Source organism: Emys orbicularis, chromosome 3 (assembly GCF_028017835.1).
Source record: "Emys orbicularis isolate rEmyOrb1 chromosome 3, rEmyOrb1.hap1, whole genome shotgun sequence".
Classification (NCBI taxonomy): domain Eukaryota; kingdom Metazoa; phylum Chordata; order Testudines; family Emydidae; genus Emys; species Emys orbicularis.
The window spans coordinates 14808192-14952370 of NC_088685.1; the positions used below are offsets into that span (position 1 = coordinate 14808192).

General features: G+C 41.3%; 2 protein-coding genes across 3 annotated transcripts; both read right to left on the bottom strand.

The window, feature by feature from the left end:
- Positions 1-489: 489 nt before the first annotated feature.
- Positions 490-28162, bottom strand: TFAP2B (transcription factor AP-2 beta). Of its 2 annotated transcripts, XM_065401081.1 has the most exons (8): positions 28082-28162; positions 24590-24616; positions 23101-23559; positions 18014-18074; positions 9807-10026; positions 7093-7211; positions 3919-4060; positions 490-790 (listed from the first exon to the last, which is right to left on the bottom strand). In XM_065401081.1, the coding sequence occupies exons 1-8, from the start codon at positions 28160-28162 to the stop codon at positions 490-492; spliced, it is 1410 nt and encodes a 469-aa protein (XP_065257153.1). The 2 variants fall into 2 exon arrangements, with proteins under 2 accessions (XP_065257153.1, XP_065257154.1); XM_065401082.1 differs by lacking the exon at positions 24590-24616.
- Positions 28163-58342: 30180 nt separating this feature from the next.
- On the bottom strand, positions 58343-113565 carry TFAP2D (transcription factor AP-2 delta). The gene is made up of 8 exons (XM_065402087.1): positions 113527-113565; positions 112207-112704; positions 108705-108765; positions 96755-96920; positions 94676-94794; positions 86140-86281; positions 78211-78324; positions 58343-58562 (listed from the first exon to the last, which is right to left on the bottom strand). The coding sequence occupies exons 1-8, from the start codon at positions 113563-113565 to the stop codon at positions 58343-58345; spliced, it is 1359 nt and encodes a 452-aa protein (XP_065258159.1).
- Positions 113566-144179: the final 30614 nt, after the last annotated feature.

The following is a 144179-nucleotide window of genomic DNA, read 5'->3' on the forward strand; positions in this document are numbered from 1 at the left end:
GGAATGGAAATGTCCCAGATAATATTACTGGAAGATTTTTTGTTTTCCCTAGTGTAGACACAGGACACTGTTTGATTAAAAAAAAATTAGACTGTACATCTGAGCCCAAACAAGAAACCAACGCACTGACACCAAAGCGTTTCTCTGATTTCTTCCAATACATTATTCATTTCTTCCTTTTATTATTATTATTTTATTTCGCCCCCTCCCTCCCAAAAAATCGTTAAAAAAAAAGTGAGAACAGAAGTGGAAAAATCCTGGTGGTTGTCTTCAAATGTTCCGTGTAAGAGACATTGAGCCACTGTTCTTGCTCCATTGTGCGCCTCTGATCTTAAGTTATTGTTTCTTTTTTATTATTATTATTTTTGTCCTACCTAATATAATTCTTCCAAATCCCAATCCAATATTTTAAAGCTAAAATTAAAACTGTTTTGTTTGTTTTTAAAGATTCTCTCTCTCTCTTTTATTTATTTATTTTTCTCCTTTTTTTCATTTTCTGTGTTTCTCTTCCTTGTCTCCAGTTTTACTACCTGGTCCTTCCCCAGATGTGTGCCTGTTAGCAGTGTTGTTGTTCAAGAACATCTTGTCCATGCCTTTGAGAGCTTCAGTCAGGTAGTTTTGGAGGGCTGTGAGGGCAGCACAGATGGCTGGGGCCCCAAAGCCATGGGTGATGAGGCTGAAGTGAGTCAAGCAGCTCTGAATGCCTGGTTCCAAAATAGGGCTGGGTCTGCTGTTGCCAATGGGTGTCCTGTCCTGGGCCAAGAGATCCGTGAATTCTTTACAAAGTTGCCTGCAAGGGTAGTGAAGAGAAGGAGAGAGAGAGAGAGAGAGAGCCCAGAGTAGTCAGTCACTTCACTTCTCTTTGATTAACACTTTATACACAGCCTGAGACTTCCAAGGTGTTTGACATGCATTAAGTTACAAAGACAGGCAGCTGCCCCTCTCATTCCATCTTCCCCCAACCACACACACACTAGGAAAATGTACTATAGTCATTTTACACATAAATAAACTAGAGTGCAAGGAGGCTGAGGGCCTGGCCCAAAGCCTACTGAAGTCAATGAAAGACTCAAACAAAGGCACCACAGACAATCAGTAGTGAAGTTAGATACAGAACTCAAGGCTCCTTACTCCCACCTTCCCTCCAACAACAAACAGAAGGATCCTGATTTCGTGACCTGATGCTGCACTCCTTACCCCTCCACAACTCCCCCATTGTCCAAGGGAGCAGGAGGACTGCAAGAATAGGCCCTTGCCTGGCTATTTCCTTACAGAGTTTGATCAGTAAAGAGAAGAAGGATTCCTAGTAGAGTTAATCCTACTCTTTCAATTACACCTCTTCCTCTCTGACCTAGAGACTTTTTATTCTTGGGCCAGAAAGATGCTTCTGAAATGCCATCTATCCTTTTTTTTAATGTTCTATTTAGTCTATTTATTGCCTTTAGAATTAGCCAGATTGCCCTAAATGATAGATAGATAGATAGATAGATAGATAGATAGATAGATAGATAGATAGATAGATAGATAGATAGAAAACTGCTATCTGGAGCTTGATCCTGGTATTAATTATATTATTATTTATTATGATTATTGTTATTGTTATTATTTTCTCAGAGATGAATACTACCTAGCCTTCATGTGAAGGCAATACCACGAATAGCCTGTAAATGACTCATTGGGATGACTGCTAAGTAGGATTGCTGAATACCAAATGTAGGCAGGTCTTTCTCTTCCCATGAATCCTGAATGAACTCTTCCCATGGGGGGAGGGGAGGGAGGTTGTTCAATGATGTAAGCCAAGAGTTGCAACAGTGACTAGAGAGTTTGGGTGCCTCTGTTTTCAGAGAGCCCCGAACACTCCCCTTCTGGACACCAGGCCCCTTTGAGACATCCTCAACTTGAGACCCCAACATCCCTTTTGAAAATCTTGGCCTGTCATGTCCACACATTCGGTCATAGTCTGTAGATACTTCCAGGCCGTCTTGCACATGGGCAGCATTGTACAGATTCTGTGCCGAGTAGGGTATTTTATGTACTACAATAAGGGGGGGGGGGGGGGGGAAGAGTCCCCATGATCATCTGACTCAGGCTAGTTCCTTTTAAAATCAGGTCTCGCTGTATCGGCTACTTCTGGAATCTGTCTCGCTCTTCTTTCCAGTCCGCCCGGTGGCGTTTGTTTGTAAAACCTCGGGAGCCCTACCGGCGCGCGCCAGGCCAGCACCACCGCGCGCTCCACGAGCCAAAAGGGAGCGCTAGCCACCAGGTACCGCTCTGCTGGTGCAGCAAACGGGAGGTAAGGTCTAAGCGACAGCTTTTGCCCGGGGCGATGAACAGACACCAGTGACGGGTTGCTGCTCTACTCTTGCCGGGATGAAAAGAACACAAGCCACCTTTTGGGGAGCACCGCTTCAAAGCAGGGGGTTTGACGTTTGCTGCTGGTTTATCTTTAAAACAGCTCCTTTGCCACCTTGGAGGATGAAAATTGAATCCTTCCCTTTTCATTTAGTGGCTTCCTATGGCTAAACCTCCCTTCACCCCACTCACAAGGCCCCCAGTTAAACAGGTGCATCATCACAGGGCGAAATAGAAACCCAGAGGGGAAATGATAATCCTCCCTCCCCCACAAATAATAGCAACATTGAGGTAGGAGAGAAGAGTTCATCTGTGATCCTCTGAAATTCCCGATGGGTTAAAGAGTTCAGAGGGTGGGGAAAGATAAAAGTCTTATCCACTAGGAAAGTGCAAAAGAGGAAACTTTGAGTTTGCAGAGCAAACGGTAATGAGTCAAACCCTTTAAAGCTTCAAAGAGCAAGGCAGGTCTGCGAGCAATTAAAGTTCTGGGACATTAATATCTTTTGACCCCGCGGAAAAGGGCAATCAAATTCCAATCACGTCTAAAAAAAACATCTGGACAAATTTGAGCAAACGATTTTCCACGCCTCCATATATTTCTTTAAATTGTGCTGTCCGCGGAGCAAGCGACGTCCCAGAGCACTAAATAGCTTGGGTCTTGCCTGCGACAGAGTTAATATATGGGACACACTCAGAGCTCACCACCGAAAACCTGATCTGCCCTTAAAACACCAAACCATATAGCGCGAGAGCCAACGACAGGAGTAAATCAAACAAAATAGAAAAAGCTCCTGTAAACGTTCCAGAGACCTAGATGTAGTGGCAGGTTTACAAGGTCCCCCTCTGGAGCGGCAGCTGCACATTTCTCAAGGTGATTAACGGTACACATTTTGGGGAGGGGAGATTGTAAATTATTTGGTCGGGGTCTTTGATAGACACGGCCGCTCGCTCTTGAAATCAAGGTGAGTTTTTCCTTTGACTTCAGTGGGAGTGGAGGCAAGGCCTAGCCACTCCTACACAGAGAGAAGCGTGAAATACACAAATAGAGAAAGAGAGGAATGCACACCCAAAAACAAACAAGAGGAGAGAGAGAGAGCTGCAAACTCATACACAAGGAAAGAAAGAAACACGGAGACTGAAAACAGGCGGGGGAGGAGAAAGGGGGGGAGGGGAGAGAAATAGACACAAACATGGGGACACGTGCACACTCACACAGAGAGAAAGAGTCAAACCACTGTGTGTTTGGAGCTGTGTGCGCATGAAAGACGCTGTTACAGCTCCAACGATACGCACGGGCACGTAGTGTTACAGGTTCACCATACACTACAATCAGACCCACGGACAGGAACACACCCAGAGCACAACCTCTCCCCCACACACCCACCGCACAATGACGGACGACAGGGAGAGAGAAGAGCACAAGAGAGGGAGATCGGAACAAAGCCTATTGGAGAAAGCGCTGCTGGGCTCCTTTGCAGAGCGCTAGCGAGAATGGCCGCGTGGAGGAGAATGAATGTCCAACTCTCCAAGTGGCGGCCCTGAAAGCAAAGCGGGCTGTGGACTCACTTTGTAGCCAGTAACATGTTCTTCCTGGAGTGGAGATCGCTGGGGTCCGTGTGCTGTCTGTTCAGGTACTCGGAAACAGCTTTGGCTGGAAACTCCGTTTCACAGATGTATCCAAAATCCCGAGCTAAGTGAACAGCTTCACCTGAAGAGAAATGAACAGCCTTTGATCATCACAGGCCAGCATGGTTGTTTAGTGAGGAGGCTGACCAGAAAAATGGTTCAACCGAGCCGGCTGGAATATACTGAAACACGTTATTGCTGGTGGTACTGGTCGCGCTTTGAAAAGATCAATTTGGCACTGGAGAGGCACAACCCCAACTGAATTCAATGACAAAGACGGTTCCATGGGTGTAGGAGCCCATTATTCTTGTATCAGTCTCTTTCTGCAGAGCACATTCCCAGTTTTTGGCTGAAGGAGTCTTCACATGGCATGTATTGTCTAAGCTCTATTGACTTCAGTTGAGTTTGGTGATTTACACTGGTTGCGGTTCTAGTCCCACGTGCAGAGAAAAAGTGTGTTATTAATACATAGGTAATATAGACTTTCCAGTGTGTGAAAACAAAAGAGACGTCCTGATAGGTAAATGGACCCGGACTTTAAATGTGCAGAATAGGTTTGTATTTTCAGAGATCAGAAAAGTGTCACAAAAGCTCTACCATAGAATATCATATCCCGTGAGTGTTACACACACACACACACACACATACATTATTATAGCCACATCTGGAAAACAAAGCAGCCAACTGCATTGTATCCAATGGAAAGGGAAGTTTTGCATAGGTCTGATCACAATGCAACAGAAGCTACCCATTCCACCCTCACCCTACCAAAAAAAAAAAAAAAAAAAAAAAATCCCAATGAAGGGGGACCTTTCATATGAAAAATAATAATTATTCTAACTATCATTCTAATTGGCATTTCCTCTGCCTGCCTGGCTTCAGGTTTCTACCCTCCAGAGGTTCGTGTCATCAAACTCCTACTGATGTACTTTCTACCACAAGAAGAAGACGACACAGTAGCTGAAGAAAGGGGGTGTGGGGAAACAGACTCTAGGGGGATTCCATCCGATTATAGCTCAACCCCTCTAGAATAAAGCATTAAACTCTTTAATGCACCGCCCGGAGGACCACGAGGAAGATTTCTAACACGCAAACCAGCTATGTCTAATAATTCTAGTACCACATTATTTTTAACGATCAGGACTTACTTTAAAACGTCATTTAAAAAAAAAAAGCCTTCTCAATAATCACCAAAAAAATGAATCACACTGTCCGCCAAACGCTAGAATTCCAATGGACGGTTATCTCCCCTCCCCCGCCCCCCACTAAATTCTGTGCAGAGACACCATCCTCACTGCTTTTTGTTAATCCTGGCCAGAGATGAGTGAAACATGTATGCTATAGGCAACATAATGTAACAAGAAAAAAATCCTATTGTCAGAAAACAAGATAAATCTAGAGCAGGCGCAACTTTCTATAGGAGAAGGGAAATCTTTTAAGGTAAATTGTTGATTTGTAAGTCAATCAGAGGACAGTAACATAATATATAATGATGTAAACGTTGTATAGTTTTATATCCATATATAATGTATTTGCACACACACACACAAACATATGGATCTGCACATATATTTGTGCTATGTGTCAACTTTTAAGATGTTCTGATTTTGCTATTAATGTGAATGCATAGTTTTACACACACACTGCATAGATATAGGTATGGGGTGTGCTTGGGGTGTGTGTTTGAAACTATGTATTAATTAATATATATGAATATGCATATCAGACGATGAATGTATTTTCTCACATGGTAAATGTTTATATATAGTGTCTTTAACTATGCATTCATAGTTTGATAGGCATTTTCATGTAATGTACTATGATTTATGAATATATAGATGTACTATATCGTCAAAATAGAAACAATACTTATAACTAGAACGAATATAGTCTTGATTTTGATTTCACATATGAGTGTGTAACTATGTATTGCATTTATAATTAAATCAGAAGAATGTAAAAGTTAATATATAGTACAAAACTATAGGCACATGCATATGAGATACGACATAGTGTGTTATTGTACATATTGAATGTTACTCGCCTCTTTGTGTATGTATAATATAAATACATATAATTCATAAGTACATCCACATAATTGTTAGTTATAATTTCTGAAGAGCCACTTTATCCCAGAATAAATATAGTATTTCCTAAAAAAACAAGTGAGAGTCTTGTGGATTCCACATTTCAATACAGTGCCAACATCAGAGCGTCACGTCAAGTACGGGATTGCGTTTGTTCATTTAAGAGGAGGTATAACTCGAGTATTCCGGTTTTTTCCTTTTGTTTCTTTCTTGTATTCCCCCCGCCCCTCCCCTTCTTCTTAAAGAAAGGGCTCGCTTGTTTCTTTGTTAAACTTTCACCCTCAGGTAAACTGTACTTATAACTGTTAATTTGTAATAACTGCTTTCCCTTGCCGAAATTTAAAAAAAAAATAGTTCTTTATTATTTTCGTTCAATGGCCGTATTGTAATGTGCATCTGTCATAATTAAGGTTGGAAGTAATGAATTAGCTAAAATTCTGGACCCAGCACAGACTAGACCGGGGGTTCTCAAACTGGGGGTCGTGACCCCTTAGGGGGTCATGAGATTATTACGTGGGGGGTCGGGAGCTGTCAGCCTCCACCCCAAACCCCGCTTCACCTCCAGCATTTATAATAGTGTTAAATATAAAAAAGTGTTTTTAATTTATAAGGGGGGGTCACACTCAGAGGCTTGCTGTCTGAAAGAGGTCACCAATACTAAAGTTTGAGAACCACTGGACTTAGACCATTATTCAAAGGGAACAACCTGGAAATCCACAAGAGTAGGGAATGGGAATATTTGGATAACCGCAGAGAAAGTTCGATTCTGCAGATCTCACTGAGGCAAACCTGAATTCAAGACACCCATTGGAGTTAATGGGAGTTTGATCAGTGACTTCAGCGTGACTTAAATGGGATCCTTAAAGTCTTAATTTCACCCAGTATTATGCATGTTAAACAGATCTTAATGCCACCGCTGCAACGATTTCCACTTAATCCATGAAACTTTGCAAAATGTCAAACTCCCAAACCGAAAAGACTTCGGAGCAGCCAATAGTGTGAAGCGAGCTTGCAATTCACCGCTTACCTTCCACCAGGGAGGTGAGTAAAGTGACATTTGCGGCCTTACGCCTGCCGGCTGGTAAATTCAAACCGATTTTTTCTAGCCTCTCTCTCAACGATCTCCCCCCATTTTTCGATTTGGCTCTGGAATTGCAAAGAAATTAACATTCAGATTAACCTCGGAATGTCCCTGAAACAAACTTTTAGACTGTGCAATCTAAAGACCACTGGAGCTTGAAGGGGTTTTAACTTGAGGTTAGCACATTGTGTGTGTGCGCGCTTGCTGATAGAGTTTGCTGAGGTTTGCTTAATTTTTGCCACACACAACTGACTAGGTTCCCCCTCCCTCTTTAACTTACAGAAAACAAATGCACAGAATGAAATAACTTCTGTATAAGCTGCTGTTATGGAAGAAACCAAATTGGTTCCTACAGTATAAGACTAAGGCGTATTAGGATACGATTGTATATCTAGGTGGAAAGACAGAAGTATGGGATGAACTGATAGGGTGTACCTAGAGGAAGCATGGAAGATATACGGGAAATTGATAAGAACACCTAAGGAAGAATTCAATAGATATTATACAGGAAATGTTGAACTATCTATTGGAACAGCTACATTATATATGGGACATGAATACTTAGTGATAAGAGCACCTAATGGAATCTATATAGGAAATTATTGATAGAGACATTAAAAGGAAGACTGTGATATACATGGGAAACGCAGAGTTATTGTTAGGGCCAGGTCTAGTTTTATACAGATGGTTTAAAATCCGGGGTGAAATACTGGCTCCATTGAAGTCAATGGGAGTTTTCCCATTGACCTCAGCACTCCAGGATTTCACCCCAGATCTTTTATCACTAACAGTTTCTTTAATTGCATATAAGGAATATGAAAGGAAGTCAAATCCTGTAGAGAAAGTCTCCCTACCTAGATTCTGGTCTGTCAGTATTTTGTGCCAAAGTAGATAGGAACCAATGGCACAGTTGCAAGAGAGCAGCCATCTATATTTCACATGCTCTGAAATATAGATATTGAACCAAAAGCTTCTCTAAAATTTAGACTCAAGATACAAAGTAAAGTCAGCATAGTCCACTGTTTGGGTCCTGGGTCTTCTCCAGAAATCACTGAGGCTCAATAATGGTGTATGTGTTTAACCTTGCTAGTTATATTTTCTATTTGAAATTGCTCTTGCAGATGTTCTCTTTGCGCCAATTTCTATTACAATGCACAGGCAGATTCGCATCTGTAAGTAAAAAAATCTGGCTTCTTCTTCTTTCCTAACAATATGTCCACATATGACACTCTGGGAGAAGGACATGGGCAGACAAATCACCACAGAGGACTGGGATTTGTTATGGGAAGGAGGACCAGCAACCTGTCTATATTACAATAAAATAAATGTTCTTTAATATATTCACATTAACCTGACTGGTGTGAGGTAGCACTGAAACAGTACCTTAAATAACATATCTATCTATCTAGTGGGTATGTGTATGTAAAATGGGGATAAATGTTGGAGAAATTGGGGTTAAAGTGGAGTTTTTATGTATATATGGTGGACATGTCCAGTCATTAGAAAGTATCGGGATAAAACCTGTAACTAAATATCACAAATTGTTGGATATTTATCACCAAATAATCTTTTGGTAATCCTTCAAGGGCTTCCCAGTGGAAATGGTCACACACAAGAGGGAATTAAGAATTAATAATCTCTCATCTTCTAGTAGATGTTGGACTATTGGTAGCTTCTCGTTAGAAAAGGAAAATTAGTCCAACCCTAGAGGAATGGTTCAAAAACTATGGGAGGCTGTTGATATGGAAAAATGTAACACACCAATTATGTACCCAGCAAATTAGACAGAGGACAAATAGATACTTAGATATTTGGTTACTTTTTGGTCAATATCAGATAAAGTAAATTCACCTGAAAAAAACCCATCACACCATGTCCATTTTTTTTAATATTAGCATTTAATAGACATGCCTGGTCCTTAAATATGTGTATACAGAGATGTCACTAAATTCAATAAACTCACTAGAAAGGACATTTTGTAGGTGTAATGATGCTCACTCTGTAATATAGTAACACCTTTTAAAATAGAAATATCCGATGACTATATTCTTGCATAATGCCTCTTTAAACAAAAGCTAGCTGTTGTAATGATTGCTTTGATTCTGATATTTAATTGGCAAGGATTTGTAAACTTCTTAAAACTTCCTAACTAATATAAATACATAAATAAATAAATAAGTAAATACGAAAATAAATAAAGTTCCTTTGTTTTAAATCTCAGTTTCTTTTACAGGGAAAAATCACAGTAGCTAAGCTGTTTTACCTATAACTCCTGTTTTCATAGAGAAGACCTTTTATTTAAATAGAAGCCTTCCTCTAAAATATATGTTTGAGTAGATTAATGTGTATGTAAGAGAGAGTTGGGAAGTAAAGTGTGTGTGTGTGTGTGTGTGTGTGTGAGAGAGAGAGAGAGAGATCCCTTATTGACCTTACTATGAGCTGCCTTCTCAGAGTCTTGTACACTAACGTAACTTTATGCATTCATTTCCATGTTTTCATGTTGCTGCTTATTTTTGCCTTGCCTTGAGTTCTACACACACAACTACAACATAAAAACAACACATATTTGCAAATGTCTTTACCATAGTATAGACTTTAGACAAAATGCTTAGTCTATGTGTGTGTCTGCGTAAATACCCACACTTGCTGCTAGCCCTTACCTTCTAAGTACTCCTCCTAGAAGGGATGCATTCAGACACTCTGGAGGCGAGAGGCGTCTTTGAACTTCTCCCACGGTTACTTTATACTTTGAAGTGGAACTGAGCAAGGACAAGCGGCCAGGTACTGAGCAAAACACCTCTCCGGTATTGACTGACATTCCACCCAGGAAGCCATCTTTATTCATCATCAGAGAAGTAACAGATTTTGGAGGAACTGGAACTGGAGAGAGAAAGAAGGGGTGAGTGTGGAGGTATGTAACATGATGACACATAAGAGTACAAACTGTCCAAACTGGCTAGTCTGACATCCATAGCACATCTGAAGAAAAGTGAATTCATAGGCCCAGAGTTTCCTAGTAGCTACACCAATAAGAGTCACCGTTGCCTTGAGTCTACAGGAAATTGACCTGGATGGGTGATGGATAGGTAGAGGTGCAGTGGAATACAGCTGATGTATATTGGTTTGACAATTAAAAAAAAAACGATGTATATTATAAATGTATTTTAAGTGTATTTCTTCCTAAATTATTTGTTTGTAAGCCCTGCGATGCAGGAGCTATATCTTCTTGTATAATGGACAGCGCCGGGCACATTGCTGGGTTACAAGAATATTAAATACTCCTCTTCCTAATACTTCTATTACTAACAATGATAACAACTAGGAAAAATCTAATGAAGTCAAAGGAGTTACTGGTTTAAGTGAGAATCAGGACTACAAAATTTAGCAAGGAAAGGATTACTTTATTGTTGTTTGGGGCTTTTAATAGGACAGTTTTTTAAAAAAAAAATGGAGATATCCTATCTCCTAGAACTGGAAGGGATCTTGAAAGGTCATTGAGTCCAGCCCCCTGCCTTCACTAGCAGGACCAAGTACTGTTTTTGCCCCACATCCCTAAGTGGCCTCCTCAAGGATTGAACTCACAACCCTGGGTTTAGCAGGCCAACGCTCAAACCACTGAACTATCCCTGCTCCCCTCCTGTCCACCCTAATTAGCACAGTTATTCCCCCCGCCCCCCCCCCCAAAAAGGTGCATTAGAAAATAGTCTGGTATCAGATTGTTTAGCATATTATATAACAAACAGAAAAAAAGTGGGACTATTCAGTTTCTAAATAAAACTGGTCTGATTACAGCAACAAAAATACACCAGGGGATTTCTTTTTAAAAGTTTGCCCCTTAACTAGTACCAGACAAAGTAGTTAATTTCTCTGAGTAACAAATAAGATTGCTTTAGGAAAAAACCAAAGGACTTATAACATTCTAATTCTTATAACACCAAACAGACACCATTAGGAACAAACACTTATTTTGCTAAACTAAAAATGAAAGCAATTCCCTCCTGGTATGAATTTTGTTTACAAATCAACTTAAATAGCTTGTTCATAATTGTGTGTAACTGTTATGATTTACAGCAGGTGCTCTAATCAATCAACCAATCACTTTAATTTATAGACGGCGTCGCAGCATTTTCCCAGTTGTTTCATTTCTGCAAGTAATTGATAACAAACCATACTTAAGGTATGTTTTATGCAGGAGTTAATAAGAGCTGACAGCTGCTACTGCTGCTTTCTTTTGGAATCACTGCAGCCTCATTTCCTTATAGAACGTGTATTCCTAAATTCTAGATTTGCTGGTGGTAGTCTAGGGGGCATATTTTACAGAGAAGACTAATTGATTACACACCCCTGTACAGCAGATTCTCCTTTGCAATATCGCATTGCCAGTCAATCAATTGCAAAACCAATTTTGCAAGTAATAGGTTCTACTACACAAATATGCCAGCTATTTAGGTACTTATAATACATGCCAGTTAAATCATAAAACCCTATTTATTTGCAACATGTCTGGAGAATCAACCCATTGGAGTTGGGGGAATATTTAAGTCGTCTGGGGCTGCTGAACAATAAGATCGGATATCCTAATACCTTAACAAGTGCTAACAACTGGGCAACTGCCAATTTTATAACCTCAGTGTATGGAATAGACACAACAGGGTTTCGCTGTTTTTATTATAAATTATTTCCTACCGCCAGGCCAGACTCCCACAATAAAACCTCTATAACAGCGCAAACCCAAAACTCATGTAGATTTCATATAGACAGATTGCTTCAAATAGACTGCATATAGCCTCTAATGTAAACAAATTATTTTGAGTGGCTTTACTGAGGGGGGATCAGAAACTGAAACGGATTCCCATTTCGTATTATTTTGAGTAAGACAATGTATACAGCTTCGGAAGGACGTTTCCAGCTTCTCAACTGTAGCCCGTCAAAAAACTTGAAATTGGCACAAAAACAGTTATAAAAGAGGGGCAGAGGCCCGATGCGGTTTTTCCATTGCTATTAATAGGAATGTTGTCATTGTCTCCATAGATCAGTCAGATCCTTTGGTTTTAGGATGCTTTAAGGGTATATGTTAAAAAAAAAAAAACCTCTCCCCTCTGCGCTACATTTTTCAGTAAGATGTTTTGCAGAGTCACGCAAGTGCCCCCATCAAGACACAATCGAGTTGTTTTGAAAATAAATGAACATACACACGCTGTGAAATCACTAATCCTTTAAAGGACCACTAACAACTGAGATCATTTCACTTTGCAATTTTCTCCACGCCAACAAACAAACACAAAGGTTTTGATACACCTTTCCAGTACCTATATTTAGTGACTAGTTTATCAGGTCACTGTCCAGTGAACTGAGAAATTAAACAAGAGACAACAGTCCTAAGAAAAAGAGAGCTGAACACATGATATGTTTAAACATATCTCTCCCAATTTGCTTTGCCCTTTTTGGAGCATTTGTTACATTAGTTAACCTTTGAAAAATGGATTTAATATGTTCAATATTTTTTTCATGCAAATTTATTTTGATAAGCAAGTTAGTCCTCTTTCCTGCTATGCTTTGCAAACTTCTGCGATTGTTCTTTACCATAACTATACAAAAGGGACTAGGTATACATCAAGATCACTTGAGTATAATAATTCTAAACACATTTAGGAATCTTACAAGCCTATGCAAGCATATCTATTGCGATTTCATAGCTTCAGAGATATGTATTCTAATCTATACTCTATCTTTTGTAAATTACCTGCCACTCCTAAAAAAGTGAGTTTACCATGGAATGGATTAATTATCTATCTCTATCATTACAAAGATATTAGAACTATTACCAGAGATAATATAATTTTGAGATTTTAGAGGCTGTGTGTAAAATGTCTGCTAATGCATTTATTTAAACAATTATACACTGTATTCCCTGGCGTATTTTTACCTACATCTATGTGTTTTCCAAATCTGGTTTTATGCCTCATAATAATTGTCCATAGAAGGACACAGCACACGCACACACAAGTTTCTGCCTACTTCTTGCATGTTTTGCTTTGTCCAATTTATGCTGATCTTGTTGTCACTTTCACAAATTTTTTTCTCCCAAACTCTTTTGTGTGTGTCTCCTTTCCCATTGTCCCTCAAAACCTCCCCTCCACCTTTGAAAAAAAATGTGATTCTCCTGGTCCTTTCGGCCTCATTGTCATTTTCCCTTCCATTTCTCTTCAGCTTATCAATAAACCGAGAGAGCAACAGTAGCCGCTTGATTTGCTAGTAATTATGAGCATACTGTTCCTGCAAACGGAATCTCTAGATGAGTGAGAGCGCTTTAAAACGACAGCAGGAAATGGTAAGGAAATGGAGCATGGCAAACCTCAGCGTGAAGCTTTCAGTTCTTTACATGTTTACAATTTTCTGTGCATACATTAAGGCTCAGTCTTTTTTCATTTCTCTGTTGGGTTGCTCTACATAACTGCGTGGCAATGCAAAAGTAGCATTTCACACACACACGGATTAAATTAATAAATGGGATTTAAGTACTCGACATTATTCCAGCACCCTCGTTATACTGCAAGACAAAAACATGGTTTAAAGAAATATTGGTGGTTAATCATCTGCACTGGGCAAATAATAATAGTATAATATCAATTTTTTGGTCTATAGATCTCTGTAAGTATTAACTGGATTTGGAATTAGCCTTCATTAGAAAGGTGTATGTCCATCAGAACAGTCAATGATTTGGTAGTGGGAGATTTTGTTTGGCTTTGTAGGTAAACCTAGAAACCCGAGAATATATACTACCCCCTGACACTGAGCCTCGATCCTTATTTTAAAAAAATCTATCTATCGTGTATTCATGAGCTGATTGCAAGAGTTCGAGTCCACCACCACTCCTTGCATTTGAAGCTAGGAGTTAATTTAAGAGTGAAATCTATTACCCCGAAATTGTTTCCCATTAAAGTAAAAGCGATAATAAAATACAGTTGGTGTTCCAGGAAAAGAACCAAAAATAAATAAATAAAGCTAGGCAAATTCTGTACGTTACATTTCAACCGATTCGCAACTCGATCACCTGAAAAGCTGTAACCAGATATCGTGGTTTTTAGTTAATCATTTATTGCTGGCCACTTCAGGAAGCGGGAGAGAGAGAAAAAAATCTTATCCTGTTCTATTGAGGGAGTGACTTTTTAAAAGTGTTAAGAGGTTCCTTTTGTGTGATTCTTGGGGGGGGGGGATTAGAGCTTATTTGTACTATGTTAACATATTAAGTTTAAAATAGAGTTTGGTGCTACTGTGTGTGTGTGTGTGTGTGTACACAGACAATGTCTAGAAATAGTTTAAAGTAAATAAATCAGGATACTTTTAAGGTCACTGACTATGTCCCCAAAGTCACAACAATTGAACTTTGGACTCAGGCCACGCGAGATTTTGAAAGAGGACAACTTTTTTGTCATAGATCATGCCAAACAAATTACAGCTGAGCTGCTGACAAGGGGATCCGCTACGGCCTTCTTTACACACCGAAAACCTCCCCTTGATTTCAGCAGGAACCTGGGTGACAGAGAATGTGAGGATAAACCCAGATAATATGTAGCTGATAACTCCTTAAACCTGAGAGAAATCTAATATTAATACTCTTGATGATGATGACCATCATAGTCATTTATCTAGGCTTCCTCCCTTTCCTTTCCCTTTTCCACCACGCCAATCTTAATGGAACTAAGAGTTAAGAATGATTTTTTAATGTCTTGTTGGATTTTTAGACTGTTAATGTACCGCATCCTTCTCATTATTACTTTATTGATTGCTCATTGACCAGACCCCTTCAAATCGTATTAGCCACCCTCTGCCAGTTTAGATTAGGAGAGTTTAAAAAGCACCTTTCATTATTTCGCCACCACTACCACCACCACCACAGTAGAGTAGAGGCTTGGCAGCTTAATGCGCTCTCTAATGGGGCAGCTAAGAGACGAGGGGCCACGGTCCCTGCCTATTGCATTAATAGCTCAAAGGGGGCTAATACAGAAAATTAGCCTTAAACGAGCTCTGGAGATCTCCAAATGAAAGAGCCATTTATCACGCTGGCTACCTTCACTCCACTCGTTTGCTCTCTCTACTGGGAACAACTCATTTACTCTTAACTAAATTACTTCAGAAATGTCAAGTAAGCCCAGATAGCAAACATAACAAGTGTGTGTGTGTGTGTGTGTGTGTGTGTGTGTATGTATATATATATATATATATATATATATATATATATATATATATATATATATATATATATATATATATATATATATATATATATATAATCTATTGTGTGGGATCAACACGGATGATAAATTGAACAGTTCAAGATGATGATGATGATTATAATTATTTTTACAAGGGTTTCTTCAAATTTTAGGCAAGCTTTCTGAAGCGATAGATAGATAGATAGATAGATGATCATCATTACCTCCATGACACTCAAAGATCATAAAAATGTAGGTACTTATATCCGAGAGGATGGATGAGATATTTGTGTTAATAATTTAGTTCTATATCCTATCTTTCACACTACATGTTATGAGAACGTTTTAAACAGTAAACTAGCCTCTTTTGAAACAGGCAAATCTCTCAACCCTCCTCCTGTCCAGATTCCATTTATCATTAAGTGTACTTTACTGGTAATAGTCAAGAAGAAAATCTATCTGTCTATCTATCATCTGCCAGCAAGAATGATCTGCGGGTCTTTGATAACTTATTCTTATTTCAAAGTACATTCCTATGGCGGCAAAGTGTTGAGACCACAGCAAAATTCATACTGAACCCTTTCTATTTTGCACCTTCTATCGGTCTGATCCAATATCGTCAGCCACAGATATAACCCCATGTGTCTCTTCCCTTCTACCAGTGTTCAAAGAAAAACGAAACTCACAAAATTAGACTAAAAGTTCAATAAAGCACAGCATTAATTCTAAGGGAGGAAATAACATTCCTATGCCTTTTAACACATCTACAAGAAAATGTCGGTATCTTTTTTACTGGTATGATTTAAAAAGTGCGTATGTATACTTTTAAATATAGATATTATAATTCTAAGTGTCTTCTGATATAGACTAAGGTTAAGCATACACCTGTGGGTGTTGGTATATTCAGATGTGTGCACACATTCACATGCATACTAGAATTATTAGCATCTTCTGATCTCTCTCTCTCTCTCTCTCTCTCTCTCTATATATATAAAATTGTAAGTATCATTAGACGTGCTTAACTGCTTGACACTGACTACCTTTATAGCCACAATCACTGTGTATTGACACCAAATGTTCCTGCTACCCTTTTCATTTTGAAAAAAAAATAGACTGTTTTGACGAAGTGGTCACATACAATACATGGCAGTGTTCTGTACATAACAAAATGCAAAATGTGCGTACGAGCAACGAAAATACGAAGGCAGATCAACGTTAAAAAGAAGGCTCTCAGCCACAAATCAACCGCCAATTAATCAAGAAGACCCAAGAGAAAACATTGCGTATGAGCTAGAGAGAAAGAGATAGATAGATAGAGAGAGCATACATTCGCAAACCGATATGTCACACACCTAAACACATAGGCTGGTAATCCATGCGAACTGAAAAGCGCAGAGCAGTTCTTTTTCTTAAAGTAAGACAATTCACTGTTTCCCACAAAACCCTACGTTTTTCCACCACCGGACATAAATTATGTTGTCAAAAGAGCTTCAGGTTTTCATCCACCTTTCCCCAAAATTATGATTGCTCGAATTTACATAATTACATTTTTAAAGGAAACCAACGATTGAAATACCTCACCCTGCCTTGAATTCTTATTCCATCAACACCCTTACGTTCTTTTCTTAATTTTCTAGAAACTCATCCCTATTAAAGTATCGGTTTCATGTGCATTAGATGAATAAACCACTGAAGATAAGTGCTGTTGATAGTAAACATAAGGGCCAGCATTGCTAAGCGTCAGCTCTAGTATTTAAAACTGAATCTAGAAATAGAAATTCCTTGGATAATTAAAGATAGCTCTCCCTAAATGTGCAGTGTGAGAGCTGTTTAATGTCTATCAGCATAACCCATACTAATCGCCATGCATCTTCAAGTGACTGTCAGAGAATTGTAAAAAAATTAAGCAGCTGCAACACGCCCAAAATGAGTTATTGTAATTACATTTAATTAGTTTAATTAGTTAATTATTTTGCTTACAGCTGTACAAGAGACTGCAAACATTTGTTAATATCACATTCCCTTTAACAGTATGGGGTGATTCTGCAGTTACACTAAATCATGTATGCATATGCAGAATGATTTTAAAAATGGGCATGTTGGAGGGGGAGGTTGTATTTCCATAAGCATGTGTTTCTTTCCCCCCAACACATTTGGCACGATTGGAAAACGCATAAAAGCCACAAATGGAATCAAACAATTCTTAAGAGTCACACAGTGCAGATCAAGAACTACTAGAGGTGAAAAGTTAAGGTTTATCTGTGAAAACTATTTTATAATATGTGATGGCATTTTTACACCAATATCAAAATAGGAATTGCTGGGAAATTCAAAACTTGATGGCTGTTTACTTATTTTAAATCAGTTGGCAACAATTAAAAGAAATATTTAAGATAAAATGTAATTATCTAACTCCCAGACAAGAAAATACTCGTTCCTTTTAGTTCCTCTTTCCTTCTTTCCCCGTTTCATCATCTATCTATCTATCTATCTATCTATCTATCTATCTATCTATCTATCTATCTATCTATCTATCTATCTCCCACGCCTGTCTATTTTTTCGGGTAAACTAATTGCCTCAAAGTAAAATCATATCAGGAAGACATTGCTACACAGTATAAGTTTGTCAAGCTTGTTGGAATAATCCATACCTTTTTTAATGACAGACTGGTCCAATAGGTTCATACCGCTGTTATTGGCATCTTCAACTGACTGTGAATATAAAAAACATCACTATTCAAATTGACTGGATATTAAAGTATGGCGTACATAAATCATGTCATTCCAAACTGGAGTTTCTGTTATTTCCATTTATATTAATTCACTGGGGGAAGAAAGGTTTATTAGTATTAGTATTATTATTCCCCCAAATCGACATGGAAATGAAATTGTTCCAAATCATATGGTCTTATAATAAAAAAGAGGTGTGAAGCATATGGGGTGCAATAATATTTTTGTTATCTTATAAAACATAGATATTACATAGTCTCTTTTGCATTCAATAAAGCTTTATATTTCTTTCTTTGAAAATTTGGCAATTTGGTAACATCTCCAAGATCTAGTATCTAAATGAACACGAATAAGGACAACTTAGTTTATTATTATTATTATTATTATTATTATTATTATTATTTATTTATTATGATTGACCCTGCCATTTAACTCACAGGCCATTTACTTTTTATATAGGAAGGTTTACATTACAGACTTGTAATTAAAGTTTGAGCAATTCAGAGTAGAGTGCAACACCCACATAGTATAGGAAACAGAGATTAACAGCTCGCACGGTTTGGTTACAAGTTAAAAGTGTGTGTGTGTGTGTGAGAGAGAGAGAGAGAGAGAGAGAGAGAGAGAGAGAGAGAGATGGGGGAAGGGAATTACACAGAGACAAAATATAAGAGCAATTAAATCGATTGCCTAGAAAAGTCACTCAATCTCTCTCCTCAACCTGTCTACTTTCACCCTGGTTAGAAGCACACCTGTTATTATGGCATTAACTTCTTTAGCAGGAAAACAAACAAAGATGGTTACACTGTAGCAGGGGCAAATGTTAAGTTTTATTTTTTAATATAAATTGTCTGATATAGAATACCCTTTTCAATGAGCAACAACAACCATCGCAGAGAACAGAGGTGACTAAAGAACCCTTTCTAATAGATTTCAATACGTGGTTCCGTTTTGTGGTCAGTTCTAAACTGCAGATGTAGATGGATAGATAGATAGATTAGATGGCTTTGGGGTGTGATTGTTTTTTCTTTCCCAAAGACACATTAAACATCTTTAAGTCATGGAATTTTCCTCTTATTCTAACTTTATCTTTCCAAGTAGTGTCTTAGTTTATCATAATCCAGTCCTTATGTAAATAGCTTTCTATTCTCAGGAGACCCCAGCTAAGGTGGGATATGAGTTAGGATAAAATTATATTTCCAACAGCACATCCAAAGTGTGATGGAACAATAAACAATATTTCCTTGGATTCCTTTCCCTCTTGACCCCAGCCTCCCAGTTGCCCCCCCCCGCCCCCCCCCCCCACAGGTTCCTTTTGTCTTTTTTTTTTTTACTCCTCCTTAATCAATAGGCCACATACCTACAGGGTATCACAGAAAATAAGAGGGGAAATATAAAATACAAGATAAGGTCTTTTCTTTTTCTTCTTCTCTCCTTTAGCAGCTTCTATACTGTCTTCAACGAGACAGAGGAAGATGAACAAATGGTGCAGCCTGGTGGAGAGCATCATTTTGCAACAGGATGCTATAAAAATGGAGGCAAATATTAAGCGCCATCTTTCTTTTTGTAACCTCACCTTATCTCGATATTGCCTGGCTATGTCTATGTCTACCTATGTGTGTGTGTATGCACTCCACTCGCTTTATCAGCAACGTGGGTTAGTTGTTACAGTTAATGAGAAGACTCTTGTCTGATTTTCTATCTAATTACGCCCTCCTGCTGGGTTTTTGTACAGGATGTTCGCGCAGCATGCTGGCAGTTAATAGTCACAGAGAGGATCGTAAAGATTTAATTAGGACTGCATGCGGAAACGTGGAAAAACAACTCAGACTTTTAATTACTAGACTTCTTTAGTTAAAAGTGATACCAGGGGTTACTTTATAAGAGACTCGGGTGTTTTGGTGCAACTTAACTTTCAGTCTCCTTAGCTTGCATACACAGGCGGGGATGGAGGGGGGGGGGGTGGAGGAAGGGAAGGAGTAGAGGTTGTAATATGGGAGGTGATGAGTTTCTAGCATAAATTTAGCAAATCTGGAGATGTATTTTTGCAAATAAACTTGATAGCACTGACCCGTTCTAAACACCATCTCCGTACCCAGCAGCTATAAAATAATATAACTGAAATAAAACCCACAGAGTTTGTCATTTGTTTTGCAAACTCTGGATGTGTGATCGTGTGTGTGTGTGTGTGTGAGAGAGAGAGAGAGAGAGAGAGAGAGAGAGAGAGAGAGAGAGAGAGAGAGTGTTGGATGCATTTCTTCCCTATAGCTTTGGCTATAATAATGAATGAAGGTATAAAAGGTGCAGATCCCCTAATCTGCGAGGAATAAGGATGAAATTGCAATGGCTATTTTAATTTATTTTTTCTACCTAGGGGAGACATATTTGTTTTCAATGTGAAGATCCTTTTTTTTCTCTGTACATATTTGTCGGTTGTAAATTGCAGATGGAAACCCTAATTCGCCGCAAAGGACAGCACTGTGCTTACAACAGAACCCTACATTACAACCACTTAATTTATGTTCCTGGACAACGGATTACACATGGTCTGGAACTGGGTTTATATCATATCCTCAATTTTTTCTCTCTCTTTCTCTCTGCCAACCAAACACATACTTCTGAAATCTATTTAATCTGATGGTATAAGGAAAAAAAAACTTTACTCAAAAAGTAAAACTTTGTGAGCAAAAAACCCTGACTAATATGCCTCAAGGAAACTTTTTTTCCCATAAGGCATAGAAAGTAGGTGTATTTATTGGCTATATAGGATTTTTTTTACCTGTCCTAGAAAAAGTCCATATTAAGAATCACATATTAAGAAAACCGCGAACTTAACCTGGCTCGCAAACACAGAGGGAAAATAATAGAAAATGCCTGTCAATAAATACAATCCTGTCACCACCTCTGTGCCTATTTATACTAACTTGCTGATGAGCACTTTCATCTTCATAAATTATCCCTTGGAATATTTTTTTCAGTTTGAGATCCAACCTTTAAAAATAAGTACCTGCCTCATTCTCCCAGTGCACTATCCTGTCTAAACATTGTGTCCAGAACTCCAGAGATAGATTCCTGCACGAAAATACCCTGTCTGCAACGCCCCTTTAGCTGTTTGGATGAGCAATACAACGTAGGCTAAACTAGCTCCTTCCTACCGTAGGCTATGGATATATTATTTTGTTTAGAAAATGACCATGCGACATGCACCTTATTTGTATTCAATACCTTGCGCCTTATTGACTCAGCGGGGAGTTTAATAGAAGGATTCGTTTTGCTTTAAAAATATCTGAATACGAATAACTGTATCCAGTCTCTACCTCTCTATAACAGAAGCACAACGAGTGTACCAGCTAATTCTGTAGTTTTCTTTTGGCGTTGTAAATGTCGATGCACTAATATTTTCTATATCTTTTCGGTACTAGATATAGAGAGATAAGGGATCCTATTCTGTTGTCCTTACTCAGGCAACACTCCCATTGCCAGTTTTGCCTGAATAAGTAATATAGGATGAGCCCCATAAAGCCTGTTCATGTAGCTCAGGGAGTCCGCGTAGGTCTTACAAATAAAGTTTTAAATCCGTGCAATCCAATGCTCCGATTGCCATTGAGTTCAGAGGGAGCAGTAACTAAATACCAAGGAAAGCCTTTTCCATGATCATCGCAAACACTAACGCACCAAGATACAGGGGCGTGCGAGTCTTTAAAGTGACACCCAAGCAAATCAAATTTGCAATTCTCCCCTTCCATTGATTGTATTTTCAGCAGTCTTGCATTTTTAAAGCTGAGCAATAATAGGTCTAATAAACGAATTCCTCCTCATGCTTGTTTGGTACTTTTATGTTGAATTGGGTAGAAGCCCATTTATTTTAGTGAAGCATTTCATTTTAATGAGTTCTTTATTCTCCTTTTTGCAGATTCCTCCCTTGCTATTTTAAAAAATCTGTCCAAGACTTTTAAATATCTGCAACGGCAACAACAAAAAAAGCAGGAAAAACACCACCACCACCACCAACCAGCAACCCTCGTGTAAAATGTGGGCCGAAAATCATGGATCCACCTACAATGGGAGCTGTGCCCTAGGAAGGTCCGAGCCGAGCCATTTTGGGTGAAATTGTTATGGGGCTTTTGTTTTAAGGAAATAGCCCGCAATGACTTTGGCTTGGGGAGTGAGAGAGCTAGGAAATATTGTACCTCAAGGCCCATGAAACTCCATTGTTTCCCAAAGGATGGAACAGAACAATGATATATGTTGTTGAGATAGATAGATAGATAGATAGATTAGATAAAGAGAGAATATATATATATATAGATATATATATCTATCTATATCTATATCTATATATATATAGATAGATATCTATCTATATATATATATACACACACACACACACACACACAACATTTAAAAACAGTGCCCTGTGCAATCCTTTTATATATCCTTGATCCTATACACAGGGTTTTGTTTTGTTTTGTTTTTTTCCTAACTGGGAGTAATTTTTTTTAAAATTTGTTATTCAGAAAGATCTCACTGAAACCCCCAAACTGCAAAAAGCTGGTTGGGAGACCCATATTTCACATGGCTTAATATCTGAAATAAGAAAAGCTTCCATAAACTTTATCCCTTTTCAAGATGCCTAGATTATTCAGAAACGCCTGTTCTTTCTTTCTTTCTTTCTTTCTTTCTTTCTTTCTTTCTTTCTTTCTTTCTTTCTTTCTTTCTTTCTTTCTTTCTTTCTTCGTTCATTACTGTAGCTTTCATCTTGTTAATGTATTGTGAGATGAGCGTAAGAAAGAAAGAAAGAAAGAAAGAAAGAAAATATTTTAAAGAAAAATACTGGAAAATATAAGTAGGGAACGACCCTGAAGAGGCAGGGGGAGGGTAACCTAATAGATCTTTCCGTTGTCTAATTGCTATGATTCATAATTGATCGTTGTTGACTATGTGTCTCCCAGCTGCTAAGATTTCTTCAGGCTCCCTGGCAGTAGCGGGGGAAGGAGCAGGAACGCCTTACCTGCACGTCCTCCATTCCTGGGTGTCCGATGCCATGCAGAGAAAGGCTGTCTCCCATGCCGGAATCCAGGCCATGATGTGCCGAGTGAAGGAGAACATCTGGCCGCCTCACTGAGTGGTAGTCCCGCCTGGGGTCCAGTCCCGAGAGCTGAGGCAAGGCGGCCCGAGGCTGTGGCAGCAGTGAGCCGGCTTCTGATCCCACCTCTTGCCTCTGCCTTTGTCCCCAAGGGTGCTGCTGGGGTTGATGCAAGGGGTTTAGGGAGTAAGGGTCATTGACATGGGAATACGGGTCCTGGCTTTGGTGGTAAGGAAGAGGCTGGTAGGGGGGTGGGAAGTAAGGCGGCTGGAAATCCGAGGACGGGGTGTGAGACAACGGCGGGGCGCTGGAATAGGGTCCCTGGGAGACAGAGCCCAGCTGGGACAATCTGGAGCTGTGGCTGGGGACTCCATCATGCCGGTCCTAAAAACAAAAATGGGAAAGGAATAAAAAAAAAGGAAAGAAAAAAAAGAGGAAATGAAAAACAAATCACACCGCAAGATAAAATAAAATACGCATTTAAATGGACCCCTTAAATCCCCCGGACTCGAAATAGTCCAGCATTTCCTGTCCTGATCATGTAAGTTTCCAAGGACAGGCGAGAAGGGGGAGGTGGGAGAGAAATATACTAAAATGTCATAATTAAAAATGTAGGAGTGGTGTACTCTGTGTAGGTACAGTTTGTGGGGCTTTGATCCGTTCTCTGGCTGCCTAGCATCCCTCCAAACCACAGCGTATAAAGTTTTCAAACATCTATTCACTCCCCTTCACCACTAAACTCCGGTTTAAAAAAAATATCACCCACTCATTCTGCCTTGGAAGGTCAGAAGAAATGCTGTAATAGTCGGATGACAAGGAGAGGGTGAAAATAAATGTTAACTGTGTCTTTATGTAAAGTCAATCCTCTGTTGTTTTTTTTAAATAAATACATATATAAAAATATTAAACAACAAATCCAGCCACTGTGATTTCTGCAGCAACTTCGAATGTATGTTATCCCTTTCAAATATTATACTCCAAGGGGGGGGGGAGGGGGAATGGAGCATTAAAATTGTAATTAAAAGTCTTGCTGTGTGTATCGGGGGAGGGGGGGATATGAAAGTCTTCCGAGAAAGTGTGGGAGAGGAGTTTTGTCCAACTCCATCCTAGCTTACGCTGCAAGGCTAAAGTAAACAAGAAAACATCTAGTCCACAAAGTGTTGTCCAAATCCCCACCAGCGATGGCAAAAAAAAAAAAAAAAAAAAAAGTTTTCCTCTCCACCCCCAGCTCAAACCAAGAACACACAATGCAAAAAGGAGAAGCAGCTGCAAGCCTCCTCCAATTATTGTGCTAAATTACCAAGCCAAAGGCGTTCAAGAGAGAGAGAGAGGGGGAGAGGGAGCGAGAGAGAGAGAGAGAGAAAGACAGAGAGAGAGAACATGCAATTCTGGTACAACATGGATCCAAACTCACCATGGCGGAATAGGTGTGGACTAACATCTGGAAATAAAAAAAAGTCTTGTAACAGCTACAAATAAAAGAGTGGTGCTGATAATAATAATAGTAATAATAGGAGAAAAATATCAAGGAGCTCGGCAAAGGGACGTGTTGGACACAGGAGAACAGCTTGAGGTATTTCCAAGTCTAGCCATCAAAAATCATCATAAAAAAATTAGCCAGTGCGCCACCCCCCCCGCCAAAAATGAGGTTGGAAACCTATGTAGACATCTATGATTTCCCCCCTCCCCTCTGGTTTTTTATTTATTTATTTATTTATTTTCCCCCCTTTGAGCTTCCAGATGCAATCCTCTTCAACCCAAGGCTAGGCTGAGACTGCTCCGATGCCCCTTCCTCCCTGTCCTCCTCTACACCGCCTCATAATAATTGATATTCATGACTATTAATATTACACGACTACTTTAAAGGGAGAATGCAGGAGCAAATGGAGCGTGAAGCTTGCAGCCAGCTCGAGAGCTCCCCTACCATTGTAAATGACGTTCATTCAGTGGAGAATTACTAGATGTAATCAGACGAGGGGGGCTGGCAGAAGCCGAGTTGGGGGAGAGAGGGAGAAGGTACGGGGGGGAGGGTGGGGAAGTTTAGCAAGGAAAAGACATAACTTCAATTAACTCAGGCAGAGGAAGAAGTGTAAACTAGACACTGCTGATTTGGAGCAAGGAAGTGCTATGGAGCAATGCTAGAGGCTAAGAAAAAAATCATATTTCCTTCTTTTACATGTAATTATGCCTCCAAATCGGATAATTTGATTGCTCTTGGTGCTTTTGTTCATATTATATATATATATATATCTATATCTATATAGATATATATCTATATAGATATATATAGAGATATATATAGTAAACAAATAACGGGGGGTGGGGGAGTTTTCCTGATCCTCTCTTGAAAATAAATAAATAAACTATTCAGCCACTATAATTTGTCTGTTTACAGCGGCAATTAAGCACTTTGACGGAACGCTACAGATCGCATTTATTTGTAAAAGCAAAATATCTCAAACGTACAAATAAATCAGTGTTAAGTCGGGTTCCATTTCATTCTCCATGCTAATTTGCCCCCTAACTATGCCAAAAATGCGCCCAGTTTTCACCCAGATGTAAAATTTATGCAATGAATTTTAAAGGATACTAAATTTATAGTTTCTAGGCAAAGCCAGGGGCGATAGAAAACCCTTTTGATGTTCCAGGAACCCGTTCGACTGGCCTGCCTGCCATTTCTGTTAAAGTTCAACTTACGTTCCCTCCTACAGAGACCCACGCTTCCCAGAGCAAGTTCGTCTCCCACTTTTGTTTTAAGACCACATCAATTTAAATAGATAGGAGGTTTTTAGACCATACTATTAATTATAAATCAGAGAGAGAGACAGAGACAGAGACAGAGAGAATGAGAGAGACAGAGAGAATGAGAGATTTTTTAAAAACCCTGGAAAGATTCAATTTTCTATCTATCTATCTATCTATCTATCTATCTATCTATCTATCTATCTATCTATCTATCTATCTATCTATCTATTCCTAGGGAAAGTAGTTGGCTGGGTATTTTTTGTTAACTCTAGGCATTACAGAATCACTTCCCAAGCCCCACAAAGTTAGAGTATATCATGTTTCAAGACAAAACACAAACAAAATATACCCCACTGCTAAATTCCCTGTCTCCAAGATAAAATAAACGTACAAGTATAAATAAAATTTAAAGCAGGCAAATAGCCTTAAAAGCGTCCTCTGGAGAAAAAAAAAAGAGTCCAGAGACATATCTACCTCTGGATGGTTGTTATTATGAAGGGCAGATTATGGCTTTCCACTTGATCAGTATTTGGAAAGGAACGCACTGAAGGAAAAGCAGGAGTGGGATGGGGGGTTGTCCGAAGGGGACAGAGCCGTGCCTGCGCCGATACTAATTCTGCATATGCTGGATTTTGCGAGCGTTCAGTTGATAATTAGCCTGACGGGAGCTTTTGAGAGTTGAGACATTCCTTCTATCGGGAAGACGGCTCCCCGCCAGGATCATAGGACTGCTTACAGAGCACACACTGAATCGTATTCACTACTACGGTTCTACTCTCAGGCATGAGGCACTTTGATAACCTTTGTACATTTTATCTCGATCACTTCATTTTATGAAACACTTCCTACAGATTAACATGTCCCTTCAAGTGATCTCTCTTTCTTTCTTTCTTTCTTTCTTTCTTTCTTTCTTTCTTTCTTTCTTTCTTTCTTTCTTTCTTTCTTTCTTTCTTTCTTTCTTTCTTTCTTTCTTTCTCCTTCAGATCTCTGGATTAAATATTAACTCACTTCCAGAATTAAGTCCTTAAAGGCTCTGACTTTTGACCAGCCAGCCCATGACATGGTATCCACTCCATAGACTGCAGGGAACAGGGTTCCTTCTTTTGGACAAACACGCTCCATACAGACTTTACTGCTAAAACAATCAATCGGCACCATATCCTGCCGTTTGGAACGAGTTCTGTTATGGCAACAAACTCCACTGTACTGAAATTGAAGGAGGACCCTTCTTAAAAATCTCCTTAGCAAAAGTGCTGCTCACATTTGCAAAGTACCCCAAAAATAAAAATAATAATAATTAAAAAAAAAAAAAAAAAAGAAAAAGCGAGACGGGACAATACAGACGCCTTTTCCTTACAAGTCTTTTTCCTCTCTGCGAAAATGCAGTCGCTGATTAACTTAAAAGAACCAAATGGACTGAGCATACTTTACAAAAAAAATATCCAGGTCATGAAGCAGTAGAAAATTAGCAAATGTTTTACATTTTTGCTTTTGAGCCTCAACAATCAAAGCCTTCTGAATAATCCATACAACTTTCACTGTTCTCTGATTATATCTATGTAGCTATCTCTGACTATATATGTGTCTATGTGTGTATAGATACTGATGTATATATATATATATATATCAGTGTATTTATAAAAAAAATCATACAGATGTATCTTATAAGGAAGGCACAACAAGAAAAACAACAACCTCAGGTTGCTCTAAGATTGGGGCTGAAAATAAGAAAAAACAACAACCCAGAAATGTATCAAAACATAGGATTACAAGATTGTGTTTCCTTTCTTAAGCTTTTTTTTCTTGACATTTGTCCACGTTTAATCGAATTATGTTGAATTTGAGATCTAAAAATCAAACTTTTGCGTTTAAGTTGCCTTATTCCAACTCCCAGATCATTTCGTTGATGTTTTAAATCTCATCAAATAGCTTTAAAAAAAAGTTAAGGACTCGCCTTGCTGAAGAGAAGAAAAGCAAATAAATAAGCATAAGAACATTTATTCTGGGTTTCCTGAATGTATATGTGTGTTATCTATATAGCTTTCCATATGTATGTACCTATCTATATATGTATTGTATAAACGTACATATAAACATGTAGATGTATATTTATATACTGTATACATATAATCTCTCACACACATGCATATTATATACTCACCTCATAGATATCTTCATACTTGACATTTTCAACCAGTTTCCAGAGCATGATGGCAGGCTGTTCTCTAGGAGGTGAGTGCATTCATGTGAAGAGCAGATGTCTGGATTCTCAGTACTTCTCTGTCTGTAATGATCCATCTATAATTGGAAATGGGGGACAGACAGCAAATCCGACGTTCCTCTTCCATCGCAACTTATATCTGTTGTCTGAAACAATAGGCTGCAGAAGTAAACCTCAATCGGATAGTAAAAACATTATTGGTTATATATATGCACACACAGACATCATATATATAGAGAGAATCTCACAACTATACATATACAGACATATATACATATAGATATAGTCGGATATGTACACATAAACATACAAATACATGCATACAAATATAGATGCATTCATATGTATAGATCACATTGTGTGTATGTATACATACATACATACATACATACATATATATATATATATATATATATATATATATACACACACACACACACACACACACTTATATGAACACACATATTCATATATTGTGATACTCAACGATACACACAAGTTTATCGTTGTGTGTATCACAATATAGGAATATAAGTGTGTGTGTGTGTATACACACACATATATAGACTTATTAATATCCATTATTCTCTCCGCTGTATGTGTTTATCCACAGCAGACAGAATAGTGGATATTTGTATATCCTTATTTATATTAAAATACAGACTATTTTGCCTCTATACGAAACGATTCATCATTTGCAATGAGATACTATGTTTCCCTCCACATACTATGCTTTTATATACATGTCCAGAAATTCTCTCTCCTATGCAGTAAAGCACAAAAGCAGAGAGTTAGAGACAGGGACATTAAAGCGGAAGGAGCGAATCTAAAGTAAAAGCTTTCCATCTGGAATCCTTATACTCATGGCTTGAGCAAGATATTTTATAACTCGGGACATTTTCTCGGCACAGCACAGATCTTAGCAATATCCCGAACACCTCTCTAAGAGCTAGTAGCTACTTTCAAAAGACATTAACACCATGAAGTTATATTTGTGCTTTTACATTTCTCCGTTGATTTGGGGCGTTGGAACACAACTAGCCTTGATGTGTCCAGGCAAACATTCGTTTGCATTGTCCGTTTTTAGTATTGCCAAGACACGAGCAGTTATTAAGGGCAAGGAGAGACCACCTCTCGCTTTGAAAGAAAACAACTGCGCTTTTCAGTGAACTAATGAGTAAGACAAGGAGGTGTTTCTAATTTCAGGGTCCTATCTGTGGAACTTCAGGGCGTCCGTAATGTTCCTGCACATCTTTGTCAATCTATATGTGACCCCTATGAGGAATATATATATATAGTCCTTGGGACTTTTTAATCTCCTAGAAATCGGGATCGGTTTAAATCTAGGTGTGAGGAGACTTAATAAGCAGTCTCCGATTTTTCATCCCCGCAAATTAAACTAGAAAGTGTAAATTCGTCTTTCTTCTGTCTCCCTTCCCAGCTCCCCCCTCCCCCTCCATACACCCCATTTCCAAGCATGCATCTCCACTGGAAGCTCAACCCACAAAGGGGACGAAACAAATAGCAGATAGTTATTATAAGAGGAGCAGGGCAATTTCTGTGGGAAGTTATTAAAGCAGATAAGAGGGATTCTCGCCGAAGATTGTCTTATTATCCATTGCTGCGTGGGGCTATCGAATAGGACTTTAGTTGGTTTGAGAGAGACGTCCGTCTCAAGCAGTAGTACAAATAGGATATTGAAAAGCGAAACGTATATGTGTTGTTTGCATGTAGGCTTAGACTTTATGTTACACTCACAATCACAAGAGATACGGTTCTGCCTGTAATGAGCAATAATTCCGATTCAAACAAATATCAGATAAAGGGACACTTTACTACCAGTTTTGCTGAAGTCTCTGGCTCATCTTCTAAAAGGCTGGTGCTGCAAAGTGACTCCGTTTTATGATCTATTTGTGCGTTATTACGAGTTACAATTGAGTAGTGCGGGAGATTATGTAAGTGCTACGTATCAGAAAACAAAGTAATAATACAAAAAAAGATCAAATCGATGTATCGACCAATGTTGCTCCACTAGCAAAATGTTTTAGGCTGTACATTCTGATTCACAAGTCACATATTTATTAGAACTCTCATTGACACAACGCAATAGGGCCATGTGTCTGATGAACATTTGGAAAACGATTTGATTTATCAAGGATACTTTTTTCCCCTATGGAGTTTATTTCTGCTTAATGTGGTCATTTAAAATATAATTATATTATATTATATTATATTAATATATTATATTATATTATTTTAGCTAAAATGTATAATAAGCTTCATATTAAAGACGTTAGACGTATAATAATAATTGATCAATATAAATATGTAGCTTACATTTTAAAATGTTTATCATTAGTGTTTTAAAAACTATTTTAAAATACATTTTGAAATTAATGCAAACAAATATTTTCATGTCAAACGACTCCGAATTGTTGGAACTGATCAAATGATGTAATTTCAATATAATATTTGTTATGTTTTATTCTTCAGGGCCATATTTGAAAGAGTGAATACATATTTTAAAAGTAGGTTAACAACATGGAATCAAAATGTCCATAGCTAAATCTCACCGTTATTACGATTAAAATCTAAGCAAATTGTTCCAAACTGACCACATCTGAAAAATCCTACATATTTTAATACGAAGCTTTAAAATCCCTTTGAAATCCATCATTGAACGGGGTAGCAGCGCCCTCTGTTGGGATTTGTCTTAACACAATAACTCTTGACTATAGAGTTTAAAAGGTTGTTAGTTCTTGTGAGTCTTACCGTCTACAACTTCAACGATAACTGTGATTCTTACCGTCTACCGTCTACAACTAAGAGTAACAAATAGCTAACGCTCTTCACTTCTAGCAATCACACGGATAGCTATTTTAGGACAGACAGCTCTCTTTCTGTTGAACATTTTTACAAAATAATAAATGAAACAAGTCAAAATGCACTGTCAAATCTCAATAGTTTTAGCCTTTCACAGTCAAGTTACAATGGTTCTTTTATGCTATCTTTTAAATGTAGTGTGTATAAAAATACAAAATAAGTAATATTGTCTATTTACCCAAGTTAATAACTCTTCCCCCAATCAACTTAATCTATTGTTACTTTGTCAAAAAGTAAGGCAATACTACATTATTTCAACAAATATTCTATTTTAACTCCCATTTTATTTAATATTTGATCTATCTATCTATCTATCTATCTATCTATCTATCTATCTATCTATCTATCTATCTATCTATCTATCTATCTATCTATCTAATAAGCTTGCATCCTTTCCCTGTATTTTGAAGCCAGAATGCACGTTAATAATAACAAATCTCTCTCTCTCCTCCTCCCCACCCATGTATTATTGGCTACAGTTTAAAATAAAATCAATTTAGTGCAACGCCCTCTGCTGGTAGCTGGAGGCTCTTATCCAAAGTGAATTTTATGACAACCATTTCATACTGAAAATGCCTTTTATTCAGTAGTTCCAGGCACTATCAACTCTCTCTCTCTCTCTCTCTCTCTCACACACACACACACACACACACACACACACACACTTTCAGAATCCAGTCCTTCTTTTTCCCTCTTTAAACTTTACTCCTTCGGAAAAATGTGGAATTTTTACCCGTGGTTAAGATTTGGATGACACAATTTATATGCTTTTTTCACCTGAAACCTCTCTTGTTCTGATGCTAGGCCCTGTACCATTCAGCTCTCCTGTCCCTGAATAACACAATATACACACTTTTTAAAATAGAAGTTAAATCCAGTTTCTAATTTTATTCCTGGTAAATCCATAAACTCCATTTATACTTTTCCAGTGGGTAGTCTGCAGAAGTTATCGATGCTCCTTTCCCATGAACAGTAATCTTGAAGCTGCACCTGCTGTTACGTGGCAGGAATGGTTTGGATCAAGCCCATAAATCCAAGTGACTACACAAAAGCATCAAACTTCCTTTGAATCTTAAAATTTGTTAAAGTTATTTGCCTATCTTAATGGGAGGATCTTTCTTGATGGGACTGATCCTAATGTCAGGGCTGGCCTTACCATGAGGTGAACTGAGGTGGCCGCCTCAGGTGCCAGACTGTGTGTGTGTTGGGGGGGGGGGGGGCACTAGGACCCAGAGTGTAGAAAATTGTGCATATGTATTCTCTCTGCTCTAGATGCACAGAGATGGTGGAGTGCTGTGCTGGAGGAAGGAGGGAACAAGAGACATAACAGGCAGGCAGGAGAAAAGGTGAGAGGGAATAGCAGAAAGCAGCAGGAGCTGCAGGGAGAGAGAGGAGGAGGAGCCTCTTATGTACCTCTCTAGCACGCCCAGGAGCCCGGACTGATTAACACCAGCTTCTCAGGGAGCTTCCTGTTTCCTGCTGCTTCCCTGAACCCACTTGAGGAGAACAGGCAGTCAACTGAAGTAGTAGGAGCCAGTTAGGCCCTTAAGACGCTGATATCTTCCCTCACTCAGGCCCTGCTATCAGCCTGCTTATTTATCCCCTTCAACTGAGTGTTGAGAGACACTATAGCTGACACAGAACAGCAATCATGAATGAAAGAAGAAAACGCCCCTCTGGGGCAGCATTCAGAAAAAGAAAGAAAGCAAAGGAAGCTTTTCTATCTAAGCAGGAAGGAGCTCTCCTGAGGTACATAGACACAAATGTTCACAGTGAGCCTTCCAGTGAGGATGTGAGTGGTGAGGAGATGCCCAGTTAGTCAGAGTGCAGGTGACCTGGCAGCTACTGCAGCATCCATATCTCCATCTCAAATGGATGTAACCATGCACATTCCTGAAGAAAAGTGTAGATTAGAGAAGAGTGCGGTGGAGGCGCAAGAAACAGCTGCTGCTGAGTTTAGTTCCTTAAGTCTAGATGATCCAGGACTGTGGACACACTTGAGCAGTAGCCTGAGGGACTTCCTTGTACTGCATGGGCCACAGCAAGTGAAAAACTTCATGCTCCCCAAAGACAATGAAAATAGAAGTTTCCATCCAACACATTACTGGCATGAAATCCCCAATGGTGACAAAGAGGAGAGGTCATGGCTTATGTACTCAAAAACCCAGAATGCTGCATACTGTTTTTGTTGCAAACTCTTCCACTCTAATGTTCCAGCCACATTGGGTTCTACAGGAACAAAGGACTGGAAAAATCTGGCTAGAAATCTGGCATGCCATGAGAAGGCAGCAAATCACCAGAGAGCATTCCATAGGTGGAAAGAGCTTGAGATGAGACTAAGGTCAAAGGCCACCATAGATGATCAGCATCAAGAGAAGATTGCATCAAAGTCTCTTTACTGGCAAAATTTTCTGAAAAGGCTCGTTGCCATTGTGAAAATGCTTGCTAGCCAAAACCTAGCACTGCATGGCACTTCCGATCAGCTGTATGTGCCAAACAATGGAAACTTCCTTAAAATTGTGGAGCTGATGGCTGAGTTTGATGCTGTACTCCAGGAGCATCTAGGAAGAGTCACCACCCAAGAAATGTACACACACCACTACCTTGGAAAAACAATTCAAAATGAGATCATACAGTTACTGGCAACAAAAGTCAAACAGAAGATTGTGGCAGATCTGAAGCCAGCAAGATATTACTCTGTTATTCTGGACTGCACACCTGACATCAGCTATACGGAACAAATGACTTTAATGGTGCATTTTGTAACAACAACAGAACCTAGTGAAAATGTCTCTGCAACGGTGACTGTCAGAGAGCATTTTCTAGAATTTATTGACATTGATGATACTACAAGAGCTGGTATGAAAAATGTGCTTCTTAAAAAGCTGGAAGATACGGGAATTGCGATAGCTGACATGAGAGGTCAGGGCTATGATAATGGTGCCAACATGAGAGGAAAGAACAGAGGAGTGCAGACACGGAGCCGAGAGTTAAACCCTCGAGCTTTTTTTGTCCCATGAAGTTCTCATTCATTGAACTTGGTGGTCAGTGATGCATCAGCTTCTAGTGAGGCTGCTGAATTTTTTAATGTAATTCAAAGCATCTATGTATTTTTCTCTGCATCAACTCATCGATGGAAAATTTTGAAGCAACATCTGGGAACATCCTCTCTGACACTGAAACCACTGAATGCCACACAATGGGAAAGTCGAGTGGAGACAATAAAGCCTATCAAACACCAAATTGGGAAGATAGATGATGCCATAGTTGCCATTATGGAGGATAATACTATGACAGGAACTGTTTGTGGGAGAACAGTGGCAGAAGGAAATGGAATCACCAGAAACATACATAACTTCAAATTTCTGTGTGGCTTAGTGTTGTGGCATGACCACAACATGTTTGAAATAAATGTTGTAAGCAAGAGACTCCAAGGTGTTGACCTTGATATATCTGGAGCAATGGAACAACTGGACAAAGCAAAGTCATACCTACAGTCTTACCGGTCAGATGAGGGATTTCAAAATGTTCTGAAGAGTGCACACAAGTTGGTAGAGGAACTTCACACTGAAGTTATTTTCCCACCCATTCAAGAATACAAGAGTCACTGAAGAAGACGACATTTTGATTACGAGGCACAGGATAATCGCATAAGAGACCCCAAACAACAATTTAAAGTTGAATTCTTTAACCAGGTGCTAGATTGTGCAATACAGTCAGTCGAAGAACGTTCATGCAGCTCAAGGAACACAGCAGTATATTTGGGATGTTGTATGATATTCCAAAACTCCTCACTATACTTGAAGAAGACCTACACCAGCAATGCAGGGCACTAGAGACAGTGTTGACACATGATGACATGCGCAATATTGATGCGAGTGATTTAGGTGATGAACTGAAAGCCCTTTCAAGATACATTTCAGCAGGATCAACTCCAAAGGCTGTTCTGGAATATATGTGCACAAATAAGATGACCACCCTCTTTCCAAATGCTTTTGTTGCTCTGCGCATACTTCTAACACTTCCTGTAACAGTTGCCAGTGGAGAACGCAACTTCTCCAAGCTGAAGTTAATAAAAACACATCTATGCTCCACAATGACACAAGAGAGGCTGGTTGGCTTTGCAACCATCTCAATAGAGCATGAGATGGCCTTAGGGAAGAGGGATAGCTCAGTGGTTTGTGCATTGGCCTCCTAAACTGAGGGTTGTGAGTTCAATCCTTAAGGGGGCCATTTAGGAAACTGGCGTAAAAATCTGTCTGTGGATTGGTCCTGCTTTGAGTAGGGGGTTGAACTAGAAGACCTCCTGAGGTCCCTTCCAACCCTGATATTCTATGAGTGTGGACCTTCAGGAAGCAGTTCAAATCCTTGCAACCAAGAAGGCAGGGAAAGCACCACCTTGATTATTCAAACAGATAAAAATGCCAGTGTTTACTATGCAGACAAGAAAAGTTACATTTGCTGTTCATGCATTTGAAAGTTAAGTGTTACTTAACATTTTTGAACAAGGCATTTTAAGTTGTTAGGTCTCCTTTATTGGGGTAGGTAGCAGAGCAGTACCATGAGAGGAGTAGAACAGGAAGAAGGCAGAACTGAGAACTTCCAAAGTTTTGGCCCAAGCAAGCGGGCATGGGGGCGTCATTTGAGCTTCCCGCCTTAAGTGCCAAAATGTTGTGGGCCGGCCCTGCCTAATGTGGATATAGGAATCTCCCATTATTATTGATTGCACACTTTCCATTTCCAGTAACCTCCCCACAGAGTCCCTCTCATAATATCTGTTTAAAACAGAGCAGAATCAGTACAAGTTATTAAAATATACTAAGAAAATAATAAATTCAAGTTCTCTTCGTTTGGAGGCTGCATAACAGATTCACTGCCCTGCATGTCAGACTGGCTAGAATTTGAAAGAGCAGAATATAGTGATTAAGTCAGTTCTCAATATGATCACAGTCAGGTTACCAGATTCATTTAAAAGGCCACAAAGAAAAAATGTACCAAAGAAGACAGATTGGTAAGAGGTAGATGTGGTCAACTTGGTAACCAATAGTACCTGTTTTTACCCCATCAAGAGAGAAGTGTCAGAGACTCCAGAAGTCCACTAGGGACTTCACTACTGTTAATGATTTTACAAGGAAGATGCTCAGATTTTACAGTGATTGCAGTATAAAACCCTATGACAAACAAATAGAAAAAAATGAAATTATCACTTAAATAGTCACAAAACATAAATACATCTCTCTCTCTCTCTGAGTGTGCATGATTTATAAGTGCCTGGCAAAATAAGCTAATACTTTGCCGCCTTGTTCACAATTTAGACAAGAATCCTATTAATAAATCATATGCAATGTGTTCTAAGGCATTTAGACATTTCTGCAAACACTCTTTGTTTGCTGTCTTTTGCTGAAGATTTTCTTTATCCTTGTCTGCATCTGTGTGTGTTGAGGGCAGGGAAGGGGTACAGGGGGTGGTAGAAGGAAATAGCTCAGGAAAATCCAATGCAATCTCATGCAGGCTCCAACCCCTATCGCTAGGAGGCGCTGGAGGTCTCCTGGGTAAATATTTCCAACTGACGTGGAGGTGAATAGTCTATTTCATTTTAGGAAACAAATAATGTAACATCTTCAAATGTGTAATAATGGAAAATTTCAGAGAGGGAGGAGGCAAAAGGTGAAGAGACAGAGAGCTGATAGATAGATAGATAGATATCTGAACAATTAGTATGTTTTTTTTAAATGATGCCAGTGATCTAAAATTAAGAATGGAAAGTAAATAAACTCTAAATAAAATAACTGATCATCTGGTTTGGAGAGATTTATATTAACTATCTATTCACAACCAATTAACCCCCCCCAAATTTAGAGAAGTTAAAGAATGTTTACCAGAAATGGAAACTTAACTATACGAATATCTAGATTTTCTTTTTACTGAAGGATGCAGTGTTTAAAATTAAAACGTGGTCTAAATTGGGGAGAGAAAATTATGTGAGCTGAAGCTAATATTAATTCACTCATACTTACTATCTATCTAAGATACTTCTATAGCCCTCATCACAATAGTAGCTGGATGCCTATTTTTATTGTATTTATCCTCATGCCCTCCTGTGAGGCGGAGAAGTGCTACTATCCTCCTTTTACAGAATGGGAACTGAGGCCCAGAGAGACTAAAGACTTGCCCAAAGTTAGAAAGGAAGTTTGTAGGGAGCAGGTAATTGAACCCTGAGGTTCTCAAGTTGTAGGCTCACATCCTAACCACTGGCTAATCCTTCCTCTCTATCCTTCCATTTTTCCACCCTTTAGAACATAGGTGGTGGAACTAGAGGTGTGGGGGGTGCTGCCACACCCCCTGGCTTGAAGTGGTTTCCATTATATACAGGGTTTACAGTTTGGTTCAATGGCTCTCAACACCCCACTATAAAAATTGTTCCAACACCCCTGCTTAAGAATATGATAGAATAATCTTTGGTTTAACAGACCCCAATTGCTGGAAGCCAAGACAAAAAAGTGCATATAGGTTTTGAAATAAAAATAATATCTCATTCAATTTTCCCCGCACTTTGCATTGTATATTGAAACCAAAACTGATCATCGGAATATTCATCAGATTAAATCATACCTTTCTTATTTATTTAAACTCCTATGTTCCCATTGAAATAACCTATCAGTCGATGTACATTTGTAATCAGAAATTAATTTTAGTGGAGATATATTCATACTATGAAAACTGAAGGAAGTTTTCAGTCCGCTCAAACATTCAGATGTGAAGTCAGAAAGTCAGAAGATCTGATTTTATTTGTGTAAGCAGAGTCAGGATGAGCTCTACCCTGACATCTGGTGGTGAATTATGGCGAGTGTGGAAAAGAACTCCAGGGGCTAATCTTGTTTGCATAGGCACACCCACTCGCCTGGCATGAAACAACAGCAACTGAAAGTGGTTACTTTGGCTGGTGTGGGATCCCCAGTTTCTCTGTTATTGGGGCAGGAAGAATAAAGTTTTGTTACCCTGATTCTGTGAATCAAGGCCAGTGGAACTGTTGTATGACAGAAGGACTGAGTGAGTCCTTCACCATTACCTAAGTAGCACTTGCTTGACAAGGGGCATGGGTTACAAAACCCAGTGAATTGAGAGATGATGGGGACAGGTATTTGTACTGGATGGTATGGGCCCCTCTGAGGGTTTGAAACACCAATTGTACCACCTCTTCTCTCCACTGTTGAATATCAGAGCTAACTTTGATTCTATTAGGAGTCTAGTTACAGACTGCTCAGCTGAATTCACTTTGGGCCAATGGTGCACCAGCACTGGGGCTCCCTTACTATACTATGAGCTGAAGTCACTAAGAGCTGAAATCACAAAAGAGCTAAAGTTATTAAGAGCTGATATCACTGAGTGCTGTGTTAACTAGTGGGGGAGCTTGAAGCTATATTGCTCAGCAGCTGGTGGAGCAATTTGTGGGGACGACTGGAGGAGCAGCGAGCAGCGCGGAGCCTTGCGGGGCCGGTTGGAGTGGCCCAAGGAACGGCGAGCGGAGCTGTTTGCAGGGACGGCTGGAACGGCTCGCAGGTCGGGGAGCGGAGTGGAGCGGAGCAGCTTGTAGAGCGGAGCAGTTCGTGGGATGGCAGGAAAGAGGACTGGTTTGTGGTGAAGGCTGCGGCGGAACCCCCACGGAGAAACAGACGGTTGGCCAGCCTCGGATCACGTAAGGTGCCCCTTAACACCCTGCGTGCCCCCTTCTACTCTGGGGCTGCACTGACCAGGGACAGAGACTTTGGGGGTTGTTGGACTTTTGGGACTTTGGGTGGTTGCTGGACCCAAGAGACTTTGGGGGTGTTGGACTTTGGGGACTCTGGGTGATTTTTGGGTTGCTGGATTCAAGAACCAAAGAGAAAGGACACAGCCCAATTTGCTGGGGTGGGTTTTGCTCATGGTTTGTGTTATGAATCCTGTTTGTGGTGTTTTTCCAATTTTATGCTGATGTCGTTTACATCATGTTATTAAACATTTTCTGCTACACTCAGACTCCGTGCTTGCGAGAGGGGAAGTATTGCCCAGGGGGTGGTATGTAATTGTCCCAGGTCACTGGGTGGGGGCTCGAGCCGGTTTTGCATTGCGTTATTGAAACGGAACCCCTAGATACAGAACCCGGCCCTTGTTGCTGCCAACTTAGATGGGCAGAAGGGTTACATTTGTTTTACCTCAGTTCTGCTGTATACATTTTGATACAGCATTTGTGTATGCAATTTGCTTCATGGTGCTTTGAAATACAGATTTGCTTTCCATGTATACAAAAGCATGTATATTATAGGATACTCCCTGCCAGCCTGTCCAGTGAATAATCTATGGCCATGATACAGTACTTAAATTTCATGGCACAGGGGAGTCAACTTTAAGGAGTGAGAGGAAAAAGTAATAAACTAACCTACTGTCTGACTTTCTCTTTTTTTTCAGGGGCTTTTTTCCCCCTTCTCTTGACTCCACTCTGTAAATCAGTGAGATGGTGGCTTCCTTAATTAGGTATTTAGATACTAGGATCATTGGCATCATTATAAGCATCTGCTTAGATGAATGGATGGAATGCTCTCCAGTATAGCTGCAGTATAAGAACTAAAGCTGAATGATATTTGGAATTTCTGTCCCACGGAAAATTCTGACTTTTCAACATCTGTTTTTGTCCCAAAATGGGAAAAAAAGATTATTATTATTTTTTTTGGCGTGGAAATTCGGACCCATTTCGAATCAGAAATGTCAACATGTTTCATTTCAGCGTTGTTGCCTGAAACAGAGCACAGTGATGTTCCTGAAACTGAAATGTTTTGCTTTGTTGAGCTAACTCCAAATACTTCCTTTCCAGTCAGATCAGTACCAAAATGCACTTCTCTTGCCTTCTGGGAGTTGTCCTTCAGGTTCCCATGGTGTTCTATGGGCCAGGCTCCCTGGAGGACTATATGTCCCACAGTGCAATGTGGTCCAGCCCATTAAGTTGCTTGGTGCATCAGGGGTGTCACATGACTCTGCGGACATCAAGGTGTAGTCCTGCCAGGGAGTCTGGCCCATAGGGGACAAAAGAGGCATCTTGCTGGGTTACATATCCCATCATGCACCAGCACAGCCTATTACTAACACACCCAGGGTTTCCAACTCTCGTGATATGTTGGGAGTGAGGTGAGTTTGATCTGATTCAATTTTTGTTTGTTTGTTTTCATTTCAGGCATTTTTAACAAAAAGCAAAGGAGGACTAGATTCCCAAAATGGCAGGAGGCGCATGAGGTGGTAGAGCTGGTGTCCTCCTTAGAACATTTAGCCCAGTGGTCCAGACACTCATGTGGCAGACCCAAGTTCAAACTACCTTCTCCACATCAGGCAGAAGGGCACCTGGGTCTCCCTAACCACTGGTCTAAAAGTTATAAAAAGGTCACTACCATCCCCACCACCTTCTCCTCCTCTGGCCCTTTTGTGACTCCAGCCCGAAAAATAGAAATGTGTTGGAAACAAACTGTTTCGTTTTGACATTAACGGAACATTTTGATTTTTCAGTTCTGTCAAATGTCAAAGTACTGGAATAAGACACCAAGGGAAGTTATGGAATCACCATCATTGGAGGTTTGTAAGAACAGGTTAGAGTCAGACAAACACCTGTCAGGGATGATCTAGGTTTACTTTGTCCTGCTTCCGCATGGGGGTTGGACTAGATGACCTCTTGAGGTCCCATCCAGCCCTAGCACATTTCAATGTTTCTATGCCTACAGTATCCACGGATATTCTTGTTAGGTAGAATAGATAGATCCACTGCCACACACTGTATTGGTAGCATTTTCAAGAAGAGGTGACAATGTGAACCTGGGGGAGTAGGGGGAGCTGATGTTCTATTAATGCAAAAAATGACCATGCTCAGTTTCAGCAATATTTTAGATGGCATGAACAGTTATGAAGGATCAGAGGGGTAGCCGTGTTAGTCTGAATCTGTAAAAAGCAATAGATGGTCCTGTGGCACCTTAAAGACTAACAGAAGTATTGGAGCATAAGCTTTCATGGGTGAATGCCCACTTCCTCAGACGCAAGGAAACACACTGCTTGAAAAGGGGAGCATTATGGCTGTCTCTTATTTCACACAGTTGTAGCCCTTATAACCTGACACTCAAATATCCTGGATTTTTACATCAGACACACAGAAACATTGCTTTGGAAGACAAGGAGCTGGTTATTCAACATATATGTGTGTAAAGGCCTGATTTAAAATTATTTTATTAAAGGGATAGCGTTAAATAGTAGAGCTGGTTGGAAAAAGGAATTTCCATTCCACAGGAAAGTCTGACAGTTCGAAACAAAAAACTATTCCATATTGAAATGAGAAGTCAAAATTTCCCGTGAAATGGAAATTCTGAAAAAAATATGATGCAGAAACATTGAAATATTTCATTTTGATAAAGTTGAAACATTATTATGTACTTTAATATGACATAGAGTCTTAATTGTAATATATAATGTAGAAATGTAATATTATAGTTAAAATTCTAATACAAATGTCAAAACGAAATGCAATGGAATGAAAAAGTCAAACTGAAACATTTCGACATTACGAAAACGAAACCTTTTGATGATTCTGAATCAAAATGAGAAAGTCAGAACAGTTTAAAATTTTTCCATAGAAAATTCTGTCAAAATCGACACGTTTCTGTGACATATTTCAGTTTCAATAAACCAACATTTTCCAATGCAAAACTGCTCCACTGAAAAAATGCCCAACAGCTCTATTGAATAGTTTAAGCTCCAGAGTGGTTAGTAAATCAGGGAGCTTCAATTGTTGAGTGCTTGAAAGGGGCCTGATTTCCAGAAAGTGCTGAGCAGCTGCTCTTTGAAAAACAGTCCCTTTACCTTGGTTTCTTAGTCCAGTACTTAACTAACCTTATAGTTAGAACGTTTTTCTAATATCTAACCTAAATCTCCCCTGCTGTAGATTAAGTCGATTACTTCTTGTCCTACCTTCAGTGACCATGGCAAATAATTCAACACTGTCCTGTTTATAATGGCCTTTAATGTATTTGAAGACTGTTATCAGGTCCTCCTACCAGTCTTCATTTCTGAAGACTAGACATATCTAGATTTTGTAATCTTTCCTCATAGGTCAGGTTTTCTAAACTTCTGGTCCTTTTTGCTGCTCTCCTTTGGACTCAATCCATTTTGTCCACTTTTTAAACTGTGGTGACCAAAACTGGACACAATACTCCAGCTGAGGCTTCACCAGTGCTGAATAGAGTGGAACAATTACCTCCTATGTCTTACATACCACACTCCTGTTTGTACAACCCAGAATGATATCAGCCTTTTTTGCAATTGCATTGCATTGTTGGCTCATATACAATTTGTGATCCATTGTAATCTCCAGATTCTTTTCTGCAGTACTTGGGCTAGCCAGTTATCCCCCATTTTGTACTTGTTCATTTGATTTTTCCTTCCTAGGTGTAGTACTATGCACTCATCTTTACTGAATTTCATTATCTTGTTGACTACAGACCAATTCTCTAATTTAGCAAGATAATTTTGAATTCTAATGCTGGCCTCCAAAGTGCTTGCAACCCTTCCAGCTTGGTGTCATCTGCCAATTTTATAAGCAGACTTATAAAAGTAATTAATGAAAATATTGAATAGTACTGGACCCACAACAGACATCTGCGGGACCCCACTCAATACGTCTGCCCAGTTTGAAAGTGAATAATTGATAACTATTTGTTTAGTATTGTTTTTCAACCAGTTGTGTGCCCACTTTATAGCAATTTCATTTAGAGCACAGTTCCTTAGTTTGCAGATGAGAATGTCATGTGGGACTGGGTCAAAAGCTTCCCACCTCTGGCCCGCCCCCACCCTGTATGAATGTCCTGTCCTCACTATTATTTACCCTTCCACCAATCTTTGTGTCATCTGGAAATTTTATCAGAACTGATTTTATATTTACTTCCAGATCATTGCAGAGTTTGATCCTACACTCCCATTGAATTCACAATTTCAATTTGAGTTTGAGTGAACATTGCTACCATTGTATTGCAATTGAATGGAAAGGTTTTGTGGTTGAGCCACTGGACTGTGTAGTCAAGGGTTCAGTTCCTAGCTCTGCTACAAATTTACTGTGTAATCTCAGGCAGGTCACTTAATTTCTCTGTTTCTCATCTATAAAATGAGAAAAATAAGATGGGTTCACACAGTCCTGCTTAGCCTGTAGTATTATTAGTTAGTTGACATTTTCATAGTGGCTTGAAGATGAAAAGCACCACCTAAGTGTTGAGTATTTATTATTGCTTTCTTATACAGGTGAGCTGGTGTGACATATATACTCCAGTCGAGGGCAGTAGTAGATATATTGTTAAAGGACATATACTTGCTGTAGCCAAGTATATTATGTGGTCATGCGCATTAGTAAAACATTTTAATGGTGCTATGGGAAAATACAACACAGTGGGCCAGAACTTCAGCTGGTGTAAATCAACACAACTCCAATGAGGCTGTCTCTCTGCTGATTTACATCATCTGATGATCTAGCCTGGAGGCAGAAACTATAGCTAATTAAAATAGATGTTAAGATATCTTGCTGTCTGATTGCTCTATAGAACCAGGAATGTGGGGGGATTGGATGGACTGTTGTGTTTTTAAAGGAATATGGATCACTTTTCATCACTAGTCACCAATTCAAATGTGGCCCAAGTCGATAATGACTAAAAGTCATTCCCATTTGATGCTCACTTGGAGACCAATGGAAAATGAATTGGTGGTCCCAGTTTATATCACAAAAAACACCGTCACAACTGGCACTAACTGGCCACATTGGCTGCCTTACTCAGTGGCCAAGGACCCAGTCACAGCTTCTGTCCCTCTTCAAGCTGGTTCTTCCAGAACAAGATTGAGGCCATATAAGAGAGCTGTAGCTGACAGTACTCATAATATACTTGCTCATTATATACTTCACAAGCAACAGCTCTTTCCTACAAACTTTGGACAATTTCATTTTGTATTCAAAGTTTTCCACCTGACACCTTTCACAAGTATTTCATTCCCTTTCACAGGGGCATTAAAATCAATTTTGTTTCATCAAAACTTTTTGATGAAAAATGCATTTTTCCCAAATGATATGAAATTTTAAATGAAAAAAAAATGTTTGTTATGAGATATTTTCAGATTTTCCAACAAAATGATTTGAAACAAAAAAGAAGTTTGGAAACAGTTTGAACACATTTTTTTGCTTCAGATTGTTGAACTGAAAAATCAGTACATTCCACACCCCAAAACTTCCAATGAAACAACCATTTTTTATTACACTGGAACTTTTTCATGGGACAAATCCTTATTTTTCTACCAGACCTCAATTTAGAAAATGAGTTGGTGATATTGTGACACACCATCGTGGTTGAAAGTGCCTGTATTTACTGAGTAGCCTCACAAACAGGCTATCTGTATCTCCTGCCCCTCCATTTACACTATGGCCGCTGACCATTCCTAATTCCTTGTGCAGTTTTATTACCCACTTCACAGTGTATGGTAATTGGCAAACTCTTTATGTCTTGATGACTCCTTCATTCCAGTGGTCATAATGACATTGCCTAGGGTGGTTCATTAATATTTTTATTAAATGCATATTAATAAAAACATATGGAGACTAGATGGCTCACGGGTGGGAACAGTAATGGCCTGTGGAATATTTCATCTAGGTCACTATTGCAAATCCAGCCCAGATCAGTAATAAGCAAAAGTCATTACCTTCTCATGGCTGTATAGTGGTTTCTGTAAAATGAGTTTTGTGATCGCTGTTACAGGTATCTAGGTCATACCTACACTTCTTTTGATAGTTTCAGGAGAAGCTAAAGATTTTATGGACACAAAGACTGAATTATCTTGTGCCTCCTAGAAGCCACAGATTCAGGAATGGACGCCGGCTCGGAGAACGTGCCTTGCTATCATTCTTGCTCAGCCTGCTCTGGCAATATGCTGTGGTTTTATTGCTGCCAATCAAACTGCTTTCACATTCACGAAATCCCCTTAAAACAGTCTGAAACAATATGGGCCAGATGGCTAGGGTGGTCAGATGTCCCGTTTTTAAAGGGACAGTGTCATATTTAAGCCCCCCTGCAGGCGTCCTGACTTTTTCTTAAAAATAGGCAAATTGTCCCATATTTTTTGCCTGTCGCACATCAGTACAGGTGGGTCCTGCTGCTGGCCAGATCCCTGCTCGCCAGCTGCCCGCCCACCAGCGGTGAGTGGGGGATTCCAGTGGCTGACAATGGGGTGGGTGTGCAAGGCTGGTGGAGGGGCAAAGATGCAGCGTGCGGGGCTGGCTGCTCTCTCTGCTGGTCTGTCAGTGCAGCCCTGCTGCGTGCCGGCTCTCAGCCAGCAGGGCCCCACCCCCTGTCCCATTTCCGTGTGGCACTGCCTGAAAGCTGAAAGCTGCGGTGGCTGGTGAGCGTGGGCAGGCACCAGGCGGCTGCCAGTTATGTGTCGTCTCTGCTGCCCACCCATCAACCCTTTATATGCTCCCCCTCTCGCTGTCTTCTCCCTGCTCTGCCCATTCACCACTACCCCAGCCCCGCTGCCCCTCCATATTCCCCCCGGTGGGGCATGTCCGACTCCCAGTGCTGTGTGGAGAGCCAGGTGTCCCGTATTCAGCATAGGGAAATATGGTCACCCTACAGCTGGCCAATGAACCTGTAGTCAGGCGCAAGTGAGGAAGCATGAGCACCAGCCAGTATAGCTGAGCAGGCATGGGAGAGGAATGCTGTAAAGGGATGGCAGAACATGGGAAGGCTGATATGGGATGCCATCAGTAAAGAATTAAAGGATGGTAGCATAATTAATAACAATCAACCTGCTTTTGTGAAAAGTAGGTCTTGCCAAATAAACTTGATATTGGGTAACATTTTCCAAAGCACTGAGATTCACAGACTGTAAGGCCAGAAGGGACAACTAGGCTCATAGGGGGAGGGATAGCTCAGTGGTTTGAGCATTGGCTAGCTAAACCCAGGGTTGTGAGTTCAATCCTTAAAGGGGCCACTTAGAGATCTGGGGCAAAATCAGTACTTGGTTCTGCTACTGAAGGGGGCTAGACTCAATGACCTTTCAAGGTTCCTGCCAGTTCTATGAGCTAAGTATATCTCCATTTTTTTTTATCATCTAGTCTGACCTCCTGCAGAACTCAGGCTGCAGAACTTCCCTGAATTAATTCTTGATTCAAATCCTATTGCTGTGGTTGAATTAGACCAGTGGTTCTCAATCTACTGTACCCCTTTCAGGAGTCGGATTTGTCTTGTGTTACCCCCAAGTTTCACCTCACTTAAAAACTACTTGCTTACAAAATCAGACATAAAAATACAAGTGTCACAGCCCACTGTTACTGATAAATTGTGTACTTTCTCATTTTGTCTGTATGAAATTGTAGTTTGTACTGACTTCGCTAGTGCTTTTTATGCAGACTGTTGCAAAACTAGGTAAATATTTAGATGAGTTGATGTACCCCTTGGACGACCTCCAAGTACTCCCAGGGGTACGCGTATCCATGGTTGAGAACCACTGAATTAGAGCATATCTTTTAAACAAACATCCAGTCTTGATTTTAAAACTTTCCGTGATGGAGAATCCACCACAACACTTGGTAAGTTGTTTCAACAGTTAATTATCCTTGCTGTTAAAAATGTGTACATTATTTTTTGTCTGAATTTGTCTAGCTTCAACTTCCAGCCATTGGATCTTGTTTTACCTTTGTCTGCTAGATTGAAGAGATCTCTATTATCATATTTCTGTTCCCCACGTAGGTACTTATAGAATGGGATCAAGCCACCTCTTAGCTTTCTCTTTGTTTGGTAAAATCGATTGAACTCCTCGAGTCTATCACTAAGAGGCATGTTTTCTAATCCTTTCATCATTCTCATGACTCTTCTATTAATCCTCTCTAATTTTTCAACATCCTTCTTGAACTGAACACAGTATTCCAGCAGTGATTGCACCGTTGCCAAATATAGAGGTAATGTAACCTCTTTACCCCATGCAACATTCCTGTTTATACATCCAACGATCACATTAGCACTTTTGGCCACAGCATCACACTAACAGTTAGGTACCTAGGTGCTTTTGAAAATCCCATTATGTATCTATTTGCATCTTTACATGCCTAAGTATCTTTAAAAATCTGAATCCTAAAATACATTCTTGTTTTGATCATTTTTTAAAGAGATTACAAGTTTGGCCAATAAAGATAACTGTGTTGACATAATAGACTTCTGTAAGGTATCTTAACTTAGTACCGTACAACATTCTGATTAAAAAATTAGCACTATACAAAATCAATGAAGCATATATTAGATGGATTACAAAATAGCTAACTCATGAATCTTGAAAAAGTAATTGTAAATGCAGAATCGTTGTCCTACAGGGGCATTTCCAGTGGGGTTCCTCAGGGATACGTTCTTAACCCAATGCTTTTAAATATCTTTATCTATGATTTGGAAGAAAAAAATATATAGCCTGCAAAGTTTGCACATTACACAAAAGTTGGTGGAATGGTAAATAATAAGAACAGGTCAGTCTTACAGAATGATTTGGATCTCGTGTTAAGATGGGGTCGCTACATGCATTTTCATACAGCTAAATGCAAGGTCATACACCTAGAAACCAAGAATGTAGGTCACACACATTCAATATGGGGGACTGTATTTTGGAAAGGAGTGACTCAGAAAAGGACTTAGGGGTCATGGTGAATAAACCACTGAACAGTAACTCCTTGGTTGATGAGGAGTCTAAGAAAGCAAATGCTATTCTTGGTGTATAAGCAGGGGAATATCAAATAGAACTAAGGAGATGTGATTACCACTTTATACAGCATTAGTGAGGCCACTTCTGGAATACTTTGTCTAGTTCTGGTGTCCACACTTTAAAAAGTATGTAGACCAATTGGAAAGGGTGAAGAAAAGAGCTACAAGAGTGATTCAAGGTTTGGGTAACCTGCCTTCCAGTGAGAGACTAAAGACACTCAATCTATTTAGCTCAATAAAGGGAAGGTTACGAGGTGACTTGGCCATGGAATGTAAGCAGCTACACGGGGAAGAGATTTCTGACAGTAGAGAGCTCTTGACTCTAATAGACAAAGCCATAGCAAGATCCGAAGGCTAGAAGCTGAAGCTGGACAAATTCACACTAGAAATGATGTGCAAATATTTTACAGTGAGGGTAATTAACCATTGGAAAAAACTTATCTAGGATTGTGATGGATTCTCCAAAACTTGAAGTCTTTAAATCAAGATTGGATACCTTTCGAAAAGATATGTTCTAGCTCAACCAGAAATGATGGGCTTGAAGCAGGAACCGCTTGGTGAAATTTGTGGCATATGTTTTGCAGTAAGTCAGACTCGATGATCATAATGGTCCCTCTCGGCCTTAAAATCTAGGAGCTCCCATCTAGTGTGCACTTCCTGACATCCTCATAAAGGCATTCTGGCTGAGTCAGCCAGAATGCTGCATGGGTGTTCTCAATGAGGCCTGGACTCTCTAATTATTCCCAATGTGGCCTTTTGTTTAACAGCCCTATTACAGCTCCAAATAAATATTTTCTTTTAAAAAATATTACCCGATCTTCTGATATCTGCTCTGCCCAGTCCTCCAGTTGCCTTGCTCAAATAGCACAGTTTGAAGAGAGGTTTAGTGTCTTCATTTTTCAGGGCAAGTCGTTCTGTCTTATTTCAAAAAGTCTTGTCCTGCTACATCAAAATTCCCTGCTGCCCCCTTGTGCACAGGATGACTTTCATGTTTTAATTCAAAATAGAAGTAGTATTGAAAATTGGGGGCCATTCATTTTAACACTAACTGCTAGAGTCAGTGAATATTGATGCCAATCACATGGCACAGGTATTAAACTCTATCCCAGCCCCTGGCATTTGAGCTGGGTCAGAGTTATTGCCCCTCCTGTGTGTCTCGCCATGATTCTGCTCCCCCTTCAGTTACATCAATGTTAGAAACTGAACAAGACTATGTGCTCTTTGAGCCACTGAATTCAGTGCTGCTGATATTCATACTCTGGGAGCAGGGCCACCATTTCAGAAAAATACTGGGGATGTGGGAGCTGTCAGCATATGGGACATTATATGTGACTATATTATATCCTGCAAAGTTGAGGCAGCAGGGGAAATGGAAGACATAATGGAGCAAACAGACCTATGGAAAGTCGGCGGAGGTGGGGAGGGGACGCAAACTAAGGTCAGGAGAGGAAGGGAGATAACTGCCCCCTTTCTCCATAGCAAATGATTCCCGAGCCTGGGAGTGCTCCATGAAATGGAAAAATAGGCTGCTTTAAAAAGAGGAGGACCCTCCACTGGAACACACAATGCCAGTCATAATTTAGTTTATGCTGAACAGGAAAGCCAAGTTAAGCTCTCTCTTTTATGCAGGGGCCACCTTGTAGTCCTGATGTTGAGCACATGGAAAGGGGATGCTGTCTGGGACATGAAAACTGTACTTTGAAACATTAAATAGAAAAGAGGAGATACTTCAATGATGAGATTGTTATATTCCAGTTAATGGGCGTTCCTTAAATGAAAGCCCTGGGACTCAATAGTGATAGGTTAATGTCTCTAATGATATTTAATGTTAATGTACTTAACTAAGAGATTCACTGATCAGGTCTGCACAGGCTACGCATTCACACACAGCTCACTGAGCTGCCAAAGTATTGTCCCATCATGCACTGGGCAGAGGGTGTAATCTGGGATGGAGGATCTTGGGCCAGTCTTTTCTTTGGTTCTTTCAAAGGCGTGTTCAGGAATCCGGAGGGGATGTCCCCACTCGTGCTATATCACCAACTCAAAGATAGTTACATCACAAAACCACAGGACTCGAGCCTAGCTAGGTACCCAAACTGTGTTGATATCTCTGCACACTGTGGGTGAAATACTGGCCCCACTGAAGTCAATGGGGGTTTTGCCATTGATTTCCATGGGGGCAGGATTTTACCTTATACCTGCTGGGCTCAATCCTGCTAACTTCTGACCATCCTGAATGCCCATTAGATTGGGAGTTGAGGGTGCTCACCCTTTCATAGGATCAGGTTCCCTGTTGTGTTCTATTACTTACCTGGCCTAAGGCCTCAGATGTGCTCTGCACTTTGATGCTGCTGCTGGTCCGTGACAAAACATTTTCATGTGTTATTCTGATGGCTTCCATGATGTCATATCAAAGACTCTCTTTGGCTTCGCTGGGCTTTGGATCAGGCCCCTAAAAAAACGGCAGCTAGAATTTCAAACAGTGCATGCACAAAGCAGAGTACACCCATTTGCATACGCCTTGTTGCTCAGAGGCCAATTCTGATGCAGTTGGATGACCCCTCCCCTTCTACTTTGCACACACATATACAGGCACATGTGTACAAATCAGAGGTTGCTTCTATACATTGACATTTAATGCATGTAAAAGTGAACATGCGCGTTGCAAATCTGCCTGCAAATCTCTCTTGGTGTTCTTGTTTTCCTGTGGATAGGGAGGATGACTTATACCCCAATGTGAAATTAATGAGCTGAGCTCATCCCCGGTGTCACTGCACTGAACTTACACCAGCAATGAATTTGGCCCACTGATCTCCTTCTGACTCTCTGGTACATACCAAAGGGCAGGGACTCACAGAACTGATCCTGGACAAAAGCAGTTAGACTACAGAAGTGGTATTTCCCAGTGAATTGTGCTCTTCATCATTCATTAGCAAGGCTATGATTTTGGCACGGAAGTCATGGTGTTCATGGTAATCGTGAATTTTAATAAAGTCTGTGACCTGCACAACAGTGGCTCCTGTGAGCCTGGCTTCCCGCTCCAGTCATTGCCCACAAGGTCATAGTGCCCCCCAGGCTTGGCATGTCTGCCCCTCCACAGACGGAGATGGAGGGATAGGTGGGCCAAATTTGATTGTCGTTGCGACCTAGTTTCTGGAGTCACACCACCACTCATGTTTGGTGTGTCCACCCTTCTGTAGATGGAGCAAATGTGCCAACCCTAAGTGGTGCTGCAACCTAGCAAACAGGACCGCAATGCTTGGAGTGGGGAGCTGGCCCTAGCCCCATGGGACAGAAGCCACATCGGCTGGGCGAGGACTTGCTCTCCAGCTGCCTCACCCCTGGGGCCTCTCCTTCCCTGCTACACAGAAGTGTGGGAGCCAAGACTATGTGTGGGGCCTGAAAGCCTGCTTCCCTCTCCCTTACACAAGGAAGGGGGCCCAACAACTTGAAGGCTGTAGAAGTATTTCCTTTTTGTCTGGACTGCTTTATATCCCTGGAATGGGGTGGACTTGCTAAGAGGCACAGCTGGAGAGCAACCACAGGGTTGCTGTCACCCAGAGAATGACATATGAGGTAAGGGAGGCACCTGCACTTACCCCAAGGGGATGAGCTCAAGACATAACTTTTGACAGTTCTGAAACTTGACATTTCCTTATTGTCTTTCATTTTTATGCACCTGCACATGGCCGCTGCTGGAAGTACTGAAACACTTTCCCAACCAAGCTAGAAGCTGTATGTCCAGGAAATGCAAAGCCTTTTCTTATGAGATATCCAGCAAAACTTTGCAGACGTCAAGTGCTCTGAATAATTAAGATAAACATCTAAACTAGAGTTAAGCTGAACTAAAACATCCAAGAAGTTGGGGTTTAGATTTAGAAACAAAGTTTTGTGGCTGCTCCTTATTTCTATAATGGGAAGAATCACAATGCTGGATCTGAATGCTTCCAGAACCCTGGACCTGAATCCGAACTGGAGTTTTGCAGTTTGTGCCCATTACTAATCCTTCCTTTTGATTACCACCCAAAATAGAATTTGAATTTCACACCTTCTGAGATTCTCCCATGGACAAAGGATAGTCATGGCCCTAAGGCACTGGCTTGGGGCTCATAAGATCTAAGTTCAGCTCTTGGTATTGTCACAGGCTTCCTACATAACCATGGGCAAATTGCTTAATCTCTCTGGGCCTGAGTTTTCCATCTGTAAAATGGGCATGTGATACTTCCATTCTCTCACCTGCACTTTATCTGCTTCATCTATCTGGATTGTCAGCTTTTCAATATTGTCTTTTATTGCATGGATCTACAGTGTCTAGTGCAATGAGATCTCATTCTTAGCTGGGGTACCCTCTAGTTACTACTACAATACAGAAAAGAACAGGAGTACTTGTGGCACCTTAGAGACTAACAAATTTATTAGAGCATAAGCTTTTGTGGGCTACAACCCACTTCTTCGGATGCATATAGAGTGAAACATATATTGAGGAGATATATATACACACATACAGAGAGCATGAACAGGTGGGAGTTGTCTTACCAACTCTGAGTGCTCTCTGTATGTGTATATATATATCTCCTCAATATATGTTTCACTCTATATGCATCCGAAGAAGTGGGTTGTAGCCCACGAAAGCTTATGCTCTAATAAATTTGTTAGTCTCTAAGGTGCCACAAGTACTCCTGTTCTTTTTGCGGATACAGACTAACACGGCTGCTACTCTACTACAATACAAGTACATAATATAATAATGCTGGTTGCTGTCACATGGCCCTACTGTTAAATCTTTAATCTTTCTTCATAGACAGAAATTATTTTCCAGCGCCAGACATCAGGTTAAATCAACATAGATTTTATTGCTGTGAAATGTTCTGTTGAATGTGGTTGCTATCTTAAGAGACTCATGTAAAACGGACAGGTCATATAGGAAATAGAAATATAAAAGATTATGTTCTTTACCACTGAATTATAAATAAAATTAAATTAAATTGAAGGAGAAAACCAAAACCTAATCCCCCAACAATAAATAGGACATTGCTTGTTTGTGACCAAGTGCACAGTCACATTTAATACAATCACAACAGCTGCTGTACAGAATGGAGTTCATCATACAAATTAAATAAAATTTTAAAAAATAATAGCAATAAAAAAGGTCGGTTCTTTCAATGTGACCTTCACTTGGCAAAGGAAACTGAAATAATATTCTTCTCCCTCCCAATCAGCTATATTTTGAGGCTTGTAGAATCTGTAATGGGGGAAGAGGAGAGGATATGGTTATAATTACCGTCCTGCATAATTATTGTCATTGATTTTCCTTTGTGTTGCAAGGCTGGATTGTCTATTAATACTGTTTTTTTATCTTCCTTTAAAGTAAATAATTAGAGCAGCCGAGTTGCCTCTCTGAAGGATAAAAGAAAGTCAGATTCTCAGGGAATTAATCATCAGCCCTTTCGGATTGATGATTTGTAAGACCAAAAAAAGTCTAGCGTGATTAGAAAAAGTGTTCCGAGACAACGAACTATCAGGAAATAAAAATTACTTTTCCTTAGTCAAATGTCAGCTGTGCCAGTGAGTCAATTTCAAAGGGAAGAGACAAGCAGGGGCAATATTTACACAAAAGCCTATGATTTGGGAGGACTATGCATTGTCTGATTGCCATATCTTTTAGCAAAAAATGGACGAGAAACTTCAAAGAACGGATGCCTTGTCGGGTTTGGAGATCTGACAGTCTTTTCCCAATGGATATTTGGAGTTCACCTATGGGGGGAAGGGGGGAAAGCTAGGGGCCAAATTCATTCTTGGTGTCACTCCATCAAAATGATGGAGTGTCACCTGCAAGGAGTTAGGTACTAAAGCTGCAGCAAGCTGCTTGCTAGCATTTCAACATCAAGAACAAGTCTCTCTGCAGTCTTTGAACTTTAACTGGGAGAGTCATGGCCATTCATCTGCTGGGCTCACTCACTGCAACAGGTGTGTAGGAATTCCACTAGCTCTCTCTCTACCTGCTGTGTAAAAGGCGTATGTTACTGTCTCCTTAATGTGCATTTGCCACTCTTAATAACATTATAGGGTGCTACATGAGAACACTCAGGTCTAGTGTTTGGAGCAGGGGCTGAAAGTGCGGACTACAGGATTTTATTCTCAGTCCTGCCACTGATTTACTGTCTGACCTTGGGCAAGTGACTTAAGGCCAGGTTTGGATCCCCTTGCTCCCAATGAATAATACCCTAACTCCGTCAGTAAGGTCATCACTATTAGTCAATGGGACTACTCATTGAGTAAGCTGCTACTGAACCAAAGTAAGAGTAGCAATAGCTGGCCCTTAATCTCTGTGTCAAAAGGAGAATTATACTCATTTACTTACCACTTCTTGGGTTTTCTGAGGCTTACTTAATAAAGCTTTTGTAGAGCACCTTGGATTGAAGATCCCATATAAATGCAAAGCATTCTTAAGTGACAAAGGGTCCTGTGGCACTGTATAGACTAACAGATGTATTGGAGCATAAGCTTTCGTGGGTGAATACCCACTTCATCAGACGCACCCACGAAAGATTATGCTCCAATATGTCTGTTAGTCTATAAGGTGCCACTGGTCCCTTTGTCGCTTTTTACAGATCCAGACTAACACGGCTACTCCTCTGATTCTTAATAGTGGTGTCAGTGAGAGCAGGTGCTAACAGAGCTGCTGAATTGTTAAAGGCTGGGTGGCCTGGTTCAATTAGAATAAGACCTGATCCAAACATTCACACAAAACTTGAGCCACACATCTATTCTGGGGGTTAAAAAAAAAAAAAGTTGGTTAATTTTTTTTTTTTTTTTTGGTCTTGGATTTCAGCCATGAGAAAGATGTTTCTAACCTGTGTAGAATGAGAAATTCATGGATATGTGATGAGAGAGCTTGTTCCAGCCCTAATTTCTAGATCAGAAATGTGCACATATATTTGGATATACTTTGGATAAACACCCACCATTCTGGATACTTTTTTGAATCTAACTTCAAGCCACTGCCCATCATTCAGGCTGATCTAATAGATGAATGGGATTGGGATGCTTTCCATTGGTAGCAAGCTTGAAACCTAAGTAGTAACCTTCAAAAAGCTAAATTGACATAAGCAAGTTTTAAACCGGTTTCAGTGCATCTACATTAGGGGTTTGCATTGGTGTAACTAGCCTGATTTTAAATCAGTTCAATTACATTGGTGCAACTTTTCTCTATAGATAAGGCCTGAGAAAGGAAAAGATGTTTGTGTGCATGTGTAGGTAGGGTGGATAAGAATTTAGCCTGGGATTTTCAAGGAACCTAAGGGAGTTAGTTGCTTGAATCCTATTGAATTCTAAGGGTATTTTGGCATCTAATTCTCTTAATCTCTTTGAAAATTCCAACCATTTAAACAGAACTTTAAAATATTTTTCCCTCCAAAGAAAGTAAATACATTCATTGGAAAGACTGAGAACAAACAAGCAAACACAGAGAGAACATGAGCTTCAATTAGGTTCTCAAACAGCGTTTTGATGTGTTTTGCATTCAAAGAGTTTCAGGGGAGCAAAGAAGAGAAATAGGAGTATGAGCGGAGCTATAAGAAAGCCCATACATGAAAAGAATCTCATTGACTTGAACACGTTTCGGATCAGGCCTTAAGTGATTTCTTTCTAAGAACTTCTAGTGGACAATAGGGCATCAGTGTGGAAAGCCGGGGCTTAAACAGCACACAATTTCTAATAATGTTAAGTGGGTAGAACAGTAACCCAAAATACAAATAATGTGCTCCATTGATAGCAGTGACTGAGCTCCAGCAGAAAATGTAAGTATTTTAAGAGTCAAGTATCAGGGGGTAGCCGTGTTAGTCTGTATCTACAAAACAACAAGGAGTCTGGGGGCACCTTAACAGATTTATTTGGGCATAAGCTTTCGTGGGTAAAAACCTCACTTCTATGCATCTGAAGAAGTGAGTTTTTTACCCACGAAAGCTTATGTCCAAATAAATCTGTTAGTCTTTAAGGTGCCACCAGACTCCTTGTTATTTTAAGAGTAAAGATTGTAGAGACATTAGAATGTATATTGAACACCATATTACTTTAAATAGGGGCATGTAAGCATTTTTTGACTCAGATATTTGATCAATATTATAATTGAATGCAGTGTCTCGGCAGAATTCATGACCACAGGTACTTTGGTGCCTTTGTAGAAAGTGTTTCAAAATTTGTAATGTATTTGGAAAATAATGGGGAAAAAATTGAGAATGTATTTGTATTCCCCTCTTCCCCCCCCCCACACTCACCATTTTATAGAACAAGCTACACAGCTTGTCAAAAATTTTCAGAATTCAAAACTTTGATGAAAAAATTACAAAAGTGTTCAATTTTTTTTCTTGTTTTTCCTCCCTCTACCCCCAGTAGTTCTAATGTTGATTTATTCAAGTTTTTTGGAGCTAGGGAATGTGCCTCTTTTTATTTGTCAACTGAATTTCATTACACTTTCATAATGTGGTCAATCTGGAGATATTTTTAAAAAGGAACTTGACATTAGTGGGATACTGTCATCTTAAAAACAATCCAGGGCCAAATCCTGAGACATACTGAGCGCCTGTAACTCCCAATAGTTTGAGGGAGTTGGGTTGGGCACAAGGCACTTAGTACCTTTTAAGATTTTGCTTTCTGTTTATTTTTGCTTATTTATTTCGTTATTTTTTGTATTTCCCTCAGCTTGGGAATGAAAATTGATGAATGAGTTTCTGTGTTGCTTATAGTCAGTGACTAGTGAATTTCATTTTCAAGTTTCTCATGCTCTAGCACAATCCTGCAATGTCTGAGTTGCAAACATTGCATGAAAATGTTTGTCTTTCACAACTGTTTCCACGGGAATTTTTAAAAATATGTCAGGGAAACTTTTGCACAGGTCTTAGATTTTATATAAAAAGCCTTGTTTCTACAAAGACTAAATATAGGGCTAAATTTTACCCAGTAGTGACTCTTTAACAGTTGGTAGGTTTTCTGAAACTCAGTCAGCTCTCAATAAATGTATGAAACCTGCTCCCAATGAAATTAATGGCATAACTCCCACTGGCTTCAGTGGGAATAGGACTGGGCCACAATTGACTCACTTCCTTCAACACTTCAACTCTTTCTGAAGGCCAATTTTTGTAATCCCAGCTTGGTTGTCCTATCTACTTACAGCCAAGGCACTCTTGCATGTGCAACAATATTTTTCCTTCCCCAATAAAAAGACACGATGGAAACCCAAAAAAGAAGTGGTGAGCTAATGAAATAAAACTCCTCTGGCATGAATTGGCTGGATGGAACTAACCTAAGACAAGACAAAGTAGAATCAGACTGGAGACACTTTTGGCTTGAAGTGAGTTGAGCCTGGAGGATGCTAAGGCTGGCTCCATTTTAGATGATGAGTGTGGCAGGTGGTAAAGTGAGGCTTTAGAAATACTTAAGCAAGGCCTTTAAACCTCTGGCTGCTGTGGACAAGACCAATCTATCCCGAGACATCATTTATTTGAAATGGGATTTTTTTAGAACCTCTGATCTGTGAGTGGGTGTTTTTGGAAACTCCTGGGTCCTAGCTGCATTGCTAAAGACAAACAAGCTGCAGATACAAGCCATTAAAGAAAAGAAAAGCATCGTAAAATCAAAGCAAAACAAAAGTCCTCTCCAACCACCTGCATCAATCTATTTGAATACAGACCCAGATATGATTGACCGCAGTTTCTGAATTCAACTGCCAATACTAGGGGCGGATAAGGGATAAGGGACAGAAGCCTATCATTTAATCTGACCTCCAATGATTACAGTTACTAGGGCTTTTGCTGAAACTATCAAGGCCCTTTCATTTTAGACTGTGATGTCCTTCACATGAGAGGCACCAGGGCTGCTTCTTGAACAATCAGGACAGTTCTCTGGCATAATTCCAATGCAGATTTACCATAAATTCCCACACTGGGCTGTGCAGCCCAACTATTGAGTGGTCCACTCTTCCCAGGACATAAAGGTTCTTCTCTTTCCCCTTTCCAAGTTTCCATACTGTCTCCTGATGGTCAGCTGATTGGGCCAGCTTGGTAGGGTGAAGGAGGCACTCTTTCCATTTGATCCGTCGCATGGGCAAAGTTATAATGCCAGATCTGCATATCCCATGACTCTGGTGCTTGCCCCATTCCTAACTATGCTGCCGGATAAGAAAGTGCTTCAAGTTAGCCCCGGACAAATCATGCGTGCCACCTCATCTGAGTCCAGAAGTGCTTATAAAAAACAGTGTTAGTGTATCATTGGGAACGATCAAACACTACGTGCACAAAAAAATAGTTTAGAGCAACATAAATTTAAAAAGTGACAATTTCATCACACAATTACTGTACACTTCTTTTCTCAGGGTTTTTTTTTTTTTTTTTTTTTTATCTTTTTCTTTTTTCCCCTCCCTTTTTTTTTGTTTTTTTGTTTTTTGGTCCACTGGAGATAAATCACCCGCAATGATATATATATTTAAAAAAGAAAAATATCAGCAGCAAGACTCTCTGGAAATAGATTCTGTTTGATGTAGCTAGTCTGTCTTTTCTGTTTTGCCCTCTTTCACAGAAGCCTCTGAAGTTTTCCGCAGGGGGGCTTTCTCTGAGTTGGCGTGTCCTTGGCCAGATTCTGCTGCTCCTCCGTTTTTGTGCGATGTGTGTTTTTCCAAGTAGTTCAGCATTTCACTGAGAACAGTTTGGAAAGTGCTTAGGGCAGCACATATTGCAGGAGTTCCAAAGCCGTGAGTGATCAAACTGTACATGGGAGAGAGACAGGGAGACAGAAAGAAAAGAAACATTGAAGAGTTTACTGTGCACTGATTGTCTTGTAGTGAAATTCAAGACTTTCCCCCTCAAATATTTATTGCCTTTGGAGGAAAGAAATAAAAGAAAACCAGACTAGATGCAACTTCAAAGGGGTATTTTTGCGATAGGAGGATCAGGTTTGAAACACCTAGAGCCAGCTTCTCAGAGGATGTAGCACCATTGACTTCAATGGGGCTATGCCGATTCACACTAGCTGAGAATCTGTCCCCTATGCTCACTGGAATTGCTGGGTTAACAACATCTTTCTGTGGTAGATTAAATAAATTCTGTATCGTTTGCTGAGTCTTCCAGATGAGACCATTAAAAACCAAGGGCCTGATTGCTATGCACAGACATTATAGATCCTAAGGTAGCTTTAGTCAAGATAAAGGTTTGTCCTAGTGTTATTATAAGGCTGACAGACCCTAGTAATCAGGATCAAACCTGGGACATCTGAAGCTTATTGTATGAGCCTCTACTGCATGAGCTAAAAGCCACATACCTCTTAGCTAAGGCTGTTGCAGACTCATTAATCGCTAGATGGTATAGATGCTACTAGAGAGGGACAGCACATCCCACCAAGCAGGCATGGGTTACATCATAACACAGTCTTTTCCCCCCCCTGCTGCTCCTGCTCTGCACCCCAAAAGTGGCTATATTTTAGTGGTGCTGCCCAGATATAGTTGATAAAGTGCTTTGAGATTAAAGGTGCAGCACTCTTCTATTGTTTATTTTATATCTTTTGTTATATAACAATAGGCAAAATCCTGCTGCTGGGGAAATACTGAAGAGGCAGTGTATGGGATAGCGGCTGTTTTGGACAATAAAGAGGATTGAACCAGTGACCTCGCAAGCAAAAGGTGTAAGTGCTTATAGCTTGAGCTAAAGACCCACACTTTATAAGTATGGCTGTAACATACTCATATCCTCTGTAGATCAGGCACAGGGGTGGACACACATGCACCACTGATCAATGAATGCCCCCTGCTGCTCAGCGGTGACTCCTCTGGCTGGCTAAGGAACTGCACTGACAAGCACCAAAGAGCCACTAACCCCTGCAGCTAAAAAGCAACTGGCTATCATGGGGGATTCCCTGTGATGAAGAGATTGGTGAGAGTGGTTGAATGCACTAAAACACCTGCAGTGCTGTCCGGGAAGCACCTCCTGTATTCTGCAGAGCAAGGACAAGTCTCTTCAGCATTTTGGCTCCCCAGTCTGACCAGACATTTTAGAAATAAGTGAGAGCTTGTTGACAAGAAGTTGGAGGAGACGAGTGGGGAGTAGGGTTGCCAGGTGTTCAGTTTTCGACCGGAAAGCCCAGTCAAAAAGGGACTCTGGCAGCTCCGGTCAGCACTGCTGACTGGACTGTTAAAAATCCAGTTGGTGGCGCAGGCAGGATCCCTACCCAGCTCCCTACCCAGTTCCCGGGAAGCTGCTGGCATCTACCTCTGGCTCCTAGGTGGAGGAACGGTCCCCAGCACCAGCTCAGCCGCTCCTGTTAGCTAGGAACTGCGGCCAATGGGACCTGAGGGGGTGGTGCCTGAAGGCGCGGGCAGCACACAGAGTCACTTGGTCGCGCCTCCACTTAGGAGCCGGAGAGATGCTGCAACTTCCTGGGATTCTCCTGAGGTAAACGCCACCTGGAGCCCACATCCTGCACCCCCTTCTGCACCCTAACCCCCTGCCCCAGCCCAGATCCCTCTCCCAAACCCTGAACCCCTCATTTCTGGCTGCACCCCAGAGCCTGCATCCCCTAGCCCAGAGCCCGTACCCTCTCCTGCACCCCAACCCCCTGCCCCAGCCAGGACCCCATCCCACATCCCAAACCCCTCATCTCTGGCCCCACCCCAGAGCCTGTACCCACAGCTGGAGCCCTCATCCCACCCCCAAACCCCAATCCTGTGACCCATCCCGGATCCCCCTCCCACATCCTGAACCCCTCATTTATGGCCCCACCCCAGAGCCCTCACCCCAGAGCCCATACTCCCTCCCACACCCCAATCCCTTGCCCCAGCCTGGTGCAAGTGGGCGAGGGTTGGAGAGAGTAAGCAACAGAGGAAGGGGGATGTAGTGAGTTGGGGCATGGCCTCGAGAAAGGGGCAGGGCAGGGGGCGGGGCAAGGGTGTTCGGTTTTCTGCAAATAGAAAGTTGGCAACCCTAGTGGGGAGCAGCAGAAAAGTTCCAATGCAGGGCACTTGCGCTTAAGACAGGCTTGACTTTCTGCCTCTCCTAGAAGCAGGAAGTACCAGAAATCTTAGGGAGGGTCATGGTCTTTTGAGATATCTGACTGAAATGTGGAGAGTTTAGTTGGTCAGACACCTTGGAGAAGTCTCTAGACATTGGAATCTGAATCTCCTAGTCTTCTGAGGGTTCCCATAAATAACAACAACAATAATAGAGTAATAACTATGTAGCATTTTTCAGCCAGACATCCCAAAGCACTTTTCAAAAGTGTTAAGCATCATTATCCCCATTTTACAGATGGGAAAAACATTAACAATAACTACTTAATAATTACTGAATAATAATATCTGGAGGCCCCATTGGGCCTTCATTTTAGTTATAGTAAATGAGGAAAATCTAAATGTATTCATACTGTAGAGTCTTTTCCTCTAAGGACAGGGACAGTGCCTTTTTTATGTTTTGAAAGTGCCTGGCACACTGGACAAAAGATTAATATTTACACCAATCTTGCCATCTTATGTGATATTTGCTGTTTTTCTTAAAGTCTAAGCTACTGGAGTCATGTGATTACAGAGGATCTCAATTTACATTCTGAGAGTGTAAGTTTCAAGCCCTCATGACTGTGGAGAAAAGCTCTAAAATACAAACCCTAAAGGCTGCTATACCAGAAGGCAAATAAAAGGAACCCAAATGTTGGGAATCAGGGGTTAATCTCATTATTTTTAAGCCACACTCCTGATCTTTCAGGGCCTGGTTTATGATTTTGGAATGGCCAGGGTTGTGTACACTGGAATACACAACGAATATTTGTTAGCTTATATTCAAGTGAAAGCCGTGAAGTTCCTTTGATAGTTGCCAGTATGCACTGTCATTTTGTTTGTTTTCCACATGATTACAGAAAAGCCAAAGGCCCATGAATATGTAAGAATATGCGTTTGTGCAAAGGACTGTGTGGAAGTGATTTATGCAAGCCCCACCCCCCTCTGTTTTTAAACGTTCTGGTCATCAAGTCAGGGAATAGAAACAATACCATGTGACTAAGATGGCCTGTCACATCATGAAGGGCAAAGAGGGAATACTATATTGAATATTCCCAGGGAACAGCTCACCAACAGCCCATCGGTGTATACAGGTGGGCAGATCTCAAATAATGAACAAAACTGTAAAAAAACACCACCTGTCTGCAAACCATGTATAGGTTGAAAAAAGAGCTGTATACATGGTGTCAAACCAGTCAGCATCATAACTAGAGCTGATTGGAAAATGGTTTCTTTTTCTGTGGAAAAAAATCATGTTTTCAGTGAAAAACAAAAACCCAAATATTTTGATTCTGAAATGCCACCTCAGTGCCTCACAGGAATTGTAGATCAGGCGTCTCAACCTCCCATTCTTCTCTATAGGTTGGGCTCCCTCACAGGATCACATCTCCCATCATGCACTCCAGTCACACGACCGCCATAATACACAGCCTCTCTTCCTCCAAAAGAAACAGTTTTGAAGACAATTTTTTGACCAGCCCCACTGTGTATAATTTATTGTCCCCGTTTTACTGATAAGGTACAGCGAGGCTGAGTGAAGATGTCCTTTATGCTTTATCACAGTCATTCATCTGGCCCCACAATTTTTTTTAACCCTTTGAAAATGCTGCAAAGCTTGGATAATTTCCCTTTACCAGTAACAGTGAGTTTATTCCAGTCAGAGGAGAAAGGATGGCCTCATGTTTAAAGCACAGGTCTGGGAGATTGAAGACTTGGGGCAAAGTATTTAACTGCAGTTCCATAGCACACACATTTAGGTACTGAAATAAAAGTGGCCTGGTTCTCAGAGGTGCTGGGCTCCTACTGAAATCAAAACAATCAGTGGGTGCTCAACATCTCTGAATCAAGTCACTTTTATGAAGGTACCTAAATACGGATTGAGGAGCCTAAAATCAAGCAGCTGAGTTTGGAAATCTTGGCCTGAGGTATTCCCAAATCTTCTGCCCTCCTCCTTGTGTGACCTCTAAGTAAGTCACTTCACCGTTCCAAAATGGGGGCAATAACATAGCACAGAAATATTGCAAGGCTAAATTAACTGGGTTTTGTACCATGCATTGAGATCTTCACATGGAAGAAGTTATTTAGGGTCAATGTGTTATAACCATTATGCTTTAGTACACCCGGCATATATTCCTGCCTACAGGCGTGCCTAGTGTTATGATGCAATTATGGCTGCTCATGTATTAATGATGTCCTTACTTAAAATTAAAACATCCCAGTGTGCCTGAAGGCTTGGACTCTAGTTTGGCAGCTACCTCGAGCACTCCTGCTCACCCCAGGCGGGTGGCGTGCCATTGCATTGCAAAAAAAACATGCTCACTCTCCATGGGTGGTGCCATCTGCACCAATTTTTAATACCCTAATTAAAAAAGCAAAAACAGAAATGGGCACCCACTGCCCAAGCTTCTGGGAACATGAACATCCCAAAAAAACATAAGTGACTATCCAAATTTCACAACACGCTGCAGACGACTGGCAGCAACCACACACAGCTCCCAGATGAGATCCCAGCAACTGAAGAGAGAACTAAAACAGAGCCTGATTTCCTTACTCATGCTGAATGGCACCTAACTCCACAAGTGCTCCCATTGACATCAAGAGTCCTTTTGTATTTCATTTGCAGGATCTAAGAGCTTGATTCGGATACCTTTCCTCAGGTTAAGTGGCATAAGGAAGCCCTCGGGAACATGTGTGGAGTCTGAGTAAAGGTATCAGATACTACAGGGATAGAGAACTCTATAAAACTATACAGCTAGCCTGCAGTTTCAAAGACACTAACCCAGTCAGCTCCCTTCATAGCCAAACACATGTTAGGAAAATGCCATCATAAAAGGATGGGCTTTTCTATACCATGGAGAGCAAAGATGAGTTCTGATGGGACAGAAAAGATGGTTCTAGAATCTAGGGACCTCCACCAAAAACATCCTGCTCCACAGAGCTCAAATCTTGTGGCTGATTTCACCTATCACGAGAGTCCACATGGAAAGCCAAGACCCAGACCGTAAAATGTTTTGTCACAAGACTGACAACACTCAGCATTTCACTAGAGAGCAAATATAAAGCTAGTGGCCACTATACACCATAGTGCAGCGTGCCCTGCTTAGCACACGAGCTGTTATGTTCTGCACTAGCTGAAGTTCCTGGGTGTTCGTCAAGGATAGTCTCAAGAAGCGCACATGATATGGTAGCAGGCCAGGCTAGAGATTGTAAGGGGCTGGATATCCAGGTGGCGGTCTGGATCTTAAAAAAAAAAAAAGTCACAACCTTCTGGCTGTGGGTGAAAAGCATTGTCCTTGACACCCGTTGCTGCCTGAGAATCCAGGTGCAAATAGAGGCCCCAAAGAACTCATAGGTTGAAGACATTGCTCAGCTTTTCTCCACAAACACAAGGGATAGAAACTTACTCTCTTAAATCAATGAGAGACTCACCTGACTCCTGGAACTGGGGCTTTAAGGAAAGCATCAAATATCACAAGACTCACAGTAAAATCATGAGAGCTGGCAACACTGGCAATACAGCCCCCACCCAAGTCTTTCACTCCCAATGATCAAGGAGAGGGTGACAGAATGATAGCTGCACAAAGCTACATGGAAGAGACCTTGGGCAAGCAGATGAGAAAAAATCCTAGCCAAAGGAACTCTATTGTCCATTGCTGCCTGGGCCAGTAGTACAGTCTATGCTTTGTGATCTATGGTGTCAAAGACAGTTAATAAGAAAAAAATAAAGGATCGGTATGGACAGCCTTTGTGTGTCACCAGATCACTGACCAAGGAAACCAATGTAATTTCAGTAGCATAACCAGGCCTAAAGCCAGACTGAAAGAGGTCAAGGAAATTGGAAAGCTGTAGATGGCGCCAGAGCTATGTGACCACAAACTTCTTAATGCACCTGGCTTCTTCCAATGATTGCATCTACACTGAAGGCAGCAAGAGGAATGGAATCAAGACAGCAGCTGCTGCACATTCCGGTGGTGAAGTGACAAAGGGAAAGTGGTATAAATGCAGTAGGTGGCGGTGTAATGATAACATCAGTAAGGCTCTTGAGTTTGGGTGTGATACTGGAGTTAAAAAAAAAATCAGTACAATAGGTTTTGAAATTCAACAATTTTTTTTTTTAACTTTGAAAAAGAAGGACGTTACAGTCTCCCTGCTCCTGATTTCTGCACCTCTGGTTTCTAGCATGCCACTTTCCTTGTCATCATGTCAATATCATGCCAAACAACCACAGGAAACTGACAACCTCAATCACAGAGATTATCAAGCAATAAAAATGCCCGCTTGAAAAAATGCCAGTTGAAAGTTGCTTTGTATCATCCAGAGCAGGGGTAGGCAACCCATGGCACACATGCCAAAGGCGGCACACGAGCTGATTTTCAGCGGCATTCACACTGCCAGGGTCCTGGCCACCTGTCCGGAGGGCTCTGCATTTTAATTTAATTTTAAATGAAGCTTCTTAAACATTTTTAAAACCTTATTTACTTTATATACAACAATAGTTTAGTTATATATTATAGACTTATAGAAAGAGACCTTCTAAAAACGTTAAAATGTATTACTGGCACGCAAAACCTTAAATTAGAGTGAATAAATGAAGACTCGGCACACTACTTCTGAAAGGTTGCCGACCCCTGATCTAGAGTGTTAGGCAGAAAACAATTTCATTCACCATTATGCTGATTATTTTTACTGAATGTTTTCAACCTGTTATTTTATTTTTCCGTTTACTTAAGATTTCCAAAGATTTTCTTCTTGCTTCTTTTGCCAGTTCCCCCCACTGACACAAGTGTCACTTGCAAGAAAATAATATTTCTCATGCCACCATGCCAATTTTCACATCACTTGGCTCCAGAAGCTGGAACTTTAAGTAAAATGTCAATTATTGTGGGACCAGCAATAAAATTGTGAGGGTTGGCAACGCTGAGATGTCATTTTTACAGTACAATTTTTCAGAGTAATAATACAAGTTAAGAGTGGCATTTTAAAAGTACCTAAGTAATTTAGAAGCACAAGTCACATTGATGGGATCTCTGCTCCTACATCACTTAGGCCTTGTCTACAAACAAAAGTTGTCCCTCTTTAACAATATCAGTTTAATTAAAGTGGTACAATACTCTTAGGCTACGTCTACACTTGCAGATGTAGAACACCGGGAGTTAAACCAGCCCTCGGAGACAGCAGCAGAGAAAGCGCTGCTGTGTGTTCACACTTGCTCCTTGTGACTGTGGAGCATGTCCACATTAGCAGCTCTTGCAACGCCACAGAGAGCAGTACATTGTGGTAGCTATCCCAGTGTGCAAGTGGCTGCAGCGTGCTTTGGAAAGGGTTTGCAATGCCTAATGGGGCAGGCACAGCATCATATGATACAGGTTTCCCAATCCCATTGTTCCATGGGCATCCTACGAGATTGCCAGCTGCTTTTCAAATGAGGGAGTGGGGAGTGTGACAGGGAGTGTGTTGTGTGTATGTGTGGAGGAGAGACAGTGTGTTTTCGGGGGCAGAGTGTGTCAGTATGCTATCTTGTAAGTTCAGACAGTGGCAGGGGGAAGGGGGAAACCCGACATCAGCCCTCACCCCCTGCCTCTCTCTCTCTCTCTCTCTCTCTCTCTCTCTCTCTCTCTCTCTCTCACACACACACACACACCCCTGCCTCTGCAGCAGGAGCATTCCACAGTAATGGTTTGCTTTGTGTCCCGGAGCAGATAAGCATCCATGCTGTCAGAAACGGAGCTTTGAAAAGGGATATCCGCATGCCTGCAGCCGAGTTCAAAACAATCACCAGAGTGGCCACTTGACTTCAGGGGATTATGGGACATTTCTGGAGGCCAGTCGCAACATAGTAATGCAACACATCGTCCACATTGACACCCCGGCACTCCAGCCGGGGCACAGCAACCTCTATGCTTCTCATGGAGATGGATTACCAGGAGCGCTCCAGCCACGGAGTCCTGGCGCTCTAAGCGTCTTGCCAGTGTGGAGTCAGGGCATCTGGGGCTGATTTAATGCACTCTAACTTGCAAGTGTAGACAAGGCCATACTGGTATAAAGATGCTTATACTGTATAGATGAAAAGGAACAAGCTATATTAGTATTAACACAATGTACCTATGAGCACGGCTTCACTGGCAAGCTGCAGTGCTTTAACGGGGCTTATATAGTTCCGGCTCTAAAAAACCCACCTCCACAAGGGGCATAGCTCCCAGCACCAGTGCTGGTGCACTGTCTACACTGGCATGTTACAGCGCTGAAACTTGCAGTGCTCAGGGGGTGTTTTTTTACTCCCCTGAGTGAGAAAGTTGCAGCGCTGTAAAGTGCCAATGTAGACAAGCCCTATATCAGTAAAACAATCCCACCCCTAACAGACATAGGTCATGTTTACACTATGGGCACAGATACAGCGCAATAGCTATCCCACTGTAGTGCCGTAGTTTAGACACACACTAGAGCGACAGAAGGAAGTTTTCTGTCACTACTAATTCCACCTCCCTGAGCAACAGTAGCTAGGTCAACGGAAGCATTTTTCCACCAGTCTAGCTGTGTCTACACCAGGGTTTTAGGTCGGCATAGCTGCCATGCTCAGGCATTTGGATATTTCACACCCCTACCCATAGTATGTAGACCTCCATTTTAAGTGTAGAGCAGGCCATAGTTATTCTGGTCCAAAAACTGTATATGGACCAGGCCTTAAGTGCTTTTGAAAATCTCACTGCTGTGACCTTAGTCTATGAAGAATTATCTGTATCTAAATAAAGAAAACAGACCTTTGTTTTGATTAAATATTATGTGGGGACTAAGAGATAATGAAGAAGTCATGTTGGGAGGAGTTCATCACCCAGGGATGGTCGCTGGTGAAATGTCACCATATTCAATGGCTTTGTAATGTAATTATGGTTTTAAAAGAGTTACTCTGAAAAGAATGATGTGGCCCTGGCATCTCATGTCCCCCCCTGCTCATCCTCCCCAGACAATTAGAGCTGTAACAAATGTATAACCAATCCCAACACCATGCCTAACTGTCCTGGTTATGGGAGCCATCATGAGAGTAAAACTCCAATCAAGTTCAGAGAAAAGGTTTGTAAAGGTCACATATTGCTGGAGTCTGGCTGAAGCCTTACAAGATGATGGATGGTCCAGTGGTTCGGGTGCTAATCTATGACCTGGGTGCAAATCCCTGCTCAACCACAGACATCCTGTGTGACCTTGGGCAAGTCACTTGGGCCCATATCCTGAAAGGTGAATGGGAATTAGGAACCCAAATACATTTGAGGATCTGGGCCTTAGTCTTTCTGTGCTTTGGCTCCTCATCTACAAAATGGCACTTTTCTACCTCACAGGGGTGTCGAGATGGGTAAATATATTAAATGATTGGGAGGGGCTCAGATACTACAATGATAGGTAATATATAAGTACCTTATATGCAACATTTATGATACATCCATGTGATTGTGATGCCACAGTATCACATATATCCAGCCATGTACCATTACGATGAATAAGATTTTGTCACAGTAAAATTATGCATAATCCACCACACAGTCATGGTAAAAAATAGATATTTCACATGATAGTCGTGGTAACCATGGGGACCATGCTGCCGTGCACTAACAGTTGGTTAGTTTGCTTTGATCTAGTCCTCTTTGGTCCCTCACCAAAGGCTCTTTGGTCCCTTACCAAAGGCTTTTACGTAAATTAAGTTGTCATGGGATAAAAGGGAAGGTCCTTTCATGGATTGAGAACTGGTTAAAAGACAGGGAACAAAGGGTGGGAATTAATGGTAAATTCTCAGAATGGAGAGGGGTAACTAGTGGTGTTCCCCAAGGGTCAGTCCTCGGACTGATCCTATTCAACTTATTCATAAATTATCTGGAGAAAGGGGTAAACAGTGAGGTGGCAAAGTTTGCAGATGATACTAAACTGCTCAAAATAGTTAAGACCAAAGCAGACTGTGAAGAACTTCAAAAAGATCTCACAAAACTAAGTGATTGGGCAACAAAATGGCAAATGAAATTTAATGTGGATAAATGTAAAGTAATGCACATTGGAAAAAATAACCCCAACTATACATACAATATGATGGGGGCTAATTTAGCTACAATGAATCAGGAAAAAGATCTTGGAGTCATCGTGGATAGTTCTCTGAAGATGTCCATGCAGTGTGCAGCGGCAATCAAAAAAGCAAACAGGATGTTAGGAATCATTAAAAAGGGTATAGAGAATAAGACGGAGAATATCTTATTGCCCTTATATAAATCAATGGTACGCCCACATCTTGAATACTGCGTACAGATGTGGTCTCCTCATCTCAAAAAAGCTATACTGGCACTAGAAAAGGTTCATAGAAGGGCAACTAAAATGATTAGGGGTTTGGAGAGGGTCCCATATGAGGAGAGATTAAAGAGGCTAGGACTTTTCAGCTTGGAAAAGAGGAGACTAAGGGGGGATATGATAGAGGTATATAAAATCATGAGTGATGTGGAGAAAGTGGATAAGGAAAAGTTATTTACTTATTCCCATAATACAAGAACTAGGGGTCACCAAATGAAATTAATAGGCATCAGGTTTAAAACAAATAAAAGGAAGTTCTTCTTCACACAGCGCACAGTCAACTTGTGGAACTCCTTAACTGAGGAGGTTGTGAAGGCTAGGACTATAACAGCGTTTAAAAGATAACTGGATAAATTCATGGAGGTTAAGTCCATTAATGGCTATTAGCCATGATGGGTAAGGAATGGTGTCCCTAGCCTCTGTTTGTCAGAGGGTGGAGATGGATGGCAGGAGAGAGATAACTTGATTATTACCTGTTAGGTTCACTCCCTCTGGGGCACCTGGCATTGGCCACTGTCGGTAGACAGGATACTGGGCTAGATGGACCTTTGGTCTGACCCAGTACGGCTGTTCTTATGTTCTTATGTTGAAATGGGACTGGACCAAAGCAAACTAATGAATTGTTCACGTGGAGAGAACTGCAGCGCATTAACCGGTTGTTTGGTTGCTTTGCTCTAGTCTTCTTTGAAATGGGACTACATTAAAATGAATTAACCAACTGTTAATATACGGCAGCTGGTCTGTATAAAGGGAAACATTCACGGGTCTGTGACAGTGGTGACCACTCTGACAGAACTGAATCTGTAACCGTTTGTTTCACTTGGCCTTTGAAGACAGTTAGAGGGATTGAGGTATAGGCTGATAAATGGTGGTTGGGGGTGGGGACTTCTAGCAGTGATTATGAGCTGTGCTTGGCATAAGGAATGGTTTGAGTAAAATTTGTATTTGGTTTTGTAATTTTAAATAATTGGCGAGGGGCCCAGAGCCTGTATATGGGCGCTTTTTACAGTTACAAATCCAAAGATAGTAGCTAAGTAATGTAATGGGGAAATATTTATATCCTTGATGTACTGAAAAGTGAATTAGAGTTGAAATCTTGGCTCCACTAAAGTCAATGGGAGTTTCACTGTTGACTTCAATGGGGCAGGATTTCACCATACATTTTAAAAAATTATTTCACTTTCAATAAGTTAAAGGGCCCGTCCTATGTTCCTTGCACACACACACACACACACACACACACAGCTTCCACCAAATCCAATGGGAATTTTGGGTCAGAAACAAATGTAAGGTTTACCCTAAACCAAGATTTGCACAAGTGACTAGTGATTTGGGGGACCTCAGGTTTTGGGTGCTTCACTTGGGACACCTTGAAAGGGCTTGATATTAAAGAAATACTGAGCACACACCCTCTGAATATCAAGCCTCTCTAAAGTATCTCAAACTGGGCACCCAAAACCTGAGGTTCCCTAAGTCATTAGTCACTTTTGGCATAAATTGTTATTAGTAAAAGCCATTTAAAAATGTACTGTACAGTACTTTTCTTGGCAATCTTTCTTTCTTTCTTTCTTTCTTTCTTTCTTTCTTTCTTTCTTTCTTTCTTTCTTTCTTTCTTTTCACATGCCAACATTATTTTGAAAGCAGCTACCATTATGATATCTAGGGCCTAAATTTAAAATCTGAAGCATGTAAAATTTTCTATGCTGATGTTAGCCTGGAGTTTCCTTAAATCCCCTAATAAAACATTTCATTTTACTTTGCTTCCATGACTTATTAGTGTTTTGGGAATAGCCAGAATGTGAAAGGCGGTGTGGGATGATGGATGCTGCCCTTTCAGGCTACAGAAGCCCGTTGGGTACTTTCTTTGCTAATATCATTTTGTGCTTGGAGAGATTTTTCTTTTCTATTGAAAATTCATAGAGTCATGTTTGACCACTAGAGAGCGCCTGTGGCAGATTTGATGACAAAACCCTGTGCAAGGGTAATTAGGACCCCATAACTGTGTTTTCGCTACTGCAGGTCTTGAACTTGGGCTCTCTGGATCATGATGCATGAGCCCCCACTACTTGAACTTAAAAAACAAAGGTAGTAGCAGACTCATACAATTCTATATGTGGGCTGGTCACTAGAAGCAAACAAAAAGCCGCTGAGAGGCAGGCATCAATGTGGTTTCACAAATGCTCCCAACCTTTGGATGGCCCTGAGTTTTCCCAGGATTCGCGTGCTCGCTTCCTGAACTAAGTGATGCATTCTGCCAGGAGCTGTGCAAAAGCTCTCCCATAAGTCCTGTCTGTACTAAAGTCTTTCAGAATGTTTGTAGCCAGGTTATAGAATGATTAACTCCAAACCTAGTTCATATCCATACATGACACAAAAACATTTCCTAACTCATGGCTCTGCAACATATACCAGCGTTTGCTGCCTGTCGGGTAACTCATGTTATTGTCATCCTTTAACTCAGACCTAGCATGATCCTTTTGTCGTGTAGATAGGAAAACCTAACTATGCTTTTGTAACCAGGTTTAGCACTTTCCTGCTTCCCAATCCTCTTTGCAGGAAGCCATCTCAGAGGGCATTAGCAAGGGAATTTTGAAAAACACCCCAAATCCTCTATCCAGATCACGCAGTATAGGATAATTGCTCAGATTTTCCCAGAGTGCACCGATATAAACATGGCTGCATGGTATCAGTGGATGGTCGAACATAGTTAACACACTATACACCTGCAGTGTAGAGCTGCTGAAACTGTGTTTTCTGTATTCAGGCCAGATAGGCATGTCAGAAGCTAACTGCACAAACATGGTTGTATAAGTCGTGTAGATGAGCCTATGGTTTATGCCTGTCTACTACAGTTGTGTGAAACTCAGCAGTTTTCAGGCTCACAGGGGGGTTCTTTGAAGCTTTTCCTTGCTTTCAGCTTGCGTGAGATTTAAGTTTTGCATTTGAGCAAACCTAGAAACTCTTATTCCTTCAGTGGGACTATTCCTATCCTTAAACACATGCTTGAGTATCTTGATGAACGGGGGGGTCTCAACAAGAGATGCCACTGCCTGATTTGAGGTGAAGAATTAAAACATTGGAACATAGGAATTACAATACTGTGTCAGATCTGTCTGTGCTCCATCTGGTCACTGATGCTAGCTAGTACCAGATGCAAGAAACTCTGAAGTTGGCAGTTATGGGATAAGCTTGTTCCTAGATAAAAATTCCTCATCGTACCCAATAAAAAAAGGCTAGATTCTGCTCTGTGCATGGGAGTTTATATCCCTTCCAAAGCTCTTGTTTATGTCCTAATATTTACTATTCATTTATGTTGTCCATGTAAATGTGCAGTCTTTTTTTCTGTTAAACTCTTTTCTCACACTGCTTTTCTTCTTATCTGTTTTGAATTTGCCACCTTCCAATTTCATTCCACATTCCCTTGTTCTTGTCTTATGAAAGAGAGTACAGGTCTGTCTCATCTTATGCGGGGGTTCCGTTCCGCAGTTAGCGCGTAAAGCAAAAACTGTGTATAGCCAAAATTCCATTAAGTTCAATGGCGGGCGAAATTGCCCGCACTACAGGTATAAAATTATTATTTTTCTCTTCTTTTTTTTTGTTTTTGTTTTTGTTTTTGCCGACCGCGTAAAGTTGAAATCGCACATGTTAAATGCGTGTAAGATGCGACAGACCTGTAAACAGAATTTTCCAGTCCACTATCTCTATACTAAACCTGAGTGAAACTACATCAGTTTTTTATTTTTTCCACCTAAAGTCATAATCAGCTCAGATTAGAGTGAGAGAGAGAGAGATTCCAGGCAAAAGCCTGATATTCTTTCTCTGTTTGCCAAAATGTTTGTGAGTTTTCAGAACAACTAGTGCAAGTCTGAAGTTTGTAACCCCCAATAACTATCTAGTGGTTTTGTCACAGGACAGAGAGCTATGCAACATTATAAACTTCCTCATAGTACAGGAGGTAAAATGTATTCCGAGAAAGATTATTATATTGGAATATAGCTGGGACAGCAGGTTTGTACTCTTGTTAAAAAATGTCACGGAATTGTTGATGACCGCCAGTGGTCATTACCTCAGTTTTATTGTCTCATCTGGGAAATATTATATTTGGAGAGCACTGAGCACACGATTGGCGCTCAGATTACAAATAATGCCACTAATGATTATCTTTGCAATCAAAAAGGGCTACCAATTTATTTTAAAAAACAATTTTGCAATGTTGATGTATATAATAAGAATGAATAATTAATACATTTCATGAGCATCAAAGCCCTGGACATTATGACAGTGTATAGGCCAATTTAATCCCTGCCATAAATGATTGCAATATCTTTGACTTTACTAGAGTCATACCTACTTACATCAGTGGATAACTTGCTTGAATGAATAGGGCAATCACTTCATCGAGCATCAAAAGGTGGTCCTCTGAGATGGACCAAGGCAAAGCCATGTGCCTTCAACAACGCACAATTTTTTTTGTAAGGAAGAAAAGAATAATACCTTATCCAATGAAAGCAGTGGAAGCATAGAGTAGGGCAAATGTACGGTAGCTACCTATATCATCATTTGGCTGGGACATTTGAACAGACTCCCCTGTTTTGGTAGACATTGCTCTGGGATCTTTAGTACCCAGTAAAAACCAGAAGCTTGGTTTTGTTTCTGTTCCAATCAGTGGCCTCCGTAGCAGCCCAGGGCTCAATAGTAGTAAACTGGGGACATGAGCTGACTCTGGAGGAAGAGTATCACCTACCGTGGAGAGTACACTATCAGCACAAAGAGCAACACTAAATCCCCAGCACCACTTCCTGCAACCTCAGAGCTTTTCCCCGAAGGACTCCCATTCAAGAAATGAACAGACTTAACTGTGCTCAGTTTGTGAACTGCACAAAAGCTCACAGCCTAAGTTTGTGTCAGTGTACACCACATAATGGAGGAGTGATTAATAGTGTCAAAGGTAATAAGGATATATTCTTTTTTAACAATATGTTGAACAAATAGGACTAGATTTTCAAAAGAGCTCATCATCTAACATGCTCTTTTGTAAATCTGTCCTATAGAGTCTATAATTAGGGACTGAGTCTCCCACTGGGATAGATGGTTTATTCTCTTATCAGTGTAGTGGATGTTGACCAGCTGATCTACCTGTGTTGGGAGTCAAGCACACACAGGTCTTTCTGCTTATTGTGATCAAGTCCTTTCCTATCGCGAGGAAGGTGATGAACAGCTACTTCTCTGTGTGACCACTAGAGGGCATAATAGCACCCTGGAATGTTAGCAACCATGTCTCAGGCTCAGATTTTGTCACAGATATTTTTAATACAAGTCATGGACAGGTCACGGGCAATAAATAAAAATTCACGGAAGCTGTGACCTGTCCCTAACTTTCACTAAAAAAATCCATGACAAAATGGGGAGGCAGGTTCAGCTCAGCATCCACTGCTGCTGGGGCTCCAGGGTCCCTCGCCACTGTGGTGAGTGGGAGCTCCAGGGTCCCCCCGACGTTGCAGCAGAGCGGCTCTGGAGGGTTCCCGCCACCTACGGCGAGTGAGAGCTCCAGGGAGTCCCACCACCATGGCTGGGAGCGGCAGGGTCCCCCCACCAGGGCAGGGGCTGGGAGCTGTGGGGGCAGGAGGGATGGCTGGGAGCTCCAGCTGTGGGGCAGAAAATGTCATGGAGGTCAATGGAAGTCTCAGATTCCATGACATAATCATAGCCTTAACCATGTCTGAAATGTCTGGGATCAAAGTCTGGACAACATTTAATTTAAAGATGGGTCCAAGCCCATCCCAACATTTCAGGGTGTTTGGATCCAGGAATTGGTTTGTCCCATTATAGAGTTAGAGGACAGATCTGAAATTCTGACTCAGGTTCAGGTTACAACCGCCACTTCTCTAACCTGGGGAATGTCTGGCTGAAGCCCGTTTCTTATTTTATTGTCCTAGATTTTTTACCCTCTTGACCTCGCCTATTGACTGATGTAAACCACATCGAGGCCAAAGCCAATCAAGTGACCGGTGAAGGAAGTTCTGCCTTTAGGCTCCAATTCAGCAAGGTACTCAACCACGTGCCCAAATTTAAGCACCCGAGTAGTCCCGTTGAAGATAAAGTTAAGCATCCTCAAGGATGTTAGCAGTTGGGATTGAAGTCCCAGTGTAGCAGGTGTGACAAGATGGCCAATGTTAGTATGGTGGGTCCCACACTTTTCTTGGCAGGGGGCTAAGACGCCACCCCTTGCCCCTGCTCTTGGGCACCCGCTAGTGGCCCTGGTAGGTGGGAGAGGAGGGAAGCGGGGGAGGGGTCTGGCTTTGCTCCTCACTCTGAGTCCCAGCCCTTCTTAACCCCTGCAGGTTTCTTACCCTCTGCCCCCGTGGGTGGGGTTACTCTCAGTCCTTAGATGCTGGGGAAGGGAGTCTCCCTGCCCTGCCGGGACAAGTCTCCCTTACTTCGGTTCTCTGGTCTTTCCAATCTCACAACACACCTCCAGGCTTCAGTCCTCTCTCCTTCCTCCTCTTCTGACTGCCTGAAGCAGGGGATTTTATTAGGTTCCTGACAGGGCCTTAATTGACTGCTGGTGCTCCAATTAACCTGTAGCAACCCTCCCTAGTCTACAGGGAACCATGCCTTAATTAGCCTAGGGCTTATATATTTCCCCTCTACCACTCTCCCACTGCTCCCTGGCCCTCCTGTATCACACAGGGCAGCAAAGGGGAGGATGGGAATCTTGACTTCAGTATTAGGTCCGTTCCCTCTGTGTCCCTTTTAAATCCCATTTAATGTAATGTGCAAAACATACCGTGATTAGCTGCATTGTGTCACATTTGCTTTGTGTGCATATAATGTGACTTATCCATTCCCTCAACAGGATGGTCCCATTTATATCAGCTTATGATTGATGGGAGCTCTATGTGTGTGTGCATCTGTGTGTGAGTAAAGGGGAAACAAGACCCAGGAGACACTGAGTACTGCATGGCTCAGAGGACTATTAATGGGAACTCAGTCCAGGATGGTAAGGACTGAAAGCCATTACTCTTACAGGACTGTGCCGTAAAAGAGAGTGGTATGTGTAGTTAGTTAATAGATAAGGTGCCAGTAGATGGTGCTAGAGAGCACGCAACATTGTTCCTGGGTTTTGTAGCACCAAATACCATTTGTTGGCATGATACACTCCAAATGGCTACTTGTGGGAGCAGTTTACATGCAGCTCTTGTGGTGTCCCTAGTCTCTGTTTGCCAGAAGCTGGGAATGAGCGACAGGGGATAGATCACTCGATGATTACCTGTTCTGTTTATTCCCTCTGGGGCACCTGGCATTGACCACTGTAGGAAGACCGGATACTGGGCTAGATGGACCTTTGGTCTGACCCAGTATGGCCACTCTTATGGTCTTATGTTCTCTTCTGTTAGCTCTTAGCAGGTACCATTTGATGGCTCTTCAGTGGCTTACGTGAAATAAATTGATCGTTTCAATCAAGTTATTTAGTGGTTAATAAATAACTTGCACAGCCCAGTGCACCGCACTGAAACCATTTCCTCCACTGGCAGTAACCAGAAGCTTTGTTGGCAGCCTCAGCAGAAAGGCCAGGGACTGCTGAACCATGAAGACTTAATTTTCCTCTCCCAATCTCCAGGTCAGGGCTGAGGTGTAGCAACAGGATGATGTAAAGCTTCTACTGCTACTATCCCTGTCTTGTGCAAAAATACTTAAGGGCTGTCTGGCTGACATAGACCCTACCTGAAGCTCATGGTAGTTTATGTGCGAAGAGAGGAAGGATGATTTTGTAATCAAGATATTAGACTAGGAATTGGGAGCTCTGTGTTCCGTCCCCAGCTCTGCCATAGACCTTAGCCAAGTCACTTAGGGCCCGATTTTCAAAGGTGCCTAAAGATGCAGATAAGTACTTAGTGAGATTTTCAAAAGTGCCTAACTAACTTCTGTTTCAGTCAGAAGGAATTTGGCACCTCAGTGCTTTGGAAAACTCCACCAGATGTCTATCTGCATCTTTAGGTGACTAAATACCTTTGAAAATCTGGCCTTGAATCTCACCGCACCTCAAGTGGTATGGGCAGGATAATACTTCCTTTCTTCCAGCCAAGGGGGCAAGAACCTTTGTAGAAGTGAGGGGGCCACCGCTCTGATGCCGTTGCTTCCACCTTTGATCTATTTATACCATAGGCAATTTGGGGCAGGGACTTTCTCGCACTATGTGTATGTACAGTGCAGCTGTAATCTCAGTTAAGGCCGCTTGGTGCTCTGTATGTTTCCCCTCTTGTAGCTCTTAGGGAATGTGTCCACTGCCCCACAGTTTGAACGCCAGGGGTGTGAATAGCGGTGTGCACCAACGTGCTGCACTGTAACTCCCCCATGTGGACACTGTGGGTGCAAAGTGAAAGGTTCCTACTTCTCATTAAAGTAGTCCTGTTTGAAGGGCACTCTGTTAATGCAAACTAGGAGCCTTTTAGTTCACACCTGCAGCATCCACATGGAGGAGTTACAGCTCATCTCCCTGCTGTTCACACCCTTGTAGTCCGAACTGTGGGGAGATAAAAGAGCAGGTGCCACTGTATTTGAATGCAGAGTCTTTATGGCCTGGTCTACAGAAGGGGGAGGATCGTCCTAAGATACACAACTTCAGCTACAAGAATAGCGTAGCTGAAGTCGACATATCTTAGTTCAACTTACCTCCCGTCCTCACGGCGCGGGATTGATGGCTGCCGCGCCCCCGTCGACTCCGCTTCCGCCTCTTGCCACGGTGGAGTTCCGGAGTCGACAGCAGAGCGATCGGGGATCGATTTATCATGTCTACACTAGACACGATAAATCGATCCCCAATAGATCGATCACTACCCGCCGATCCGGCGGGTAGTGAAGACGTACTCTATGAGATCCAGCTTTGGAATTTTGTCCTTCTAAGCCGAAACAAAATATCTATCAGTTCCTGTAGAAGAAATCCAGTTTAAAAGACTTCCCGTTCACCTCTCCAAGATCTCTCCTATTCAGTTAACCTAAGCCTTTGTCTTTCTTTGGGAAGTTGCACCACAAAATGACTTCAAAGGTCATACCTGAAGTGTGTTAAATGTCTCTGGATGTCGAGGTCTAATATTGGAGTTGGTCTTGAGGATCCGAGGGGCGATCTGTCTTGACTCAATAGGTCCTGGAATTCTTTACATATTTGTCTAAAAGAAAAGGGGAATCATTTAAAAGGGATCCATGCAATCTCCGTTGTGAGGCTGATACCCACACCAGACATCATAACAATTCAACTGTATTGGTGTAGCGTCTGTCAGTCCAGCCCTAGCACAAAAATGGTTTAGAGTGCAATGACATACGACAGCAAAAAATGACCAAAAGCATCAGTAGACAGACACTGTCAGCAGAATCTTCACAAGCCTCTCTGTAGGACTCTGTCTAGATTAAAGAAACAGGTTGTGTTGGAAAACAGGTTTCCTGACCTGTTTTTACACATGCTTTTTGCACCTAGAATGGAACAGTTTTAACACCTTTAAAGATGTGTTAGCTGAGTCAGCTAACACACTTTTAAAGGGTTAAATTTTGTCTACACTAGTCGCAAGGTATGTTTGAAAGCCTATTAACATGATAGGCATACCCTAAACTTGTCTGCAAAATTTGTACAGACACTGTATAGGCAGGCAAGATGATATTTGCATGTGCAAACTGGCCAAATGTGCATAAAGTGCCTCGCCTAGCCCCCATCCTGGGTCCTGCTAACACCAGCTCTACAACCAAATGCAGCAGTAGGAACTGTGGAGCAAAATGTTCCCAGAGCTATTTGCCCCTGCTGCTGTTCATTATGTCCATGTTATAACTACCTGTGGGTCATCTACAGTGTCTGAACCCAGGACCTATTACAACTCAACACAGACCTCTCTCCTAGGGCTGACCGGAGGACAGTAATTCCATTTTGCAGCAACTTTTGAAATCTGGTTTTGTTCTGCATCAAAAACTTTTGAATGTTTTCCCTGAAATGAAAGTGTGTCAAAATGTTCCCTTCAGGCAGAAATCTGAGCTCTATGCCCATCCACTGTAATTAGGACTCATTCAGAGGAGAGTTTTTCATCCCACATCGCTCTGACTTAGGCAGAGCAGGTATTTGAAGCAGCATCTCCCATATCCCACCCAAAGGCCTGCACCATCAGGCTATAAAGTATAAGGAAGTTGCCCCTTTCTTTCTCTGTTGCCTCCCAGGCCTGATAAAAACTTATTCAAAACCAATAGGTCTCCACAAGCATTTAGACAAAAATGTTCACACCAGCTCCACCATCTCTATTCTTGGGCTAAAGGAGTAACTCCATTGATTGGCAGCAATAGTGGGCTGCTATCCTCTTGCAGAACAGCCAGTGGAGGGAAGCGTGCAAATGTACATTACACAACTCTGCTGTTAAAATCATCTCATCCTGCGTATCTGAGGCCTATTAAAGTTTGAGTCCTTTTGGGTGCCACTTTTGTAACTAATTCCCTCAGGGGTCATCTATTGGGGTTGATCTTCAATACCACAACCCCCTTACGCTAAAGGTGGAACCCCATAAGCGATAACAGACTAGCAACCTCTGAGCTAGTCTGGGTTTACCCAGCCTGCCTCTTGTAAATGGGGGCAATAAATATGGCTCTGCGAGCTGACTTGTTGAAAGGTTTGCATCAGTGCAGACTTTTATCCAAAGAGAGGGATTCAGCACTTTTTCTGGTAAAATTACAGAGAAGTGTATGCATATGGAGTATACAGTTTTAATGAATCAGGCCCTTAGAGGGGGAAAAAAGACTCTTTTAACAACAGAAATCAGTCAAGCGCTTTGGCTTATAAATGATCTAACACACCTAGGATGCCTGTCAGTTCTACCTCCAGGTTCTACCTGTTGGAAACGTTCAGCTTAAAAGTTGTTAGGATTTGACTACGGGAAGTGTCAGAACTGAGCCAAGTGCTCGGTTCCTATCTCTTCCCTCCTGACATGTCAGAAGTCGTTAAATAGGGCTGTGGATTGAAGGGGGAGAAAAGCAGCTTTGCATTATACATGAAAACTGACAGAGAGCAGTAACCTACTTTAAAGTGGCTTCCCAGGCAGAGAAGTGTCTCTGGAAAAGCGACTCCATGGGGTTCCATAGTTACTCGCTCTGGGACAGCCTGTGATTCTGCAGGGAGCCCTGATGAAGGGATGGCACATGGGCACGCGGTCCCAAGAGCAGACCAGAGAGTGAATTGTGACTCCAAGAGGCACAGTACTTCTCATGCTCTAAGGGAAAACAAGTTACTACTCCTTTCCGTGGAGCAGCGTACTCCTCGCTCTGCATCCAGTCATCTACTCAGGCCAGGGTGCGAGTGGGTGGGGTCAGGGTCCTCCCACTGTTTACCCCTTCACCACCCACTGGCTACGTTCCTTGCCGATGCTCTACCCACTGCCTCCCTGCTCCCTTGCTTGCCGCCAGCTGTATCAGGCAAGTTGCCCCAGCTCGCCTCATCATGGTCCCAGTCCCCGTCTGAGCAGCACGGAGCAGGGATGTGAGGGATGCTTTACTCCAATCAGGGCCAAATGAGGACTGTTAATGACTTAGGGGGATACATTCCCAGAAGGGTTATTTCCTGTGCTGGGTGCAAGTTGCAGCCACAAACTTTGCTCCTTTTTTCCATTGCACCCACAAAATACACATCCTCCCTTTTATGCCTGCAGCTGAATTTTGAGTGCAGATCAGATGGGGCAAGAGCTCAGATGTCCAACTCGCTATTCAATTTTGCAGATGCAATGAAGGTCTGCAAACGGGAGACTGGGTGTCTACCCAGCTGAATGTACACTCCTCGGTGGCTCTACTACAAATCTGCTCAATTCACATATGAAAACATTATTTCCTTGGCTGCCAGGGATGGGCAAACCAATCTGTGTGATATGAGAACCAACCAGAACTCACACCCAAATTTCAGACCTGGCTGACCTGAAGTTCAAAAAAGTTTGACTCGATTTATGTGTATGTTAATGTGCATTAGAGCTGAGTCAAGAATTCACAGGAAACCATTTCATTAGATGAATGTAGCCTCTTTTGCTACACCTGGAATATCTGCAACTGTGAGCAGATCACTGTTTTCTCAAATTTTCTCTCAATACAGGGCCTAAATTCAGGTGATGAACAACATTCCCTTTGTAATCTATAATTACTTTCACTGATGCTTATACAAATACTGGAGAAAGCAAGTAAGCAAGCAACCATTGCTGGCTTAGAATAACTCACTCAAATGATAACTACTTATCGATCTGTGTGTCAATGAAAGTAACGCTAATGTATTGATCACCATAGGACCGTAGCTCCATAGCTGTATTTTGTGTCCTTAGCTGAATGATGGTCATGCAATGGAGTGGAAGATATAGAGCTGATGGCATAGGAGGACATCACCTGTTTTGTGTCAGAGGTTTGACAGGTTCCCACGCTCCTTATGCAGTGGGTTATGTTGGGGCAACTAGGTTTTCGACAAGATGTGTTTAACAGCTGAAGATCTCCCAATCTTTAATGTATTCATCCACAGAAACCCTGTGAGGTAGGGAAGGACTATTACCCTTGTGTTACAGATGGAGAACTGAAGCACAGAGAGACTAAATGACTTGCCCAAGGTCATTCAAGAAGCCTGTGACAAAGCAGGAAACTGAACCTAGGTCTCTCTAGTCATAGCCTAGCACCCTAACCACTACACCATCTTTCCTCTCGCTCACACGTCTCATAATAAGTTTTTGACTTGGAAAATCATTCTTCTGGTCCAACATCATCATGCATCAGCTGATTAACAGTCAAAGTCATCAAGACATTTCCCCTATGTTATAGCATTGCAGAGTTAGATGTTTTGTAAGGGTTTTACACCTTCCTCTGAAGCATCTGCCATTGGTCATTCTTGGTGACAGGATGCTGGACTATAGAGGTCATTGATCTATTGTCTCACAGCAGTCGTTCTATTCTGGGAGGTAACCATAAAATGAGCCTGTGGTGGGCTCCAGACCAGGTCTAAGAGGTGAGATGGGAAGCACTTCATGCAGTCTTGTACAGGTAGATATGCCTGTGGTGCATCTGGCTTCTCAATGGCTCTTTTGAGAATGAGGACGCTTTGAAACAGTGCATGCATGTGAAGTGGATCTGTGCTAGACTTGTGTAAGTAATTGAAGTTGCCATGTGGGCTTTTTGGCCCTGACAGAGTAATTGTTTTTTAATGGCTCCTTGGGGAATTGAAAGAGTTTATCAAGGACTATCTGCCTCTGGTGTGGTTATGGATTTTCAACATTTGGTTATGTCTACAGTGAATGCCAATTAAAGTGCTATCCTGTTTCTCTCCACTTTAAGTCAGTGGTATGAGTTTTGGACTATTGCATGCAGGTGTTCTACAGCCTTTGATCCTGTAACACATCTGTGGTCACTACAACTTCATGATTTTCCCTGGACAGTGTATCACAGCTTATTAGATTATAAACTCCTTGGTTCATGGACTATTTTTGTTCTGTTTGTACAGTGCCTAGTACAATGGGGTTCTGGTCCATAATTGATCATCCCGGGCATTACTGGAATATAAATAATAAATAATAACAATTTTAAACTTCAGAGTCAGTAAGTCTAGAACTCAAACCTTACTGCTCTATAAGCAAAGTCCCCTACTGCTTGAGCTGAAGCGTAACATTCAGCAGAATGTTAATAACTAGTGCTAGTAAAATAAACAATCAAACAAGTAGAAAAAATCATTTTTGCTGATTTTTCAAATTTTCAAAAAATGTTGACATTTCCATGACATTTTTTGGTTGTTAAGAAATTTCCACAAGCTGATTGAAAAACCTGAAAATTTTCATTGGGGAACTTTTGTCAACATTTTTCATATTTTATCAAGAACTCGAAATTCAGAAAATCTCATCAGCTCTATCAATGACACACAGTTAAGCAGTTCTGATTCTATCCAGTAGAGGGCAGTGCCCAGCAACCTACCCACCAGTTCATTTACTTCCTTAGTTAAACAACTACATATTTAATGGAGAGATAAAATAACAAAGCGAGAGTAAGGAAGCTGATAGCTTTGGGTTTGTTAGAAAATATAATCAAAGAAAGAAGGCTTAGGTGGCTGAGACATGTACACTATATGGAAGATGGGAGGCATGCTGAGTGAGCATTGAATTGGGTACACCCCAGGAGAAAGTGAGGAAGGCCGAGGAAGAGCTGGCAGAAGACAGTGATAGAGGCTATTGAATGCACTGGCATGATGTAGGAAGATGTACCACAACTAGCCAGCAACTGTAATCAGTGGAGGAACTGAGCTGTCAGTGGCAGAGAATGGATTCAGGTAAGGTTAGACACAGCATATCCTTGAGTGTCTATGGGGCCCAAGCATTTCAGTTTAATTTCGGAGAGTGTAACTATCCAGAGCTTCATAGTTGTCACTATAGTGTACACCATGGCAGCTATGAACTTCTTGTCAACTGCTAAGCCAAAGCTCAGATCCTCTTTCTCCATGAGTATCAGCCCTGACACTGGAACTAATGGAGAATGTTCATTAGTAGCATAATTATGGATGTATTATTTAGTATAGACATTTGTATGATGCCCATTTTTGTAGTATCTGGGATCACAATACCTTAGGGCCTATGATACTGTGTGGTGTAGTTCAAATTCCATCCAGTAGAGGGCATTTGTAACATACACACCAGCCAGTCCATTAGACTACATCAATCACCCTACATACAGTCAAGTATCAGGAGTTAGCCGTGTTAGTCTGTATCCACAAAAACAACAAGGAGTCCGGTGGCACCTTAAAGACTAACAGATTGATTTGAGCATAAGCTTTCGTGGGTAAAAAACCTCACTTCTTCAGAGGTTTTTTACCCATGAAAGCTTATGCCCAAATAAATCTGTTATTCTTTAACGTGCCACCGGACTCCTTGTTGTTTTTTCCTACATACAGTATGATAAATTATATCTTTACTTTTAAAGGTATGGTTAACTGACCAACTAGCGAGTACTTTTAGCTGGTGGAGGGGAAATATGGCATTTCTATTACTCTGAAAATATGATAGCGTCATGGCGTCAATGGTTGCATTAAGGATCAGGGAGCATTTCCAGATTAAACTGCCGTTTACTTCCCTCTTTATTTATTTTGGTCCATATCAATGTATCATGTATACAGAATGGGGGCTAGGTTATGACATGGACTATGCATCTGCGCTGGGGTGTGCGGTGGAGAAGATAACCTCTTTACAAGGCCCCCGGATGGACTGGCTGGATTGTGGGTCCGGAGATGCAGAGCTAAATGGACTCTGTGTGCCCGGTACTCCTCATCCTCTCTGCGAGCAGGTGGCTGGTAAATGTAGAAAGTGGCAGGGGAATGGGCCGACTTGTCCCCTGATGGGCCAGCCAGTAGAGCTGAACCAGCCTGGGGAAGATGGTAATTTGTTGGTGGTATAAGCCAGAGGCAATTTACTATCTCCCGAGGGGAAGGAGAGAGAATAGAAGAATTTGTGCCTCGGAGGGGTGTTGCTGACTCACCATGCCTCTGGGGTAGTTGTGGGGTGGTGCAGCTTACATATACCACCCCCTTGCTCAGGGCTATGCCTGGAGGCACAATCAAGCCCTAAATACTCAACGGTTTAACCAGAAGCGTAGCTACGCAACTCCCAATGAGCCAAGTGGTGTTTTAGCAACTTCTTGGTTATTTACTTATTCCTACATTTGTGAAATGCATCAGACAGCTGATATACGTGAGGGAAGAACATAAGTATAATAATAACAATACTTTGCACTCACATCTTCCCTTGTACCCAATGTTCTCAAAGGGCTGCAGTACCAGGAATGAATAAAGCTTGACATCAAGCCAGTGATGCACATGCATACCCTGAGTCACGCGTTGTTCTTAGTCCGTGAATGGAACTCTCATTTGCCTCAATAGGAATTGAGCACTAGATTGCATAGTCCTTGATGTGCTTTGCCACTTAGAACTCGAAGAAGTCTTGGCTCTGACTCACGTATAGCGTTGGACATATAAACGACGTGATGACAGCAAAAGTCTGCTCTGAATAGACAAAGATACTTGTGGTCCAACAGTACATGAAAAATTGTAACCGTTGGTGTGTATTGACCATAAGGGCCAACTGGTCTGCATACCTTCTTCCCAGCAAATTATCTTTATTTCATGAGTTATAGTCTGGCATGGTTTGTTCCCATTATTGCAGACACTGATGAGGCAGGGTCATCTTGTGAATTGGGGATTCAGGAGGGCTGGCTTCAGTTCCTGGCTCTGCCATAGACTTCCAGTGTGATGTTGGGCAAGTCACCTAGGCCCCGATCTTTATAGGCATTGCTGTGCTCGGCATCACAATGCCTAATGCATTTAGGAGCCTAAATCTCATCTGCAAAAGGGATTTAGGGATTTAGGAGTGTAAATCCCATCAACAGTCGAGATCTAGACTCCTCAGTGCCTAAATCCCTTTTGAAAATCAGTTAGGCTCACAGCTCAGTTAGGCGTTGCGAAGCTGAGCGCAGCAAGATCTGGGCCTTAATCTCTCTGGTGGAGATCCTCAGTTGGTGTAAACTGTGACCCCCCCATCCAGTGCCTCAGTTCCCCCTCTGTACATTGGGAATAATTATTAGTTATTAGTTGTATTGTGGTAGCAGATTGGAGCCCTAGTCATGGAGCAGGATTCTGCTGGACACTGTACAAACACAGAACACAGAGCTGGCCTCTGTCCCAGAGAGCCTACATTTTAACAATGCTCCCTCCCTATCTATGCCCCAGTCCTGCAAAGACGTATGCACATGCTTAACTTCCTGCACTGTGAGCAGTCCCAATGTAAGCTCTTCAGGTTAAATGCTGTCTCTTACTGTGTTTTGACAGCACTTAGCACAAAGGGGCCTTGATCTCGCTTGCGGCCTCTGGGGGCTATTGTAATACAAATAATAATAAACCTCCTATGATCCAAATGAAAAGCGTCTGGACACATTTCTTGTGTTAAATGATTTGTCTTGCTTACTTTGTCGCTAGGATCATCTTTTTCCTCGCTGTCTGTTCTTTCTGTTCCATATGCTGTCTGGCAAGATGTTCTCCTACTGCCTTGGCTGGGAACTCTGTTTCGCAGGTGTAGCCAAAATCCCTGGCCAAATGTAAGGCTTCCCCTGGAGGCAGACAAAATGGGTCAATCGGTTTATACGAAACTTTTTTTTAAAGAATTTTTTTCAGCTATATATTTAAAAAACAAAGTAAGCACAATAGGTCACTGTAGTGTGAATACATCCTTGAGCTCCATTACTCCAGCATAACTGAGACCAGATTCTGGCCTCTTGGCCCTGCTATTATATGTGGCCCAGATATGGGGCACTGTGTAAGGAATGGAGGGGCACGGTGGCCACTCTTCCAGCCTTTCGGTTGGAATAACAGCTCTGAAAAGGCTGCAGTGAAGTCCTGCTGGTGAGAAGATGGAGTCCATCCATCTCACCCCCCCTGCTGGGTCCTTCCCCCATTCCCTGGAGTCTGATTACTGAGGCTTTGTGCGGGTGGGTAGAGGATTTCACTTCAGCCGCGTATCTTTGAATTTTCCTTTGTATGTTTATTGATTGGATGGGTTTCCCCTGTTTAATTTCCAGTGAAACCCATCTTAAGTGAGCAGCCAAGGGATCAGCAAATACCAAGAGGTGGGGCCAGATTCCCTGAACCTGCTGGAGGGAGGTGTCAATTAGACTAATACCTCTTTCCATTTAGAGGGTGATGCTACTGTCATCTCCCATAAGAATTTTTCTGACACAGGAACATCTTCAATTTCCACATGCAAACCCCCCACTGTCTACATAAATCAGGTTGTCATGCACCTAACGGCATGTATAAACCAATTCAATGCATGCACTGATCACATGACACTCATTACGTGACATAAGTCAACATCGACTTTTGCAAGCACAATCTGTTTGTGGGTGCTCAAAACCAGTGGTTCTCAGCCTTTCCAGACTACTGTACCCCTTTTGGAAGTCTGATTTATCTTGCATACCTCACTTACAAAATCAGACAAAAAATACAAAAGTGTCACAGCACACTATTACTGAAAAATCGCTTACTTTCTCAGTTTGTCTGTATGAAATTTTAGTTTGTACTGACTTCGCTAGTGCTTTTTATGTAGCCTCTTGTAAAACTAAGCCAATATCTAGATGAGTTGATGTACCCCCTGGAAGAACTCTGCATACCCTTAAGGGTACGCGTACCCCTGGTGGAGAACCACTGCTCAAAACCATATATATGTTAAAAAGTCTTGTATGTTAAAATCATTTATTCTGGATCTGGAATGCAAGGGTATACTCCTGAACTGAACAAAGGAAATGTCCCTGCAAGCTAAACATACTGCTGAGTTGGAAAAAGGAAACTGGTTTCTACTATTTGTACAGCACCTAGCGTAACAGAACCCTGATCTAGAGCTGGTTGGAACATTTTCCATGAAATCTGATCTCATCAATATATGATATTTTGTCAAAGCTGAAATGTTTTGAGGAGACGTCATCCAGAGATTTAAAAGAAGATATAAAAGGGGGGAAATGACATTATGGGGGGTCCTCACTCACCCTAGAACAACACACCTGGAAACATCTGAGAAATAAAGACTGAACTGTGGGAAGGGGAAGTGATGGGCCCTGGCTAGAAGGATCTTTAGCCGGTGTATGAAAACCTGGAAAAGCCAAGGCAACTTTTACCTTAAGAATCTGCCAGACTGTTTATCACTCAGGGTGAGAATTTGCTAATTTATATCCTACCTATCTAGTGTGTTAAGATCAGTATGCAGGTTGTTTTATTTACTAAGGTAATCTGCTTTATTCTGTTTGCTATCCCTTATAATCACTTAAAATCTACCTTTTGTAGTTAATAAACCTGCTCTTTGTTTATTCCAAAACCCAGTTTGTGCAATTCATAACTGGGGTGGGGGGCAAAAAGCTGTGCATATCTCTCTCCACATTGAGGGAGGGGGCAAATTTCAATTAGCTTATGCTGTGCCATTCTCTGTGCAGCACTTGACAATACAATTTTGGGTTTCCTCTCCAGAGGGAGAGTGCACTTGAGTGCTGGGCAGTTCCTTAGCTGAGCCTTCCCATGCAGAGCTGATCTCAGCCATCTGTGTGAAAATAGCTGCAGCTGGGTGTGTCCCTACCTGTGTGTGTGCTGGAAAAGGGCTTGAGAGCCTGTCACAGCAGTACAGAGTAAGCGGAACCCAGGCTGGTGGGACAGGCGGGCTCAGTGGTATCCCAGTTCCAAGTGGCACCCCGCGGGGAACCCATCACACTCTCTATCCCAACAATCTGCAATCCACTCTATTGAAAACAGAAGCTGCCCTGCTCCCCACTTGGCAAACAGCAGCAGCTGAGGTCAGCGCTAACCCATTCCGTTCTGATCACCAATTTGCAAGCACACTATCAGTCAGCGAGCCTCCTGGGTTTGCAATGGAGAGCGAACTGATCAAGCCTTTTGCAAAGTGAGCTGCTTCCTGGTAATGTGCAGAATGGGCAGTACAGTTTTTCCACAATGCACCACAGTCCTAGGGCTAGAGCAGCCATATTTTAGGGTGGGCACTCAAGGGACTCTGGGATATGGTTACTTTGACTCGGGTCTTCACACTGCAGTGAGGACGCCAGAACCCTAGAGCATGGCTCAGAAAATTTTGAACCTAGGGTTAAAATACAATGTAGATGCTCAAGCCGAGGGTTCCCTAGAACAGATCAGCTGACTCAAGTCCCACTAACCCTGGGCTTACATTGCAATGTAGACATACTCTGAGACTCCAGCCAGGAAGGTCCTGGGAGTGGCCTCCCAAAGCAAGAAAGGCTTCAGGCAGCAAGGCCTGGGAGAAGGAAGAGAAACCTTTGTGTGGAGTACCTGCCACATATGGAGGGTACATGGGAAGCAGCCAACCATGTTACAGGGCCCAGAATAATAATGTTAGCATTTGGATAACATTTTCAAATACATGCAGGCAAATGGAAAGCAAATGTGATTACAATTGTAAATCCTGTTCACCAATTGATTGCATGTATATTGGACCACTGCTGAGTACATAGCTGTGTTGACACTTATGCCAAGGGGATTATAATTTGAATTTTATATCTTGAGTTGGGACTCTGGTTCTGTTTGGGTGCTACTTCTGTACAAATTAGGCGTAATAACATCTATCTATCTATCTATCTATCTATCTATCTATCTATCTATCTATCTATCTATCTATCTATCTATCAATGCATATATGTCTGCATGTGTTGTGTGCATATATATGTATATATTCACACATACACATAACTTTAAAATTATGTATTTACTGGAAAGAGAAAACTGATGTAGATTTTATATAGTGCTTTACTGCTTTACATGTGAAAAGAGCTTTCTATGTTAAAATGTCAGGTTCTAAATATTGTAGTCTGTAGGGTATGATTCTTCACACACCCTCATTGTTGAACAAACCTGAGGTTTTGTCCCAATACCAGCATGCTGTTTATTTAGATGCAGCTCTTATTATGTCTTTATATACATGCCGGTGTTGCACATTATTTTGATTATTGCTTGAGGGAGTTCTTAACTGTACATAGCGTCGAAAAATAAGAAACACGTTGCATGAAATTTCACTTAAAATGTTTCCCTTTTTTCCCATCAAAATTCTCACAAAAAATATTGATTGGAAAATAAATGGAAGTTTGGAAAATGTTGATGAGCTGTATCGGGTCTCTTTTTACATCTGCGTATGATCTTGATGATGTCACCTTGGTTTCTTCCTTTCCTAGCTTGCTATTGCTTCTTTCAGTGGAGTACTAGTCCCTCCATGGTAAAGATGGATGTTAGCTTCCCATTAAAAGCCCTGCGTTTTCCAATCAATTGCCCTGTTTAAACACAAAAAAATGACTTTGTTGCTAATAGCCGGAGCATTTTCCTGAGTCAGAGACAAAAGACGGCATCAGAGACCATTCGTTATTTCCCATTAAATCTGGGGCGCTGCCTTGTTTACAGCTATAGCCGGCGCTGAACGGCAACATGTTCCTATAATGCTTGACAATTGACCGGGAAGATTTGCATAATTGAAAGGGACAGTTGCTGAGGTTGAGCTGACACAAACAGCTCTGGAAAGCCCCACTGGAGGGACCAGGCTGTGTACCTTGACAGGCTTCTGACGGCAGGTGCAAGGAGCAGCGTGAAGCTCTCCTGGGCCTAGCCAAGACTGAGGGATGCTCCTATCTGGAGTGAAGGCAGAGGCAGTGTCCCAGGAGAAAGCTCTGGATCTGAGTCTCCTCTCCTCCTTGGCTTTACCTCCATCTGATGCTACTATCCAGCAGAACTCCTATACAAGGAACAGAGGTGAGGGTGGATGTTGTCTTTCCACTCACCGGATGGGAAGGGAGGAGGGAGGGATGTGAAAACAAAGGCTAAAGGAAGGGATAAGAAAGAATATGATGTTTTATATCAGTGCAGACAAAAGAGCCATTTTCCCTGCTGACCTATTTACCAGGAAGTGCAGCGCTTGGGAAGGGATACCGAAGAGATGATCCTTGAAAAGATACGTGTAGGGTACAATAAAACTGGTGTCTTCATGGGGTTTGGGAGAAAAAATCCTGGATTGTCTTTTTTTAAGCCTTGGATTTTAAAGTCTTATTTTGCTTTATTTAAAGTTCCAACTGCTTGATTGGATTTTTCCACTCTTGGATTTTTCACCTTGTGAAATCATAGTGTGGCTGGCTTTTTCCCTTCCATGGGGGAGCCTCTCCAAGCAAATGTGATCTCTGCACTCCTGCATGCTTCCTTCAGCCCACCCCAGGGCTCGACCCCAGGAACTTTGGCTGTAAGAGGATAACCCGCTACTCAGTGAGCTAAAGGACTAGCTTGGTACTGTTGCAGACTCATAAACCACTTATCTAAACCAGGCCCTGGAAGGAACGAAGAGCTGCATTATGGCGCAGGCTGCAGTATAATGATGTCCTAAGTTGGTGGGAGATTGTGCCTTTGCTGGGGTAGACCTAGGTGTGGATTTCACTCCCTCCTGAAATCCATCACATTCAACCAACTTGGTTTATTTGTTTCAATTTCAGCAAGGCCACATGAAAAGAACTCCTAGCCCTGGCTCTAAGTGCCCTTGACAGAGAAGCGGAAATACAATCCGATGAAAACGCAACCAGCCGGAGCAAACCAGCCACCCTCCTCCGCACAAAAGAAGCCACAAAAAACAACATTTCCCTACTTCAGCTTCCACAAAAACCACATCCCCACCCGTGAAATGCACAGAACTTCCGCAATTAGATGAGCTGTGTGATGGGCCCCAAAGAACCACAGATTCTGGCAATTTCAGACCCAGGGAAGGGGAAGAGTGAATTCCTAAGGACTTCATGGACAATTCCCTGCTGGTGGCTCCTTCTGTTATGTACCCAGAGAGCTCTTCTTCAAGCACCTCTTCTCTCCTCTTGTAGGCCTGGTTTGACATAAGTAACTTGCCTCATTTCTTAGTGGGCATAATTGGGAAGGCAAATGGATGGTTAAGTTGTAAATAGGGGCTTGACAAACAGTATGCTGGCGTCAGGGAGTCTGTGCTAGCTAAGATAAGCAGCAGCACCCTGATGTCAGGGACTACGGACAAGATAAACTTGGAATGTAAAGATCAGGTTCCACGTGAACAGCACACAGACAGAGCATGCTGTACAGGGATTGGTTCCTGCAGAGTGACCAAGCCATTCCAAAAATGTGTGATTTAATGTACAGTAAATGCAATATGATGTGTAAATGTATATAAAGGAAGAGATTGTTTGTGTTACTTTGGATGTGCAGTACACCTTGTACCCACCCCCCTACGATTGAGTCTGATCAACTCAGTGTCGTTTTGCTCTATGCCAAATAAAGGTACCCGAGTGATGAAATCCAGAGTTGAACTGAGTGTTTTGGATCCCAGAGAACTGGATGAAGTGTTCTCTCAGAACTGGACAAGATGTTCTGGATAAACTGAATGGAAAAGGTTTTGGAGGGAATCCCAACTCCTCTATATCAGCATGAGAAAGGCAGCCTCTCAAGTAAGCTGATCTCAAGCTATTTAGGGCTTTATAGGTCACAATCAGCATCTTAAACTCCACCTGGAAACTAACAGGCACCCAATGCAGATCCTGGAGCATTGGTGTAGAGTGCTCATTTTCTGATGCATGGCTTACCAAGCAGGCTGCCACCTTCTGCACCAGCTTCCAAGTTGATTTAAGTTGTGGCCCCATATAATGCACATCATAATAACTTGATACTAAAGAGAGGAAGGATGGCCCAGGGGTAAGAGGGGTAGCTGGAGATCCAGGTTTAATTCCTTGCTTTCCTACAGATTTCCTGTGTGACCTCGGGAAAGTCTCTATGGTTTGGTTCCCCATCTGTAAATTAGGGGTAATAGCACTTCCCTACCTCTCAGAGGTGTTGAGAAGGCAAATGCATTAAAGCTTCTGACATGCTACAGAAATGGGTGCCGGATAAGTACGATAGATGTGACCAGGGCATGGGTGATGGCTGTGTAATCTATATGATCATGTGAGAGTTAAAAAAGACACACAGATTTTTAACTTGTCTGTCAAATGGTGGCCAGTATAATCCTTCCCAGTTCCTGGTGTAAGCGTGTTCTATTTCCGTGGAGGTCTTGGGGACAGCTTCACCAGCCACATAAACAGGTTTCACTTTGATTGTAAAAGGCAAAGAAGTGCAATTTGTGCTAATGTGGCATTCAGGGGGTGTGTAAGGTGAGTGTGACTTATGTGCCAACAGAGCCAGGTGAATACCTCAACATATTTGGCTGGAACATTTGTTCAGACAGAAACTTGGATTCACTTTGGCTTTGTTCCCACCCCTTTGGCATTCACTTTCTATCCATATTCCAGCAAACCAGTTGAATAGCAGGAATGCTCAGGCAAACAGCTAATTTTAAGCAGGCATTGGCCGACAGTGAAGTTTGCATCACAAACATGAGTGTTCATGCTCGAAACCTGACTCTGAGAGGCTCCCACCCTTCCAGCAGTCAGAGAACAGAAACAACACCCCGGGCTTGATAGTGGCTTTGTCACTAGCCCTGAGTAAGGGGCAGTGGGGAACTCACACTGACTCTTGTAAGTTGCAACCCCTTCCCTGTTTTCCCCCTTATTGCAGGAGAGAAGTAATTTGCTACTGACTTAGCCCAGAAGTAAATTACTGCTTCCTGCCATCGCATGACCAGCTGTGCTGGCAAGCAAATTGGGTAGGAGTAGGATGTAACCAAGGCTCTGCCAACACCCCGCACCTCTTTGCCCAGCCCCTGCCCACCTACTGAGTAAGAAGTCACATAGCTCTGCTTCCTTCTGTGTGCCAGCACCTATGGGCTGGGTAGCCCATAAAGGAGTGTAAGGGGCGGGATGGTTCTTACTCCCCCACGCAGGTTTATATTCTAAGACATTGTCTACAGTAGGGCTCTATCCTGATTACAACCAGCTGTGATCTGGGCAAATCCGCAATGCAGACCAGGCCTAAATCGCAGTGTAGTCATATGTGCTGAGTGGGCTTGATCAAACAAGAATCTAGGTCCCTCCTGCCAGGTGCTGCATGTTCTCCACTCCCACACTCATGCTGACCATTCCATTTTCCCATTTTCAAACCTGAGCCGCCCTGTTTACTTCTGAATGGACGTGTAGGGTATTATCCCATCAGGTGCTGAGCTCTCACTGCGTCAATGGGAGCTCAGAGCTCTCAGCACCTAGGAGGAGCTGTTCCTCGCCTCTCCGGGGCACAGAGCTGCTCACGACCAAGCTACAGGCCATCAATTATCAGCAGGGAGTGCTTGTTGAATGCCTTTCAAACTGCAGATAAATCCTGGGAAATCTTAAGCTGCTCTAGGTTTGAAAAAGGAATTTTTCTCACAAAAATTCTTTGTTGAAAAATGTGTCCCCTTTTTGGGGGGAAATGTTCAATATTTTGAACCAGCTCTAGGCAATTCACGAAGAGACACACACAAAAAGGACACATTTGCCAGAGAAATAGTCCCATCTGTAGAATGGGTATAGAATCCTCATCTACCTCACAACAGCACGGTGATGCTTCTTTGGTTAATGTGTGAGATTCCCTGGTCAGAAAGCATCATATAAATGTGAAGGGAAGCATGGTTTAATGAATAAGCTACTGGACTGGGGGACAGGAGACCTGAGTTTTAACTCCTGTCTCTGCCAGTGATTCCCTCATGAACTTAGGCAAGTCACTGTGCCTCTTTGTACAAAATGGGATGATGATGTTTAAATCTAGGGATGGAAGGTGTCATATCGATGCAAATTATTACATAGACAAAGATGGGTGAGGTAATATATTTTGTTGGACCAACTTCTGTTGGTGAAAGAGATAAGTTTTCGAGCTCACTCAGAGCTCAGAACTTGTCTCTTTCAGCAACAGAAGCTGGTCCAATAAAAAGATATTACCTCATCCACCTTGTCTTCTTAATATGCTGGGGCCAACGTGGCTATAACACTGCAAACACATTATTACATGACAGTATTATTATATTATGATATTACAAAGCCTACCTTCAACCAAGGAAGTCAGAAGGGTGACATTTGCTGCTTTCCTTCTTCCTGCAGGCAAATTCAGTCCCAGTCTGTCCAATTTTTCTCGCAAACAGCGCCCCCCATTCTTGGATTTTGCTCTGTCATGATAAATGGGGTTAAAAAAATCCCACACTGATTTTATTCATAGATTCATAGACTAAAATGCCAAAAAATCCCATTGTGATCATCCATTCTAACCTCCTGTATAACACAAGCCATACAACTTCTCCAAAATAGTTCCTGAAGAATATCTGTGTATTCATTTTCCTTGTTTGTTCATTACATTCCAATCTAAAATTTCCATTCACCCCTTTTGCTAATCTTGGGTCTATCCCACCACTGCTGATGTCCATGAAAAATCTGTCAGGGACAGATCCTTATTCCTTACTCACACCGAGTAGTGATTTACTCTAGTAGTGGTCCCATTGAAGTACCACTTGGGTAAGGTGATATTGAGCCTGGGTACGGTGATCAGCATCTAGCTTTAAATTACTTCAGGCTGTGACTTTCAGCACAGTCCTGAGCAAAGGGTTTCACATAAGCAGCACCACCCTAAAAGTAGCCTCGTGAACAGAGCTGGACAAAATTTGTCAGTTGAAAAATTTTCTGGTGCAAAATGCAGATTGGGCAACACTGAAACGTTTTGCGAATTCATGTTGATTCCAAGACATTGTTCTTTTTGAAACATCCTCACCTCCAAAAAAAATCCAGACAAATAGACACAGTGGTTTTTGATATTTCCGATATGAAATGCTTCAATTTTTCTGTTTGAAATAATGTTTTTGTTTTTAAATGTTATTGAATGCTGTTTTGAAACAATTCAGAAATCTTTTTAAATAGTCGACATTGAAACAAAACATTTTGTCAAAATTAAACATTTTGGTTGGCCTGAAACTAAAATTCTTTCTGACTTTTTGCTTCTCTCAAAATTTAAAAAAAAAATTGGTTTTGGTCTAACCCAAAATGATATATATTTTTTTACTTTTTAAAATCTCCAATGAATCAAAATACCTATTAGTCACCCAGCTCTGCTCAGGAGACTTTGGGTATGTCTACACTGCATCGTACACCTGGATCTGTGGGCCCCAGGATTTGGCGTTTCCAAGCCTGCACTTGAGCATCCACGCTGCATTGTAAACGTGGGCTTACACCTGCTGGACCCAGGTCTCACAGCTGTAGTAACGTGTCCATGCCTCAGTATAGAAACTTTCTTGCTTGTGTCTGTGCCTTGACCTGTGGCCACACTGCAAAAGGACAGGGCTTGGGCTTATCCCCCCAGCAGAGACCTAGAAGCCAGGTGCAGAATCAGACAGATTTGTGTGTGAGCAGAAGGGTGGTTGGTCTCAAACCTGAGTCACCCCCCAGGCTCGCTATGGAGTATTGACATACCCCTTACACACACCCCTCTGAGTCACAATCCACTCCCATTTTCCCCTGGCTGTGTGAGGTGTAATAAATTACTTCACTCTTTTTAGTAGATCAGCTTACTGCTTGTTGCAAACCTAGGCAGCTCTTCTGGCTGGGGAGACAAAACCCTGAGGGGGAGACAAAACCCTGCCCACTGCTCCCTTCTCACTGCCCCTTTGTCCCAGAGTGGGGAGAATCGAGCAAGTAGCATCTGCTCACTCCATCCTGACTGGAGTCAAAATCTGAGGGGGGTTGAACAGGGGGCCTCACTCCCTCGTATTCCCTTATGCGGCTAAGCTGTGACTAGGGCTTGCTGAAAATTTTCCATCAAAATTCTTTTTCAACAGGAAATTAGTTTTTGGACTAAATGAATTTTTCCACACAAAGGGTCTGCTTTCCATGGAACATTTGGTCTTGCCAATGAAAAGCTGATTTTTTTATTTTTTTTTTTTGATGAAAAGTCCATCTTTTTCTGCAGAAAATGTTGATGAAAAGAATATTTTTCTTTGTTTTCACTGAAATTTTCCTTGGAACCTGCCCCTCTCCCCCCCCATTTTCTGATCTACTCTACCTATGATGATCTAGCCAAAAGTGTATGAGGAAAAGAATGACAGTGCTACCTTGACTCTGCTACACCTGACCTCAACTTACCTTCTCAAAATGCCTCCCAAGAGCGAAGCATTGAGGCATTCGGGTGGAGAGAGGCGCCTCTTCACCTCCGCAATGGTCACTTTGTATTTAGAAGTGGAGCTGAGTAGAGATAAACGCCCGGGTACAGAGCAAAAAAGATCTGTGGGGTTAACAACACAGGTACCACCTACAAAGCAAAAAACACATGCCTTAGGTTAGAAGACAGAATCAAAGTATGGTTTCTAAGATGTTTTTCTTTGCTTTGACAAATACAGGCACAATTGTGCACTTTTCTTTCTTTCTTTCTTTCTTTCTTTCTTTCTTTCTTTCTTTCTTTCTTTCTTTCTTTCTTTCTTTCTTCTCACTCTACAGTTTTCAGAAGACCTACTAGATTGAAATCTAATAGGTGGAGGAAATGAACCATTTTTTTTTTAAATCATAAATTTTAAAGCTAGAAGACACCATTATGATTATCCAGTCTGATCTGCACAAGACTGGCCGTGTAATGTCAGCCAGAGGTGCTGGAACAATTTTTATAGTGGGGGTGCTGAGAGCCATTGAACCAAACTGTAAATCCTGTATATAATGGAAACCACTTCAAGTCAGGGGGTGCTACAGCACCCCCTGGACTCCTAATTCCAGCACCTCTGATGTCAGCCAGTGATTCCTGCATGTAGCATGACAACAACTTATGGCTGAACTAAAGCATCTGCTTTAGACAGCTAGTCATGATTTAGAAACTCCTCAAGTGATAGGGAATTTACCACATCCCTTGGTGATCTGCTCCAATGGTAAATTACCCTCACTGCTAAAAAACTGCATCTTAACGTTCACAAGACAGTGTATAACATCCATCGGGAACATTGGTATCCTATTCAGTCTAGGAGAAATGGTCATGTTACAATTACTTTTTTTTATCAGAATGGTTCCAGAGGTCTCAGAACCTTCAAACACTCTGCCTTCCATTAGACCAGCTCTTCAGGTGGTGTATCACCATAGCTTGACTGGAGACAATGAAGCTACACTGGTTTATCCCCAGATGAGTTCTAGATCTATTTATTCCTTGCAATTAACATCTGTTTGGCCTGGGCCCAGGTTATCTACAAGACCACCAAAAGCTCGGGGATGAAGAATGTGGTCAACAATTCTGCTTCTCGGGCACAATGGAACTTTCAACCATAAGGATAAAGCTAGGCTGTGCAGAAGTCAGCGCTTTCTCCAGGGCTGGCCTGAGAGTGTGGAATGAACTCTCCCCAGGGATCTCAAGACTAATGATCCCCTTCTGCTCCAAATGGAAGGTGCATTTCTTCGATCTGCCCTCTCTAATGTGCAACCTCTGATGCACACGTGAACCCTGATTTGAGTAAGCATCTAGGTGTTAGAACAGGTAAGTCAAGTGCCACATGCATGCAGTGGAGTTTATGTATGTACAAGTCAGAGTTGTACAAAAGTCCCTGCATATTTTCGCACAAACATTTTAAAATTTCTGGTCTATAATGTACAGCTGAAAATGGCAATACAAATTTGGTGATGGCTTCAGATGTTTATCTGATCTTTCTTTCCACCCTGATTAATTTCAATATAGCCTCATTGCATGTTTGTATATATATATATATATATATTCACACGCCTACATGTGTATATGTATAGAGGGAGCTATAGATATAGATCTACTTATTTCAAAATAAGAGGCAAGTCCTTTGTATATTTTACAAACAATCAGACTGTACTGAAATTAATGAAATGTTAATATTTCTCTTTCTCTCTTAAATTAAACCCATATGTGCACAAGCAATTGACACTGAATAAATCATTATTCATTTAATATGAAAATATTTTGGTCCCACCTTGGCTTTCCTTCCCTAACCTGAGCTTATTGAAAACCTTGTCATTAATCTGTAGTTGTAAATACCTTACAACTTAAATATTTAAAAACACAGTTACCGTGCCAAACAATCCCATTTATAACAATACGGAGGGGGAACATGTATGGGAGAAAGAAAAAGTGTTCTTTTCTTCAAAACAAAAATCAAAAAAGCTAAATTCATTTTTTTTTTAGAAATGCTGAAAACCAGATGCAAATTAGAACATGGTAAAATCTGTTGCATATAATTATTGCACTATATTAATTATTCATTGCTACTGCACCACGGAGAAGAGGGGAGTTTTACGGACAAAGATGGCTCCAAAAATAGGCCTCAAGGAGCAGGCAATCTTCTTTGAAGTCCTTACTCACATGAATACTCCCACTGGGGACTAATGGGAATGAGGACCATGGGACTGGACCCTACACCCAACAGAAGAGACCAAGGAGTGGCAATAAACAAAGGGAGAGGCGGTAGGAATAGAAAGGGAAGGACAAGTACAAACAACAGTGAAAGATCACAGGTTATGCTTTGCACATATTTTTAGCTTCCAATTCTTTTTTAGTTAGTATATTAAAATGTAGAGATAAAGTTGAGAAGAAGCTGAGGTCAGCAGTGAGAGGCCTGTTTGTGCATTATTTCCTATGAAATAGCAATGACAGCAACTAAGGCCAATCATTGCTCACCTTTAGAAACACAGTTCTTGGTACAGAACATCAAAGGAATTGTCCTAGCTGATAGCCAACCACAGGCAGTGGGCAACAGCTGAAATAACAGAGGACAGGGCAAAAAATTCTAAGCCTCTCAGGAGTTTAATGTCTGATCCTGGAAACCCTTGCTCTCATGAGTAGTTATCACTCCCTTCAGTAGTTGTTAGGGACCAGATGCTGCCACTAGTACTCATGCTGATTAGTACCTTACCCATGAAAAGTCAGTACTCAACATGAGTAAAGTGGCAGATTGTGAGCCACTTACACGCACTGGTGAACAATTATTCACATGAGTAGTCCCAGTGAGGTCTACTAGGATACTTACAGAGTAAAGGTTTCAGAACATAGTCCTTTGTGAGTGGTGCCGTTGAAAGGATGCCAACAGGACTACCCCTGCTAGCAAGGCACTGACATAAATAAGTTTTCATAGGACTGGGCCCATTCGCTATAAAATTGATCCTGCAAACCATTCCTTACTTATGCAAAGAGACCTGTTGACTGCAATGGGGCCACGCTCAAGACAAAGCATTATCGAGATGGGGAAGCGTTTGTAGTATCATGTATGGTGCATAAGCTACGACTGTGGAATGCATGGATAAATGTGATTATTAAGTTACCATCTTTCTTTATCACATGACTTTGTCTTCTTATTTGTCATCCTCATTACTATTTTAACAAATATAACAGTACCGAGGAAAAGGGGAAAAAAAGATATCTATAATTTGGGGAACAGAAAACCCAACTGAGGGACAGAAGATTCTGGGCCCGATCCTTCAAGGTATGGAGTGCCCTAAGCTACCACGAACTTCACTGGGAGATGAGGATGCTGTTGATAAACTCCTTGAAGGATTGGGTGCTTTAATAGGGAAAGGGTATTTTTAATTTTTGCTGTAATATTTTGGGGCCCAATCCTATTCCCACTGAAGGTAAAGGGGAAAAATCTCCTTCCCATTTACTTAAATAGGAGTAAAACTGGCTCCTTTGTGCTGGACTCTGCTTTGACTTTGTTCTCTCACCCCTAATCTGACCATCACCTCTTGAAATAGAACTATCAAGAGTTGTGCTAAATAGCTGACAAATTAGCATTAAAAGGAAGTAAGTGCCAGTTTTGGGAGAGTATTTGTACTTTATTCCCCTCTTTGCACCAAATGAACTATTTCAGTGCAAAACACTAGCCACCAATAATGATAAATGCATCAAATAATAATAGTAGGAACACCAGTGGACTCCACTAACTTACTAGAAACACATCAGTCCTGTCAACACAATGAAAATGTCAGTAAATTAAGGTGCAAAGACAGGTTTGTGGATTTTGGTTTTAATTTTTCCCTTTCATATGAATAGAAGATATACATGATAATGTAGTGTGGTGGAAAATCATTTAGATCCTGATTCATTTAAGCACATGCTTAACTTTAAATCTCACTGGCATACTTAAAGTTAGGCATGTGGTTATGTTGAATAGGGCACATGTCTGCCCATTTATCAGTAGATCTCTGTTCTGAGATGCCTCCCACCCCCCCATTAGTTAAAATGCTGTGCATTAATTATTTGTGTTTTAATAGAAAACAATGCTATTGCTTTGTCAGAAATGTGAGACATATATTTCTACTGCTGTCACTGCATTGTGAGTTCATATTTTTTCTGGCCTGTAGCAAATAGCATGTGTACATAGTGCTTTTCTATAAGAATCAGCATAATCCACTAGAGTCATCATTGAAGAAATGGGTTTTTAAGGAGATATATGTGGGATTTATTTTATATAAACAATTAACATTAGGTTCTGTTCTTTTATTATTCTATTATTTATGTCTACAGGTGCCTTTAAAATGAATTTCTGGGTTACAATTCATGACACCTTTCAGATTTTTTTTTTACCGTGTTCTGAAAATCTGGCAAATTTGCAGTTTATTACAAAATGGAGAAATGGAAATCCTTATGTTTTGTTAAGTAATAGAACAGCTGTCAAAATAGCTACTGATGAGTGGTTTATTTGACACATTTCACCTCTTTTTCTGTTTATGAGTCATTGTGGGCAATTTAGAATTTTCTCAGAATTATTCATCAAATTATTCAGATTCAAATTAATGTCTGTGAAGAACTGCTGCTCTGTAGTTTATTTGTGAGCAGTTCATTATAAATGTTCCAAATTCCAGCTGTGTTGGTTATTTGTGACTGGACAGGCTGAATACATATAACCTTTGTAATCAGGTTTCTTACATTTATGAGTTCAAACTGTGTGACTATCTCTCATAGTCACTTAAAACGTACTGTTTCCATGTACATTTGTGCAATAAACTCATTTACAGAATATTCATGTTAACTAAACACAAAAGGGGTGTGAATGCAGCAGAAGTGATTTTATATATATATATATACCAGTAAATAATCAGGGGATTTTTTTTTTGAGGTTTTTGCCCAGCTTTAGGTCCTGACCCAGCAAAGAATGTAAGCACCTGTGTAACTGTAAAATCATGAGTAATATGGTTGAGTTCAGTGGGAGCTGCTGAGTTGTCAATACTTTTGAAAATCAAACCACTTAAGTATAGGCCTAAATAGGCAATTAAGAGCCTAATTTTGGGCACCTATGTTTGAAAATCTTGACCTAAGAAGTTAATTCAGATGAAGTAGGAATGCCACTATAATGGATGCAAAACAAAATAAACAAAAGGACAAGTGTGCTTTTGTTTTTTTTGTTGTTGTTTGTCCTCATCTCACTGGCTTCCAGGAACACAACTGTAAAGATTTCTACAGACATGCACAAAAGGAAGACATTCAATGGAAGGAGGATGGGTGCTTGATCAATCATAATGCCAACATCATGCAATTATACTGAAGGGATTTGTGCTTTATAATGAGAACATAAATCTTATTTTAATGGTATGGGCTCAAATGCAAAATGTTCAGAGATAAAAGGAAAAAAATCAGTCCACTTCTCTTTCACATCAATAACTCCTAAGCATTGTTAGAGTTTGATTTGTTAATTTCACCTGTCTCCCTAACTGTCAAATGTGTCATAAAGGAGCAGAACTGTCTAAAAGAACTCCTAAGACATTAAGGTTTTTTTTAAGCAGAAATTCCCAGTTAACAATCTTTTAGCAGATGTTCCAACTCTTCATCCTGCCAGAGGTTTGGGGAAATGTAGGCAGGTTTCTTTTTGTTTTTTTTAATTTGGCTTGCTGTGTTCTGTGTATATGCTGAATGATGAGATTTTGGCACACTATATTGTGTTTTGTGTTGTGCTATGTGTGTTCTCCCGGTGTGTGTGTGTGTGTGTGTGTGTGGTGATGAGACTTTGGTACGCTGTGTGGTGTGTTTTGTGTTCCCTATGTTGTATTATGTACTTTTGTCTTCCCTTGTGTTGTCTTTTGCACTCTGTGAGTCTCGTTTGCATTGCGTGCTGCTGGGCGTTGTGCTAGTCGGTGTGCTCTCTCTCTGGGGCGGGGTGCGCGCGCGTGCGGTTGGGGGGTGTTGTATTTGACATATTGTATCATGTCTGGGTGCTGTCCTCGCTGTGTGTGCGTGGCGCGAGATGTTCGACCCTCTTCTACTGAGGTTGTGCGTGGGTTGCTTGCTTTGTTTGCTGCTGGTGTGTTGTACCGATGTGTGCGTCCTGTCCTGGTGCGCATATCTGCTTGTGGTGGTGTTCAGGTGCGTGTGGTGTTCTGTGCGCTGGGCGACGTGTGCATTGTGGTTTGCGCCCTGTCCCAGTCTATTCATAGATTCTAGGACTGGAAGGGACCTCGAGAGGTCATCCAGTCCAGTCCCCTGCCCGCATGGCAGGACCAAATACTGTCTAGACCATCCCTGATAGACACTTATCTAACCTACTCTTAAATATGCTATGGAAGTTCTGTTTGTGTGGCTTGGATTGTGCGCCGGTGTGTGTGTGTGTGTGTGGCTACCGCGTGTTTCAGCCATTCACAGACAGGCCGAGCTGAAGCTGTTGTCTCGCGTTAGGAAGCACAAAAGCTCCCAACCTTGCAATGGAGCAGAAGGTGAAATGTAGCAGAAGGTGAAGAAAAGAGCAGAAGGTTAGCACAGAGCGGGCTCCCCTGCCCACCAGTAACTCCCTCACTGCCCCGTGCTACAGCTGAAGCCACATTTCCATGCAGCTCTGATGGAAACGGGGCGTTTGTTCCCTTCCCCAAGTTTCGCAGGAAGCCTGATCTTGCAAACATTAGCGACCAGTTGTGGCATTGGTTTGACACCACAAGGGACGATTTTTGCAGGCAAACAAAATCGAATCCCTCTCCCAACCTAATCACGTGCTTGCCGTTCCGGTGTAGGGCAAAGCAAGCTGCAGGAATGGGGTTTTGTTTTTATTTTATTTTATTTTATTTGACGCCTAATAAACACAAACGCCTAACGCTGCGCGGATTACAGACCCTGCCTTCTAGCGTAACTCCTCGACCAATTTTTGTTGTTGTCGATTTGAGATTATCTCGGCTGGAACCGCGAAACCTATTAATTAAACAAGTTATTAGGATTTAATGCAATTCAAATTGGCCCCTGAAAAGAGACAGCCGTGTTAATTACAGTGCATTAGGACTCGGGACACAATTATAGGTATTACAGGATTATCAAGACTATTGTACGGTTCTTCAACAGATAAGAGCTGGTGGGGGAAAGGAGGTGGGGCCTGAGAACAACAAAAGGAGGAAAATACAATTAATTGAAAGATTAAATTGCCTTTATGTACAGTACTATATTAGCCTGCAGTACAGGATACGCCTATAGATCCAGATCTTATCCTTCGCCCTTAATTACCTGGAGAAAATAAGTTTCCTTTTAGTGGAAAGTTTCACAACATTATTGTAGAACGATACATTATCCTTTGTTATGTAAAACCGAATTCTGCTTTTTCGATTTTCTATGTATAGATTTTATTTTGGATACAGAATACTACTTCTTAATATTGGAGAAATATAGGAATAGGTATATTCTAGCTTGGGGGCGTGGGGGTGAGTGAGAGAGAGAGAGAGAGAGAGAGAGAGAGTAGGATAATCTGTCTTGACACAGAGAATATTTAGCAAGCAAGCAAAATAAAATCCCTGTTAACTTTCCTGCCAAACGGGTGTTTACAATTTACATGAAATAAAAACAATAAAAGATATTACCATTCCTGTATCTCCCCAGTTTTCAGTACCACTAGTGCATAGATTACAGAGATAGTATACGGAAAACACCTTTTACAGCAAGATCTAGTCTACCGCTCCTTCCATGTGTTACCCGAGGTATCATAAAGGGGAAAATGTATTGGGAAGCTTTATTTTGTTGTTCTGTGTTAACATTGCCTCGAAGAGTCCCCCGCTTAAACTCTCGCCCTTAATGAGTGAGACATTAGGCTGTAGTTTCGTCATTAAGTGTCTCAAATTAAAATTGAAGATCAGAGAAAATGATCAAGCCACATCGAATCCCTTTCAAATTGTAGGCAGCGCCATAAGTAAATACATAAAAGGCAGAAGAGAGAAGGGGACGCGTCTTTCCCGTGATTTTATTGGCAGACTTTTGGGTGACTGATGCTTGAGCTTTTAAGAATTTGTGTTTTTAATCAAATAAGATCTGACAGTGTTCCTAGCTAGGCATTAATGCTTCCGCATTCGCATGTCAGTCACCTCTAAGCGATCTGACAAACTCAAGATCTCTAAAAACGTGCAGAGTTCAGATCATATTAATTCCCCAAAAATGTTTTGATTCAAAGTAGTTTGTATTTTATGTTGCCAAGGGCAATCGAAAAAGAGCTATTGCCGATAGCCTGGCCTCTCTCTCGTCATGGCCCAGAGGCGATAGCAGTATTTAAGCTTCTTGAAATTAGCCTGGGGCAGGAACGATGGATGATCACAAAGCGAAACAAGATTTTTTTTTTTTTTTTTGGGAGTTTGCCATCTCGATTTCATAAAACGACTGGGGCCAAATGTCATCGTGTTGTCTTTTTAAATCCAAATATTTGGAGGTGAGGACACCCAAGCGGCGTATGTTTCATATGCAGGGGGGCTTGGGAGTGGGGTGGTTAGCAAACAAGCCCCCCCAAAATCAAACGGAAAGCAGGCTCTTTGGCTTTAAAATGGCAACCTAAAAGGGAAGGAGTCGATCATAATAAAAGCCTGAGACATTTACTGGGAAAGTGTCAGAGGAGAGGGTGGGGGTTTGTTGGTGTTTTGTTTTGTTTTAATGATCCAAAACCACAGACGACTCCTGTAAATAGAAGCTTCGTTTCTTCAAGTGATTTCTTTTGAAACAGGCGATCTGAATATTCAACTTTAAGGCAAAGCTCCACTCTGTATGTACAACATTAATATGATCTCTGCAGAATTTGGTACTCAGAAATATTAACATATCAAAGCAGCTGCCTGAGGCTAGAGAAGCTATCGATACACGAGCAGTAGGTAAAGTAAAGATTATTGGTTCTGATGGTTGGAGTAGTGGAGCTCCGGGCTATATCCTACACACCAGTAAATGAAAGTGATAGCATGGGGATCTCTGCATCAGAATTGGTGGCAAATATTTTATCTAGCTGGTAATTATCTCGCCACCACCTAAGTCCTGCAAAAGTCTTTTACTTTCCGAGCCTCATTGAAGGAAAACACAAAATCATGGCACTAAACAATATCGCAGCCAGCCAGGATGTGTAATGTCAGATCTGTGGTCGGAGACGGATACAGGGGTTTGTTGAGGCTGTTTTTGACTTTTTTGGATTTATTATAATTATTATTCAGGTTGATAAAGAAAACCACGTGACCTTTAAGACCCCCGCCCCCTCCCCGAACAATAGAATGACTTCTGTTCAAGGGGAAATTACATGAAGAGTTCTGTTTTAAAATCTTTCTTTCTTTCTTTCTTTCTTTCTTTCTTTCTTTCTTTCTTTCTTTCTTTCTTTCTTTCTTTCTTCGAGTAAAAAAAAACCCAGCCAACCTCATTTTTAAAAAAAATATGTGTATGTATTAACGAGAAAAAAAATCTGACATGAGACATTTAAAATATTAGGGAAGCCCAGAATCAATATATTCTTGTTGATGTATCGCTAGAAAAGAAGTCTGATGTATTTATAAGGGATACTGTACCGAGCTTAGGCGTAGGATGTTTTGATTATTACTAACACCTATCGCTTTTTTTTTAAGTCGGACAAAATATTTATTATGCATTTTTAATATACATTTGAAACTTATAGACTCGTCTTTGATATCTACCCCTGACTTCACCAAGAGATAGCTCTTGTGCAGCTGCAGTTCGGCATCAGATCAGTGGAGGGAAAACCTTACATTTCCATGCTGGATTTCCTTTACTATCCATCTTTAAATCCTTGAGCACCTTGATCGCTTTAAAAAAAAAAAAAAAAAGAGTCTTGACTACAATCAGCCACACAGGTAATTGGAAGCTCCTTAGCTGAGCTGGAGAAATTGAATAAACTGGATGTGAGCAAAACGGATATATGAACCCTCTTTCACAAAGGAGATCAGAGTCCAGTCAAGTAGTACAGACATAAACCCCAATTTATGGGAATTCATTCACTCCCCGTCTCTCTTTGATAAGGATTCAGCTTCCTAGAGATCAGATTTTGGTTCAGAAACGAAAACACTTTCTAAGATATAATTAATATCAACTCAATTGCAAGGAGAAAGAACCAAGGGGAATCACACAGGCCGGGGTACACCCTTTTTATGGACAGATTGCAACAGATAGGAACGGCTAGCACACATCCATGTACAAACAATCCCTTCAACGTCCTGAAGTTTCAACCCGCCATGATTCTCCAGTACTACTGCAAATAGAACTCTCGGAGGAATGTTACTCTCAACTTCCCTGTTTTCTCCCACTTTACAGACTTCTGCAGGGTTGTTTCCCCACCCCCGGTTCATTCCTTTGTGAAATAAGAATTAAATCTAACTTTGCCTCCGAGCCGTTTGGCGGGGACTACATTTTAAACCAGGGGAAATGTAGTGTTATACAGGACAGACTCCAAAGACAACCCCAGGTTGGAAAGACAAGGCAGCCGTCACGAGCGCCGGGAAAGATTCCAATTAGTGGAGCTGTTCTTTCAGCACCAGATGTAGTGTCACCAGCCTCCTCAATGACCGCCCTACCTTTCATCTACCGTCCAGATTGCTTTGGATAATAGCCTCTCACCTGGCTTTTTGTTCTTCCAACTACCACGTTTACACTACCAGGCCCCGGCGTGTTTGTGTTGTCGGGTTTTATTGCTGAACGTTATACTAGTGCTAAAATCTTTTGTAAGCAAATCACTCTTGTTTAAAATATAAGTGGATTCAATTGTTATCCACCCCACCCACCTCCCGCCTTTTGTTTTGGGCTAATTCTCCCCTCCCACAATCACTGGGTCAAGATTCACAATGTTCCTTGCCACGGAACTGGGGATTTCAATCGGTACATCGGATTCTAAAACCAGTCGAAAAAATTCGGAGTGGCTCACCATCTGTGTCGGATCTCAATCTATGTTTAATACTAGAGATTTTTTTTCAATGCAATTTCAATGGCAATTCGTTCCCGGGTGTATTTTATTTTTTATTTAAATCTATAGTTTGTCCCGGGATCTGAATAATAACATCGGTTTTATTCTACTTCAATAACACTGTAGCTAATAGTGTAATGAATAAGAACGGACTTTATTAAACGGAAAGTGAATAATTACGGGAAAGAATATTATTTCCGAAGACGTCGGATGGATCTTTGACAAAACCCTGATATTCGTTTTATTCTGAATACATATATTTATGATAAGCATTATTTTGGGATACAGTATGTCTCTATATTGGGGTTGAATATATGGGCCTTTAGACAATACGGCCTACTTTTGCATCTCTTAGTCATAACAGACTTTCCCCACACACACACACGAATAGTCATGAGCAAGGTATTCCGGAAAGAGAACAAAATAGATTTAGACTTAGACTTCAGATATTTTCAGTAGCAGATGGAATCAAGGGCGGCTTTACCCAGGCAGTTAACTACTTCGTCAATCAGCGATGTATCAACCAGTCTGTAACACTGAGTTATTTATTACACTCATATTTCCAAAACTCTCGCCCTTTGCATAAGAGATCAGACTGCAAATTTAACAGCCAGGCGCTAGAGAGCACAAATATTTTAAAATCAAAACGAGAAATCTACCCGAGAAACGGGGAAATAATGAAACAAACAGAAACCTCGATTCGCTTTTTAATTTCGGATAGCTGCCATGAAGTGGGGTATTTGTAAATTACTGATGCACTATAGAGCCATCAAGACACTACATTAGTTTTAATGTGCTTCTCTTTACATTGAAATCATCAATAGTTTTTCGATATATCTGTAATATGCGTACACAACAACAAATAGAGACATAGTTTTTTTTTTTTAAAGTCAAATATAGGAAAATATTTTTTTTAACCTGCTTACCTCTCCTTATCACCCCACCTTGGCTGTTCAGTACTAGCCCACATTGGGCCTCCACCGACCCCTTAAATTATGAAAAATAAAAAAAAAATCAGTCAGATACCAAAACGCTTAAAATTAAGCAGCGTTTGTTTTTAATACGGAGCTCGGTCAATAACGACAGTAAAGACAATATTTCAGCAACACATTTCTAAAATGGGATTCAAATTACCTGACAACTCCATACAAATCTCAGTCTAATTCCTTAATTTTCCACTATCCTAGGCAATCGTATTTTTTCACAGAATAAGTTTCAGGTTCCTTGCTATTTGGATATAATTTTTTGCCTAGATAGATAGATAGATAGATTTGAGAAGTTTATGTGTATGTATATAAATAGTCTCTCTCTGTGTGTACATGCATACAGTGTGTGTGTGTATAGTGTATACACGAAGAAATTCTCCCAAATATCTGCAAAAATAACAGGAGTACTTGTGGCACCTTAGAGACTAACAAATTTATTAGAGCATAAGCTTTCGTGGGCTACAACCCACTTCTTCGGATGCATCCGAAGAAGTGGGTTGTAGCCCACGAAAGCTTATGCTCTAATAAATTTGTTAGTCTCTAAGGTGCCACAAGTACTCCTGTTATTTTTGCGGATACAGACTAACACGGCTGCTACTCTGAAACCTCCCAAATATCTGTTGATCTAAACAAATAAAATCTAAGCAACAATGCAGCTGTCAGTAATTCTACGAGATATCGATCTCTCTCTCGTTCTCTCTCTATGTGTGTGTGTGTGTGTGTGTGAGTGTACACACATACACACACCGTGTATATATAACATAGCCACTCATGTACTATGTTCAAGAGAATATATGTGTATGTGTGACTTGGCATATATACGAAGAAGTTTGTATTTCTACACATCTCTTCCTTATATTTACTCTAACTCTTACTCTTTTATTTTTAGATCCAATTCCTCTTTTATACATATTTTTGATAGGGATCATGAACGTTTTTTATATATATATACTGGGGGGGAAAACACAATGGAAATGTGGTAAAGACGCATTTTCCTTTACAAACAAACGAGATATTTGACATGAAAGAGTCCTTTAAGGGTGTTAACCTACTCAACAGCCCGTGAACAGTTAAGTAAATGCGGAGGGAGAGTCGGTGCATAATAAAACCCCCACTTTACAAAACAACCTTTACAGTCCTGGCGCTCTCCCCCACTTTCACCATATTGACGCTGGCCTGTAAGACCCTCCTTTTCAAGGCTCTTTCTTATTTTAAGTGTTCTGCTTTAAAGTGATTATGAAATCAATATGAAAAAAAACTTGGCGACTGAGCATAAATTAAAGCGGTGACGGGAAAAGGTGTGACAGTTTCCTTTGTTGCCCATGGAAAATCTTTTTAGGGGACTGAAAGATGCCACTCCAGCCCCAAGACTGTTTGCATCTGTTAGGCTGACTTAAACCGCCCTCTAAACTATTGGACTTTCACTTAACATTCTGTGCAGGGAAAAGTATATTTACATTTGTTGCATTGGAAATGAGGCATATGCTGATGAACGTTTTAAAAAGAAAGACGGAGGAGAAGGGGAGACTGGTTAGACCACCGTTTTGGTTTATAGTACGCCTGTCCGCTCTATTTCAGCTTACCACCAAAACACCTCCCACTAAACACACGGTGAAATTAACAAGCCCGAAAGTGTGTTTTGAAGCAACTAAATACATGCATTCAATTTCTCCCCGATGAGTCTTTTCTATACCTCAATATATTTCCCTCATCTGTCTGGAAAGAGAGGGGGTGAAAAATAAGTGTAAGGGAGGGTGCCAAGATGCAGGGGGGGGGGGGGGGAGAGAAGATCAGGTTTATTTTTTAAATGAATTTTGATCAATGATGAACCTTTTCCCCTATTTTTTTCAAAGCTGTTTATTTCTATTTTTTAATAAAAATGAATCTGGAGCTGGCAGCTTAACCAAGTTTAATTATTTCTATATTATTATGATTTGTAAGGGAAACATGTTGTTTGGTCGGATGACATTGCATAAATGACCAGTTGAATGGCACTAAGTCGAAAATTGGATAAAGTATGGTGCTCTTTTGCACAGGATTTAGGCATTGTCCACTGCCTTGCAAACGTTCTTAATCCCCTCTTTTGAAAGATACAAGGCTTTGTGCCTGGCAAAGAAAAAAAATTTGTACAGATACAAAAAAATCAGCAGCAGACGTGGTTATAAAAAGGAGTAAATAGGTTTTAGTTGGGCTAAGAAGTGAATGGCAGATTTGGGGGGGGGGTGGACATAAGGGGAGCCTTATGGAAAATATAAAAAAAAATGCCCAGAGAATATACAATTATTTAGTGAATTTAAATGTGGAAAAATCAAGATTTATAGAGTTTCTCCTCCAAAGGGATCGAACAGATAATATGATTTGGTTGGTACTATTTCCCCACCGCCCCCCAATAATCCCTTGCTCCGAGGTAAATAGGGAGGAAAATCTTTCTAATGGGGCTCTTCTTAGTTCTCCAAACTTCTGGGTTTTTTAGAGCAGCTGACCCCTATGTATGGGGGAAAGGACAACATAGCGTGCATTGTGGGAATGGAGGCAAAGACCGAGGGGAAGTAAGTACAGTAAATACGGTTAAATCCGTTTTAGCCTGGCTACCTCTGGAGTGAACCCGGCTCCTTAGCTTGTTTTAAGGGAAAGTATTTGTATTTGACTTTTAAAAAAATATGTATTGTTCTAAATGATAGTTTTAAAAATACATTTTAACTTGGGACAGAGAGACGACTGGATATGAATTCTTAGCTGATGGTAACGGATTCATAATTGACTATAAACTAGGTTATCTAGATAGATAGATAGATAGATAGATAGATAGATAGATAGATAGATAGATAGATAGATAGATAGATAGATAGATAGATCTGCATCCATATCTATATGTCTCAAGATCTTCATTATTTTACTGTCAAACATTCATTTTATGCTTTACTTTTTGCTTTAACATTTCATCTATCGCAGTTAAACTAAGGGATATGTGCAGGACACCATGAGATTTTTTTTTTTTTTTTAAATCTCATGGCAGAGATATTTTTTCCTGACGTTTCTCCTTCCTCCTCCCTCGATCTATTTGGATGTGTATATGTGTCCGCGTGTTAATTAAATATACACATTATCACACGTTAGGAAAGGGAGAAAAACGGATTTAGATGGATTATTTTGTAGCCATTTCGAGTGCCCTTGGTTTCGAGGAGATACACACAAACACACACACAAACACACAGATCTCGTGATTAACTGGCCAAACCGCACCTGTTTCAACTCAGCCACCACCTACAACGTTAATCCAGGTGTGAGGTTATTTGTCCGGCAAGAGAACTACATGTTTTCAGTTTTGGACCCAGGTAATGTCCTTATGCCTCCACCCTATATATGTGATCGGTGTGAGAGCGATCCTGAAGCAAAGAGGCTATGAGGATGCATCATCGAAAGTATATTGCATGCTATTTACCTGCAAATCGTCTGTCCCCGAGGCTGCAAGCCCGAGGCTTGGTCCTGGCAGGAGTCTTTGATCGGGATGCATCCCATATTGGGACCCATGGCTCATAAGAGACAGGTCGTGGCGCCGGTAAGCATCTAAACACCCCAGCTCTCTCCTCTGCTCGTCCAAGCAAGAGGATTTGAGAGCCCGGGCGTTGTGCAGGTTAATAAAATCGGTGGGTTCCCCATGGTGGATCTGCTGATAGTATTGCTGCGAGTGGTGGAGAGAATTCAAGGAGTAAGCGTCAGGGTTGACTGCCGGGTGGCCGTGTTGGAACTCGTAGTGGAAGGACTGGTGGTGAAGTGGTGTGTACTGGTGATTAGTGGAGAAATACGGGGAAGCAAACTCAGTGCCGGTGGTGGAGTAAGTTAGAGGCGAAGAGGAGGAATAGGCGACAGTTGAGTTGGCCACAGACTCCAGACATCCAAGCTGCATCAAACGATAGCTGTTTGATCCGTCATGACGTATCTGAAAGGAAGAAGGGAAAAGGAGACCCAAAAAACTGGAGGTTTGTCATTTAAAACACCGTGTGCGACTCCGCCAAGCACCCTACCCTGCATAGCTTCCCCCCAGTCAAGGTGCCTAGCTCCAAGCCGCCCCAAGGTCGCTTCCCCAACACCTTGGGAGGGTGTCATGCAGTTCTGTTAAAAATAATAAATAAACACCCGAACCTGCCTTAGTACAGTCGAGCGAAAACGAATCCACCGCACAGAAATACAAAAAAAGGGACCACAACCAAAAATACTGATCGCAGCCTCTGCTATCTGGGAGTGAAACAAAAAGTCATCACACAGAAGGGCTTTAACTCCACGGGAACACCCAGAAGGGGGAAAAAAATCTCGCCCTTGTGTTATAGAGCATTACATATCTAGATAGATAGCTGCCGTCTTCTTGTGTTTGGAACCCCGGTTTCTAAGGAATCCCGTCACATTGTCCCCCTCAAATGTTCCTAGAGGAAGGCGATGCTCCATCCTTGCCACATCTTCCCGTTTCTGGCGATTTGATTATTTCCCCCCCAACTTCATTATATTATTAGGGGTCTTATTCTGTTTTCGTGCTGGGACTGTTTCAACGTGGTAATGAGTTGCTCTGGCTGGTGACAGATGTCATAACGAATTCTCTCCCTATACTTCTTTAAATTATCTCTGAAGCCGGATTATAATTAAATGTAACGGTCCAATATGGATTTAAAAAAATGGAAACAACCACAGAGGCACACACTCTCACACCCATGCACACACACACCCATGCACACACACACACACACATGAACACACACACACAAAATACCTCTGCTTCGTGGACTAGTCCTGGAAATGTAGTTGACATTTTGGGTTCTCCGAAAAAAGGCTCAGGATAAAATTCCCTCTCAAAAAAATCAAATCAAATCAAAATAAATTTAAAACATCCAAACTCCTTGTATCCCCACCCGATTTTTAAAAAAATCTATATCTACGAGAGAATTTGCAATGTATCTGCATAGATCAGATCGCTTTCCTTTTCCATGCACCACCTTAAAAACCTGTAGGAACAAAATTTTCCCTCTGCACAAAAGCAGCTCCCTGGATCAGATTTTGTACTTGCTGGGTATTTCTTTGGCTGATGTCGTAGGTCCCTTGGTAATATAGAAGTTTTGAAAATTAAGCATCAGCACTGAGAACTGGGAGGACAATAGACAGAGGAGCTTCATCCCAGGAGACAAGGAATAAATATTGTATCTTCGCCTAATAAGGAACTGTAGGTTCTTTCAACATTTTTATACAGTTTTTCCTCCACTCTTTAGAATGCTTTTTTCTCACACAGGCTAATATGGGAGCTAATCTGATCGAAGGGGGCATTTTGAACACATTTTATCGGGAGGCTATAGAGCTAATAGATATAGTAATCTATATTAATTAAATCGTCATTTTAAATAGGTAAGTGTGAGCCTTCCTGTTGGTTCTACTGCTTTAAAATATAGACCCAAAGAAAAGATTGCACATTTTTGGTGTGTGTCTTTAGCTGTATTTTTCTAAATTAAAACAATGTTGCTGGGCTTGTTTTTTCTTCTTCTTACGTTTAAATCGAATTCAAGTCCACCCCACATCCCAATCTTTTTTTTTTAATAAAGGCTGTCTAGCAGACAATCTTATTTTTTTTTTAATAGCTTTTCAAATAAATAGCTAGTCTGAGACCATAAAGTATAATTGCAGTGAATTTTTACACCCCCCCTCTTACATATAGTGTATATATATACACACATACACTAAATATACACACATATGAAATATGAGGAAAAAGACGGGACTGTGTGAGAGAAAGATGGACCTTTTTCCATTTAAATTATTTTTTATTTTTAGTTTTTTAAAGAAGTGCTGATACATTTTATTCGTGGAAAATTAATTGAGGTTGGATAGCACTGTATTGCACATATGAAGGTTTTACAAATATATTTATATATTTATTTATTGACAGTGGTAGGTTGGGTCTGAAACACACTTGGAGGAAGAAAGAAGAGGACGACGAAGAAGAAGACGACGAAGAAGAAGACGAAGAAGAAACGTTCTATTTAGAACGGGAAGTATCAAAATATAAACGAACGTTCTAAATCGAGCACAATACTGGGAAATTGTAAATGTTCTGAGAAAGGTTCTTGGCCGAATGGCATTTCCTGCCGATGTGTGTCTGCTGATGGCTAGTTTCCACAAATTACAAGCCTGGAGTTAAAAGAGGGTATAACTCGCTTTTAATTGCCATTTAATTTGGTTTGCTTTTAAGTGTTTAGCTGCAAAGGTGTCTTAATAATAAGCCGCAGGCAAATAGGCATGTGGCTTTTTTTTTTAAGGTCTAGTTTTGGGGAGGGTTTACTGGTATCTGTTCATGCAGGCTAACAGGACCTGTCATTCAGCCCTCTTTTCTTTATACAAATGGACAAAGGCACACGACTAGAATTGAAATGCATTGTCTGAGATGGAAAAGTGCGATTATCCAGGCGTGCACAGGGGTCAGCAGCAAACACTTTTTAGCACGCCAACATTTTATTAGCGGGTTCATCTTGGCAGAGTTGCCCCCCCCCCTTAATGGAGAAGGAGGAGGATAAGAGGAAGGAAGGGCATTTTATTAACTTTTTTCTTTTAATAGGGAATTTCGACACTGATTATGCTAACGTAATTGCTGAGATATCAAAGATCCCTTTTCTTTCCCTATGGTTGATATTCCAGGAACGATTCCAAATGCTAGCAATAGCTGGACTTCTCAAGAGTCTGGTAGACAAGATGATGAAATAATGTGGAGTAAAGAAACAAGCTAGACTCCTTTAAATTATTGGTCCACTCCCAATGAATGAAATATGTGTGTACAGTAAACACACAAACAATAGGGCATATACCTAAAATAGTTAAGACACCTTGAATAAATACTTCTGACATATAAATGACTTTGTTTCTTCTTCTTCTTCTTCTTCTTCTTCTTCTTCTTCTTCTTCTTCTTCTTCTTCTTCTTCTATAGTATTCAGATAGAAAACAATCTCTCAACACTCTTTAAAGGTAAAGATTTTCCTGAAAACGATGGTTTATATCATCATTAATGACTAAGGATGTTATTTTTGTCGCATATGTTTGTTTTGATTATTGTTTCTCCTTCGTCGTAATTTATATGAAAAGGGTTGAACTACAAACAAATACAACAAATAAAAAAAAAACGTAACGGAAAACGCGACAGACTAGGCTGTGCATGGGGACAATGAGTTATGAAAAGCGTGGATGTGAGTCAATTTTCTGATAGGATCATACAGTATTTTCTCTCTTATTATCATATGTATGTAAATTCATTCCTCAGATCAATGCTTTTAATGAGCTATTTCTCCACAGAACACATTCGCCTTCTATTTTATTTATCTGGAAAACTTCCATATGGGAAGAGGGAGTTATTTTAGTTTGAGTTTTGCTAGTCTCATTGGCTGCAATTACTTTCTGCACCCAAACAAGAGGTAACTCTTACATTTTAGGAACACATACATAATTAGTTAAGTGGGACGCAAGTTTACTAAACAAGGACTGATTCCTTCAATACCCACTTAACAAAGAGAGTAACTTCTCCCCTCCCCCACCACACACAAATATGCACAGTCGCAAATAAACCGAAAGATGAACCTAACTTCGCTTGTGTGGGGAGTTTTGATCAGTGAACCAAACAACAACAAAATGTTCCTGTATCGAGGAAAAGTTTAAGAAATCTACATGCCATATGCACGTACTGGTCAATTCCATCTGTTATGTTTGGTTATGTCCCCTATGCTTTTCTAAGGCACATCATATAGACAGTTTGTTTCTAACCTCCCCCCAAACCCAATTAATAGGCTCAGGCAAGCTGCAGATCACTTATTAATTACTCCAAAAGAAGTTCTTTCAGGAAAGTTAATTGGTATCTTTCTGTTTTCCTATCATCGCCATAAGCTAATGGCTACAACAGACTTTAGCGTGAGGCTTAATTGAATTAACTGGGTAAATTATTTAATAGAGCGTGCTCTCCCATTGACGAGCGTGCAAAGGTTTCTTCTTTGAGGAGAACCTAGCCTGACATTAGGGATGGTGAATCTCGAAAGGAACTCTGGGCAAGACAGACTGGACTTCTGGAAAAGTGCTCCTTGTCTGTGCTCATCTTAATTCATCTGGTAGCTCACTGAACTGTATAAAGCCGCGGCTGCTGTTGTGACAGAAAGCTTGGTCTGGATGTCTGGCTGTTGTGCCGTGTCAACTGTCGAGCAGAGTGACTTGGTGTTTGACCTAAAAATGTTCTCAAGTATTTAGAGACCAGCCTGGAGTTAAATTTCCTTTCCCTTCCCCGTGTTCTTGTCTAGAGTCCCTGGTTGCGAGGCAGGTTGACTGCACAAACGAGGGTTTCTTTAAAGACTTTTTATGACAAATCACGAGCCTGCTCTTAATAGTCTTTACTGGCGCAAACCTCCCAGCGACTTTAAGGGGAGTTTTGCTAAAGTCCTAGGACCAATTCTCTTTTCAAAGGGAGTTTGAATGAACAATGTGATGAAAGACTCAACAGCGGGGATTCACTTTAAGACCTTTTGTGAGAGTTGTAGCCACACGCTTACAGAAGAATTGTCTCTATCCTTCATTGGCCGACAAAGGCTGTTTACGAAAGTATATGTTTGCCTTTCCCTGTGGCTTTTTGTGCGCTTCTAAATTGTGAAGGGCGTGAGCTTCGAGGAACCTCCTCTTGCCTTAAAAGAAAAGGCATCCCTTCGAATAAGATCCCGGGGACATTTCTTTGTCACCCGTCTTTCTAGCCTCGTAACCCATTGCTTTCGGGAGTCCGATTGGTTGTGATACTTTGTCTTATCGGCCGCAAGGCTCTTGCCAATAATTTTGACTCCTTACAGAGTGAAAACTGGACGCAGAAGGGTAAATCCAGATTATGAGCTCCACTCTGCAGGCCGCACCCCGGCAAAACTTCCACTGATTAGACTTCTTGAAGAAGGGACTTCAGGATTGGTCCCTGCATGCATATGGCTTATCAAAAGACATCCAGGTGGTCAATATCAGAAGTCTAGATGCTGCTGTATTCCATTACAGGTCTTTTGTGTTAAATTCAGAAGACCTTACGTTAGGTAAAACGCTGCAGGATTTGATCTATCTATCTATCTATCTCTAGATGATGAGATCTATCTATCCATCCACACAAGACGATAGATAGATTAGATTAGATTAGATCTTGTAAATATGCTGAAAATGGTATTACACTTGGTGCCTTTTGAATATTCGATTTTTTCCTATTAAAGATTGTTATTTTAAGACCCTAATTCATATGACATCCTTGTTTCTTCTTCTTCTTTGTGTGTGTGTGTGTGTGAGAGAGAGAGAGAGAGAGAGCGAGCGAGAGAGAGAGAGAGAGAGGGAGGGGGCAATAAACATTGACCCCCGATTTCACCTAACATTGCTAGAGGAAACAAGTTAAATATCCTTTTGCGGAGTTTTGGGTTGCTGTGGCCAAGTTAGCATTTCTGGAAGAATTCCTCCCCCCCCCCCAGTAGATTAAAATTTGGTCATTGGTACCCTCCCCCTCTTGCCTTTTTAACACCAACTAACAATTTTTCCCGCCACAACACTCCATCATCTTTGTACATCTGTATTCTGCTTCAACACAGCAGCCGAGAGGCAACATAAGGGGACAGAGAAAAATGCATCTGCAAGCAATTAAAACTCTGTGAATATATTAGTCTAAAATTAAAGGGCATAACTAGTGTCTCCGAGTAGTCTCTTTGATAACAGCGAAAATTCTTCTAGTTGAGATTTCGACTGAGACTCAAGGGCAACTATTCAAAGACGGGTGCCTGCCATCATTAAACATCTAGCAGAGTATGGTTTAAACGTGGACTTGATCAATATTTTCGTGCAAAAAGAAGGATGGGACTGAATTCAGCCTGGACCATCCAATGCAATATTTTAGAATGGACTCCTTAGCCTGGACAGCTTGGCGGCTCAATCTACTATCCAATCATCAGCGTTTTCAAACATTCCTTGCATACACCGAGCTCTTAAACTGCCCAGAACAGGTGGAAAACCACTCCCCTGGGTTTGAAATCAAGACCCTACCCTCAGAACAGATTCTGTTTGAAAGCACAAAGAACAGAACCTCTCTCTTTCATTATGCCCGGTGTCACCCACTGGATAACCTCTTAGTTCCAGCTTTCCCTTTCTGTTCTTTATTGACTATTGTGACCGTAATGTTTGCACAGACTCTCGTGTTGTTCTCCTTCCCCCTGGCTGTCATCCCTTTGACTTGTGTCATTAGCTAATTTCCTCTTCTTAATTGGTGTCGCTTATTCCACATCATGAACTAGACCAGGCTGGCCCTAATTTGCTTCTTCTAGGCGCCTTGCTGTTCGATTCCCATGATCTTTGTCTCTCCAAACCAGCTTCCTATTCTTGCAAATATCTTGCTCTCTTCAGTACTTAAGTACCGTCTGTGAAATCCCTTCTGTCCTTGCTCAAGTGAACTTCCCAATATCTTCAATAGGAGCTTTGCCTGAGGGCTGAGGAGAGACTGCAGAACCTAGTGTGAAGGGTTGCATAGGAATCTTTCCTAAAGGATGATCAAGAATGGCCATGGCCCCATTGACTCATCAATACCATTTTGCTACTTTCTCGGTGTCACAAGTCTGTAGTTTCCTAGGTCTCTCATATATTCCTTCTTAGAGGTGTAACTGGACTTCTCTCAAATCTATGCATTGGTTTTACCTTTCCGAAGACATTTTAAATAGTTCTCCTAGCTCTTTCTCTATTCTTTAGCTAGCTCCATCCATCAGGCGATCTAGGCTGACTCTACTATCCCCCTTGTGACATTTGTAGTTCCACCCTTTTCTTTTCCTGAACGATCTTAATTCCCTTCAGTATTTCTACTGCATCCCTTAGAAGGAACATGATCACTTGTGGTGGCATCTGGCCTCCATCCACGTGTGTGAAGGATTCCCCCTACCTAAACAGCCAAAGCTACCTCTTCTGTCAATTACTTTTGCAATCTCTTAGAGACCATTTTTATTTTCCATGAGTCACTACAAAAAGTAATTCTCCCTCTGCTGATACTCACACCTTCTTGTCAACTGTTGGAAATGGGCGACATCCACCTTGATTTCATTGGCCTAGTTAGCACCACAAAGGTAATTTCCCCTCTCTTGATATTCCCCCCTTTCTTGTCAACTCTTGAGAATAGGCCACTTCCACCTTAATTGAATTGGCCTCCTTAGCACTGACCCTCACTTGGTAAGGCAACTCCTATCTTTTCATGTGCTGTATATATATACTGCTTACTGTATTTTTTACTGCATGCATCGGATGAAGTGGGTTTTAGCCCAGGAAAGCTTATGTCCAAATAAATTTGTTAGTCTCTAAGGTGCAACAAGGACTCCTCGTTGTTTTTTCTGTACTTGAAGAAAGTCTTTTTACTTTATTTATTGTAATCTCCTGTGCAATCCTCCTTTCATTCCTCAGCTTGGCTGTTCCCACATTTCTTACACTCTCTTCCCTTCATTAGGTAATCTTCCCAGACCTCTTCTCTCTTTACCTGGTCTCTTTCCTTCATGTATTTCACCTTTCTTACCCTTGAATACTTTTGGAACTTTTGTCCATCCAAATCAACTTTTCTTTACTTACAGCTGCTGAGTGTAACAGAGGGCTCATAAAACCACGCTAATTTCTTTTGGATATTTTTAATCCTACTCCTGTTTAGCTATTGCTTTGTCACCTTAAATTTCACCCCCGTTCCTGGCTATCTAATTTGCACTGCTGAAAAGTAAAGTTATGTTCTAATTACAAACCCAACTAGCTTATAATTATGCATGTGTGCAGGATCAGTGTCTATCTTCATATCACTAGATCTCCAGTCGTATCCCTTTTTGCTAATTAACCATTGATGTCTTTCAAGTTATTTTAAGTTTGAGGAAGGGTGATAGTCACAGATATCTCATGTTTATGTCCAATTAGCAAACTAAACTTTCTCCAGGTGTGTCCTTTGTATTTGTATCTGTACAAATGGTGTTTGCATTTCTCCTCATCCCCAAACCCTATTGCTCCTACTGACAGGATGTTCTGTATATAATTTCTACTGCCAGTCCTTTCCCCTGTAATTAATAAGGGAGTACATTAGTAGTAGGAATTAGGACTGGGTGGAGAACAACAATTTTGTTTCTGAAAAAAATTGAGGTTTCCAGTTTTATTTTCATTCTGATGTGGAACAAACAAATTAGACAAACCCAATGGGTTTGTGGGATAAACACACCCACCCACCATGAAAACGAGTCCCCAGATTAACCAATGGTTAGCACCCTCAGATAGCATAGGGACACCTGGGTTCAAATTCTTGTTCTGCATCGTTGAGTAGCAGACTTGTATCTTGGACTTACAAATTCCAGATGAGTGCTCTAACTACCCAGCTATTCTCTTTTATTCCATCCTGAACCTGAGAAGTCTTCACACTGAAACTGAAATATTTCTCTAACATTACGGTGGTGTTGGGCTTTTTTTAATAGCATTTTTTTTCAACAGAAATAAAGTCATCAATATTTTTCTCACTAGCTCTAGTATGACTGTCCCAAAGTCTACCTCTGCAGAAAATGCAATAAAAGCAAGATTAATTTTGGATGTTGATCCAAAGCCCATTAAAGTCAACGGAAAGATTCCCATTAGCATCAAGGAATTTCAGATTAGGCGTGTAGCTCAGTGGTTTGAGTATTGGCCTGCTAAACCCAGGGTTGTGAGTTCAATCCTTGAGGAGGCCACTTAGAGATCTGGGGCAAAATCAGTACTTGGTCCTGCTAATGAAGGCAGGGGGCTGGACTCAATGACCTTTCAAGGTCCCTTCCAGTTCTAGGAGATGGGATATCTCCATTTCTCAGGGGGTATGTAAACCTCGATACCTGTGGTATCTAGAAGGAAGCAGTGATGATAAAGCACAAAGCTTGAAAATTAACCATTGAACCCAATTAAAACAACCCTCAAGCCAATCACAGTTTCAGGACAGTTTTGAACCATGCACTCTGTATATTTCACCCAATCAAGTCAAATAGGCCCTTGAAAATGCTCCTAATCAGAGAAACTGACGAGCTAATTTAAACCAAGATGATACTATCCACATTATTTTCAGGATGCATTTCAATATTTGAAGCAGAATCCTATCATTAAACTTCTCTCTGGTAGTGGAGAATGAAAACATCTGTAGACTGTGATGTATTAAAGATGTACCTTATATTAGAATCATCCATAATTAATGCAGACATTCCAATAAATAATACAGTGTCAGGTTCTTTGGATTATTGAGTATAATCTACTGTACTCATATATTTATGCGCTGGCAGTAATAGCGAGCACATTTCCTTACCTAATTAAACACAGAGCACTACAGTATGTTTAAATAACATTAAGGTTGTGACATAAACTTAAAAGAGTAAATTCAAAGGTAAGGTTGACATCCCTGTCCTCGCTCATGAGGCCTGGCTCGATGGCTTTTCTCCATGTGTATGTGTGTGTGTGCAATGCATCGATTTATGGATATTCATTTTAAATCTGTTTCCCCCCCCCATCTTCATTTATAGCCTTAACACTCTTTACATTTAGATGTAATATTATTAATATTTTTAAGCCATTCTTTCCTCAGGAGCCTGGGATTGCTCTGAATAGCTTGTATAAATCAGTATTTAGGTTAAGTTTTATATATATATATATATATAAATTGAACACATATATTTATTCATGTATTTGAAAATGGGATTTTATTGACCCAAGAATCCAGGGTAGTTGCAGGGGAGCCATTCTACATTTTTGTTCAGGTTGATTCAATATTCAGGCATTTGCTATTAAAATGCATATGCTGTATCCCCAAAACTGAAGCCTGCTACTTCAGAGACAGTTGAGTCCATCAGGGGAATATATATTTATGTCTTTAAAACATATTTTAATTTCCCGATTGATCATAATGGCTCATGCATAAATTCAATTTTTTTTTTCATTTCTCTTACTTTAAAATTGGCCATTAACATTTATTTGGCAAAGGGAAAAAAATGTTTCAAGCAATGGTATCTTGCCTGCAAAGTTTGAAATTTCTGGAATGATTTTTTTGTTTGGAGGAGGAGCTATTTACAACCTCCTGACAATAGCTAGGTTTCATAATGAACATGCTGATAGTGTCAAGTATCAGAGGGGTAGTTGTGTTAGTCTGTATCCACAAAAACAATGAGGAGTCTGGTGGCATGTTAAAGACTAACAGATTTATTTGGGCATAAGCTTTCATGGGTAAAAAACCCACTTCTTCAGATGCATGGAGTGAAAATTACAGATGCAGGCATAAATATACTGACACATGAAGAGAAGGGAGTTGCCTTAGAAGTGGAGAACCACTGGAATGGAATGAAATGGAATGTCTTCACCTGTTTAATGGAAGTGGGCTTGAACATATAAGTTGCTCAGCCCATCCAGACCAGAATTTAAGCACATGCTTAACTTTTATTTTCTTACATAGAACAAAAAGTTCAAGTCGTGGTTTTAATACCATACAGCAACATACAGAGTGAAAACTGGGTCTAGTTAGCAGAGTATTAAAGACAATTAAGTAATTTTACCGTGTGTTTATATGGGATGGTTATAGTTATAACATTTATAATATAGTGTATTTCTGTACACAAATTATAGTGTTATAGTGATATGTGTGTCACACATACACTATACACAGAGAGATCATTAGGTTTTGGATGAAATTGAGTTAGGATTGTGTTAGGTGTGTAGTTAATTTTTATGGAGTATAATTTCTGAAGTCAATTTACACCTGCTGAGTATCTGGTCCCATATTTTGAATATAGAGAAATAGATCTTAATTTGCACTTGTAATTCCCAATAACACCAAATGGGATCTGCATATATGTAGTGATGTATATCAACTCTCTGAATTTGTGCACACGTGTAATGTATACATTGTATCTATGCATGTTGTGTGTACAGTGCAGTTCCTGTTGATATCGCTGTGCAACACAAGTGCACACAAAGAAGATATATTTCTTTATATTGGACATATCAACATTAGTTGGACATATGACCCTAACCATATATCTGACACTAAATTTGGAATCAAACCTAATCCTTAAAGATTAGATCAGCCTCTTGTCGAAAGGAGCTGTCCATTCAGAACCAGTCGGCCACGTGGTGTCTGCCCGCCCAAAAAAACCAAAAACAAAAGAGGGGAAATATTAATTAATTTAAAAAAGAAAAGGAAAAGCCAATCTGCTCAATCCATCCGCCTGCAGGCAGGCTCTAACGGAAACCACATCTGCTTTCCCTCTCCCCCCAAGAAATCTACATTTGGGCATTAGAATACTTAAAAGGATTAGTCATTAAATACTTGTACATTTGGTTTAATGCGCTAGAAACTCTGTGTCACAGGGTTACATCAGAAAGCTAAGAGTTTTAATCTCATCTGCAGTATTTACCTAGACGTTTTATTTCTTCTGCTGCTTGTTCCAGGGCTCATATTAATATCCCACGTGCCCAGAGGGAGGAGGTTAAAAAAACGGAGCTGGTTGCTGTCTGATGGTATAAAAAATATATCAAAGGGCCTTTTAAGGTAAAACAAAAAAAGAAGCATGAATGGGAGTCTGGTGTTCCCTTTTGCAGCCTGGTGCTTATTGATGCTTCTGATGATGATGCTGTAAGTAGCTCATTTCCCGGGAAGGCCGTGTGGCTCTGTGTATTAGGCACTGAACTGGGAGAGCGGGGTTCTGTCCCCAACTCTGCTATGTGACCGGCGGTAAGTAACTTTTCTCCCTGACTCAGTTTCCCTATATAACAAATGTGCATCTCCTTTGTGAAGCACTTAAAAATCCATAGCAGAAAAGCAACATATAGGCTTGATCTGGCAAGGCACTGAGGCCCATGTATTCAGAAGTAGTTCGGTGCATAACTTTCATTGATTTCCATGTGCGTCATTCTCCTCAATATCCTTTAGAGACACTGGTTCAACAAGGTATGTAAGCAGTCCCTTCAAATTCAATGGGACTATTTACATTCTAGAAGCAAGGTGTACTTTGCTGAATTGGCTGAAATGAAGGGCAATTGGGAGGCGTCAGTGTGCATTATATGTACTGATCCATGGAGGATGCAATATATGGAATCACATGGGCAAGTCACATGTCAATGCATGATTTCGCTTAGTTATAGGAAGAAAGTCTATTAAGTGTAGATAGGCGTCTTCCATGATCCATTGTGAGTTAAATGTTCCTTGATGAGCCACTTAATTTGAATATTTCTTTCACATTGTGCAGGCTAAACACCTTGTTGGTGTTTCTCAGAAGCAAACACATTAGAAATACAGGTGTAGAGCCAATTCTCATAACATCAAATACAAAAATGATATGTGCGTACAAATAGCATAATCAGATTCAGCGAATCATAACCTTTCCATAGACACCTTACTTGACATAATTTGTACAAGATTTGTTGCAATTATATAACAGTGGTAGCAACAATGATCTACATACTCATATTTTATCAGAGAACATCACATCCAAGTCAAGTATGCTAACCACTGGGCCATGCTTTCTCTAGAGCTACTGCTACTTCGATGGGGAAGCACTGAGACTATTATTACCCTCTTTGAGAAACTGAGGCATAGAGAGATCCAGTGACTTGTCCAGAGTTAAACAGCAAATTCTGGATGATAGGAGGCAGACTTTCCTGGTTCCCAATTGCATGCTCAAGCCATTCAAGAACTCGGGATTTATAACTCTTGGAGCCAAATACATATAAGTGACTTCAGGGCTGTTGGGCAATTCAGTGGTAGTTTTAAACAGTGCAATTGATTCCATCAGCCACGTTATGCTACAAAATGAGCTCCTTGGAAAACAAATCTAAAAACAAAGCATGTTGCACTATTTAACAGTTATCATTTTTATTACAATAATGCCCAGAGGCCCTCATTGAGATCAGAGGCCCAGTGTGCCAGGCACTGCACAAATGCATAGAAACAGTTCCTGCCCTGAGGAGCTCACAGTCTAAATAGACAAAATTGACCCAGCATAGGACAAAGGAAGGATTATTGTTCTTATTTTAAACATGGGAAACTGAGGTACAGATAAATGAAATGACTTGTCCAATGACACACAAGAAGTCTGGCAGAGCTGGGAATGGCTCACAGACACCCTGAGACCCTAGACAATGCTGTAACCACGAGACTTCCTTCCTCTGGACTGGAACTCAGGAGATTGTGGTTCTGTGCTCATCTCTGCCACAGGCCAGCTGGTTGACCTAGGCAAGTCACTTCCCCTGGCCGGCTCTCAGTTTGCCTATCTGTAACATGGGGATAATGATACTAACCTCTTTTGAGACCTACTGAGGAAAAGCACTGTGTAAGAGCTAGGTATTATTATTATTCCACAAGGAGAAAACATATGAAGAAAAATGTGTTCTAGAATATCAGTTCCATCTAATCTGGGACCACAGATACTAAAATGACTTAATCATAATCATATTGTATGGGATCATTACAAAAAAAGAGTTAAAGTTGTCTCGATATCTTAACTGTGTGATTCTATATGTTCATATATGGGGGGAGGGATTGCTCAGTGATTTGAGCATTGGCCTACTAAACCCAGGGTTGGGAGTTCAATCCTTAAAGGAGCCAGTTAGAGATCTGGGATTAGTCCTGCTTTGAGCAGGGGTTAGGACTAGATGATCTTCTCAGGTCCCTTCTAACCCTGATATTCTATGATCTGCTCTTCATTTAAGTGTAACTTTCTGAATTTCCTGGGTTTGTAATGCTTGGTTTTGGGGATAATTACACAATCTCTGTTTTGTTTGTGGTTGATTTGTTTTTCAACCTTTAACTTATTGATACATACTCTCAACCTTCATATAATTTTTTACTGGTACTATTAACAAGCTTCATATTTCTTACAAGGAGTTTATTGTAACATCTGGAACATTAAGAGAACAGCTGTGTCTTTCTTTGCAATACTTTGTGATATTCAGATGCCCAGCACAGCATTCCTCCGTTGGAGGGGAACATCATGCTGGCGCATTTGAGCGATAGCTGGACCCTGTGGCTCAGTCCCCCATACGTGGCATCGGTGGCATGTCAAGGGAGGGTGAGATTTTTCAGGGGCAGGGAGGGGCATGTCGTAGATTCCAAGGACAGCAGGATCCACTATGATCATCTAATGTGACTGTCTGTATAACACAGGCCATAGAACCACTCCCAGCTAATTCCTGCAGTAGATCTTTGGAGTAGATCTTTTGGAAAAACCTCCAATGATAATTTAAAAGTTGCCAGCGATTCAGAATCCACCACGTCCCTTAGTAAATTATTCCAATGATTAATTAACCTCTCTGTTAAAAATTTACACCTTATTTCCAGTCTGAATTTGTCTAGCTTCAGCTTCCAGCCACTGGATCTCTCTGGATCTTTGGCTGCTAAATTAAAGATGCCATTACCAAATATTTGTTCCCCATGTAGGTACTTGTCGACTGTGATCAAGTCACCCCTTAACCGTCTCTTCGTTAAATAGACTAAGCTCCATGATTCTATCACTATAAGGTGTGTTTGACAATCCTCCTGGATGTCCTGTGACCTCTCTCCAATTTATTAACATGAAAAGAGAAAGGATATAACATAGCTTCACTTCACCTGTCCTCCACTGGTGGTGGGTTCATTAGGGGGCTGTGCTAGCCCTTAACATCAAGGAGCCATGCATGAGTGGCTCAGTGAAGCTCCCCCCACTGCTGATTGACAGACAGAATCTGCCCCAGGAATGCTATCTGCATATACAGAAGCTAAAATAATGAAGTGGAGGAATTGCACACAATGCAGTAGTGCCCAAGGGGGCTTTCTGTACTGAAAGGGCTATTTAAAAATGTAGAGTTCTTCATCACCCTGCACCTAGTGTAGTCATCGTCCCTTGTGCAAAGCAGGTGTAAAAATGCTGCCGCTCTGATTAGGTGGTGCTTTACATTCACTTTGCACTGATGTAAATGACTCTATAAGGTACAGGGAGGCCCAAGGAGCCCAGGTCCTGGGGGCGGGATTGGTGGGGAAGAGACCCCATGAGTGGCTCTCAGGATGCATCTACCCAATGAGTGGCAGCCCCCAGCAGCACGTCTCAGAGCCTTCGTCTACAGAGTAAGGCTTGTGCTACTGTGCTAAAAATAGCTGTGTAGATGTTTGGGGTCCGGATCTGAAGTCCATCCCCTCCTTAAGCTTGAGAGCCCAAGCTCCAGCCCAGCCCAGAATGTCTACACAGCCCCGAATGTCTGTAGACCCAGGCTCCAAGACTCACTGCTGGAGGACGATGTTCACTGTGTAGATGCATTCTTAGTTGTTCCAGGTAGAACAGTTCTTTAGGGACAACTCTACTGGCCAAGGGCCACTGGAGTACAGTGTGCTGTGACTCTGTCCTCCTACCTCTATCCACGCTCCTGATGGAGCCATCCAGAAGTGAGGGCAGATGTTGTACAGCTGGCTGGTTATACCCCTTACATCAGGGAATCCCCTGCTGCCTGGCTAGGCTAGTTCTCTATCTTTTCTGTGCTGCTGGACCACAAAGGGGCTGGATGGTTCTGGGGGCCATGATATGGCCAGGACTGTCCTAAGCGTAGGCTCCTATTGTTTTAGACACTGCATTGATTGCCACCTTATATAAGAAAATAAACTAAACATCAGTGATCGATAAATAATAGTTGCTAAAGCCCTGATAACGTTTGGGCTTGTTTCTTACAAGTTCCACACAGGTTCTGTTGCTTTCCCCCATGCTGGCACTACTAGATAGCTATTACTTTCCATGCCCATGCTCCTTGGCCAAATATATAAACAACTCTCTGAAGAACACACTGACTTCCTGTCTGCTTTCAGGGGCAAATCCAGGTATTGACATGGCTCTATAAGCACATTTGGCCCAATCATAGATTCACAGAAATGTAGGGCTGGAAGGGACTTGGATAAGTCATCAAGTTCAGCCCCATGTGCTGAGGCAAGGCCAAGTAAACCTAGGTCATCCCTGGCAGGTGTTTGTCATCCTTTCTTTCAGTAAAACCAGGGGAGGAGGCTAATGAGGAAGGTCTGCTCCTCTGGATCTGTTAGCTGCATTTCTCCCCAGCTGCTTCACTGGGGATGGGGATCCCACAGTAAGTGAGTCACAGGACCTCCCCACAAGCTTGCTATCCCCTGGAACTTGCATGACACAAAGGCCATTTTCACTAAGGGTCTGCACCTCTGCATTGTCTCTGGAGCCCTGTTCTCTCTCCCTGCTCCTGGCAGTGCAGTTCCGTGGATTTAAATAGTTCTATTTCAGGGCTTTTGTGAGTGTCAGGCAAGGGGGACAGGTGAACATAACACTCCTCCATTGGCCTGCTTGGAGCATGGTGTGATCTGCCCCAGTCCCAACCTCAGCCCTGGCACTCACTTGTCCCCAAACCTCACACATCCACAAGAGAGCTCCCCTGTTTGATCCAGATCCCCACTGTCATACAAAGCTCCAGGTAGCCAGGTTTGTAGCAGAAGTGGGCCCATTTCCAAACTCTGCCCCAGAACTGCAGTGGAGATATTGCATCCTGGCTGATCCCCAGGCCTCACTCTGGCATTCCTACCCTGCTGTATGGGGACGTGTGGAGAGTTCCCTGAGAAGTTTGTCTCTGTGGCATACCAAGACCTCCACCCATTTTGTATGCTCCACAACTTCTGCCTGACCCACATGTACCAACCAATACACACACCATGCAATGGAACCGCACCAGTTTTGCTGCATCTGAGACTCTCTATGGCTGCAAAACAGAGGGCAAATTTTTTCTGTGATGTAGAGCATAGAATCATAGAATCATAGGACTGGAAGGGACCTCGAGAGATCATCTAGTCCAGTCCCCTGCACTCATGGCAGGGCTATATATCCTGACAGGTGTTTGTCTAACCTGCTCTTAAAAATCTCCAATGATGGAAATTCCACAACCACTCTAGGCAATTTATTCCAGTGCTCAACCACCCTGACAGTTAGGAAGTTTTTCCTAATGTCCAACCTAAACCTCCCTTGCTGCAATTTAGGCCCATTGCTTCTTGTCCTATCCTCAGAGGTTAAGAAGAATAATGTTTCTCCCTCCTCCTTGTAACAACCTTTTATGTACTTCAAAACTGTTATCATGACCCCTCTCAGTCTTCTCTTTTCCAGACTAACAAACCCAATTTTTTCAATCTTCCCTCATAGGTCATGTTTTCTAGACCTTTAATCATTTCTGTTGCTCTTCTCTGGACTTTCTCCAATTTGTCCACATCTTTCCTGAAATGTGCTGCCCAGAACTGGACACAATACTCCAGCGGAGGCCTAATTAGCACGGAGTAGAGCGGAAGAATTACTTCTTGTGTCTTACTTACAACACTCCTGCTAATACATCCCAGAATGATCACTTTTTTTGCAACAGTGTCACACTGTTCACTCATATTTAGCTTATGGTCCGCTATGACACCCAGATCCCTTTTCGCAGTACTCCTTCCTAGGCAGTCATTTCCCATTTTGTATGTGTGCAACTGATTGTTCCTCCCAAAGTGGAGTACGTTGCATTTTTCCTTATTTAATTTCATCCTATTTACTTCAGAGAATTTCTCCAATTTGTCCAGATCATTTTGAAGCTTTCAACTACCTGAAAGGGGGGTCCAAAGAGGATTGATTTAGGCTGTTCTCAGTGGTAGCAGATGACAGAACAAGGAGTAATGGTCTCAAGTTGCAGGGGGGGAGGTTTAGGTTGGATATTAGGAAAAGCTTTTTTCACTAGGAGGGTGGTGAAGTACTGGAATGGGTTACCTAGGGAGGTGGTGGAATCTCCATCCTTAGAGGTTTTTAAGGGCCAGCTTGACAAAGCTTTGGCTGGGATGATTTAGTTGGGGATTGATCCTGCTTTGAGCAGGGGGTTGGACTAGATGACCTCCCAAGGTCCCTTCCAACCCTGATATTCTATGATTCTATGATTCTAATTTTAATCTTATCCTCCAAAACACTTGCAACCCCTCCCGGCTTGGTATCATACACAAACTTTATAAGTGTACTCTCTATACCATTATCTAAGTCATTGATGAAGATATTGAACAGAACCAGACGCAGAACTGATCCCTGCGGGACCCCACTCGTTATGCTCTTCCACCATGACTGTGAACTACTGATAACTACTCTCTGGGAACGGTTTTCCAACCAGTTTTGCATAAACCTTTTAATAGCTCCATCTAGGTTGCATTTCCCTAGAATCATAGGACTGGAAGGGACCTTGAGAGGTCATCTAGTCCAGCCCCCTGCACTCATGGCAGGATTAAGTATTATCTAGACCATCCCTGACAGGTGTTTGTCTAACCTGCTCTTAAAAATTTCCAATGATGGAGATTCCACAACCTCCATAGGCAATTTATTCCAGTGCTTAACCAGCCTGACAGTTAGGAAATTTTTCCTAATGTTCAACCAGTGTGGTTCTATTGTAACTAATTTTCTAACTCCTTCATTAACTTATTCAGGTATGTTGATTTTTGAATGTAGTTCTTATGCAGGATACAAGACACCATCAGTACCACTCCAAGCACAGGGCTGGGGTATTTCATGCATACAAGCAAAAGGTAGAAATTGGACACGCAGGACAGGGAGCATGTGGGAACTTGATCCTTAATCAGGGCCTGATCTAAAACTGATTGAAGTCAATGGAAAGAGTCTGACTGGCATCAGTGAGAGGTGGATCAAATCTGATCAAGTTTTCTGCTGCCGGACTCCAGAAAGGCTGCTGCCTAATCAAGGGAGCAGTTTTCAATTATACCAAAGACGTGGGGCCACTGGGGAGTGTTAGGTGTCATCTGCAAAATATGGAGGTTTTTCCCCTTCATTTTCTCTCACCCTTCTAAGAAAAAAAATATCCCCATGACTCTCTAGCATCCTACAGGTCTATTTAGTGAATCAGCCCTGGTAAATTTCATCACATAATGGTCAGTATGCAACAAGGCCTTCATTCCTGAACGCTGGACACAGTTCCCCTTTTTGGGCGGGTGAACTCACAGGGGAGCCTCTTTTGTTTTTTCTGCATTTTGCTACCTTTTGCAGTCAAACATTTTTGGTTTATTTTTTGCATGGAACATCTCATGCTAAATGGGGAGAGGTCTCTTTCTTTTAGATGGGCTAATTCCTTCATTTTTCTATGCGCATGCAAGGATATCACCTTGTACCTCACATGAAGCTTTTCCACCAAAATGCTGTGCTTCCCGCCCCCCTCCCCCAAAAGCAGGTAACTTTCTCATATTCAAAGCATAAACCCTGCTGCCCATGGGACTGCTTAGATGAGGACTAGATAAGAGAGTTACATTAGGGCAGAAATTCGGGTCATATCCTATCAAACACAAAGCATCCGGCCAAAGGCAGGCTTGGTGAATAGGATTTGCACACGGTCATTTTAAATGATAAGCCTCTTCCTGGAGTTTGCAAAATGTAAAGCCATGTAGGTATTTTCTATATCATTGTGCTACAACCTACCAAAATACAACAGACTTGCATCTAATTTGTGTTATTTACAATTATGCTACAAGAGTGGCAGCTACGCTAAATAAAAGTCACATCACTGTGCTATGTCAGCTACCTTTGGAATATATTTGCAAGTGGCACAAACGGAATTTAAGAAGAGGTACACTCAGTACAGTCACAATCATCATTATACAGCTCAGTTCTATGTTACTTAGTCACAAAGTCACACCAGATAGTGCCTATCCTTCAACATCAGATCGCAGGGTTGTGACCTTAATGCATTTTTAACAGTCACGTTTTCTCAAGGCGTTTAGAATCATTTTACAAACAAACCTGCTAAGGTTTATACTTGACAGGCTGAAGGGAACGCAGTGAGAATTTTCAAGGCTCTGCAATATGTGATGACATATGTAGCACTGTAATGCAATACGGGCACACAGTTTGAGGCGGACTGTGCTCAAGAGAACTAAGGTGAGTTTCTGTCTCTGCCACTGACTTCCTGTGTGACTTTGGCCCAGTTGCTTACTGTCAGTATGTTCCCAATCTTCTATTTGGTTCATTTTTTCCCACTCTTTGTCCATCTTTTAAGACCATAAGAGTGGGCATACTGGGTCAGACCAAAGGTCCATCTAGCCTGGGATCCTGGCTTCCAACAATGGCCAATGCCAGGTGCTTCAGAGGGAATGAACAGAACAGGTAATCATCAAATGATCCATCCCCTGTTGCTCATTACCAACTTCTAGCAAAAAGAGGCTAGGGACACCATCCTTGCCCATCCTGGCTAATAGCCATTGATGGACCTATCCTCCATGAACTTATCTAGTTCTTTTTTGAACCCTGTTAAAGTCTATTTTCTATTTACATTTTAAGTTCTCTAGGTTCTTCAGAGCAGGGACTGTCTCTTATTATGTACCTGTATGTGCCCAGGAGGATGGGAGCTCTGAGCTCAGTTGGGGCCTCTAGGGTATGTCTACACTGCCCAGTGAGCTCAGGTCTGTGAGATCAGGGCTTTTGTGGACTCACTGTTTCCAGGCATTATATACCTGGGTTTACAATTGCTGGACCCAGGTTTCACAGCCATGCTAACACATCCAAACTGCACTGTGCAGACTTGGGTCTGTGGCTTGACGTGCATCCACACTGCAAAAGGTCAGGGCTTGGATCCAAGTCACAGCAGGACTTGGGCTCTGACCCACTCTCCCAGTGGAGTCGTAGGAGCTGGGTCCTGAGTTCTTGCTGATCTAAGTCAGATTGATTTGCATGTGGATGGAAGGGGGGTCTTGGGCTCAAACCTCAGTCAGAGCTTGGGCCTAGTGTACAGTGATGATATAACCATTTTATCAATAAGGGCCGTGCGCTGTATTTTGCTACCAAAAGCAAGTGTCACAAGCTGATTAAGACTCTCATTCAGCTAAGCATGTGATTAACTTTAAACATGTGCTCAAGGGTATTGCCGACTCAGGGCCTGTGCATGTTATGAAAGCTCCACCCACAGGATAAGAGCCTACTAGCTAATAGAGTTTAGTGCATAGATTTATGATTCATAGACTCTAGGACTGGAAGGGACCTCGAGAGGTCATCGAGTCCAGTCCCCTGCCCTCATGGCAGGACCAAATACTGTCTAGACCATCCCCGATAGACATTTATCTAACCTACTCTTAAATATCTCCAGAGATGGAGATTCCACAACCTCCGTAGGCAATTTATTCCAATGTTTAACCACCCTGACAGTTAGGAACTTTTTCAACCTAGACCTCCCTTGCTGCAGTTTAAGCCCATTGCTTCTTGTTCTGTCCTTAGAGGCTAAGATGAACAAGTTTTCTCCCACCTCCTTATGACACCCTTTTAGATACCTGAAAACTGCTATCATGTCCCCTCTCAGTCTTCTCTTTTCCAAACTAAACAAACCCAATTCTTTCAGCCTTCCTTCATAGTTGATGTAATAGAAAATGGTGCTGAAGGTCTTAGGTTCCATCCCCCTGAACATTAACTAAGAGGTTCATAGACAAGCAACAGATAGGTGATCACAGTACTAAATATAGCATGACTTCCCTGCTTCAAGTAGATGTGGTGTTTTCAAAAAAGGCCAGTTGCTTTAAGAAGGAGTGAAATTAATTATAGGCACTGTGATGAATAGTGACTACAACAGAGTGGCTCAGAAAGGGGAGAACGAGGAGTCCTAAATAAATTCATTTTCTCAAATGACTCCCTCTCTTAAATCACCCAAACTACACCGCAGAAGATCAACTTGCTTCTGAGGATCCCTCACAGATGACCTCCTCTTACCTGGAGTGTTTCAAATCCAGATACAGCTTTGAATTTTGCAGCAAGGACTTGAGTATCAACAGGGAAAATTCTCTGCTGGTGTAAATGGGCAAAACTTTAATGAAGTCTGGAATGGTTTACAGCAGCAGAGACTTCGGCCCTCTGGATAAGTCTATACTACAATAAAAGACCAGCGGCATGGCCAGGTCATCTGACTTTGGCTTGTGGGGCTCAGGCTCTGGGGCTAAAAATTGCAGTGTAGATATTCAGGATCGGGCTGGAGCCCAGGTGCTGAAACCCTGCAAGCAGGGTGGATCTCAGAGCTCAGACTCCAGCCTGAACATTTACACTTCAGTTTTTAGCCCTGCAGTCTGAGCTCTGCAAACTTGAGTCAATTGACTCAGGCTCTGAGATTTGGTGCCACGGGTTTTTTAGTGCAATGTAGACATACCCCAAGTCAAATGACCTCTCTCTAATATCAAATGGAGCTATGTGGATTTACACATGCTGAGGAGCTGGCCCAAGATGTCTGTAATTTTTAGCACCCAGGATTCTTTGTTATTAATTGGGATTAGGGTAAAACTGAGGCCCACTCTGCAGCCATAGAACAAAAAGACAGTCCCTGACCTAAAGAACTCTCAACATAAGATAGGAGACAACAGGTGGGTAAAATAGACAGGGGAGGACAGATAACAATGAGAGAATGCTCAGTGTTCTATTTCATATGAATACACTCCTTATCTCATTTTGGAATATGTTATTGTCTAAACTCTTCCTGGATCTACTTTAATCTCCAATTAAAGATGATGCTTTTATTTTCTTGAATATAAACTTGGCAGCAAATCCTACCAGTGAACCTAGTTTTCATCTCATTGAAAATCAAGCTCAAGTCCAATGGCGTAAAGCTAATATAAAACCGGTGTAAGTAAGATCTGAATCATGACTAGTCTTCTTTAACATGTGTAACAAAGGATAGTTATCATTTTGATCGCCCGGTCTTAAATTATTTCTATGACTGTCCTGTGGAAGGAAAATGAATTAGAAAAGATATTGTAATGGAAAATTCGTTTGCATCTTTTGTGCAGAAAGAACCTGTTGAATGACATTTAAAAGAGGATTAAAGCTGATTTCTTACAAGTTGTAGAATAATCAGATTTCTAAGCTAAAGTGGAATTAAGGTCCTTCAATTCATCTGCAAAGCTGACTGAAGTTGAATCATCGTTCGGTAATTTACATGTCATTTACAGGGGCATTCATTGTGCTTTTACTACTGTAAATATGATCTGAACAGCTTTTGATCTTTTGCAGCATTTGCAGGAACACATTATTGTTTCAGAGGGGAAAAAAGGCAGAGTTTTATACAAAAAAGTCTGGAAAGCTCTTTTACAATGTCAAAACAAATGTGTCAACCAAATGGTAATATCTGTACTAGTTTCATTTATCTGAGCTCAGTGGTTGAGAGGCTTAATGATTGTTTGTCAGGAAAATACATTTTAAGAGAAGCAAGCAGATTGCTGAGTAGTGAACATGTTTTATGGAATATGTAACATTGTAAATGTCTTTTTTGTTTCAGTAGAATTTACAGAGGATTGTAAGACTAAGTGCATTAATATAAAAACAAGAAGGAAGAAAACAAAGCCTATATTTTATTGGCTAAGTACTCTGCCATCCATTTGTTCTTACAAGGAGGATTCAGTTGTTGCCATTAAAATTCATGCATTCATATTTTCCTTACTGGACTATTCTAGTTCTGAACTGACAGTCATGCCAAAGCCCATTGAAAGTTCAGTGGAAAGACTCCCAGTGGCTTTGGATCAGTTTCCCACTTCATTAGCTTCAATGGAGCTATCCCACTTTACACTAGCTGAGGATCTGGCCCTATATTTTAATACTGTGCTCATCACCACCCTGTCTGAGAACCTCCCCACTACCTCTCAGGTGGACAAACACCAGAGGGAGCATTAAACCAGAACCTTGAAAGTTGGGCAGGGCTAGGGATTGCAGGTTTTATTACATATGTATGTTCTAGAGCAGGTCCAATTTTCACTTACTAAATTTGTTGACAAACATTGCCATATTTCTTTAAGTAAAAAAATATTTTTCCAGTATTAGAATAAGTCTCTGGCTGGTCAAATATTACAGTATGGATGAATTGATGAATAATGATAATGTTCAGCCAATAAGTTATTGACAAATATTTTCCTCTGGCATCCGACTACTTCTAATACCTATCTACCTCCATGAGGGTTGACTTTTGCCCATTAAATGCCTGCCTCTCCCAGTGAACAAAGGTCCAATAGCTCCAAGATATTCATCTTCAAAGAGGGTTGTACACAACTCCCTTGGTCACCCACTTATGACAGCCCTTGATTGACAATTAGGTGTCACAAATAACATTGTCATTGGACTATAGGGCTTCCAATGCCCATGGAAGTCAATGGAAAGACTCCAGTTGACTTTGTGGCAATTGGAACATGGCCACATTACCTTCCAGGGAGCTATATTCTCTTGAATCACAGCTTCCATCAGCCAAAGCAGTGAGATGGTGGTGACTGAGACTTAAATTTAGGTGCTCTGCTAAAACCTCAGATCACATCTCACTGGCAAAGGGTTCAGAATTCCACAACCACAATCGTCCTAATTTGTTGAAAAATACTGGATCAGAATATGCCTGTTGTACAAAGAGACACCCTGAGGCTGGGAGTTAGATGTCCAACTCCCACTGAAATTTCTTACTCCCATAGGCTTCTTTGAAAATGCCAGCCTGAGTCTATATATGGCTTTAAAGTGCGCCTTCATGATCCAGCTGCTCCTCTGGTGTCAATCCATTGAAGTCCATGCCAATTTACACCACCTGAGGGTTTTTGCCCTGAATTTTGAATCTGCAAATCGGCCGCCTGTTCTTAATTCTCTGGTTCTCGACTGACCCTTTTGATACTTACATGAAGGAGACAATTGGTAACTAGTTTTTCACCAAACCAAGAAATCGGAACATAATCAATCTTTTTATTATTAGTCTTTAGACAAACTATTTTAATATGCAACACCAAGCCATGCGCCTCCGGCTTGCTGCGTAGATTGGCTTACTTGGGCAAAGAGACCTGTTTGTGACCATTGTGTGTTTATGTTATTTTTGACTAGGCACCCACAGGATTTTGGAGATGTTTGCCTAAACTGATTACAATACGTTGGTATTGCAATTGGTGAGATCACTGGATGCTGGATTAAATGTCTAGCAAGGCCTGATTCATCACTGCATTGCTCTGGGTTTACAGTTTTAATGGAGTTGTGCTGGCACAAAACTGACTGCCAGGAAGGATGGCCCAGTGGTTATGGTGCAGTCCTCAGACATAGGAGACCAGAGCCCAGTTCCCTGCTTTGCAACAGCCTTCCTGAAGGTGTGCAGCGATCATGCAGCCTGTCATGCTGACCAATACTGTCTCATTGTTCACTTGCACTCCCTGTCTGTCTCTATCCATCTCTGGTCTTATACTTTGCTTGTAAGCTCTTTGGAGCAGAGACCCTCTCCTTGTTCTGTGTTTGTACAGTGCCTAGCACAATGGAGTCCTGGTCCATGATTAGGTACCTGTGGTGTTCTGGTAATATAAGTTATAATATCACTGTATTCTCTCTATGTCTCAGTTCTCCATCTGTCAAAGGATAACAGCACTACCATACCCCATGGGAGTATTGTGAGGATAATAATACTTGGCTCTTAAATAATACTTTTTTATCAGGAGATCTCAAAGCACCTTACAAAGAAGCCAGCAACATTACCATCCCCACATGGGGAAACTGAGGCACAGAGATGTGCAGTGACTTGCCCAAGGTCACCCAACTGGCCTGGTAATAGAACAGAGCTGGTAAGAGAACCTAGCTCTCCTGAGTGTGAGCTCAGTGCTCCATCCATTAGGCCACACAGCATTAAATGCTCAAATATTATGATGAAAGGGGCCATATAGGTAACGTGCATAGAGTAACTTAGTGGTGAATCAGGCTCAATTTGATATTTACAATTTAAATATGTATAATTGTAAATATCAAATTGAGCCTGATTCACCACTAAGTTACTCTATGCACGTTATCTATATGGCCCCTTTCATCATAATATTTGAGCATTTAATGCTGTGTGGCCTAATGGATGGAGCACTGAGCTCACACTCATATATATATATATATATATAATTCCCTTTCATAAAGGCTCCAAGTTTTGCAGCCACCCGATGCCTGGAATTCCTATTGATTTCACTGGTGGTTCCACACATGTAGCTGCCAAAGAGCAGGGTTAAAAAATCATAGGCAATGCAGGCTCATGCCCTAGAGTTTTGCAGGAAGCTACCATTTGCCGTATAGGAACAAGCTTGTTGCTTCATCAACTCCATTATCCTGCCTCTGGAAGGAACTAAAAATCGTCTCATAAATGCACCTAGTCAACTGTGCATTGCAGAATATGGATGAACAACTTTTTTTCCTGAGTTTGTGTTGACCCATTTAGACCCTGAAGCATGAGGTTTGAAAATAGTTCTGGTTATTGTTACTGAGATTCTATCTTTATAAACACAGGGGGTGGGATTTCTGAACGGGCTCAGAGTTGGCTTGATTTTGCTTCCACTGAAGTCAATGCGATTTTTACCACTCATGTCAATGACAGCAGATTAAGGCCAATGTGGTGAGCACTTTTGAAAATTTGACTCCTCTATGTCTCTTCTAAATAAGCTGCTAGGCTCTGGCAGACACACAGCACAGGAAGGGGGTAGTGTGGGGATCTAAACACAAGACAAGATGACAGTGATTTTTTTGAGTTCTAATCTCAGTTCTAAACCAAACTCCTCCTGTGGCTTTGGGCATGCAGTTTTCCCATTGGTAAAATAGCAATGATTATAATACCTTGATTTTGTATAGCACTTTGCAGTGGTAGATCTCAAATTGGGGTAAACATCATTATCCACATATTACAGATGGGGAAACTGAGGCACATGGAGGGGCCATGACTTGCCTAAATTCACCCAACTGGCCAATGGATGCAACAGGACTCCTAAATCTTTTCCATATAGAGGTACTACAAAGTTTGGTACTAAAGATGTTGAAGATAAATTATTATCAATTTGTGCTGCAATAAAGTCTAAAGACCAGGACCATAACAGGGCCCAGTTGTGCAAGACATTGTGCTAAGCATATTAGAAGAGTGTTGTAATCAAGACACAAGTAGTAATTTTTCCACTCTACTCTGTGCTGATTAGGCCTCAGCTGGAGCACTGTGTCTAGTTCCTGGTGCCACATTTCAGGAAAGATGAGGACAAATTGGAGAAAGTCCAGAGAAGAGCAACAAAAATGAGTAAAGGTCTAGAAAACATGACCTATAAGGGAAGATTGAAAAAAAAATGGGTTTGTTTAGTCTGGAGAAGAAAAGACTGAGAGGAGACACAATAACAGTTTTGAAATACATAAAAGGTTGTTACAAGGAGGAGGTAGAAAAACTGCTGTCTTTAACCTCTGAGGATAGGACAAGAAGCAATGGGTTTAAACTGCAGCAAGGTTGCTGTAGGTTGAACGTTAGGAAAAACTTCCTGTCAGGCTGGTTAAGCACTGGAATAAATTGCCTAGGGAGGTTGTGGAATTTCCATCACTGGAGATTTTTAAGAGCAAGTTAGACAAACACCTGTCAGGGATGGTCTAGATAATACTTAGTCCTGCCTTGACTGCAGGAGACTGCTCTAGAAGACCACTCGAGGTCCCTTCCAGTCCTATGAGTCAATAATTCTATGATTCTGTGAATATACAGTGATTATGTCAGTCCCTGCCTCCAGCAACTTATGATCTAAAAAACAAGACATGACTGGTGGATGACTCAAACAGGGGCAGGACGAGGTTGAACTTCCCCTCTCACAAGCACTCTGAGACTGTATAAACAAGGAAACATTCTTATGGAAACGAGAACACAGACATAAGCTCAGGGGAACACAGTACATATGCAAAGAAAGAATAAAATACTCCTTCCCTTCTGGTAACGTTGGCAGTAGTCCATCTAACTCCCTTCCCACTGGAGTAATCCCTGGACCTCACCAACTCACCCATCCACCTTCCCCAGTCACTGTGGGGACAGCAGCATCCAAGTGTCTCTTTGCAGGTCTGGCCCCAGTCCAAGGGAGTTGATTGCCTTGTTCCAGCAGAAAGCACCAACACCTATCCCTAGTTAATCATTCAGTTTTATTAAAATGCTGGTTAAGTGGTACCTCACCAGAGTCCACTCAGCTCTGCTGCTGTCCTCTGTGCTATCTCTTAATGCTGTGTCTTTGGTCTGTATTGTTTCTTGCAGTGGAGACCTCATGGGAAGGGAGTCAAGAGTACTTAGGATGCTCAAGCAGGGTCCTGGCTGCTTGGAAATAAGTACTTTCTCACATGGTAAGAATTCTTTCCCCCTCAATGAGGCTGTCTGGGAGCCCACTAACTCCAAAGTCCAAGTCCATGCATCATTATGGTGACTACCCAAGGGTCACTAGCTAGGTAGCCTATGCAAATTAAGCTCTTGATGGCAGCACTTTTCTCTTTTCACCAGTAGAGGGAGCAGAGAGCTTTCCCCCCATACTGGAACTTCTGGCCAGAGGGCTTACATCTACAAAGGTGCCATATTTACAGGAATATAGACATTTGTAAATATCACTACAGACAATTAATGGTCTACTTTTGAATTTAATTTTCTATACTGGACATCTGAGACCCCTTTTTGAAGCTCCAAGGATCCCTCTGTTTTCCCCCTTTGCCTCTCCTCCCTTGAGTCGAACACCCTTCCAACAACTCCTGTGCTGTGCATGTGCAAGGGGGGGGGGGTTCAGTCCAGAGTGATGCAAAATGAGTTACATCCATGCATGCGCACATACACACTGGACAAGCTGAACATATTGCCTTTAACCATTGCCAGCGGGGGAGCGAGAGATTGATCTTTGTCCCAAGTTCACTTCACCTATGAGACAGAATGTTGTGCCACCCATTACAATGATGGCCAAATCCTTCTTTTGGACTTTGAAGTATAGAAGTGACATTTATTAGATGAATCCATCCCAATTCAGTGCAAAAAGGTTTAGTTACAAAACTTCCCCATTCACACTAGTGGAATTTACATTGCCAAAGCCCTGCACTGTAAACTTAAACTCTCGTGGGCCAGATCCTCGGCTGGTGGAGCTCTACTGATTTCCATCAGTTGAGGATCTGGAGCAATTTCTCTAAGGCCTGGTCCACACTACCCCCCCACTTCGGACTAAGATACGCAAATTCAGCTACGTTAATAACATAGCTGAATTCGAAGTACCTTAGTCTGAACTTACTGCGGGTCCAAACGCTGCAGGCAGGCTCCCCCGTCGATGCCGCGTACTCCTCTCGCTGAGCTGGAGTACCGGCGTCGACGGCGAGCACTTCCGGGATCGATCCGGGATCGATTTATCGCGTCTAGACAAGACGCGATAAATCGATCCCAGAACACCGATTGCCTGCCGTCGGACCCGGAGGTAAGTGTAGACGTACCCTAAGTGACATTATTGTCTTCCATTCATGTGAACCAGAGAGAACCAAAGAATTATATAAATGTAGGTCCATTCTCTTTCCTGTTTAAATTACTGAAGCCATGGGGTTTTCATCATTTCTGCTGAGAGGCCGTTTCCTGTCCAGTGAATCTCAACACTAGAAAATGTTCTTGGTATTCAGCTTTTGCTCAAGTTTTCCAGCATCCTTTCCTACTGTGACTGGGTGTGCTCACACTCTGGCACCTCCTGCTGGTTGTCATGGGAATTAGCTGTGCATGGTAGTGAGTCCTCTTTTGGTGGTGCCTCACTGCCATCACTCCTGCTATAGGACCCATGTCTCTCCAAGGACCATGGTGTCCTCTTCAGTGACACAGCCCTCCGTCCATGCCACACACTGTGCTTGCCCCTTCCGGGGGACCTGCAATCTGCTATTCAGCCACTTTCCATAGTGGCTACTGCAGTGAGTTGTCTGGCCACTTCCTTGTGGACCCAGCATACTCTTTGCCCTTGCCTCAGGCTGCAAACCCCAGCAGCCGGCTAGGAACTGTCTCCTGCTCCCCCGGTTCCTGCTAGCAGCACTGCTCTGCCCAGTTGCTAGAAGTTCTCTCTGCTCTCCAGAGAAACAGTCCTTCCTCCCTGGGCTCCCAGCAGGGAACTGCCTTCCTCTTCCCTACAGCTCCCTTTTCATATGGGCCTGCTTGGCCTTGATTGGCTGCTTCCTTCAGCCCTTCTCTAATTGGCTGCCACTGGTGCAGCCTCCCTTGGGCTGCTTTCAACCCCTTTTTTGCCAGTGAGGGGCAGCCACCCCATCCCACCTACCTTCAGAACATCAGGCTATGCCATATATCCTCTCTCCCTATTGAAGACTGAACTATTTTATTTGTTTCCACCTGTGTTTCATAAGCTTTATGGCTAACACATGATTGTGAAGTTCTGAGTTCCAAACCCAGATTGTCTTCTTGGTGTGTCATGTGGCTTGAGTCAATAGGGTGCTGAAAATTAGATGCATAATTGAAGGTGTTGGGTCCCTGCCCTTTTCAATGCTATTAACTATAACAGGAGCTCAGCACCTCTGCAAAGCAGGACATTGATTTAGATGTCTACATTTAGGCATGTACATTTGAAATTTTTGGCTTTAACTTCTCAGGCTTTGTTTTGCTCTAGGTTTTTTATGCAGAATTTTTTTTTCTCCATCGCTAACTTTGGTGCAACTCCCCTTGTGGAGAAATGGTGCCTAGTGCAAACAGGATTCCAAGGATTGTCTGGCCTTTTAAGCACCATGCCATCTAAATTTGTCCACAGCAAACACAGAGGTAAAAAACAAAATGGTGGCTTCTGGCACCTTGTCTACATTTGCTCTCCCATGAATGCTACCAGCGTCAGGGCTGCACCAGTATTATCAATGGTGGGAAAAAATCTAGTGCTAAAATAAGCATAATATTTACTTACCCTATGCAAGATTAAGGCCATGATTCAGCAAAGCACTTATACATTTAAATCTTAAGTCCTATTGCCCACCAAAGTTTTTTTATGTCTACAGGTGGATGGGAAATGGTTTTCCCATTCTATGAAAAAAATTGAGATTTCAGAAAATATTCCCATCCCAAAATGGGATGAAAAGTTGAAATTTGAATTTGTTGCAAACTATTAATTAATTAATTAATTAATTATTAATAATTAATTACTAACAACAACAAAACAGTAGTCGTAATAGTAGTTCAGGTCAATTGAAATGTTTTGTTTTGATAATTTCAACATGTTTTGTTTTAATTTTGACCATTTTGTAAATTAAAAAAAATGTTTTGTACGATAATTAGCCTGAATTTCAAAATAAAACAAAACATTTTGAACCAGAAAAACATATTTTTTCCTGTCCAAAGTGTCAGAGTAGGATATTTTAACATTTAAAAAATGCTTTTTCAAATTATTTTCAGTCAAGACATTCATCAAAACCAACCCCTTTTCCAGGCAAAGTTTCACAAACCAGCATTTTTCAAAGAAAAAACATTTAATTAAAAAATACCAACTAGTTCTACTTAGGTCCCATTGATCTGGTCAGTCTAGTTGATCACAATGCTCCCTTTTGACCTTCAAATCTATTGATCTATTAATCTAAAATTAAGTACCTGTTTAAGTCCCACTGACCTCTAAAGTTAAGCACA

Coding starts and splice junctions, on each gene's coding strand:
- TFAP2B (XM_065401081.1), bottom strand. CDS start 28,162: ATGCACTCACCTCCTAGAGAACAGCCTGCCATCATGCTCTGGAAACTG. Junction 24,617..28,081: donor AGTATGAAGATATCTATGAG/GTGAGTATATAA, acceptor TTTTATTTCCAG/ATGTTAGTCCACACCTATTC. Junction 23,560..24,589: donor TCCACACCTATTCCGCCATG/GTGAGTTTGGAT, acceptor TTTTGTTTTTAG/GACCGGCATGATGGAGTCCC.
- TFAP2D (XM_065402087.1), bottom strand. CDS start 113,565: ATGTCAACTACATTTCCAGGACTAGTCCACGAAGCAGAG. Junction 108,766..112,206: donor CGGGGACAGACGATTTGCAG/GTAAATAGCATG, acceptor TCATAATTTAAG/GGGTCGGTGGAGGCCCAATG. Junction 94,795..96,754: donor TTGGGAGGCATTTTGAGAAG/GTAAGTTGAGGT, acceptor TTATCATGACAG/AGCAAAATCCAAGAATGGGG.